The following is a 130,811-nucleotide window of genomic DNA, read 5'->3' as shown; positions in this document are numbered from 1 at the left end:
ATTATTGGAATCAAGCATGCATGCGTGGAGGACACAGCTTGCACATGCATAGCAAATTACATGAACACATCTATCATGTATGTATTTTCACTTAAATTTGTGGACCCATTATTTTACACGGCCATTAGATTAGATTTATTATTAAAAAAATAATAACTTCCTCCTCCCGTAAACACGACTGCTGTTCTCCGTAGGTATGTACATACATATGACTGAAAACAAAACTTGAGTACGTACGTACGATTGAATACAAAGCTTACCTTCTGCTGCTCCAAGGAAAAAAATCAACGGTCTATTTTATTTTTTACAATATAAAAATAAAAAATATTACTTCACAAATATAAGTATGTAGTTAAATTAAGATCGATAATAAAAATATAACATATCCTATCAACATTATTAAACTATCTATTAATTTTTTTAAAAAATATATATCCAATTTATGATCCGTTGTATTTTTTAAATTAAATTATAAAAGTTATATTGTTGTCCTAAATACATCACGACACATAGGGCCGACATATAATAGTTAGTTGTATGATAATTTTTCAAAAAACTCACATCATATTTTAGGGTGTGAAATATCACTTTACAAATATATAATACTAATTTAAATATACATATGTAAAAAATGAAAACAACACAATTTAATTGTGTTTTTCAAGTATATCCGAGATTTAATTGTAATTAATTTGAGATTAAGATTCTCAAAGTTTTTTGATATTTTCAGAACTAATTGATTGGTATTTGAGAAGTGGACAGTAGACATGGTATATAGATATGAAAAAAAGTTATCAACAGCATTTCCAGCCAATGATCTTGCTATAATCCATAATGAGATTTTGTTGACAGAAAACACGAGGCCTGGGAGATCTGCTTAACTCCAGTGTAGGTCCAAAGCTCGCCTTCGAATGTATGAGCATGCCAGTTGATTTGATCCTGTAATCAATAAGAAATAGAAACAAAGAAACTGCGATTAAACCTATAAATGATAGCCGATCAGCTATGGGCCGATGACATATCATTTATCTTTAAGTCGATATCATATGTGAATCGATCGGCAGTCATAAATAAATAAGAAGAAACTAAATCTACTCGATCGGCTGTAAATATTAACAATATATACTCCTTATATCGATATATACTTAAATCAAGCGATTGGGATAGATCGGTCACCATGCTGAGACAGTATGAATCACTTAGATCGAAATATATATTAATAATGGGACTATATATATTTATAGCATAGCCGATTAGATAGATCTAGCATGTATCGACTAATACTCCGATACTACTCTATACTAAAATATTAAGGCAAGTAGAATATATCAAACAAAGGCCTAATATACTTAAATGCAATAAGATCTTAAAATAGAGGGCAGAATTAACATGTCACGGAAGTATATAGGGTAAATATAGTTAAAACAGATAAGATCGGCTGAAACTCCGATACTACTCTAATCGGCAACCAGAAGGCAGGCTAGAGATTGATATTCTAAGCACGACTTAATAGATCGAACTCAACTGATGCAGTATTAAGTATGAAAAGAAGAACAATATCTAGACAATCAAGCCGCTAGAAGTTTCATAGAGTGGTAGATATCTTATATAATCTAGGTCAACATCGCTACTTAACCTAATCGGCTGCCTTCTGTTGACAGATGTTAGCCGATTGTAGGTTAGATGGCGATATTGTCAAAGATTATGTAAGATATATGATAACTAAACGAATTACATAGACAAGATCAAAGTATCATGAAGATGGAAGCACTAATCCCGAGAACATAATCCATCATAACAAGTTTTACCTCTTGTTGAAGATCAAAACCGATGCAGCTCAACCCGAAAGCAAGAACTCATCGAAACAAAACTAAAGCAAAAAGGTGGCGATGCGCCGAAATTGTATTGAACGTGTGTGTTAAAAGTTACATAGGGCTCGGGTCTATTTATACCCGAGAATTACAAGATATGTCCATAACGGACACGACTACTACCTCTAACAAACTCTAAGAGACCATAAGTCTTTGCGGCAGACTTTTGCCCAAACGTATCTCTAAGGAAATTACATAAATCGTCCTAATTAATAGATACAATTGCCTCCTCGGGACTCTATCCATGTGCGGCAATCACCTTGAAGCACCTCAATCCAACCTGACATCACACATCAAGTTGTACTGCCAGGATTGGCTACATCGGCTTACCTAATCCGACTCAGACTTAGCCGATCTTATCGTAGCTGATCTGGACTCCAGCCGATCCCTGCTCTGTTTTCGAACTCTATCTCCGCCTCCGACTTCGCTTCGATCTAATCTTCTTTCCCAATGCCGATATTACCAAATTTGGTTGTTAACAGATTTATGGTCATATTTTTTTTCTTTGCCAATTATTTTTGACACAAATGAGCAATGAAGTAACATGCACAGTAAACTAATATTATATTTTCTTATACTAAGGAATTTCAATATACCAGGCATAATTAATGGATATATGTCATAAACTCCACTGACGTGACTATAAGTGTACTCGAACGAATTAGTTATTGTAAATAAGTTTGGAGAAACAAATACATTCTTCAAATTAGTAAAAGTATCTCATGTGGTTATGAACAAAAGGAGTTGAAAACAAAATTGGCGTTAAACTGTAGATATTTGTCAAAATATAAACAATAATATAGTCTCTTTAACTATATTTTTTTAAGTATCATCGAATGATTAAGCTCGCTCATTTTCAAAACATAGTATTCTATCTATATCATAAAAATTTAGGTAGTAATGATTAATATCATAAACAAAGTGTGTCTACACTATACCACAAATAAAACATTAGAAAAACTATCTTGATCAACTTCATCTTCCATTTGTCCTTTCCTAAAGGGCGCCAAGCATCGATAACAGAGTTTGCTACGGTGCGGTAAGTATAGCATGGAATATATGGCTAAGTTAACCTAGCCCCAGTGTAAGCCACCGTCGTTAATAGCGTTCAACTTCCTACTTATCGATGTAATACTTAATGAATTAGGAATTAAAATTGTGCTCCAAGCTGGTCTTGAGGAGTACAACTATATCAACGTGGGACCCATGTTTGAAGGCAACGGAGAAAGAAAGTCTTGGCGGCTATGATCAGCTCTACCCATTAGAGTAGCATTCATGTTTAACTTAGCTATCCCATTAATGGATAGAAGTAGCGGTATTTTCGCAATATTTATATATGGATTTAGAAATAAGTGAGATATGAAACCTAAGTAGTGGATATTTTGGTGTATTAATGATGTATAGGCTTATTCCATTGGTACATATGCAGTTTTATCTATTAATAGGTGCTCAACTTTTAAAACATACTAATAAGTAGTAGTGACAATAAGAGAATTTTTATGTTACTCGATCAAAATGTTTTTATTTAAATATGAGAAACATTCTTATTATTTAATATCATTTAGGTAGAAATTATGAGATATAACTTTTTTAGCATTGTTTTTATAAAACAATCAATAAGATGCATGTGCATCTGCGCGGGTTTTCTTTCTAGTTTGAAAATTTATAGCTGGACACAAGACCAAACAGGGTCGATTTTATTGCGCGAGACTTTGCACACCTATGATGTAGGCAAATACAGATGACAAAATTACCCACTTAAGACCAAGGCCCAAGGCATGCGTCGTAGGCCCATAAATTGTTGTGGACACATATGCCACATGCACATGTTCAGGTCCAAAAGCTATTCTTTCCTTCATTCGGCTCAGAATTTGGTTCGTTTAAGAATGAGCGTAGTGGACAATGCATTGGTCAAACAAATTATGCATAAAAACTTTATACATAAAACTTTATATATAAAAATTTATATGTACAAACTTTGTACATTTGTATTTATATTTTGTACTACATATTAACTTTTCCTTTTACAAAACTACATATTAACTTTGTACATATAAAATTTATATGTATAAACTTTGTACATATAATTTTTGTGTGTATAAACTTTGTTCGTACAAGTATAAACTTTGTGCGTGTAAGTATTGTATATATAAACTTTGTATGTATAAATTTTGTATCTGCAAATAATTTGGAAAAAGATGTGCATATAAAGGATGATGGCTCAAATCTGGCCATGAGAAAAAAAAACTTAAAAAGAAAGAAAAATAAGATCGAAAAAGGAATCATACCCGGTAAACGTATATGAGCAGACTGGACTAGCACGCGTGTTTAAAATCTAGCCTCTTTTGTACCAAATATGTGGTCTGAACTCTACTAAGTATGCAGAACAGCACAGCAATTACTAATCATCTTACCTCTCGAATTCTGATCTTCTAGAAAAGCAAGTTGCAACTGTCCCTATCACCGCATAAAACTTCAATGATAAGAAGAAATCAATGGCATGAGCAAACAGAGAATAGAATGCAGCCTTTTGTCAGCTTAAAAAAAAAACAGTGCACGCCCTAACTACTATCTTAGACAAAACTTTTGTGCTCCAAAAATTCATCGCAGCCAAAACAATTGTATCACTGCAGTGACTAATTTTTTGGCTAAAATTGTAATTTTTTTTAGCGGCCTGAAGTTTGGATAGATTATAAGTGGTTGAGAAGGTAAGCAATTGGGATATATTCAGTTCATACTACTATAATAAAAGTGAAGTCATTCGCCCACCTCCGTCCTCCCTCATGCTCACAACCACCGGCTCTCATGAGAAAACCAGAAAAAGAAACCGAGTAAATGAAAAAAAAAATCAGTTCGATCTGGTGTTAGGGGCAGAACCACTCAGGCTCAGCGTCGAGTGCTCCATTAAATTTCTAGTCATTGAAAAGATTGAAAACATAAATCATGTCGCAAATACTACTCATAGTAGAGTTTTGTACACCAGAATCCTCGTGACTTCGGACAAGGAAAGGCAGAGATGCATAGTATTTTAAGTCTTGACATACAGTCGCTACAGTGCTAAACAGGAGAAAACATTGTTCATAGGTACTGTGATATTTTGATTTGGACCGTCCTTCGCGATCTAGATGGCTACAAATCAACAAATCACCCGTGAAGTCAGAGGATCCTGGTCCTGAGTTTACCGGGGCTCGAAAATCTCCATGGCTCCACCACTCCTGATGCTTCCTACTCGATCCACGCTCGCAACCCAGTCCAAGTTGCATGAGCTTCCTATTCCAAATTTCCAATGCACAAGCATTTCTTACAGGGGAAAATGGTAGTGGACTGTACAAGAACAAAATCACTTTCGTGGAAATGTATGTGGGCCTTCTAATTTTGGTATATCTTGGACTGGGTAACTGTTAGGGGTTCGGGATGGGCCATCCAATGGGTTGGTTCTCACCCGGAATAAGTTCACTTCAGGTCCCTTAACTTGACAGCGATTTTGATTTTCCATCCTTGAACCACAATACCATATACATGTTGATGCGAAAAACACACACTGGCCTGGGAGATTTGCTTAACTCCAGTGTAGGTCCAAATCTTGATGAGATGTGGGCGTGCCAGTCAGTTTGATCCTGCAAATGACAAGATATATAAACAACAGATAAAACAGCCGATCGGCTGACAAGCCGATGGAGTAACTCCAGCCGATGCCGACTCCAGCCGATATTGATAGGGTTTTGAGCTATCGGCAATATATCCAATGTAGATAATGAAATAAAGGCAATCGACTGATGATAATCAATATAACAATAATATAATCTAGTATAAACCAATCCGCTAGCAATATGATATAATAAAACAAGCACTAATCCGAAGTTTAAAGCATACATCGGCTGAAGGTCCGATGTCATAAAATCCACAAGATTAGATAAATCAATGAAACCTTTATTTTCATCGGCTAAATCTAACTTATATGTATATGCAATTCTTATAAGCCGATGCAACGTCCAAATAACTTATCGGCTAGCACCCTAATAAAACACTAGCATGAACTTATTGGCTTAACAAAATTTATATTATCAACAACAATCTAGTAGGTTGAACCTAACCGATGCAGCACGAGATTGTATGTGATAATATAATACTCGATGAGCCGATAGATCTATCTAATGTGATTGATATAACAAATCTATTTACAACAGCATTGTAATTGTAGAGATATATCGGTTAAGACAGAACATCAGACCTAACCGAGACAGTTCCAACTAAACCGATGCGTCTCTAAACACAATACAATTAGAGATAGAATTGAGATATTAGGTAGGCAAATATATCAACCAAACTAGAGCTATCCAAGAGATCGAAGCAATGTAGCCTTGAACAACACCAACGTAGCCGATAGATTCACTAGGTCCGGTGGAATGTAGGACTTACCCCTTCGTCGGAGATCGAACTGAACCGATGTAGCCCCGTCTCAGGTGCCAAATTCCGCCGGTTGATAAGTAAAAACCTCGGTAAAGAGGGTGACGATGCGCCAAGAGTAGTTGTATTGATCGAGAGATATTTTTACGTTGACCCCAGGTATACATATTTATACCCATGGGTAGATACTACTCCTTGTAAGACAATAAAGAAACTTTCCTAAAGATAAAAAGAAAACATAAAGTCCTTATCAGACACTAAACACACTTTCCTAAAGATAAAAGGAAACTAATAAATATTGCCTAATTAATAGATAAACTGTCATGCCGCATCCTTCTTGAACTCGGTCTCTTCTGGATAAGCTTCCTTGATTTGATTAATTTCCTTAACCGAATCCTCCAAAAATCCGACTGCTGGCGACTTGATAACTCCCATCGACCAATTCCAAGACTCTGAAGCCGATACTGATCCTAGACCGATGATGACTTCGGACTTACCAAATTCTGGCGTTAACAATACAATGGATCTCTCAACTATCAGAACTAGTGCAATATAGGTCTCAGGCGGACTGGACGTGATTTCAGCTGACGTGACACCAATGTGGATAATTTGAGAAGGTCTTCATCCGACTTGGTATTGATGTGACACATGAAGCAAAATTTAACAATTTAAAAATTAAAACAGAATATATAGGCCCATATGTCAGTCAAACAATAATATTAAAAAAATATGGGAGCCACATGCTAGTGGGCCCCACTTCCTCCACCTCATCCTCTCTCTTCTCTATCTCCTCCCTTCTCTTTTTCCATCTTCCCCTTCTCCTTCCCCAAATGCGACCGGTGGCGCACGATTGTAGTGGTGGCCGGCGGTGGCTGCTCTGGAGGACCGGCGACGAGGGGCCTCCGATGGGCCTGAGCGGCGGAGGAGGAGAGGTTGGAGGCGAGGAAGCAGCACTCTTGAAGCATGTCGTGTAGGCCGACACGCACCGCGCGGAGGCGGCAAAGATCACTCGGCTGCAGATCAGAGGGTATTGCAGTTGCTGATCTGATTATGTGCATCGCCGCCGCCGTAGCTAGCTCAGCTTCTTCTTCGGTGTTCTTGCACCACCGGCGGCCATGGCACCCCTGTATACTCCACATTTGACGAGGTGGCGTGTGGCGACGAGCGACGGCGACGAGCTCGACTGCGTGGATTACAAGGTGAGGTCGCTCATCTTCCAGTGCGAGGACTGCCACCGTCTCTTCCCTGACTACAAGGAAGATACACACGAGTGTCGGCAAGGTGTTCTCACTGATGGACGAGAGGATGGCACCGGTGTGGCTCGACAACGTCTTTCATGGGACGGTGTGGTGTGTGGAGTACGTCGCGGACGACAGGTCGGTGTTGCTGCTGACAGTGACAAAGGGGGAGAAGAAAGGGGTGGCAGAGGTGGACGTGGTGGACTACGAGGTGTGGGTGCTCGGCTGCGTCGGCCACTACCTCGACCCGGAGAGCAACACAGTGGAGTAGGTGGCGGACGTGGAGGCCTTATTGTCCGACTCATCTCCGTGCGGGAGGAGATAGGCTGAATTGTTAAATTTCTTTCATGTGCCACGTCAATGTCACGTCAAATAAAAACCGAGTCAAGTTAGCCACATAGGCACCATGTAAGTTGAAACCGCCGACCAAACCGTCTTGGGACCTATATTGTACCGATTGATAGTTGAAAGACCTGTTGTATCTGGTATTGCGATTCAAAGACGAAAATCAAACTCGCTGTAAAATTAAGCTGTCAAATTAAAAGACATGAAGTGAACTTATTCCTTTCACTCAAGTAGTGGCTCAAGCTAACCCAAAGGAGAGAACTAAAAGTAACAGCTGCTGCTCATGGAGGGGCATCGAACAGAAAAGAGAACGGTCGCGGCTGGCCCCAAAGGCTAGGCAAACGGTGGAGGCGGCAGCGACTTGTTCGGCATGAACCTCGGTGATTTCTATCTCCCTCTTAGTTCTTCTCACTATCTCTTCCTGAACATTCCAGAACCTTCCAGAAGCTTGTATCCAGGGTTTGAAATTTTGGAATTGGTTTTCTCACCGGTGGGGACTGAAATTTCTGAAATTTCGGTAAATTCGGAATTTTTTGGCGAAATTATTTGAAAATTTGACTAAATTTAAATACAATTTGACCAAATTCATAAAAAATTGCGAAAAACCGAAAATTTCGGTCGAGATGTGAGCTTGCCGGTGGGGGACGAAATTACCGAAATTTCAAACCTTGCTTGTATCTCGTAGCTCCCCTTCTCATCAATTGCACCTCCATTTGTGCTGAAAATTGCTTCAGTTTCTGTTGTTGCTACTTGGTGCTAAGTAAGACTGTAAGAGTGTTCCTAACAGTAACAAATGGCCAACTAAAACCCAAGTGATCAATTAAATTAACTGGACAGAATGCAAGCCCGATATCGTATTATCTTCTTACTTTACGGGCCAACAGTTGGACGGCTTAGTTGGGCCGATTTTGGACTAGGTAGAAACTTTTTTGTTCACAATGTCCTCATTGTGTCGGACTGTCGGAGACTGTTCCTAAAAAAAAAGAAAAAAAAAGAAAGAATACTCGGTATACGTAGTGTTTTGTTTGTGTAATCAAATACATGAGGAAAAGAGTTTTACCCAAAAAAAAGGAACTTTTTTCATGGATTTTTATGAGAAACTTCAAACAAAGCAAGGGCTATTATGAATAAATTAAATGACAAACAACCAATCGTGGGTTGGAAGTTCTCAGCTTAGTATGGAAGTGTTGTAGGAGTATTTGCTTAGTTTAAGCTTTGTCCTTCGCACACCAATTTTTCAGTATGCTAATGAAGATCCTTTCATCTGTCCAAGAGCTTTCGATACGAGAAACAACCAGAGTCTCTCAGCTAGCTCCATAAGATGGTGAGTTAGATAATCTGAGTTCGAAACCTTCACTAGTACAGAACCTTTCATCTGTGACGACCTCTAACATGCTTGGAATTAGTACGCCGTCACGGATGAGTCATCTGTGACAGGCCAAAAAATCGTCCGATTAAGATATGGTCGCACAAACATGTTAAATGTGCATAAAACTCAGACCCGCAATGGATGACACCTATCAGTGACGGGCCGTAGTTTAGGTCCGATTGAGATAACATTACATATCTCAATCGGGCCCTAAGTTAGCGCCCGTCAACGGATAACCATCAGGGAAAAATGATTTCAACAATAAAGTTGTATAACTTATAAAGATTTACAATTTTTATTTTGGTCATTTTTCTATATAACTTTTTGTTGAACAGTTTGAATTTAAGTTTGAAAATATGACAATTTCAAATAATATTTTTAAATACTAAATGATTTCAAATGGAAAAATTATCAACAACAAAGTTGTACAACTTACCAAGATTTAGAACTTTTATTTTGGTCATTTTTCTATATAACTTTCTTTTGAACAGTTTGAATTTGAATTTGAAAATATGACAACTTCAAAACAACATTTTCAAATACTAAATGATTTGCACTAAAAAAGTCATCAACAACAAAGTTGTATAACTCATCAAAATCTATAACTTTTATTTTGGTCATTTTTCTATATAACTTTTTTTGAAAATATGACAACTTCAAACAACATTTTCAAATACTAAATAATTTCAACTAAAAAAGTCATCAACAACAAAGTTGTATAACTCACCAAGATCTATAACTTTTATGTTTGTCATTTCTTCATCTGACAAAGTGATAGTAACATTGTTCACAAAATTTACATATATGTGTTATAGTTTATAAAACCAGATGAGAGAGATGTGAATTTTGTGAACAATATTATTATCACTTTGCCGGATGAAGAAATGGCCAAAATAAAAGTTATAGAACTTGATGAGTTATACAACTTTGTTGGTGATGACTTTTTCAGTTGAAATCATTTATTATTTGAATATGTTGTTTGAAGTTGTTATATTTTCAGATTCAAATTCAAACTTTTCAAAAAAATGTTATATAGAAAAATAACCAAAATAAAAGTTATAGATATTGATGAGTTATATAACTTTGTTGCTGATGACTTTTTCAGTTAAAAATATTTAGTATTTGAAAATGTTATTTGAAGTTGTCATATTTTTAGATTCAAATTCAAACTGTTCAAAAAAATATTATATAGAAAAAAGACCAAAGTAAAAGTTATAGATCTTGATGAGTTGTACAACTTTGTTGTTGATAATTTTTCCATTTGAAATCATTTACTACCCAAAAAAATATTTGAATTTCTTATATTTTAAAATTCTAATTTTATATAGTTCAATCAAACCTGGATGGAGAAATGACCAAAATATAATTGGTAGATCTCAATGAGTTCTACAACTTTATTTTTGACAGTTTTTTCATATAAGTTCATTTACTATCATAAAATTCAATTCAAAATTTATTTTTGTATAGAAGTCTGATTTGCCTCCTCCTAATACTTGCTAAATACTCCCTCCATCTATTTTTGATAGTCATATTTCATCTTCGCACACAGACCAAGGATAAATAATTCTACTTATTATCTATTGAAACATACTACTAGTTATTCCTCGTAAATAAGCGATTCATTAATATTTACATTTCTCGATGCTCATGCAGCCAATCTTGTGTGGAAGAATGGAGAGTCACGCATTAAATCCGAGAAAGTTATTAAGATGATAGGTTGTTGGATTGAAATATGCTTATTAAAAATAAATTTTTCAGATTTGGAAATATGTCTATCAAAAATAGATGGAGGGAGTATATATTTGATCCAATTAACTTGGTTTTGCTGGTGATATATGCAATCAAAATGGATGTTATGTGAATGTGGTTATGTTAAATATATTGATGGTTGTGTATATGAATGAATGTATATGAATAGGGGATGCTAGGGTGTGACATCCTGGCCCAGGGCTTAATAGGAGTTACAATTTCTTTCTCGAAAGCCAATCTCCAAAGAATTATGAGGTTAAGCATGTTAGTCCTAGAATAATTTTGGGATGGGTGACCGACCGGGAAATTCTTTCTGAGTGCACACGAGTCGGGATTGGGTGACCGAACGGGAAGACACACGAGTGAGGGCAAAGGCCTAAGGCTAAAAAAAACAAAATTTATTTTTTTTTGTTGGATTATACTCGTACTCATCCGTGACGGGCTATAATTTAGGCCCGTTAGAGATGAGAGTTATCTGTGACGGGCTATAATTTAGGCCCGTTAGAGATAAGAATTATCTGTGACGGGCTATAGTTTAGACCCGTTAGAGATGAGAGTCATCCGTGACGGGCTTTTGTGTTGGCCCAATTGAGATGTGTGTCATCCGTGACGGCCGGATGTCCGATTGAAATATTTTCTCATATCACTGATTTTTGCTTAGTGAAGGGGGCCCTGCCCGAAAGAGATAATGCTTTAAGCCCGTTAGAAATAACCGATCCCGTTCTAGTGCTCACCCATTTTAATTATTTGATATTAGGTCCTTATCTAATATTTGTGTTTTTTTAAGAGCTTTCCTACATGGCTATATAATACATTTATCAACCGCGCGTGGTCACGCCACTCCATTTAAATAATTCTAATCCGGTCTAATGCTTCCCCAAGAATAATGATACATTTAGAAGTTTATTCAACTCCTGAAAGAGAGAGCCATGATCTAAGTTTTTTTTTTCTTTTTGTGGGCTACGTTATTTGTTGGCCCACACAATGTAGCCCAACATAGCTCAAAAAGAAGTCTAGCAAAGTTAACCCATGGGGTTAGGGATATTCATTTCCTGTTTTTAACCATTCGAACACTCGGCAAACGTTATGCAACGTGTGTCAATTAATGTCTTTAAGCTAATTCTATCTATATATGTCCTTATTTGTTTTCAGGTCAAACCGGTAATCAAACTGTCTGGGTGCTTATCACATTGATATTTTTTTAGAAACACAGTACAAACGCAGACGTTCACAACGTGCGTAGACTCATCTCGCACCCTCACCTCTATGAACACACACATGCATTGATTTGATTGGTAGTTGGGCGATATAACCACGGCTCACTCGATAGATGCATATATTGTTGTCATCAGACGGTAGCCAATAAACTCTGCCAAGTTTGCCCGGAATGAACTGAGTGACGATGCATACTTGTTTGAAAAAAAAACATGCTCACTCTCGACAATTATATTATAATACATTATTCAGCATATTAATTATCTAACTATACTATTGACAGTTAACCATTTCGAAAGAAATGTTTCATTCTAATTGGACACCTTTCTCTATTTGATAGGAGCCTCACTCCCTAATGGACTTGTACTGCAACAGCTCCATCGTTTGACATAATGGAGGAAAAAGAAGAAACGACATATTTAGAAATAAAAAATAATTTATGAATAAAATTTTATATATATGTTATTAACGATCTAAAAGTAAATACTGAAAAATAAACGATGAAAACCTCTAAAATTAACTCCAAATTTATAGTTAAAATTTAAAATTTAACTGATACTCTCTCCGTCCCAAAAAAAAGACAAACCCTAGATTTCCGTGTCCAACGTTTGACCATCCATCTTATTTGAAAAAATATGAAAAAAATTAAAAAGACAAGTCACGCATAAAGTATTAATCATGTTTTTATCATCTGACAACAATAAAAATACTAATTATAAAAAAATTTCATATAAGATGAATAGTCAAACATTAAACACGGAAACCCAGGGTTTATTTTTTTGAACGGAGAGAGTAAGTAGCATAAACATAAATGAAAAGATGCTGCTGCAAGTCTCCATCAGAGCAATAAACCTCCAATGAGGCGCGATGGAGTACATGTAGCGAAGTAGCGATTTAATCGTGCAGTCCCCTGCCGGTTTGGCCCACGGTCCTCCACCAGTCGATGTCGCCCAGCTCAGGGGTGGGCCCCACTCATGTGATTCTCCTTAGGGCAGTCCCAACCCACGGTGTCCATAAGTAGTGTCTATGGTGCCATGTCAATAAGACATCACAATAGAAACTACACTCTACAACCCATGGTTTTTTAAAGTGGGCCATTAATAAATACATCACCTCTCTTCTCTACCAATCATATTTATTCTTCATCTATCATGAAGACACTATTATCTCCTAATGCAAAACTTGATAGTGTCTAATGCATAGGTTCTCATGTTGAAGCTGTGTCTTGCACTCTCTTTCTTAATTAATATAGTGCCACATAAGTTAAAAGTCCTACATGTCAATGTAGTTAATGCCATAGACACCATCTTAAATGGAGGGTTGGGAGTGCCCTTAGCACTTAATTTAAGCCTCGTATCTGTCCGAGAACCAGATTTTTGTTGACACGTAGGATGATTGGACGATCGTATTACTGCTGATTGGTTGTGCCTGTGCGTGTCCACGGGAGGTTGGTTGTATTACGGTCTTCATAGCAATAACTGATCTTACAGAATCTCCAACATCTTGTCTAAATCGGATTTTCCAAACACGTATATAGCCAACTCTCTATCTAATTTAGCTAGTTAAATTAGATGCTTGCTCTAATAGACTCTCTATTAATCCTTTCCAAAATAAAATCGGAACCACATGTCAGCCTCTCTCCCCTCTTCTTCCTCTTTCTCCCCTTCTTCTTTTTCTTTCCTTCCTTTTCCATTTCCTTCCTACCCGTTGACCACGCTGTTGCCAACGGCGGCCGACGCATGGCGCGCAGTGGTGCAGCGACTCGGGCTGCTGGCGACGAGGCGACGACGGCGGACGAGGTGAGATGCAGCAAGCAACGGCGACAACGGTTTGGGGGGGGGGGGCGGCGGAGCTCGGGGCGGGAAAGGCGATGGCGGCGGCGGCACGCGATGACGACGGCAACCCCCGCGACCTCGTGAGGAGTACACCAGCTACCGCACCGACCGGTCATTGCTACGAGCCACCATTTGGCGAGGCGTTTTGGCTGGCCAAATCTCGCCAGCTAGCGAGCGAGTTTGGCTAGCCGTATGGCTTGGCCATCCGGTTGGCCTCTGTTGGATCTCCTTTTTGTGATTGAATGGCCAAAATTTGGCTTGAAGAGACTGATAGGGAGGCTGTTTGAGATGCTATTAGTAGCTGAGTTAGAAATAATTTAAGCTTAGAATTAAAGTAGAGCTTTTTTTTTGGAGAAATTGATAATATTGTTTAACTAATACTCCCTCTAGTTTCATAATTATTGACGTTTTGGACAAGGGTGAGGTCAAACTTTTATAACTTTGATCATCGATAACTTAAAAAATATTTAGTTTAAAGTAACTAGAATAACATATATAGATTTGTCTGTCAAAGCACCATAATAAACAAGTAAACATACATTTATTTATTATATATATTATAATAGAAAAATAAGGTTAAAGATATATTTTGTAGACCGTGTCATTGTCTAAAACGTCAATTAAAATAAAGCCGGAGGGAGTAGAGCTTAATTAACTAATACTCTCTCTGTCTCTAAATATTTGATGCCATTGATTTTTTTAAACATATCTAACCGTTCATCTTATTCAAAAAAAATTAAGTAATTATTAATTCTTTTCCTATCATCTGATTTATTGTTAAATATACTTTTATGCATATATATATATATATAGTTTTACATATTTCATAAAAGTTTTTAAATAAGACGAATAGTCAAACATATTTAAAAAAGACAATGGCGTCAAATATTTAGGAACTGAGGGAGTAGGAAATTGATTTTTCAAAATATATTCCATGACAGTTTACAAGGATTTAGGCGTGATTATGGAGATAAGCCTAAGCTACCTTAGAGTTGCCTTCGCCATCAATCGCGTATCTAGATGCATTGTTCTAATAGTCATGTGTAATGGATTGATGCTCTAATTCGTTATATATTTTTGCTGCAAGCTTATGTTACTTATAATAAATGTTGGTTGCCTTTTCACGGGGGCTTTCATTATATTGTGGATCTAGTCAACTGCACCTTCTATCTTTAGCCAATGTATGAGTATCATAAAGGTCGTTATTTATAGTGTCTCAATTGGCATGATAAAACTGAGGAGGAAGAAAAAGAAGAAAAAAAAAAAAGGTTGTTCGCTTCCGTTGGCAGCCGCAGTGACTGCGGCTGTGGACATTGAAAATGGTTGCCAAAAACTTTGAGCTGCCATAGCCACAGCGAACACTACCGATCAACGTCCTTAAATTGAGATGTACTCCCTCAGTCCCATAAAAAACCAACCTAATACTGGATGTGAGACATTCTAGTACTATGAATATATATATATATATATATATGTGTATATATATACACATGTGTATATATATATATATGTGTATATATACATGTGTATATATGTATATATGTATATGTATATATATGTGTATGTCCAGATTTATATTATTAGAATATGAGATTCGTTTTTTATGGGACGGAGGGATTACTCAAGTAGAGGCTGATATAAGAGGGAGGTTAAGCTTAAGTTTGTTTTTATTACTTCTTGCTGTCAGTGCTAGGAGTTAGTGAATATTGACAAACCGATGCTTGCGTGTAAATGTTTAGTTTATGGGCAATTTCCGTTTCTTGTTTCTAGCTTCTTGATTATAATATTTTTGTAATGACAAGAGAATTTTTGTGTGCAAACTAGTTTGTAGATTATTTCATAGAGATCGGTGATGAATGGAAAATGTTATAACACCCTTGTTAAAGAGGAGTTAGAGAGGGGTAAGGTTAAGTGAAAATTAAACGAGTGGTGGTAAGGTGGCAGAAGTAGTAAAATACAAAACTTGAACCTTCAAAACCATTATATTTATGGAAGGATTAACCCGGTGCGTTACTAATGTTTATACACCTCAGTTCAAACATATAGAGCGTATTATAGTATTTCAGTAGGACATAAGTTTGACCAACAATTAATAATGTACGCATTTTTTCCTTCATGTATTAGATTAAATTTCAGAACAACTTATGTTTTCCTATTATATAGATAATATATTAGTAAAATAATTATTAGTTAAAGCCTTATCTTAATGAAACCAAATACATGTTCAAACCATCCTTTACGGCCATACATGTTATTTACTCCTTTTATCCTAAAATATATTTCGTAATAACCTAGGATTAAATGTGACACATCACAGTAAGATGTATTTTATCCGATCATAAATTGTTATATTTTGAAATGGTGAATATTTCTCCCAGGAGTTTAGGTTCCTGCCGAACGTCCTTTCGCAAAAACACTACTACAACTCAATAAACCCCACGTGTTGCCTTTAGCTATTTGAGCCCCGCATTGGGCGACTTGGGTGGTAGAAACCCTAGCTGCCGCCGCCACCCTTCTCCACCACTTCCCTCTACCTCACCTCCACTTGAGCGAGTGGCCAGCAAAACCGGCGGCTTGCGAGGACGGTGGCGGCAGCCACCCTAGATCCGGTGTGGGCAGACCCAAAGGTGGAGGCCGGCCGGAGCAACGCCGATGTGGAGGCTGACGTATGGGAGGAAGTGGTGTGGACGGCGGGCGCACGGGAGGAGGTGGTGTATGCAGGCCAGTGCACAGACAACGGCGGCAGCCAGAGGTGGAGGCGGGGAAGGAGGAGACTGGCGACGGGGGGCGGGCCGCGTGTGCGGAGGCGGCGACGGTGAGCCACGACCGCGTCACTTCACCGGATCTACGAACATCGCCAGATCTTGAGCCAGGCACCGAAGTTGGAGGCAAGAGATGAGGGGCGGCAGGCGTCGGGTTTGCAATGGCGGCAGCAATGGCGGCCGCCATATCTAGAGCCCCTTGGCTTGATCTGGCAGTAGTAGGAGCAGGATGGGCGTGGGGTGGCACGGAGATCAATGCAGCACGTGGAGGTGCGGTCGGTGAAGGCAGGAGGCTATCACGGTGCGTGGATGTGAGCCTGGTGTGGAGGCGCGCCCGGTGACGGCGGGAAACCGTTGTGGCGCGTGAAGGCGTGGTCGACAGCAGCGAAAGGTCGTCGTGGCACATGAAGCCATGGCCGGCATGGACGTGAAGGTGTAGCCGGTGACTGTGGGAGACTAGCTAGCAGGGGTGTCGGCGCAATGGTGTCCACGCGTCGGCAGAAGTTGGCAGGTGGTGGAGCATCAGGAAGTTAGCTGTGGATCAGTAGGGGGTAGACGGCGGGTGAAAACCTAGCTTGGGCTTGGCCGGTTACGACAACGCTTCAGGCATCGTCTTCCTTCCTGGGGGCGCTGTCGAGTCGTCCCCTTCCTCTGGTGGGGCTGCCGGGTGAAAACCCTGTCTTAGTTTTCCCTGAGACCTCGACGGATGGCGGTAGCAGTGTCATCGTTGCTCTTCTACCTGGAGACGTCGTCAAGGAAGTCCCCTCGCCAAATCTTCTCTCAAACAGTTGGTGCAGGCTCACTCTAGATTCATCCTCTTGTGACAGTGCTCTAGCTTTTGTAAGTCGGCCATATTGGCGGGCTTTATATGGGAGAGTGGTTCCATCTTCTCTTTCACCCTTTCCTCCTCAATCATAAAATCGTAGACAGAGTTGAATTCGATGACCGTCTGTTGGGGCTTGGGCTTGGGCGATCTCGGCTATAGCTTCCTTGTTGGTCTAGCGGTAACCGATCCGGTGCTAGCTTTCTCCTTGCTGTGTGTAGGTGCTGTCGGTGTGTTGTAGTGGTGGTGGAATATTTTCTTTCCTGGCTACTACCTTCTAGGCAATAGTCTTATAAATTTATTCTACTCTATTCAATGAATCATCACACTCTCTTGGAGAACAAAGCTAGTTTGATTGTTTCATTTTCCGCGCGAACGCTTCCCAAACTACTAAACGGTGTGTGTTTTGCAAAAAAAAAATTATATATGAATGTTGCTTTAAAAATCATATTAATCTATTTTTTAAGTTTAAAATAGTTAATACTCAATTAATTATGCGCTAATGGCTCATCTCGTTTTGTGTATCTTCTTAATCCCCTCTCCCTTGAAAACAGCCTTAGTTGATTGTCTTTTTTAAAAAAAAAAACAGTGACGGACACTGTTTTTTTTTTCCCACGGAAAACCAAAACATTTTGGCGTCAACTAAAAAACAAAAAACCGCGGCCCGCGGCGGCCCAGGGAATAATAAACACGGAGTTGGTGGGTGACGTGGATCCGATGGATTCGGAGATTCCTTTCAACGGCCCCGATTCCCCCCTCCCCCTTCTTTTATCTCCCTCCACTCCTCCCCCCCTCCCCCCTCTTCCTCTCCCCACCCAGATCCTCCTCCTCCTCTTCCTCCTCCCGCCATGGCCACCTCGACCTCCTCCTCCTCCTCCTCCCCTCCCCCACCTCTCCCCGAATCCTCCACCCCCATACACCTCCTCCTCCTCCTCCTCTAGCGCTCGTGCTCTCCTCTCGATCGCCATAGCTGGTTTCGTGCCAGTAGCTTAGTACATAGCCGTACATAGTGTGTGTATAGATCTAGAGGGAGATGATGATGATGGGGAAGAGGGGTGGGAGGAAGAACCCGATGAGGCGGACGACGAGCATGACGGAGTTCGCGCCGCCGGTGGACGTGCTGGTGGGGGGGCGCGTGGCGGATGAGGCGGAGGCGGAGGCGGAGGCCGACGAGGCGACGGAGCTGGAGGTGAGCGGCGGGGGGGAAGTGGAGGAGGAGGACGCCGCGGTGGAGGAGGCGTCGTACGGGTGGTTCGGCGCCGGCGCGGATGGCGCCGGGGTGAGGGCGGACTGGCTCGCCGCGTACCGGGCGCGCGCCGCGCCGGCGCTCGCCGGGCTCCGCCGCAACTCCGCCGACTTCTCCGCCGTCGAGACCGCGGCCTTCCTCCGCGCCTGTGGCCTCTGCAACCGCCGCCTCGGCCCCGGCCGCGACACCTTCATGTACAAGTACGTCGAAATCAAAAATCGAAAATCTCTCTCGCCTGATCAAAGATCCATGGCTGATTCGATCGATTTGTTTGTGTTCGTCTCTGCAGGGGCGACACGGCGTTCTGCAGCCTGGAGTGCAGGCAACAGCACATCACGCACGAGGAGTGGAAGGAGAAGCGCGCCCTCGCCATCGCCACGGCGGCGGCGGCGGCGCCGCAACCGCCGCCGTCCATGCCGGACCCGACGGCCGCCGGCTCCGACAACCCCGCCGGAGGCACGCTCGCCGCGGCCTGACGAGGCCGCCCACATCGACATAGCTGCTGCTGCTGCTATAAAATTGCTACTCGCACCAACACAACGATGACGACGACGAACAAACTGTGCAGCTGCTGTATTTACGTCTCCGTAATATCGATGGCGGATGATCGCCTCATGCTTATATTACGCCTTCTTCCAATCTTTCACTCGCATGCTAGCTTCCTCCATGGATTTTGATCATCTCGGCCTTCCATTTCGTCTTCCTCTTTTTTTTTTTTCGATAATGGAATTTAATCCTTCATCTATGAACTGAGCCATCCTTTAGAAATTTTTGTCAGCCATTTAATTATTATTACTCGCTTCCTTCAATAATCGTCCATTTCTTCTTGCCAAGATGCAGTATAGGATTCTCTCGCCTTTACACACTGTCTTAGACAAATTTCAAATCATATAAAATTATTTCGACGATGTGGTTTGATTGTTATGTCATCATGCATGCTACTGGAAGCGTCTAACATAAATAGATGAATTTAAATGAGTGAAGGTTTTAATACTTTTTATTTGATTTTTTTGGACAGAAAAGATCAACGGAATGAAATTAGCACAATTTCTACAAGTCCAAAACCACTTATTTTTTGTAATATCATGGTATATTAATTAGAAACAAAATTTTAATACAAGCTGGGGAAAAAAATCATACGTTAATCATTTATACTAAGATCGATCGGATGGTTGAAGCCGATGGACGGCGTCCTAAAGTTAGAATAAGCAGTTAGTTAATTATACAGGCCAGAGCGCTAATTAATCAAGTTAATTATAGCTTCATAATTGTGTATTACTCTAATTCTTCTAGGTCTACATCAGCGATCTCTCGTGCGTACAAGAATTAATCATGCATTATGTCAGCAACTCAGAACCAACCGGGGGAATAATCATTTTGTGGCCAGAACGGCAAACTTAATTAGAACTCAAGCCAGGATTTTTTATATACACATGGACATATATTGTTATGCATGTCAAATTGCCAATCATCGCATGGCATGAGAGATTAATTTGAGAGGTTTTGCCCACATGGGGGGCACCGTTGTCACGCGCGGCAACTTGGTATAGCCACCACGCCAACCGTGGCGCCATTACACTTACACACCAAATGCAAGAGAAATCAAATGGCCATGCACCACTGCATCAGAGAGCAGCTACTCGGCCGGAAAGTTCAGGAGCCAAACATGTCTACTCTGTTTTGGAACAAGGCAACGACGGTGGTGGTGACACTAAAAATCTACCACCCCCACCACTTAAAAAAAAACAAGAAAAACTTAGTTATGAAATAATATATTAAATTGTGAGCGTGGGTAGATCCAGAACAAGATTTAACGGGGGACTCATCTCCTTCTTCCTAAAATGATTTGCTATTACATGAAAAATCCCTAAAATGATTCGATTCAAATGAAAAAAGTATTATTTTATTTTTAAACCATTTCTATTATATTTTGAAAATAAACCCTCCAATAATTTACTTTCGAATTAAAACCTTTTATGCTATCACCTGATATGGTGTGTTGCCATGCCATGATCATTGGTGCGGTAAGGTGTCCGGGAGTGTAGTTGCCACACTAATGAAGGTTGCACCTTAATATACTGTGAGCATTGGAGTGTCTTCAATTTTCTTCATAACAAATTTAATTACTCAAATTTAATTATAACATGTCCATAAATTAAGAGTGTATACAAAAATTAATTATTGTAGACATCATACTAGTTATAACATGCATTAAAAGTAGGCCTACCATTAGATAAATAGTGATAAAAAATGTCAGTCAATATATCTCTTGCACGCATAACTAGGTAGAAAAGTGGTGAAGGTCCATAACAGAGTTGAAATATGTCAAGGTCGGGGAAAATGTCCAATATTTACAGAAGAAACCTTTGATCAATATCACAAGTAAGGCCGTACATATTTATGCCACCATGTTTTTCTTTAAAGTAAGAAACTGTCCAATATAGAAGTGGGACTAGAAATTTTATTCCTTAATTAAAAAGAAAACAGTGCACTTTCACCGGTAAAAAGGACAATGAAAACAAAACAAAATAACGGCCAAGAGTGGTACAATTAGTTGTACATCCTTAATAAGAGAGAGTTGGCCATTCAATGGTTAAAAATATGACTGAAATCAGGCTAAAAATATTGATACTCCTTTTTTTTTAGCAAAAACGAAAATGTAACAAGTTACCGGCGTGTATCTATTTTTTAAGTGCCGAAATCGGTGTCTGTGTACTTTAGTTGTCTTAAATTTTTGGAGATATACATATTTTGAGAAATATTTTGGTTACTTATTATTATCTTCCATTAATTCCTAAACGTCAATAAATTCAAATATAAATCTTAAACCTGTCAATACTTAAGATAATGATTCAGCCTCTTCACCAGTAGAAAAATACACATAACCAAGGATTTGATTCCTAATGAACAAAGTCATACACACTCAGGACTCCACTTCGTCAATACTGTCAGGACATTTCCAGGGGTGTCGATCAACTCCAACAACTCTGGATTCTAGTCTACTGTTAGGAGACAAACCATCCACTCAGGGGCACACCTCAAAATTACTGTGCAAATACGGCACCCAGGAGAGAAATGTCGACACAATGTCGACACTAGCGCAAATTATTGCCATTCCATGAATTTTCCTTTTTATTTCTTTTTCTCTCCGGGCATTGGCCACAGGGCACCTCTCGTGGACCAGCCTGTGTCTCCTCCAACAACAACGCGCCAAGCTGAGTCCACGTCAGCAGCAGTTGCCGACATCGTGGACCGGTGGGGCCCACGTGTCACCGGGAGTGACGTGGAGCGTAGAAACCGCCACCGGCTTACGTGGCGTGACCCCCCGCTGAGTGTCTCGGGTCGTCGCGATGCCGACGTGGCAACTCCTCTTCCTTCGTCCTGCCCTTTTTGGCAAACAGGAGAGCCCCTTCTTTGATGATTGATTAGTAAGGCTAACCATCCTCTGTGACCGATGCTGATTTCGTAGCTGCTCTGTTGACGCTGAAAAATACTGTTGATGTTATTCAATAGAGATATAGCCTGATGCTAGAGATATATGAAGGATAATATCAGCTTAGTCAGCAAATATAATGAGGCTTAATCCCAAAAATATATGTTTGATCCATGCTCACAAAACATAGTACCCTTCCCCCAGATAAATTTGATATATATTATGGATTACTCTCTCCAGTAATTTCTATTGAGTAATATTAAGATGCGCTCCATATATAGAGATTGGGGCGGAGCTAGAGCGAAATAGAGGGTAGTGCCACTTACTTAATTTACTCTACTTTAGATCGAGTTTAAGCTGATGCGGGTGTCTAAGTTTGTATTGAGGGGTGCATACATGGTGAAAATAGATGAAGTATAGCTAAAAAATTTTCTTGACCGGGTTCTTAGGCACCCCCCCTAACATATACTAGCTCCGCCCCTGTATAGAGATTTACTTGTTCATATTGAGTTAACCAGGCTTTACTCAAAATTGAATAGTTATTGTGAAGTGATACTTTTACAAGGACATGTACAATAGGTTTTGTTTCTAGGTATAGACCTATATATGCCATATGAAAAGTCTAGGGGGGTATTCAGATTCAGGGGTGTAATGTTTTGGCGTGTCACATCGGATATACGGACACACATTTAAAGTATTAAACATAGACTAATAACAAAACAAATTAGATTCCACATGTAAACTGTGAGACGAATTTATTAAGCCTAATTAATCTGTCATTAGCAAATGTTTACTGTAGCATCATATTTTTAAATCTTGGACTAATTAGGCTTAAAAATTTGTTTTGTAATTTACATGCAAACTGTGTAATTAGTTTTTTTTTGTCTATGTTTAATACTCCATACATGTTTCAAAACATTTGATGTGACAGGGTGTAAGATTTTTGCCTGGGAACTAAACATGGCCTAACTCATTTTTCCCCATAAGGCCCTACCCTCGGACTTATGGAGCACCATATTTTCTCTCATCATGGATGAGAGCAGGGGTGAGCAGAAAAAGACCGAACTAAAAAGACCGAGACCGGGAAATTCGATCCTAGGCAGTGAAAAACCAAATTTTGTTCGGTCAATTCGGTTAGTTTTCTTGATTAATCGAATAGAACAAAAAGACCAAATTAACAAAATAGTCTAAATGCAACCTACAATCCACTAAATTCAATAGGATTAAAATCTAATTTTCATATCCCTACTTCTTCTAGGAATGCAACCTAATAAGAGTCTTTACTCATACGTGTTTACGAATTCTTTTTGTGATTATTGCGTTGAAAATTTCCATTATTTTCTTTGCATATAAGAAAATGTTTTTGAATTTTGGTTAGGACCGAGACTGAGACCGAATTTGTCGGTCCTGATATTTTTGCATTAAAATTCGGTGAACACTTTTTAAAGACCAAATACCGAGAGCGAAATTTTTGGTCACACGGAATGCCCACCCCGAGATGAGAGCTTGGAGGGTGTTGAAGCTCGTTCAAGTATGTTTAACCCTCCTAATTTTTGAATCTTGGATCTGCCATTGTGTACAACTCTCCCACTTATTTCTCAGTATGTACTTTGATTTGCATAATGTTCAAAGATCAGATTATTTCTATAAAACAGAGAGTACACATGATGCAATTATAAGGCCATGTAAATTAATGATTAACTTGTGTCTCGAAACTGAAGGCCATGGCTCAAGTCACACAAGGTAACATGTTATGTGTGGTTGTTTTCATCCATTGATTTTTCATAATCTCTGGCCCAATGGCTAATGAGGGAAACGCTAGGACCACCACCACGATAACCAACCAGCTTCTTCGCGTACTCTATGCCAGGCACCCACAGAAACACATGATGATATGTTGAGATCTGCGAGGTCCTTTTCGGCCTCAACATCTTGACAGCCATGCCAGCAGCAACATCCGCAATGAATTGCAACAAAAGAAATTAAGGGCATAACTGCACATACCTTTCAATGGACTATCAAACGATTCCTTTTCTAGGTTGTGCGCGGTCCATTGCAGCACAGTTAACACCACAAGCATGAAAATAAAAGGGTAAATAGTTAAAGGCATGCCATCTTATTTCTATCATGCAAAATAAATAGTCAAGAATATATACGTCTGCTGGCACCTCCGTGTCCATAAAATAAGCACGATATACAACATCAGTATCTCTGCTACTAATTTAATAATTTTCTAAAAAAAATCATAATTATGAATATTGAAATTATTCTCCCTCTAAGTTAATAATACTTGTCGTTTTGGACAAATCCATCATCAAACCTTAAAAAATTTGACTATAAATAACATTTACAATATTCATTGTAGAAATATGGAAACCACATATATATAGATTAGCATTTCAATAAAGTCATATATTTATTGATATTTCTATATATATTATAATAAAAAACAGTAGTTAAAATTGTTTTTTAAAACCATGTTCTTATCAAAACGGTAAGTATTGTTAACCCGAAGAGAGCTAGTAGCACTTCTCTCACACCCAATTCTGAATCTTGCATTGTCACCGGTGGTCCTCCCCATGGAATGGCTCCACACTAACGTCCAACCGCCGCTACTGCTCTCCTCTCTCTTGCACCGTCCACTTGTCCACCACGTACACAACACTTCCAACCCCTCCTATTCATCGCTCTCAACATTTGTACGTAGTATGCAGTGTACTACTCCATCCGTTTTAAAATATAAATATTTTTAGAATAATACCAAGTCAAACATTTTTAACTTTGACTATTAATAAAAAAAAAGATCAATCATGTAAAAATTGATGTTACTAGATTTACAAACTATCGCAATATGCAACTCTTCTTATTTAAAACATCTTACTTTTATAGATATTGATGATTAAATTAGCAAGTCGAAGTCCGTGTTGAAGTTAAAAATATATATATATTTTTGGAGTACTATAAAAGAGAGATGAAACTGTTGTTGTATTCTTTTTTTTTTTTGAAATTACTGTTCTTGTATTCTTATTCTGTGGCACAGTGTCAGGCAGTCGATTTCGCGAGTGAAATGGATAACTTTTTCCCCGGCGTTTGCAACTTGTTGCAAAGATGCTTGCGAAGATGTGTTCGAGGTTGCTTGTTGTGACGCGCAAGCTGGGGCTGTCTAGCTCGTCTGGTAGCACTGTGTAGGTTTGTTCCAAGATGGTGGCAGCAGAAAGCGAGATGGAGACTTCACTGGGCCAAGTTGGCTGGGTTTGCTGAATACTACGAGCATATATTGTGGCTGATCCATGATACCATATATATGCACAAAAGCTTGATACGTGTCTAGCTAGCTTAGGTGTGAGATCATGGTGAAATGTGTCGATATATGCTGCGAATGTTTAAGATTTGGTTTCTGTTTTGCATGATACGTATGCCTATTTTGTGAGCGGTGCTAAGTCTAACTATGATTCTGTTGAGTAATTCTATTGTGGTTTGTCATACCTTTATGCACTACTACCGAAACACTTTTTTTTTTTTTGCATACGGCTAGATTGTATTTTTATATGCGGGTGTAGCAACAGCATGCAGTCTAGGTGTCTGAAAAATAGTTATTTTCCCATGCGGCTAGTTCAACTATATGCAAAAACGGGATTTTCACATGTAAAGCGTTATGTGTTTCGATTGTGAAAATCATTTCTGGCCAAAAACAAAATTCAAAACAAAAAAAACGAAACCCTAGACCGGGAGCATCCATCTACTGCCGGCCCTACCCACCGCCGGATCCACCCATCGCCGTCGTTATCGCAGGAGGAGAGGCCGCTGGCTCTACCTTCCCTTCATCACCACCGTCGGATCCGTGCACTGGAGGGGAAAGAGGCTGACGGATCCACCATGTCCACTGCCAGTCCTCCCCATCACTTTGCTACCTCAGCGTCCATCCCCTACCATCGACTATTGTCGCCACAAAGCCAAGAGTGAGAATCACTTCAACAAAGATTTTGAGCACCAAACTCATCCTTCGATATCAACGCAACATTTCCCTTAATAGTAAGGCTTTCCTACCAACTCAAGAGCAAATAGAAAAGCTATATTAATACGAATACCTTTACACCATTGGCTTTCTTTGCCTTGAATAATGCTAATATAAAATTTGGCTTGATGTTCATCAACAAATCATATCCTATTGATCTTTCAACATTTCATCTTGTGCTTCTTCACCAAGGGTTGATCCTCAGTAAGTTGTGATATCCTATGGCCTGGATCGGTTCATTGATATTCGGTCAAGTACTTGCTCCTTCACCACTGTGTTGGGTCCTTCAGCGCCAAGCCTTCGCTTGCCCTTCTCCCATGCATGGTCCGTCATGTAGCCAAGTATTGCCAACCCTTCACCGCATCTTGCCATCTTCCATCACTTGTAGTCTTGGATCGCAACCTTATTGTATTGCATATTCTTCTTTTTCATCTTTATCAATTCTTCATCGAATTAGTCCCTTAAACACTCAAATTAACCAAAACTCATTAGGGCCATATATGCTCTTTCATTCCTGTCACGCCCAGAAATTCACGAACCAGAATTTCTAAGATGAATGTGCATTAAATCCCTGTCCAGGACCAGCCAGGGTACACAAACGACAATTGTTGACATACAGATCCACATCTTACAAAAATAGAAAAGATTACAAATGCAGCGGAAAAGATAAAAGCAAGCTAAACCGGGAAGCTTGACTTCAGCAGCGGGGCGACTCCACTCCACAGGCATCCCTTGACGGCAGAGACGAAACCAACTTCGATAAGACAGCTCCCACTAGGAAGATCTTCAGCTCTGGTGTGGGGGGAAAAGAGAGAAAGACTGAGTACTACCCACTGTACTCAGCAAGTCATACCGGAAGAGGAGGTATGATGCAGGATATAACCAAAGGAGGCTAGGGGTTCATTTGCAATAAAGCAGGCATTTAAAAGCAGAAGTTGAAAACAGCAAAACAATTGTAGTAATTAAACAATATTAACCAATCATTGTCCAACGCTACACCACGTTGCAACAGGCCCAACCAACCACCTGAACTACACCAGTTCATTAAACTAAACTAGGGGTGAGACTAATCACGGTGAATCTGGTTGATCGCTCATAACCGCGGGCACGGCTATTCGAATAGTTTTACTCTAGCCAGAGGTGTACAACTGTACCCACAAGACACGATTCCACACATGTCACCATGCCCCGAAGTATCACCATGATACTGCAAAGGGGGAAATCATGACAAGACCCTCCGCATAACCCTGCCCTAACCATCCACACCACGCTAGGGTTTCACCCCCACCCCTCAAAAGGCAGTGGGCGGTCCCCTCTTGCGCCGCGGTGAATCCGGCAGCTGGACAACCGGACACCCCGGCCGAACCAACTCTATCACGCCCACCCTCGCCACCGGTGCCTAGGAAAGGGTCGAGCTATACCTCAGATCAAGCAGTTACCCACTCCCGCTTGTGGTAAGCACGGTAAGTCTCCCAGGGTTTCCCGTAAACCGGTCTTAATTGCCATGGGTGCGACCAGCAAAACCATGCACCCACAGCCCACCATTCAGTGTATTTTAATTAACTAACACCATTGCGGTGGCACCAAGCTATGCTAATAGCCAAAGTCTATGTAATAATGTGATCCCCATTTGTGTACTAGTTGAACTAAGCATGGCTAAGCATTTCCTAAACCAACATCTAATCATTTTGATACCCAAGTTATCAATGGCATATGGTAAACAATATATGGCTGAGTAATAGGACCCATCCCACATGACATTGTAAAAGAATGCAACATTTGATAGAAATGCGGGATATTTATAAATTGGGTACAATATAATCAATTGTAATGCATGACTTGCCTTGCTCTCGCACTGATGAGACCACAGCAACGTCTTCGAGGAACCGCGGATCGACGAAACGATCGAAACCTATGCGACAAACAAAGCACACAAGCAAAACATGCTATAAGACTACTGAAACAGAGAACAAAACCATTTTTAATGGATTCTAGGGATTTTTATGAATTTACTGAGACTTGAATGGACTTAAACGGAGCTCGGATGAATTACTTATGAATTTTAGAAGATAAACTGTGTTTTTACTAATAAAAAAAGTCCTTAATTATTTATTGCGCAATAAAGCCCAGGGCTGACGTCAGCAAGGGGAGGGGGCGCCGACAGGTGGGCCCCGCACGTCAGTGGCTCAAGAGAGAAGGAGGGGCGCCGGCACGCGGGCCCCACTGGCAGCGGCTAAAAGGGAGGGGGTGGTCCACCGGCTGGTGGGCCCACCGGGCAGCGGCACAAGGCGGGAGGGGGAGTGGATGGTGGTTCGGCACGGCTCAAGCCGGCCGACCATGGCAGGGCGGCGGCGCGCGGCGCGCGGCATCCGACGACGACCGGCGGACGGCGAGGCGGCGGCGGCTGGCGCGAAGGCGGCGACGCACGGCCGGAACGGCGGCGTGGCTCGGCGCTCGCGGGAAGGGGAAGGAAAGGAGGGGGAGAGAAGGGGTCCTCACCGGCGATGCGAGGGAATCGGGTTCTGGCAACCGAGTGGCGACCGAGGTACGGGCGACACTGGCGAGCGCGACGGCGACGGTTTCACGGCACGGCGGCGGCTTTAGCGGCGGTGGCGCGCGGCCGGAGGCGGTAGAAGGCCGCGGCGCGTGGGGAGAGCGGTACGGCGGCGGCGAACGGAAAGCGAGCGGCGGCCAAGGTAGCTCTCGCGGCGGCGAAGCTAGCGGCGGTGATTGCGCGGCGAGGCGACGGCTCTAGCGACGGCGGCGTGCGGCCAGAGGCGGCGGCAAGCGGCGGCGCTAGCTGCAAGCGGCGCGGGCTCGGTAGGAGGCACGGGAGGGGGCGGCGAGAGCGGAAAGGTTGAAGAGGAGGCTCGGGGGAGCAATTTATAGGTGGAGGGGGAAGCGGACGTGGCTGGGAAAGCCTCCGATTTCGCCGGCGACGTGGGGAGGAGAGAGAGAGAATGGGGGGGATTCAAATTCGAATCCCACCCCTTGCGAGCGCACGCGCGGGCCGGGAGACGCGAGGAGAGGCACGGCGATGTGGGGAGGACGCGGGAGCGGCGCGGCGTGGGCGCGGGAGGAGCGAAAGAGGTGGGGCGGCAGCAGCGGTTGCCGGCTTGGGGGCGAAGTGGGCGGCGGGAGGTTAGGGACGACCGACAGGTGGGCCCCACCTATCGGCGCCCGAAGGAGAGAGGGAGGGAGGGAGGACTTTGGGAGGAAGGGGGAGCGGGCCGGCCCAGCAAAGGGGCGCACGGGAGGAGAAAGGTGGGCCGACGGCCCACCAAGAGGAAAAGGAGGAAAAAGAGAAGAAAAAAAAAGGAAGAAAGAGGAAATTGATTTCCTGGGATTTAAAATATTGCGCTTGCTCATTTTTATTTGGTTAAAATTATTTTTAAGGCTCTGAAAATTTGACTAAAAATCCTGTTAATGCATTAGGGCATGGGGAACTCAAGAAAAATTCCACCACGCTATTTCCGATTATTAATTGCATTTATTAATTAGGGAATTAGCTCAAGGTTAATTCAAACCATTTTCTTCGAACGATTTATTTAACAAATTTTAAAGCAAGAAAAAGGGGGAAACTTCCGGGCGTGACAATTCCCCACCGACAGCGCCAAAATCACCATAGAGCGTTGACGATGCCTTGGAAATCTCCAGCTTGAGATTTGAGAAGACGGAAGTCTCAATTTTATTTTCTACGAGGATATTTTTGCCATTCTGGACTGCCATGTGTGCAATTCAAAACCTAAATCGCTCGAAACAATATTCGGGGGTTGTATGTCTAGTTTTAAGTAGGGATGGCAATGGGTCGGGTCGGGCACGGGTAGAGCAAAACCATGCCCGACCCGATGCTCGACATTGCCCGCCCAAACCCTACCCACTGGAGTTAGCGGGCAAAACTCCGTGCCCGTACCCATGCCCAGCGGGCGCGGGTATATCCGGCGGGTACCCAATGGATCTCACTTGAATAATAACTTGAAAGATATGTAATTTAATAAAGAGAAATAAAATCAATAATTTACCAAATTATCGGTTATCAACAATAATTTGAATTACATCACAACTTAGTATCAGTTAGCATCAAAAATGAACCGAGAGAAATGGTATAAGAATTAAGAAATGAGTCAAAATTAGCTAATACATATGTATCGGGTCGGGCATGGGTTACTCACGGGTAAAAAATGAAACCCGCCTATTACCCATAACGTCTTCGGGTCTCGGGCGGGCGTGCCCATGGGTAAAAAGTCACACCCACGCCCGTGCCCATCGGGTCGGGTATCCACAGATACTCGGACCCATAGGTAAAATTGCCATCCCTAGTTTTAATAGTTGAGGGTGTGAAATGTTCAGTATTGAAGTGCAAGGGGTAATTCCAATGACTGCAATAGTTTAGAGGCAATTTGGACTTTTTACTTAAAACAAAAGGGGATACAATATGCATGTTATAATCGTCTCATATGTGCGGTACAATTTCATATCCTCACAATAATAGGAGCATAGTTCCATATGCATAGCACATCAACCTATCTATCTACTCATCAATCGGGACCTATCTGAGTCAGCAAACTGGTTGCTCCCTACTGATACCTCTAAGAAAATATAGTCATCCCTTCATCCAGATACATACTGGTATGATATATTCCATCAGAGGTTTCTATATTTTAGGATGGAGGTAGTATAATGTTTGATGTTTTTAATGGTTGGAGCTTTCATAGTCTGGTGAATATTAGGTTTGCATTCCAAAGTGGCATTTGTAACTTGGAAGTGCAGCAGGTTATAATGCATGTTAATCTTCTTTTACCTCTTGATTACATCTGAAAGTATATATATATAAATGTATCCTGATTCCTGAGTGGCATCATGATGTAGTAGTTTGGACCATTCTGCTTGGAACAAGTGACTGACCGATGTGAGCTCGACTCAAACCTGAATTTATTATTGTTTAGTTTAAGAGTACCCACAGCAAACGCACGGATGGGTGTACAGCTGATGCAGGGGTGATGGGGAGCAGGAAGAGGGTATCATCATCATTAGGGGTTTGATTATTCCGATTATTGCCTGTCAGCCAGGTCACTGAAAGCTGCCCAAATGGAGAATTAACCCTTAGGCTAGCTTAGCCTAGCTTTGCCTCCATCATATGCTACGTGCATTATACTAGTGCAAGTGCATGCTTTGGGTGTAAGACAGTGGTTTATAATGTAGTAATTAATCCAATACATGAGGCTATGAAATCATGTGGCTAATTAATGCAAGGTTGAACCTGTACTTAACTGAAATACTTGCTCCTTTCATATAAGTTACTCCAGTTACTTTTGTCATCGCTCCTTTCATAAAAGTTACTCCTATTATTTTTACCATCAAAGTTACTCCTATTATTTTTACCATCAAGATCAAAAAGAAATTAACTTATCTTGCATGTAATAAAAATCAAGAGTATCTACAAACATGCAACCAATAAACATTTAATTTACCTTTCCATTAAGTCTTACTCCCTTTGTACTCTAATATAAAGGATTTTGACATTTTGCTTGCACTGTTTGACCATTCGTCTTATTCAAAAAATTTATACAAATATAAAACCGAAAAGTTGTGCTTAAAGTACTTTGGATAATAAAGTAAGTCACAAATAAAATAAATAATAATTTCAAATTTTTTTGAATAAGACAAATGGTGAAACAGTACAAGAAAAATGTCAAAATCCCTTATATTAGAGGACGGAGAGTACATGCACAGGAACAACTTATTTGAAAAAATTTAAATATGAAATATCTCTTACTCCTACTCTACTCCATTCGTTGTTTTAGGATATCTCACATTTTATTCTAGGTTGTTTCTTTAATTTTGTGATGGAATTTTGTGATGGAGGGAGTATGTTGTAAGCGCAATTTAATTTGATATTGACGTATATGGCGCAGGGTTAACTAGCTAGCTACTTGAGCTAGTTCCTCGGGTTAATTAGTCGGATGGTCACCTCGGCTCGTTGTTGATGTAAATTATCCTTCACGACTAGAAACCCCTAGAAAACTTGTCAATAATTAAGGAAATCATTTTTATTAGCCACGTAGTCACGCTTTGCGCGAATTTTAATCATGTTTAAAAACAGAACCTTTTCTATATGGTCCATTAGTTTAGGTAAGCTTTTAAAAAGGTTTTCATATAATAAGTTAATTTTTTTACAAAGTATTGATTTCCCTAGCCAACTATACATTTAACTACTTTTGATTTTTGATTTTGTTTAAGAACTTTCCTATATGGTCTATTAGTTTAGATAAGCTTTTAAAAATGTTTGATATAATAAGTTTTTTTTTTACGAAATACCGATTTCCTTAGCCAACTACAAATTAAAAGTAAGTTGTACTATATGTTTATAAGACTAGAAGCCTCATATTTCTTCTCTCTTTATCCCATCTCTTTTTTATCATGTGTTTAGAAGGAGGTACAGAAGCCTCCGGAAATTTCCATATGTTTAGTCCATTTGTGGTTTTTTTAATACATGTACCTGTTTGATCCAATGGTCATTGTTTATCTAAACCCTTTATCTAACGGCTAATAAATTTATGATGATATGGCGTATTCTCGTGCAAGAAAGCCTGTTGTTTTTACTATATAAGATGTTTTATGCTCGATGGTATCATTGGCTCTACCACTAATTGATTTCGTCTGCGTCAATCCTTTTTACATTTATCTCTTGGAACCGTTATTGTTATAGAGACCAATCAACATGATTGAGAAGTGAAGTTACTGCTCCTATGCCCTTTGCATGCTTCAAAGTGTACCGTTTTTCCTGACGATACGCTCTGTCTATGAAATTCCTTGTCAACTATAAAGATTCCTATACTATTACTCGTTTCATCGAACATCGTTTATTCAAATTTCTTCTTATTTTATCCTCAATCCCTTTCTATTTTCAACCATCTCCCATTAAACGAGGAACATTAAAATATTTTATGTATAACTTCATCAAAACAATCTAAAAATAATTATATTTGTAGACGAGGAGAGTGAAAGTTAAGAGGTTGTTCAGATCAATGTCATTTCAAACCATACCCTTTTTAAAGTAAAATTGCTACAAATTGCATATATTTAGATCTTTACTAAACTTTGTTAAATACACAAGGATTCATGCTAAAATTGGTAACTGAATTTCATACTCGATCTCATAGATCCCTATAGAATTCTGTAGAAAGCTGTATGGATGCAGGGTATATGAGTAGGCAATGAAATCAAGGAATTTTTACCAACTTACCAAAATTTAAGTATCGATAAAATTTGATAAGATTTATCACAATCTGAATAGCCCATTAGTCATGGAGAGCGCCATCTCAGGAGAAGAAAAGGAGCCAATGCCATTCTCACGCATGAAGACAGGAGGAAGTGGCTGGAAGTTAGTGAGAGCAGTGAAGCCGACGGCTGCACGCGGCAACAAGGATTCACCGTTCTTTTTCTTTCCTTGGCACCCTGCACCTGCATATGCTGTAGCTCTCCGTGCTTCGGACTATTAATTTCTGCACACGGCGTTTGCCTCCGGGCAGAGGCCGAACCGACCTGTCGATCTCGACCGGGATGTCGCTTTGCCTTGTGTACACAGAACTTATCTTTTTTCTCAAGGGAAGAAAAAAGAAAAGTACACAGAATTTTGGTCATTTGTGGAGGTGATCAGGAAGAAATTTGCGTTAGGCCGTGCACACCTGAAGAGTATGGCAGGAGTTTCATGTACTTCCTCCGTTTCACAATATAAAACTTTCTAGCATTATCCACATTCATTTAGATATTAATAAATCTAGACATATGCATGTGTTTAGATTTATTAACATACATACGTACGTACGTACATACATACATACATATATATATAGGACACTCATATGGGGCACCATGGTGCCCGGGCACCATGGTATCAAATGCACAAAATCACTCAAATTTTTCAAAATTTTCAAATTGTGAGTATATACCTAGTTATAATAATTTGATTCATACCTATACCTATCAACAAAACAACTCAAATTTAACTTTATTTCACAATCCATGATTACATACCTAACTAATTATATGTATGGATGCTATATACCTAGAATCAAAATCTAACAAAAACAAGTTCAAATCCAGTTCAAACTTGCTTTGAACTAGTTAGTAAAGTAGTAAATTTGTTTGGTGCTCCATGGTGCCCGGGCACCATTGTTGAAATTGAGTATATACCCAATTCAAATGAGTATGAAACTTTTTTAATTACTTAGGTATTAACATTAATATATATATATATATATATATGGGCAATGCTAGAAAGTCTTACATTGTGAAACGGAGGGAGTAGTTTGCAACTGATTAAACACTTTTGTTGAATCGGTGCAGTAGATATAGGGAGAGTTCGTGGTTGGTTTAGAGCAGGTACAATAGCAGGCTATAAGCCAGCTGTAAACATATTTTAAGAAGATAAATAAGGAGAGAGAAGAGCAGCGGGCTACAGATTTGTAGCCAGTTGTAGCACGGACTCCAAGACATAGTGTGTATATGACAGGTGGGACCAGGTATTAATAGTGTAGTATGTAACTATTGTATGAATGAGCTATTAAATTGGCTATAGATGATTTGAAGCTAGTAGTTGGCTACACTATTGAACTTGCTCTTATGTTAGCTAGATGTTGTACTGATTAGCGTGGATTCCAAGATAATTCATATGGTTTAGGGAGGTACTAGGCACATGGTGATATGGTCACATAGGGTTGGTTTGGTTTGTGGTCTAAAAAGGCCTTACTAAATTTTGTCAATGCTAAATTTTGGTAAATTTTGGTATTGCTAATTTTGGTAAGGTAAAGTTGTGTTTGGATTGAAGTCAAAATAATTTCACTATTGAAATAGCCTATTTTCTTAGGTATGCTAAAATTTGGTTTCAAACCAAATAGACACTAAACACTATTGAAAAGATGAGTTGGTGAGTTGGTAAGCAAGTACAGAGAACATATGGGAGATTATTATAGAGAAGAGAGAGAGAGAGAGAGAGAGAGACTAGAGAGCTGAGGGAGAAGAAAATGAGACTATGAGAGTGAAAAATCATGAGGAAAAAAATAAAAAAGAAAGAATCCGACCTGCCGGATTCGAACCAGCGACCTAAGGATTAATCTGCAACTACTACAGTCCTCCGCTCTACCAACTGAGCTAAGGTCGGTTTTTGAAAAAAGCTCATATTGTTTATATTTATTGTGTATCCATTTTTATATACAATTATCCTCGAATTGGCCAAATACATAGGTAAAGTGTGTGTGTATATACACACACTAGCAAATATGCCCGTACGTTGCAACGGGATTTAGTAAGAGAGGTTAAACGTTTCGTTACTTTGTTGCACTCTACTATAGTATGTTTTCAGTTTTTTTAGTGCTACAAAAGGAAAAAGGTAAAAAGGCATCAGCAATGGGAAAGAAACACACAATTTGTAGTATCGAAATAAAATCTTTAGTGGAATATGTTCGAATTCTAGAAATAATTTAATATTTAAGGAAATAATAATTATTTTGACATAAAACCATATTAACGTTGGTCAAATACAGTATCATATAATTAATACTTTCTAGATAAACATTTTGTTGGTTTCATTTATCTAAAAATAATCTACTAAGTTATTAAATAATTGATCATAATTTAGCATCAATTTTAAATGGCTTAAAACTGATTTCGGCCTTGGTTTAGTAAGTATCTAGGACAACCGGAGGGACCAAAACTAAACTTATCCGTGCGGAGTGTACATCTGGCCCAATTGTGTGGCGGCCTGAGAACGGCAGCCCGAGTGGGAGAAGCCATAGCCGTCCGATCTGATGGACAGTCCCGATTGATCCGAACATATATAAAACGTCGGCAGCCCTAACCCTAATCGTAAATCATTTCCCCTCCCCCCTTCTCTCTCTCTCAAATGACGGTGTTGGCGGCGCCGCTCCCCTTCCCCTCCCCCATCAGCGGCGACACTCCTCCTTACCCCACCGGCGGGGACGTTCCTTCTCCCCCTCTCCTTCCAGTCTCGCCGGCATGGCACGCGTCAGCAAGTGCTCGACGCCGTGTCGCGACAGCAAGGGTATGACGGCGACGACGACGACGGCGACGACCGTCCTTCCCCTTCCCCTCTCCCCGTCGGCCTCAATGGCGGGGCTACGAGCCTACGGCGCGGAGACCTCGACGATGGCTATCCGTCTCTCTTTCTCTCCTCTGACTCCAAGCAAGAGGAGAGCGCTGGAGGGCGGGGCACCAGGTAGAGGGAGGGGGTGCCAGCGCGGGTTGGGATGTGCCGAGTGTGGTCGTGCCCAGCGGGCGAGGCCACGATAGGAGCGCGGTCGGCGGCGATGGCGACCAGCTCGGAACAACCGGATTTGACGGCAAGCTTGCTCATCTGTGTGATTTTTTTCCTCTCTTTTTTTTCCTTTTTCTAGGATTCTCGACCTGTGTAATTGTCCGATTGGATGATTATTTTAGATTCTCCGTGAAGAACAAAAAAAATTCGCCCTTTTTTTTATCACGGACGGAGGTTTTTTTCTCCGCGTCATTGATGACTCGGACTTTCCTTTTTTTTTCTTTTTATATGTTTTTTCGCCTTTTTATATGTTTTATCATGCACGACGGAAAAATCTTTAATTTTTCAAGTAAGTAGTCATGTATGTGCTAATGAGTGCTAATGAGGTTTATCGTGACGTGCCTTAAAAATCTGTTTTCAAAACTACCGATCGAACTTAGCCTGAGTCGGACTTTTTTTCAATTTTTTTATTACGGACGAGAAGTCCTTTTTCTCAAGTTTTTATTTTTATAATGGGAGTCGGACTTTTTTTTTTCGACAGAAGTCTTTTTCTCGCCTTTTTTTTCGCGCGTTTTTTTACAGTCATCCGGACGACGGAAACAAGTTTTACTTTTTAAGTAGTTGTAGAAGTAGATAGTAGATAGTAGATAGAAGTATATATATATATATATATATATATATATATATATATATATATATATATATATATATATATATATATATATATATATATATATATATATATACACACACACACACACACACACACACACACACTAGCAAGCAAAATGCCCGTGCTTCGCTACGGGTATAATAAAAGGTTAAATGCTATAAATACACCGTTAACATGTATATAATAATGTTCCAAAATAGATAAATTATTCATTGGGTTAATGATAATCAGGACTGATAAGAAACACTATTGTATATTGATATACTCGTATTTTCATAACATGCACTCTCTATCAACTCTTGTATGGCAAGCGCCTAATATAATTATTTCTAAAATCAAACATGGACTTGCGTGGAGATGAATCGTTTTCACGGCTCATGCGTGGACGATAGATGGTGCGGACTCTAATACGTCGTGTTTTGCAGATGACGAAAAGAAAAAAATATGTTTAATTTTAAAATTAAAAAATGGTTCATTATAAGATTTCAGAATCACTAAAAATCTGTTGAAGAAAGAGGTGCAAAAACTTCTGATTTTTCAGCCATCAGATGCATGGCAAGCGCTTGATATAATTTCTAAAATCGAACACGGACTTGCGTGGAGACGAATCATTTTCACGGCTCATGCGTGGACGATAGATAGTGCGGACTCTAATATGTCGTGTTTTGCAGATGATGAAAAGAAAAAAAAATAATTATGTTTAATTTTCAAATTAAAAACTGGTTCATTATAAGATTTATCACTATCTGTTGAAGAAAGAGGTGCAAATAGATGGCGCGGACTCTAATATGTCGTGTCTTGCAGATGATGAAAAGAAAAATATAATTATGTTTAATTTTCAAATTTAAAAGTGGGAGGCACAGTAGACTTATTCCGAGCAATGATTTGAGATATGGGAGGCATAGTAGACTTATTCCGAGCAAAGATTTGAGATATGGGAGGCATAGTAGACTTATTCCGAGCAATATAGCCTAGGAAAGGTGAAGTAATGAGATGTGGGAGCATAGTAGACTTATTCCGAGCAATATAACCTAGGAAAGGTGAAGTAATGAGATGTGGGAGGCATAGTAGACTTATTCCGAGCAATATAGCCGTGTATAAAAACGGAGAGATGAGGGGAATCGAACCCTGGTGGGCAGGTTGAATATTTTCTCCACTAACCAAATGGGCAAGCTGCTACTTGTGATTGCTGGTTACATGAGTAATACATATCATATTAAGCAAGGTTTTGGAGTAGATTGGAAAATTTCCGACCGACTATTAAGCGGATTAAAACGTATTTTGGCAACAGGGAGACGGACGAAAAGAAGAACCGGAAGCCTTACGTATTTTTTATTAGGTATATATATATATATATATATATATATGTGTGTGTGTGTGTTCTCTTAGCGACTTAAATGTCAATACTTAAAAATAACCTTTCGTGAAAAAACTGTAAAATAAACTTCAAAGTTAAGTTTTAAAATTTAAATTTTGGCATTAACTGATGCTGAATAGAGTAAACGATGGGGGCCTACATTTTCAACTCAGACAATTAGGCATGAAAATTCTATACATAGTACTTGTGCATTTTCCGTCGAAGTGGATTTGCATTCATATCCTCTCTTTCTTTTCTTTTAAAAAAAAGGCATGATAAATCTATATGAAATATTTTATTTCACAAACATACAAATTCAAATTTAACCAATAAGTAAAAATAAACAAAATCAACAAGTTACCTGCGCAAGTAGAAACAAAAATAATAAATTTGAGTGCAGGTTGAATTTGAATCATGTTTGCACTTTGTAGATTGATATTTTATATTGACCTATCATTAAGAGATGAAAATAGTTTTTTTTTAGAAGAAAGTCGGTAATTTCATTCATGAGAAGTCAGATTTACATGCGTCTCAATAAAACCTGGAGGGTTTAGCAGCCACGCATGACGCCCCTCACTCAATGTATATACAAACTTAGCCAATTTATGAGCATCTACATTTAGATCCCAACTTTCATGACGAAATTCTGCTCTAACAAAGTGATGGCTTCTTATGTTGATGTCATTAAGGACTACCAAACACCTGCATTTTGGTATTGTCGCAATACCCATGATAACTTCTTGACAGTCCGAAGCAATACAGACCTTTAGGATGTTGCAGTCCATGGCGATAGCAAGTCCTTCATTACAAGCAAGAGCTTCTAGTGTAGTTGGATCAGACATCCCTTCCCAAACCATAGCACTAGCTGCCACAAATTTACCAGATGTGTCACGACAAATAGCTCCAACAGCTCCTTTGTTGCTTTATCGAGAAACAGCTGCACCAACATTAATCTTCATGCAAATAGTTGACCTGTTGTCCATGAAACATATACATCAGAACATGGGCGGACCCAGCCCCTGGACACCCTAAACCATGGCCCGGAGCTTATGGTTGAAAGCCCATGGGCCAAGACTTATTTTCACCATGCTAGAATGAGATGGTACGTAGCAAATTAGTACACATAGGAGATTTGTTCTGATTGCATGGAAATAGGACAACTGTCCAACTTGCTGATGCACAATCTGAAGGTACATGTTTTCTGGAAACTCTACGGAATTGTTCAAACTGTTCTCCTGAAACAAATAGTGCACACTCTATACCTTGTTGATTACAAGGACCATTGGCACTCGGAACCTGAGGATTTCTAATTTCCAAAAGAAACAAAAATAGAATAGTCACAACATAGTATTGTTTAATGGAGACAAACAAAAGATCTCAGATAGTAGTAGTTCTGTAAATGTCTGGACTACCGAACCAGGAAGGTAAAACTTAAACCAAAGCCAGCTAGCTAGGCAGCAATCCTGAACAAGTCAGGAAACTGGCAATAAAATGATATCGAATGTGACTTACTGATCAACACATGCTCAATAAGTTTAGTATCATCTTCAGTCCACTCATCAACTACACTTATTGTCATGATGATCAGATGATCAGCTCCCAGTGCAGCAGCTTAATTCTGATCATTGCAAGCTTATGTAAGAGCAGAATTAAAGAGATATGTCAGGAGAAGACCATAACTTCTTATGCAAGTATGCAGCATTGAACATGCATATTCTAATTTCTAAGATAACAATATCTCACCAACTCTTTCCATGATGTCATAAGTTTCTCCTATACCAGCAGTATCTAGAAGGGTAATGGGGTTTGCCATGAATTGGAGACATTTGCTTCTACTACATCCCTTGTGGTTCCACCTATTTCAGTAACTTTTATGGATGCCAGCTCTTTCACTCTGCAAGCTAATCATTTAAATTCCAATATCAATTATTATGGATGCCATCCAAGAGAAATCCAACTACCTATGGCATTCCAAGTATATATAGTACAAGTTTCAGGAGCATGATAAAATTAAAAGAGATGGCTCGAAAACATGTGCAGGTTAAATATGCAAAAGAGATAAGAGGGATATCTAAGCACATACCTTACTCCAAGCATTCAGGAGGCTTGACTTGCCAACATTTGGCGGCCAATTATCGCTGCCTTCTTTCTGTACAATATAAAGGAAGTACCTGTAGGCTGGTTGTACCAACAACTTATCATAATTAGCAGTGTCCAAAGCATCCTGAACCTCTTGCCTCATACCATTAATTTTGTTGGCCAGCATTTTGCTGGATCCAAGCTAGGGAGGCAATTCGTCTTCAAAGTCTGATGGGCCTCAATTTCAGTGAGTAATTCTATGCACCTTGATCTCAATGATTTTACTAACACATACTCCTCCGTTTCAAAATATTTGACACCGTTGACTTTTTAGCACATGTTTGACCGTTCGTCTTATTCAAAAAAATTTGTGAAATATGTAAAACTATATATGTACATGAAAGTATATTTAACAATGAATCAAATGATATGAAAAGAATAAATAATTACTTAATTTTTTGAATAAGACGAATGGTCAAACACGTACTAAAAAGTCAACGGTGTCAAACATTTTGAAATGGAGGGAGTATAAACCGCCCTACATTGAAACGAATTGAAATCCGGTGTTGTAGTAGTAACAACTGCAACTTCAGCAGTCGGATTTGCTCTGCCATCCTGTTGCACAACAACGATGAATAGTATTTTCTTCCCATCAGAGCCGTTGGTTTTTGATCTATCAGCTGCACCGCAACTGCTAAAGTTGCAGTCGTAATAAAAACTGCACCAGATCTCGATCCCATTGAAACATATGTACAGTTCAGACCATGTTTTGTGAGCAACTGGGCTTTCAGCCTCTTCAGAAAAGCCTTCTACATTGGGATTCTCAAAGGAGCTGAACTAAAGCTCCCTGATGTAAAAGGGTTTAAAATTCAAACCTTCGTAACATTTCCCTTTTTTCGTGTACTCAAACGAAATTGCAAGAACATAAGCTTGTGACATACTTGTATAATGTATAGTTGTATGCCTGTCAATACTGAGTCTACTTGTGCCAAGGGTTTAGATTTAGCTGAAATGAGCGTGGACACATTCTCTGCTTGTGCCAAGTCCAACAAAATAGCTGAGAATTTCGCTTTGCAGTGTTGCCCTTTGCTTCAACTATTATGGCCGAGTTTAGTTCCAAACTTTTTCTTCAAACTTTCAAATTTTCCATCACATCAAAACTTTCCTACACACAAACTTCCATCTTTTCCGTCACATCGTTTCAATTTCAACCAAACTTCTAATTTTGGCGTGAATTAAACACAGCCTATATCGAAGCTATCACTTTGCTACAATTTCAAATGAGAATTTCGCAAAACTACGACAATAGCTAATGATTTTATTAAAGAATTACAAACTTTATTGAACTAATAGATCAGATCCACCTGTCAAGTACACGTGCAATACCTGGATTGTCGCAAGTTGAGCTCACTTGTCAAACTCACGTGGAGAATAAAATTTGGAGTCACAAATATGGTTTGGTATCATTGCAGCTTTGTAAAATATTCAGCTAAAATTTACAGCAAAGCTATAGTTTTGACAACATATTTACAGTTTGTGAAATTCACTCAAAAGTATGGCCTCCAATTCGTGCCGCCAAGTGAGCTTCAAACTTCCAAACAACGCATCAAACTAAACAAAGGTCATGCGTACACTTAACGCTCACAGTGCTTCTCTCTCTCCATCGTGCGCAAGCAACAATACACACAATATGGGTCTTTACAACTGATGGGCGTGATGAAATCGGTTTCGATAGTTTATAACCATCCAGTCACCTTTTCAAAACGGCCAGTGTCGGACAGATAATTTTGGATGGTACCTAAAACAGAAACGAATTCAGAAAATTTTTTAAAAACAGAAACAAATACAGTAAGGCTTGTATCCTGTGAAAACGATAGAAATTATCCGGATACCTATCTAGATAGTTTCCGGAAACAAATACCTAGCCCATATTTATTTCTATTGGGTTCATAGAATGGAACTGCCTTCACTAGGTTATACAGAGCTGGGTGGTGATGGAACAGCAGCACACAGCTTCATTTCATTTCTGCAAGTCTATGTCCAGCGACGAATCGGAGCGGAGTCGCTTGGGCTCCCTCTCGCCCAGATGCAGGGAGAAGCAAATGTCTTCAGGTGAATTCTCTAGCTCCGCAAGGTTGTTCAGGTCGCCATTGGCTTCTTGGCCTTCGCGTGCTGGAGACATGCCAATGAGGAATTGGCGCTCCTCGACGTTGGTGACGCCTTCCACCGTGTCGACATGGAACTCATCGGGTCCTGTGGAGGTGGCTGAATTGTCTCTTGGAAGCTGTTGGATGTTGATTCCAAGAGGCTCGTAAATCTTGTCAACTTTCTCATTTTCTTGAGGACCAGCAACAGGCGACGATTCCCCAGCAGTTGAATTAGCTGCTGCTGCAGCAGCAGCTAGAATAATTCGTTGTTCCTCTAGGGCCTCTGTACCAAAGATCAAAGAGTTCCATTGGAGTTTCTCAGTTAATTGTTACAACCGAAAGGACTAAATATCATGTTGTGGTAGAGATTTCAGTTATAAGAAAGCACAAACCTTGTAGTCCTTCACTTGTAGTGATTAGATCAAGCTCCAATAGATCCAGAAGCCGTCCGAGATCAACCCCACTTGTCCAGTTCTCAGGACCCTGACCACTTTTGAGCTTCAACCTCCCCCGATTGGCTGTGCCACCCCATATAATCCCTATGGGCTGTGGCTTTTCGCCATCTTTTCCTGTTAAGATTATAAGGCTTCCACTATCCCCTTCAAGATCAAATGTTTGTTGGTTCTCCCCAACAACAAGAAAGTCTGTGAAGAAGCATATGCCCTTCTCATCATTGTATTCAAGAGCGTATGCCACAACGGTCCCTGTCGTCAAACCAGAGCTTCTTCCAACTTTGACAACCTGTCTTCCGATGAGACTGCTAATTGGGGATTGTAGATCGATTGCCTTTACATCACCTATGACTCCAACTCCTTTGACTGAGGTATTAACACTAGTTATGTCATAATCATCAGCAAACGGTATAAATGCACCATCAGCTCTGACAAATGTCTCTGCAGATTAAATGATTTGTTACAGAACAAATATGTTATGAAAAATTAGATGACAGCTAAAGAAGCAATAAGTTAATGCATTTTAACAAGGATCTGGCACAAGATGCTACAAGCTGCAACCATATGCCAAAACATGAAGGCTCCAGAAATAAATTGTTCTGGCAGAGCAAAATGTTACCTGGATTTGTTCCCGCATAGATACCATACCAAACATCATCTGTGATAAATGATGTTGCTCGCTCAACAGCACCTAGGTATACACCAGGCCCAAGATTCGGGGGCAAGGGATGGAACATCTTCTGGTTAGGGTAATCCAGGTCAACCGCAACATGCCTGTTTGTCAGGAAGCCTACTTGCTTATTACCAGTTCGACTCTTCACAATGGCACCCAATGTACCATATGTTTCAAGGCTAGCTACCTGAAGATTAAAAAAAGAAACAAATGCAAGTTAGCTGTGTCAATTTCATGAAGTTGGGTGCGTACATACAGAAGTGAAGAACTAAATATATTGTGCTCTACAGGGAAAATAGATTGCAACGAAAAAGAGCAGAAATAATCTTTTCTCAGCAAAGAAGGCCATATATAAATAAAAACACGAGTACTTAAGAATGGCCAACCTGATAAAACAGTCAAAGAAAGATGCAGTATTAACCTATCTGTTTTGTCATGCAGAATCAAGAAAATGGTAACTTCAACATGAAAAGGCAATATAACCTGTGAACCAGAGCCGATAGATGGATCACTACCACGCAGACCATCAACAAGCTCGTCATACAATTGTTCCTTTGGAGTTGGTGCTGGTGCCCCATAGTAAGAGAATTCAACAACATCGACATCACACCACACTCCCCCCGGTCCCTATGTATGACACAGTAAATTCATTATGTAATTGCATATGACCTAAATATATTGCTAAACCACATGATCCGTATACCTCAAGGTGAGCCGGAAGGCACTGTGTAGTGCTGAGCCACTTCCTGTGCACCTTCCGAGCAACAAAAACAAGGATGGCAGGAGTATCAGTCAATGTACCCTTCTTGATTCGAAAGCCTATTGCTGTACCAAGACTAAAGCGACGTAGGATCTTGCTGTGGAATGCTCTTATAATCATCAAATCAAGCAAGGTGGTGGCCCTTTGCCCTGTTGGCAAGCGGCCAAGATGTCCAGGTAACACACCCTTCTGTAGGTTCCCAAAGTAATTAGCGCGGCCTTCGGCAGACCCGTGCATTAGTGTAGATGTTGGCCAAGAAAAATATGCAGCGCTGCTTTCAGAGTGCTGACCACCTGATGCAATTGGTTGGAGAGGAGATGGGCAACAGTTATGGTTGCATCCGTTTCTCTCCATATCCAGTGCTGATCCCTCTGACTGTGATGACCCTGCATGCGCCTTCCAAATATCTGAGGGCCGCATTATGCAAGTATCATCTAGTTCTGTTGAGCTTTAGAAATCCTCACTGTTGAGTAACTTTACCACTGAGAATAGAAACATAAAGAAACAAAGTAGGTTACTCTAAGTTCATGGAGATTAATTAAGAAAACTAAAATAAAATTGCATCAGGTATCAGCTACAAAATGACAGGTTATAATAAGGAATTTACCTACAAATTTTGACTACAAAATCAGAATTCGTAAGCATGTATAACTGCCAGAGGAAGCAGGGGAATCAGTGTCATTGCACCGTATTCCAAGGAAATAAGTATCAAAAACGTTGCAAGATAGACAGCATAAAAAGCACTACAATGGGGATGGCGTAAACAGAATAAAGCTCTCTTTGCAGAGAATAAGTGCAAAGTTATCTGCAAGTACCATTCCTTCCACTGGAATAAAAATACTTGGACAAATGGAATGCTAGACAACTATAGAGGTCGAAGTTACAAAACTAAATGAAACATAACGCCAGCGAACATTTTTAAGGTAAAAAGCAAATACGGGGATACACAAATGTCCCATACATTGTCTGGAATGTTAAATATGACCACGAATGGAATCATCATAAACCTATCATATAGAAGGCATCACATAGTTTCCCATACAACATAGTGTAGTTTAACTGAGGGAAGAGATACATGTCACATCAAAATTGAGACAGCAAAGTATTTTCTATTTTATTTTATCCAAAATTCAGATGTAAAACAAGAGGTGCTATGAGAATATCTAGCATATGGGCACCTTATGTGAGACACCAAAATTCTATGAACTCAATAAATAAGTTGTATTGTTTATGGAAAGTTCCACAGTGATGCACATATTGGTAAAAAAAATAGTTATATTTATGTTCTAATATTAACTGCGTTCCCTCAAAATTAAAGCTGAAAAAGAAGGAAGAGGACTGGAGAAAGCATAGTTCACAACCTAGGAGATGATCACAACTACATGGGTGCATAGGGGAAAGATAGACCATCAACAATGAGGAAAATGAATGAAGCTAGGGAGATCAGAGATGTGTTCCCTCACAATGACTATTATAATCACTAAGTAATAAGGGATCTCTCACAATGCATATCACAGAGGACCTGGCCTAGACACTGGAAATCGAAATGGTTTATGACTTGGATTTTCAATTTCATCCCCCAATCAGGGCACCCATAGTGCTGCACCCGTGGATGGTAACATCACAGGGCCACATCGTGGGTGGGTATTCATCAACTGACCCCATTCCAATCATGCAAGTTATCCAAAAAGGCAGGCATATTTTCAAAGGAATCTATCTAAAAGAGAGAGAAGCGGGGGAAGAAACATAATTTGCTGTAATTTCCACTAATCTCTCAAACATGGATAAATGAGAAAAATACAACACAGATAAGCCTAAAATGCGAAGCAGCAGAGCAAAAGAACAGCACGGAGCATAATCCCCTCCATGTTCATAAAGACACCCTCCCAGTTTCTACTCAGAATGCAAAGGATCTATCCCTAAAACTGAAAGAATCGAAAACTTCACATCATTTCATCGGTAGCAAAGCAAGAAACAGGCCCTCTAATCTACAGACGAACCAACAAAATCGACATGGTCAAAGAACAGCACACCAGAATGGCCAAGAACAGCAAAGTCACCAACCAGCCGAAGCAGAATCAATCAGAGACGAGCCAAAATGCCACGGGAGCTCCTCTTCCTCCTCCTCCTCCTCAGCACGGACAACGGCGACGCAGTCTCTCCCACCTGCTGCTGCAACCCATATCTGAACCTAAAATCTCCCTTTCATCCAAGCACGAGAAGAGCACCAGCAAGGGGCGTGCACGGGGAGGGGAAAAAAAGGCGAGAGACGCCGGCGCACTAGCTCTCTCTCTCTCTCTCACCCCACCCACCACTACCACGGATCGACCACCACCGCGCGCACATGGTGTAGGACCCCCCCCCCCCCCCACCCCCCGGGGTGGAAAAAGGAGGAAAGGGAAAGGACGCCGAGGAGCGCCCAACCGGCCGGTAGTTGAGTTGGAAGACGCCGCGGCTTTTCTCGCGCACTTGGCACCGGCGCTACTCGCCGCCGCCGCCGCCGCCGCCGCCGCGAGCTTCTTGGATCTGTGACCCTCTCTCTCTCTCTCCGGCGAGATTCTTAGGGGGGCGGGGAGAACGGTACCTGCGGCAGGAGGAGGAGGAGGAGGAGGAGGAAGAGCGGTGGAGCTCCATGGATGGTCGTCGCCGGGGAGGGAGGCGGTGGTCGGAGGGGGGGGACCACCAGTCCACGAGCCCAGTAGTAGGAGTAGGAGGAGGAGGACGCTTCCGTGGGGAAGAACGGAGGGGGAGGCGCTGTCAACGCATCCTCGTCCAGGGGAGGGCGGCTCGCGAGAGAAGGGCTCGCCGGCGGCCGGCCGGGCTGCTGCCGCGGGGGGAGAGCGCCGGTGAGGGGGGTGGGAGAGAGACGAACTGGGGGGAGGAGGAAAGAACTCTCATCGATTTTGGACACTTTGGTCTTTTCACGTGCCTAAGGGCCTAGGAGTGAAAAAAAAAGATAGTAATTAAGATAAATAAAAACTGTCACAACGGTAAATGAGTACTACTAATAGAGTTGCCATCTCCCTTTTTAAGCCAAATTTTGGTAACTCTAACTGGAAATCATGCTGACAACGGACACTACAAGCTTGACCAAATGAATCATTTCACTAGCTGAACTCGGGGAGTCATTTTGTGTTGCCAATCATAGGCCCACCACTCAACCCCATCCCCTCTCTGTTTGTGGCATAGCCTCGCTAGAGACGATGACCGTCACCCGCCATCCACACTATTGGTGTTCCGTGTTATTGCCGTGCTGCCATCCTGCGCCATCATGCTCGTCGTGGTCGTCGCCTATCGCTGCCCCGCGCCATTACAACCGCCGTCTGTCGATATCCCACAACATCACCGCTAGGGGTGAAAATAGGGCGGGTATTTCCCAACCGCCTGCCCGACCTGAGGCTCGCGGGAGGAATATGGGAAAAAAAACCTGATACTATCTGAGTTCGAATATTCGCTAGGAAAATACAGGGTATGATACGGGAAGACATGTATCCGCCCGTATGTCCCATATTATAAAATATGTATGACAATTTATTATAAATCCACCTAAAACGTGATAAAAGATTGGTTAATCATTATTTTACGTGTTCATATGTAATATTTTATATTTTTTCTTGATGTATCTCTTTAGTACTTTAATTATCTTATTATATTTAATATATGAATTAGAGATACAAATTAATATCCGTTCCCGAATCCGATGCGAAGGAAATAATATGGGATAGGATTAGAGGATGAGTGATATGTTATTTGGTACTAACCGTACCCGGCTCCGAATTTAAAAGACAATACGGGTTATGATATGGGAATGTCATAATTTGATTTGTAACCGCCTATTTTCACCCCTAATCACCGCCTTCCATCCGTTGTCACTGTCACTTGGATCCACAAGATAGGAAAAGGGGAAGGGCGATGTCGTGCCACCATCCATGCTACCATCTATGTCATTGCCGCAGCCAAGATAAGCATTGTGAAAGGGAGTGGAGGGATTGTGCAGGGAAGGGGAAGAAGAAGTGGGAAGGAGAAGAGAGAGAGAGCAGGGGTGAAGGAGAAGGGTGAAAAGGTAGGGAGACTAACATGTAGTATTCATTATTAGATTGGAGAGTGTATTGGAGAAGCTGTTGAAGTAAAAGGTAAATTTGACTATCTAATTTTTTGGCAAACTGATCATATGGGTGTTTTTAGGAGTTAAATTTGGATAAAGTACTCTAGAGTAAGTATATTGGCAGATGATGGTGATGGTATTTTAGGTTGTATCACGTTGGGACGGTATTGAGGTGAACAACGTTGGCATTTTATAATAGCAAAATGTCTCGTAGGTTAGCTAGAAATAAAAGTTGCTAAAAATCACTACACCACTTCTCGTTCACGATTGCCATAAAGATTTATTTCTTTATCCGAAAGAATAGCTAGCTACGATAATGGGTTAATCTAATCCATGATATTACAATTTAACAGTATTTTAAGATATGCCACTACTTACCATTCGGTATATTTTTCAAAAGAAATTTTACTAAATCTAACCATTGAAGTTTTCCAAAAGAAAATGTTTTCCCTCTAGCTCAGTTTTTGGACGCGACTATATGTTTCCTCTTTGTTGCTCTTCGAGTCTCTACCCATGTGTTTGTGTGCAAACTGCATGCCCCTTTTTTTTTAACGTAGAAACCAATGACCCTCTCTCCTTGCATCTTAGTGCAGCACGCAATTACCCGCTGCATCTCCCCTTCTCTTTCTTGCTCTCTCCAAGTAATTGTGTATATGTCACATTAATATATAATTTCTTACCTTTAAACTATTCTTTTTATTAAATTATTTATTTGATTTACGTTTCGATTGTGCCTTTATATCTGCAATTTAATCTTTATAACAAGATGTCACATAATTATATTCTAATACAAATATATTTCCTACAAAATTATTATTTCAATACTTATAAAAGAAATAGTCCATCATCTTGTAAAATATTTCAACTCAAATAGTGAAATGTTTCAAAGATATAAAACATTAAAAAACCGTAAAACCAATTACCACCGTACGAAATGTCCCAACGAGTGAAATACTTAATTTTGTTGCAATATTTTTTTTATCATGTATGGAACATCAAAAGATACATGCTAAAAAAGCAAAGAACATCATGCGTAATATTTACAAATAAATAAAGCATTAGAATATACTTATTGAAACATCTCAATAAAATCATGTGCAACGTTAAAGAAGATACATGAAAATAAAACTAAAAAGTTAGAAATATAATCATATAAAATCTTGTTATAAAATTTAAACATCAAAAGATACATGCTAAAAAAGCAAAGAACATCATGCGTAATATTTACAAATAAATAAAGCATTAGAATATACTTATTGAAACATCTCAATAAAATCATGTGCAACGTTAAAGAAGATATATGAAAATAAAACTAAAAAGTTAGAAATATAATCATATAAAATCTTGTTATAAAATTTAATTACAATGAGTACAAGAGTACAAATTTAATTGTTAATCGGATAAGCAATTAAGAAGAAAAAACATTTTTAAGATTGCTTAGAGTATACAAGCATGCATGCATAGTTGTGGTGTGTGTATGGACTCGCTAGCGAAGGCATCTGGTTTTTCCAACACTTTTTCTTAATTTTTGATAAAGAATATAAAAATGCTTATAGTTTAGAACGGGGAGGTAGTAACACTTTATTAAGTCGGTGCATCGAGAGTTTATGGTGTTTTATAGCTAGGTATTGTTTAGCGTGGATTCTTACGATAATTAATGTTTCTTTAAGAAGATACGCGTACGACTGTTTAGTAAGCAAAGTACTCCTAAACATGATAAGGGTGAGGGTGAGGACTTCTACTTATTTGGTAAGCAAGCACTCCTCCAAAAAACATGATAAAGCAAAATGGGAGTGAAAAATTGCATAAAAAAAGCAAGCACTCCTCCAAGAACAAGATAAAGCAGTTGGGCCAAATTAAAGTCGGAGTGAAAAATTGCAAATAATAATAATATGATAAAGCGTGAGTGAAAAATTGCAAAAAGAAAAAAAAAAGGTTGGCCCAAAATAAAATGGGAGTGGAAAATTGCAAAATAAAGAAAAAAAATCCGACCTGCCGGATTCGAACCAGCGACCTAAGGATTTATCTGCAACGACTACAGTCCTCCGCTCTACCAACTGAGCTAAGGTCGGTTTGTGGTTAACACTTCTTGTTATTATGTATAGAACTTAAAGAAGCAGGTGGTGTGTTCCTGCAAAAGCAGGCTAACTCGATACAAATGGTTGATAAATTGATATAGGCCTTTTCACTAACACACCATTCAGGTGATGTGTTACTGTACTAGATTGTGATTCCAGAATATCTTTTTGCATATGTTAGGGTCAAGCCGTCTGCCATTAGATGCGCGACCAAAGCACAATTGCCAATCACAAGCACTAGGCATATCCATACATTGTGGCAGTCATTCAAAACAGTTGTGAGGATGATCGAAGCAGTACATATGAGTCTTCTTCCATTACAGAGCTATAAACTGCCTCTAAACTGCTCGTGTAGATGAGGCAAGTTTTGCAAGCATATATAGCACAGCTGCTCAAGTGAACGGTGAAAAATCTAGTAAACTCGAAGCCAGTCATTGAGCTCAATCATCAATATGTTCGAGCAAACTAAGTCATGTTGTGTCTCAAACATGAGTCGGATGGTGACTGACTGGCAATTCACATAATTTTATGCGCCGATATATGTTACTGCCTGTTTAAGTTGCAAACAGATCTTCGGCTCAAAACAACTGATTGTAACCATATTCAGTGGATCAACAAGAATATGCAGTTTACCGTGCTTGCCAGTCATTTTCCAATGCAAAATTTGCTGAATATGCTGCTCAGGACTTCTTCAGAGATATCCTCCCCGCTGATTGTTGCAAGAGCCAATGCTGCTTCCCTCAAGTCTATAGTCCAGAAGTCCATCGGCAACTGCTCGTTGATAGATGACTCTAGCCTAGTAAAAGCTTGTTGGGTCCTCAATAGCTGTTCAAATTGCCTCTGCATAATGCATACAAAAGAGTTTCACAAGCAGTTAAAGCATCATGCATATGCAACATTTTGAATTTCTTAACAGCTGAACTATTTCCCTTCTGTTATTGAGAATACTATGTTACCTACCTGATTTACAGTCCATCGCCGTCCCTCTGATGGTACAGGCTCAAGACCTCTGACCTCTATTATAGCCTTCTCCAACTCAGAAATGCCTTTACCAGTGACTGCACATGTTTGCACATGTTTTTTGAAAACTCCATGGAATTGTTCAAACTGTTCTCCTGAAATAAATGGTGCACAATCTACCTTGTTGATTACAAGGACCATTGGCACTGGAGCACCTGAAGATTTCTGATATTCAAAAGAGAACATAAAATAGTCACTATGTAGTACTGTTGAATGGACACAGACAAGATATCTAATAGGAGTTCTATAACTGTAAGGACTACCGAACAAGGAACGTAAAACTTATACCAAAGTCAGCTAGGCAGCAATACCGAACAAGGCAGGAAAACTGGCAAGAAGATGAAACTGAACGTACCTTACTGATCAACACATGCTCAATAAGTTTAGTGTCATCTTCAGTCCACCCATCAACTGCACTTATTGTCATAATAATCAGATCAGCTCCCAGTGCAGCAGCTTCTGATCGTTCCACACCTGTGTAAGAGCCCAATTAAAGACTTATGTCAGGACAAGCTAAGCGCCTAAGCCTTTACCATTATACAAGTATGCACTGTGCAGCATTGAATATTTCCAAGATAATATCTCACCAATTTTTTCCACGATGTCATCAGTTTCTCTTATACCAGCAGTATCTAGAAGGGTAATAGGGATGCCATGAATTGAGACATTTGCTTCTACTACATCCCTTGTGGTTCCAGCTATTTCAGTAACAATAGCCCTTTCACTCTGCAAGCTAATCATTTAAATTCCAATATCAACTATTTTGGATGCAATCCAAGAGAAATCACAACCACGTATGGCATTCCACGTATAAGGAATGTGGTGCATGAAAAAAAAAAAGAGAACTGCAAACATTACTCCTAACTATCCACACTGTAGGAATTTGCTGAAAAAAGAACAAATTTTAGTTTTGTATTTAGTTCAGAATTTGCTGAAAAGGAACAAAGTGAAACCCGTCCAAATTTATGTGTGGCTCATGTAGTCCATGGGTCTGTGCCATTTGGTAAGCAGTACTAAGCTACTGACAAAAAGTGCATGTTGGCCTATGTGAGGATAAAAGATCAAGCGAGTTGCTAAGCATGCGCAACCCCGTCCACATCTGGGATTCAAGTGAATCTAGGTCCCATGACATTACACAAAGTAAAACAATTACTCGTACAAATCAGATGGCATTAGGAGCATAGGGCATGCACATCAGTGTCTTAGTATGGACATAGGTTTCATGAGCATGCTAACATAAAAAGAGACAACTGGAAAACATACGACGGTTAACTATGCAAAAGATATAGGAGGGATATCTAAGCACATACCTTACTCCAAGCATTCAGCAGGCTTGACTTGCCAACATTTGGGCGGCCAATTATTGCTACCTGCCAGAAATTATAAAATCATTTTTTATTTTCATATTCATCGTGTTTTTATTTCAACCCTTAAATAGAAATATACAATACAAAGAAAATACCTGCAGACCAGATTGTAGCAGCTTATCATAATTAGCAGTGTCCAAAGCATCCTGAACCTCTTGCCTCATACCATTAATTTTGCTGACCAGCATTGTTAGATCCAAAGGAGGCAATTCATCTTCAAAGTCTAGACGGGCCTCAATCTCAGTGAGCAATTCTATGCACCTTGATCTCAGTGATTTTACTAGTGCAGAAAAGCCTCCCTGCATCCAAAACATATTTAGAATTCAGACCACCACGCATGTTGTGCAAGCATTCAGTTTCTTAATAAAGCTTTCCACAATGGGCTTCTCAAAGGAGCTGAACTGAAGCTCGTGATGTAAAAAATTTCAAAATTTACAGAAAGAAACAACAGTTTCAGTTACTTCCTGTTCTCGAGTATTTAACCATTCGGTATCTCTGCTAAATCCCAAACCTTTCTAACACTTCCCCACCTACATTTTATTTTGTTTTTGTGTACCCAAAACTAGTTGCCACAACATAAGCTCATGACATACTCACACGTACCTGTATGCCAGCCAATGCTGAGTCTGCCGCAGCTGCAGATTTGGCTGAAATGAGCCTTGACACATTCTCCGCTTGTGCCAAGTCCAACCTCCCATTCAGAAACGCACGAAGAGTGAACTCACCTGGAAAAGACATAAATTTGGCGATGAGCTGTAATGCATTGAAAAAACATACTCCCTCCGTATTTTAATGTATAACGCCGTTGACTTTTTAACTAACGTTTGACCATTCATTTTATTCAAAATTTTTGTGCAAATATGAAAATACTTATGTCATACTTAAAGAATATTTGATAAAGAATCAAGTCACAATAAAATAAATTTTTTGAATATTTTGATAAAGAATATTTGATAAAGAATCAAGTCACAATAAAATAAATGATAATTACATAAATTTTTTGAATAAGACGAATGGTCAAACGTTGAACAAAAAATCAACGGCGTCATACATTAAAATATGGAGGTAGTATATAGCAACAAATTATCTGTCATTGTTAGCTCTATGAGCTAAGAAATTTGTAGGACAAGCATGGTAAGAAGGGGAAATCAACATATCCATCGATTAAGTAGGAAGCCAACCAGGGTCAGCAAGCCTAGCACCAGCTTCCAAGCAGGCCCTGAGCACACGCCGCAAGCACAGGTCATTCCCATGGCACTGGAGCTCCACCACATCCTCCCGCGTGTACGATCTCGGAGCTAGCATCGGCACCACTAAGACCTGACAGGAATCGCGAGATTTAGCACGCGCGGATAATCAAATCAAAACAAAATCAACGCGCAGTAGTGTACCTCGTCGATGACGCCGCCATCGCGGTCGAGCGCGACCCCGTACTCGACGAAATGGCTGCGCGGCCGCCACGGCGGCGCCGCCCTCCTGGCCGGCCGGAACACGCGCCCCGCGACGGCGGCCGCGTCGGGGCCGGATAGCCGCACGATCCCCACCGCCGCGGGGCCGCCGCCGAGGGAGGTGACGATGGCGGCGATGGTCCCGGGGCCCGCTCCGCCTCCGCCGCCGCCATAGTCCGGCGGCGGCTGGACGGAGCCGCGGGTGGAGGGGGAGGGGGAGCGGTCGTCGGCGGGGAGGAGGTGGGAGTGGCGGGAGAAGAGGGCCTCGGCGCGCGTGGTGAGGGTTCTGGGGCTAGGGTTTAGGACGACGCGGCGGCGGCGGTGGAGGAGGGGTGGGAGTGGGAGAGGGCGGCATAGGAAGAGGGGCGGGAGGAGGAGGCGAGAGAGAGCGCGAGCCATTGGATTGGGATAAACCGCGAGTCGCCGGAGATATTGGAACGGAGAATAGTTGGGGAGATTTTGCTCTCCTTAGTAGAGAAGATAATAATAGAGCTCACTTTCTACTATTAGCCAATTTTAAAGCCAACACATATAATAGATTAGCTATAAGGTTGGCTACAATTTTCTTCTCATCTCTCTATCTCTCACTTATATATTAATTGTATTTGTCTTGGAGCTTGTATTAAGCTAGCTCTTGCATGAGAGCCAACATCCTTAACTTTTTTGTTATATCTCTCCTCCACGTAAGCTTATAGTAGAATTATAGCTCACTATTATACTTGCTCTTATGGCGCAGGGATGGTTCTTTTGTGGACCGTTGGTTTGCAAACCTAGGATGCTGATTATACTCTATTTACTTTGGGCATATTTAGATTAGGTACAATAGCGCTATTAAACTGGGTCCAAAACTTATTAATCAGCTTAATCTGAGATTAAGAAAAAAAAATTGCAGAGAAAGAAACAAGCGGGCGCTTGCACAACGGCCCAAACCGTAACGCTCGTGTGCAGTAAGAAGAGACGATAAAAAATGCGTTTATGTGGGTCCCACACAGATCCCTATCTGATATATCCATATAAGTATTTAATGTATGTATGTTTTAGCTAACTTGTAGTTAGCTTGTTGTATGAGTTGGCTTTTAAGTTAGGTTTGCTTGAGAGCAAGTTTTTAATAGCATAGCTCACTACTAGCTCCAAATCATTTATAGCCAATATAATAGCCAATTCATACAATAGTTGTTTGCTATACTATTAATATCTGGTTCCGCTTGTCATACACACATTACGTCTTGGAGTCTGTGTTGCAGCTGACTACAGATCTGTAGCCCGCTGCTCTTCTCTCTCTTCGTTTATATCTTTAAAATATGTTTATAGTTGGCTTATAGCCTGCTATTGTACGTGCTCTGACACGACAAAATTTTGTAGCTTGCTGCTAATTGCACTATTGACCTTACTCTTCGATCCGTGTCATTGTTTTAAGAAAAATCTACTGAGTGCACGCACGATAATGTGGGCAGGTAACCATCCCACAACACGTAAAATGGTACTCCCTCCATCTAAAATATAAAAGACTGGCATCCAACCAAAATCCCTTATATTTTGATATGGAGGGAGTAGTAGCTAAACCATTTTTAAAATAGATTAATATATTTGTAAGGCAACTTCGAATTTTTTTAATAAGAAAACACTATTTAATATTTTTTGAAAGCGTGCGTGTGGAAAATAAAGAACTTGAACTTGTGGGAATGTGTACAAACGAACTTAACCTAACTTGTGCCATGTAAGGGTATTCTCGACGTATGTTTCTTAAGTAAAGTAGGACATATAAAACTAGGTTACAGCAATAGTTGAATAGAAAAGAAAAAGAGTGAGACATGAGAGCGTTTAATGTTTTTTTTATGATTATTACCATGTAGTAGCGTTATTGTCTGGTATAGTTAGAGCAAGTTTAATAGTATAGCCCACTACCAGCTCCAATTCATTTATAGCCGATCTAATAGCCAATTCATACAATAGTGGGCTTACTATATTATTAATATATGGTCTCACCTTTCATACACACATTATGTCTTAGAGTCTTTGCTACAGTTGGCTACATATCTATATCCCGCTACTCATCTCTCTCATCTTTTATCCATAGTTGGTTAATAGTCTACTATTGTACCTACTCTTATTACCTATTCTACTACCCATCTCCATAAATAGTAAAATAGGTAGTGAGGAGTCTTATTACCCACTTTAAATGGTAAAGTAGGTGGTATTACCCACCTTTTATTCATATTGTGGATGCCCTAAGAGATGCCAAATAATTTGGCACTCGGTTCAAGCTAAATGAGCATCAAGATTTTTAGATTTTTAGTATTGTCAATACTCCGGTTCTTTTGTAGGTTGTGCTCTATACAAACACTTTCTTAAATTTTACTTTCTCATTTTTCACATACATGTTTCCGAACCTGCTAAATTGTGTGTTTTAATAAAAATATTTTCTATCAAAAAATTGTTTAAAAAAGTCATATTAATATTTTAAGTTTTTCAACTAATACTTAATTAATGATGCACTAATTCATGCTCCGTTTTGCGTGTCGAAAAGGAAACGCTTCCAATCTCCCCTTCTGAACTCAGCCCAAGGCCTCCTCAGTTTGGAGGGGATTGAATAGGATCGAGGAGAAATAAATCTAAATCATGATAGACGTGAAATAAATTATCTCTAATCCCTTTCTACAGGGATTAACCGAATGTAAGGTCTAAATGAGTACTCCCTTCATTATAATTTACTTGTGGTTCATATATCTAAAATTTTTATATTGTTCTCACATAATATTCCAAAGTATTTTTAAAGGTGTATTTATCCTTTTCTACGATTCTATATTCTAAAGCATTTGATGTATTTCTCCTTCTGCAAATCATTAGTACAACTAGTACTTAGAGCAAGGTTAATAGTATAGCCCACTACTAGCTCCGATTCATCTATAGCTAATCTAATAGCCAATTCATACAATAGTTGCTTACTATACTATTAATATATGGTCCCACATATCATACACACATTATATCTTGGAGTCCGCGCTGCAGCTGGCTACAAATCTATAACCCGTTGCTTTTCTCTCTCATCTTTTATCTTATTAAAATATGTTTATAGCTGGCTAATAGCCTGCTATTGTACCGCTCTTAGTAGCACTTCTCACAAAGAATTTTAGTATTGCTTTGGAAAATGGTGACTAGAATTTTAGTGCTTACACATACAGATACTGACTTGAGTTAGAGCAAGTTTAATAGTATAGCTAACTATTAGCTCCAAATTATCTATAGCTAATGTAATAGCTAATTCATATAATAGTTGCTTACTATACTATTAATATCTGGTCCTACCTGTTATACACACATTATGTTTTGGAGTCCGTGCTGCAGCTGGCTACAAATCTGTAGTACTCCTTCCTTCGTAAATAAGTAATCCCCTTATCCCAATTTGATTATCCTGAAACATCCATCATTCTGAAATTAATTCTCATTGACTAAGTGTTCCATCTCTTCGTGTCTAACGAAAATTAATTCACACTTTAAATATTGCATGGGTTGAATCAATATAAATTAATCTGGTTGTATGCATGCAGGTCATTTCATGATGCATATTTACTCTTTACACAAATAAATAATATTTTTATTAGATAATGATATTTTGGAAAAATCTCAAAAATCTTAGGTGATAATTAAATTGTGATAGAGGGAGAACAATTTTAGCATATAGATTTATCCCCATGTAAGTATATAATAGAGTGATCCACTAGAACTCTTTAATACTATTTTTTAAATTTCTTCTCGTTTTTACTCTCTCTGTTCCATTTTAAGTGTAGCCATGGTTTTCCGCGCCCCAATTTTAATTGTTCGTCTTATTTGAAAAATTTTTGAAAAGAAAATAAAACATAAGTTATTCATGTTTTATCATGCCATAACAAAAAAAAAACTAATTATAAAATTTTTTTAAATAAGACGGACAATCAAAGTTAGGTGCGGAATCATATAGTTGCACTTAAAATGGGACGGGGGAGTAGCTGTCAAAGCAACACTGATTTCTCCTCTTGTTTTTTCGTCTACCTTACTTTTCTCTCCGTATTAAATGAATAACATAATTAGTCTTTTAATTTATTCATGGATATATTTAAACTACACTTATTTAGAAACATACTACAATTTTTTAGAAATGATGTACTCTGGTTGCATAATTCTTGACGTTTTAAACAAGTTCGTGGCCAATAACTTTAAAAATATTTATTTTATAAATATATTTGAGCAACCTATATATTTATCTTTGAAAGCAATATAATAAAAACAAAAATTTATTAATTGATTGTGTATATATTACAATAGAGAAACACAATCACAAATACTATTTTAGAGATCGTATCATTACTTAAAACATCATGAATTATGATACGGGAGGATATTACTAATATACATGATCATTTCTAAGTACATACTCCAATACATGCGGTACTATTTATTCAACATTCCAACCCATCGATCTACGATAAATTATGCCAGAAAACGATGGGATACTGTAAGCCAGCCACCCCGGCCCCTCGATCCCACTCCACGCATGAATGCTTCACAATTACTCCACTACTCTTGAGATGGTTCATCTTCCGAGAGCTTAGCCAAGTGTGTGTATACATGCCGTATGCGTGAACATCCCTAGTTACGAAGAGAGTTCTCTAGCTCGGGAAGCATTCAGCATCTCCTTTCTCTTCCGATGGCCGCCGTCTCAACTGCGTCTTCCACCAGCAGCCCACCGCACAACACCACCATGTCCACTACTCACTCCACTGAGCTTGTCAAGGGCTCGCATGAGTTCACCGTCGCCGGCTACAGCCTGCAGAAGAGGAACGGCACCGGACACTTCGTCAGGTCCGGCTCATTCGAGGTCGGTGGATACAGCTGGGCGATCCGATTCTACCCTGCTGGCAGCACGAAGGAAGAAGAAAGACACGTGTCCGTGTACCTCGAGCTGCGAAGCACTGTGGTAGAGAAAGTTACCGCGAGGTTCAGTTTCCACGTCCATGGCGCTAGCGCGAGCTCGTCGCCCTGGGGCCACTTTAGCGACTTCACACCCAGCACCGAATCATGGGGGTACGATAAATTTATGGAGATACAAACCGTGGAGTCGGAGTACCTAATCAACGACTGCCTGGCGATGCACTGTGACGTGGAAGTTGTCAAGGAGTTGAAGACCGGAGCAACCGTGAGCCCCTTCATCACGGTGCCGCCGCCCAGCCTCTCCCGTCATGTCGAGCAGCTGCTGGAGAGCAAGCAAGGCTCGGACGTGACGTTCCAGGTGGAACAGAGCGAGTACGACGCGCACAGAGCGGTGCTCGCGGCGCGGTCACCGGTGTTCAGCGCGCAGTTCTTCGGGCAAATGGCGGGCAACGGCAGCGGTGGCAGCGGCGGCGGCCGGCAGCGTGTGCGGATCCACGACATGAAACCGGCAGTCTTCGAGGCCGTGCTCCACTTCGTCTACACCGACACGTTGCCGCCGGTCGAGGAGTTCGATTTCCTGCTGAGCGGCTTTAGCCACCGTGCCAAGCTCGTAGAAGCAGCGGCGGCCGGCTGCGGCTCGAGAGAAGATCTGAGGGTGATGGTCGGCGAGTGGCTCGCGGCGGCGGACATGTACGATCTGGAGAGGATGAGGCTGCTGTGCGAGGACGCGCTGTGCCAGACCATCGGCGTGGCGAACGCAGCGGCGACGCTGCGGCTGGCTGACCGTCACCATTGCCCGCAGCTGAAGGCGTTCTGCATGGAGTACGTCGCGTCGCCTGGCATGCTGGCGGCTGTGGTGGCGACCGAGGGGTTCAGGGAGCTCAAGGCTTCCAGTCCATCTCTTCTCGCCGAGGTGCTGGAGAAACTTGGAAGCTGCAGCTTGGAATAAGCGGTACACTCCCATTTCTTTAACCCAACATTTAGTCCCTGCAACATTGATAAATACACTCCCTCCGTTCAGAGCAAAATGTTTGATCTTTGATGACATTTATCAAAAAAAAAATATTCTCTCTGTTTTATATTAATCATCATATAAGTTTTTTACAAGACCAAGAAAAACTTAATTGCCAAGCATTTATTTAATAGAAGCCACTCACCAAATTTTCATTCCCAAATACCGCCCGAACCCACATATCACCTCACCCAGCACCAGTTCCCTCATCACTTTTGTTTGAACTAGGAAGGTAGCCCGTGCGTTGCGCGGGCATCTCTATCTTTCTGAATATTAAAATTATGTACGATGGTTCTTTGTATGTATTTTGGATACGATTACTACTTGCTCTACTCTTAAATAGTATGATAATACTTCAAAATCAGTAACCCGCTATATCTCTTTTTTAAAATAAACATTTAGCTTGCAAATTGGACAATATTCACATAACTGTTCGAACCATTCACTCTATCTCCCCCTTTCCAACGATTAAAATTTAATATCAAAAATTAAAGATAGAAATTTGTTACCTGCTTGAGTTCTTGCTAAGTATTATTATTTCTAAGATGGGTTAATTGAATGTTCTAACATGTAGCCTTCTAGATATACCATGTTATCAAATTATGCATGCTTCAAACTAACACGACTTAAATAATATTACATAGATATTTGAGTTAAGATAAGATTTAGTCAAAAAAAAATTTGTACTGGGTTCCCTTGTTGCCTTCTCTTGATGGTGGCTTGATCAACAAAACACAAATATCTCCTATGGGCTCTTTTTGTGATGCATTGGATGGCTGACAACCTAGTAAAACTCAACGCTCCTGACAAAAACCCTCTAAACCATGCAACATGTCACTACAACCTCACCTGACATCTCAAATAATTTTCTGTTAGACAACATGCTTGGATGAATGTTTTTTTTATTAAATAATGTGTGTATACACATATCCATTGAAGTGACCCAATGGCTAAAATTAATGGGAGCATTAAATTAATGAGGATTAAGTTTTAGATGCTTTATCAGCTACAGAAGAAATTTAAAGTTTCCTCTTATTTGTTAAAGGCTTTAATAGACGTTGTAGGAGGGTTCTTTAGGGCGTTTAATAAACCGATAAAATAATACTTTATAATTTTATATGTCGTAGGGATTAGCCATTGATAATTTTTATTTACTATTAGGGTATTATTAGGGTATATGCTCTTGAGTTTTTCTATCTTTTTAAATTTCTATGATTCTTATTACCGTAGACATGTTTTTTTAGATAGATTAAAGTAAATCACACGTGTCTTTGGTTATGTATGTTTATAAAATGAAACAAAATGATATAATCTATATTATAAAATGTTATGTATGTTTATAAAATGAAACAAAATGATATAATCTATATTATAAAATGGAGCAATTGCACATTTGACCCTATTTGAATATCTAACTACCAATTTGACCCTGTTTTGGTCACTTTACTCATTGGACCCTTCTTTTCAAAACCGAAGCTACACTATGACCCTTTTATCTTAAGAGCATTAATCGGTGTTAACAAAAGCCCCAAATACCACTTCTACCATTACTTATTTGACCTTATTTTTCCAAAGTTAGGTCCAATTTTGTGCGGAAGAAACCGCAGGTAGCAAGCTAATGGCGGAGATGTGCGTGGGCGCCGGTGGTCCTCCTCGTCACCGTGCCGCCGCCCCTCCACCGTCACCACCTATCCTCCTCGTCACCGAGCTGACACCATCCCTCTGCCTCCTCTCCTCCTACCATATCCGTGGTTGCCGCCACCCCTCCGCAGCCGCCACCTCCCATTCGCCACCGCCGGCGGTCCTCCTCATCGCTGAGCCGACACCACCCCTCCTACACTTCATGGAGCTGCTGCCTCCCCTCTGCCGAGTTGTCGCCGCCTCTTCCACCACCGCCAGCGGTCCTCCTCGTCGGCGACTCAATGTTGCCTCTCTGCCACCGCTCCTAACCTCCGCGAAGCAGCCAGTGGCCCTCCGCAGCTGTTGCCATGCGGCTGCCACCGCTCCTCCTGCCCATCACGCTTTGGAGAGAGGGAGAGGAGAGAAAGCGAGATAAAGAATGAGCAAATGAGTGGTTCAGGATAAGATTGATGTTCAGTGTCATTTTAGTCATTTGGGCTTGTAAATACATGTTTTTCTTTTTTTTCTAAATGAAAAACTTAGGATGTAGTGAAAGTAGGGTCAGACGACAACTTCGGTTTTGAAAAACATGGTCAAATGAGCAATTTTTTTTAAAAGGATCAAATTGATAGTTAAGCTTTAGAAAATGTTAAATGAGCAAATATCTCTTATAAAATGTCCTTTATCTCTATTATGCGTCTAATGGTACACATGTTCATCATGTCTTAGATATTCGATATGATGCACAAATACCTTGTTAGCATTTGTAGCTCGATGTTTGGTGGATAAGAATTTGTAAGTGGGTCGGACACATTCAAGATTAATGGGACATCTACTTGATACCTTTAAGTTATCCACGTATAACCTACACAACCTGTGTAGGTCGTACCATAGTAAGAGCTTTATCTAGTCTTTCTTGCAATATATTCACAATAAAAATTAAAAATATGAATACATGAAAATAGTATATTCACAATAAAAATTAAAAATATGAATACATGAAAATAGTATATTCACAATAAAAATTAAAGTAGTTTATATGACAATCTGATAATGTTATCATGACTCTAATGTTATTGTAACTTATCATAGTTTCATAATGAACGAAATATTTACTTCGAATAATCATAGATATAATTTTTGTTATCCATGTTTATGAAATTATATATGATGATATAATTGATATTATTATTTTTGTTACAATTTTTGTGATGAAATAAATAAATGGATTTAGTTTTTCTTGTAGTTTTTGTTATAAATCTAATGGTAAATTTATAGTAACATATCATAATTTTGTAACAGTCGGTAATTTTTAAATATCAATTTTAGTTGTTTTACATCTCTTAAATTTAATTGTAATATTCTAATGTTTTTATAAGATCAGGCGAGGGATGGTATGCTATTTTTCTGTGATTTTCCATTACGTGAGGTGAGCGTACATATATTCGTTTTTTTTTTGGCTTTTTTCCTGATGAATAGTGTTCAGCCTTTTTTTTTTGTCAAAGTAGTAGTACGTATTTTTTTTCTATACTTCTATGTAAAACGTACGGGAGTGTTTTTTTTAAGGTAACGTACGGGAGTTAGGAGGAAGGGAGTTTTAAAATAATGGTTCACCGATTTAAGTGAAAATTGACAGTTGGATATTTCTTTTATTCAAAATTTGTAGAAATTTTAGAGATATGACATGCGGTGGTTCAGGAGTGTTTGTATTAGTGCCACATGGCGGCACTTATATGTATCCTTATATGTATGATTTTTTTTTCAATGCCTATGTTTTTTCTTACTTTATCGCGCTTTTATCATAAGTACGTATGTATCCTTTCTTTTCTACCATGAACAGTAGGTGAGCTTCACTTTTTTTCAAGTCGTATGTACCTACGTTTTACTTATGTTTTTTTCTTTTTCTGTCACACAGTTATACAAATAAAGAGAAAGATATTGCTTTTTATAAATAATAAATCTAATCTAATTGTAAAATATCGGATTCTTCAATTTAAGTGAAAATCAACAATAAAATTAAAAAGTGCCACATGGCGGTTTAGTAGTGTTTGTAGGAGTGTCACGTGACAGCTTAAAAACGCTTGTAGAAAGTTTAATGAACTTTTAGTATATAATTTTTAAATTTTAAAGATAGAACGTTTAAAGAGCATTGAAAGGATATTTTGTATTTATTTTGTAGAAAATCTATTTTAATTGCGTATGTTTGCGCAAAAATATAGAGTGATATTTTAAATAGTACAATAGATAATCCTATTTTTTTAATACCATCGTTTTCTTTCAATGGCATGTACGTATTTTTTTCTATTCTACCGCTTTTATCGTAATTAAGTTCGTACGCGAGTTTCTTTTTTCCATGTGAAAAGTAGGTAAACTTCATTGTTTAATTAAGTGTATACCACAGTTATACAAAGTCATATGTATGTACGAAGTACGTACGTTCTTATTTCTCTGGCCCACAGCATAGGAGTGTATTTTTATTAAATAGTTGATCTAATCTAATGGTCCAAAATACCGGGTCCACCAATTTAACTGAAAATCGACGGTGAGATTAGATAGTGCCATGTGGTGATCTAGAAGTGTTTGTAGGAGTGACACGTGGCGTCTTAGGAGCGTTTGTAGAAAGTTTCATGGATTTTCAGTATATAATAGATAGATAGATGGAAAGTGAGGCTGACATATGGGCTCGGGGTGGCATTTGAGAATGAAAATTTGGGAGAGTGGTATTTGAGCACTCGTATTTTGATAGAGTAGAGCTGACTATTTTTTTATGAAAAATATGGCGGCATATATATATTTATATATATACACACACTCCCATAGTAAATTCTACAACCTTTTGCAGTATTATCAACCAGCATTTTGCTGAACCGGCTGATTCGCCTATACAATGCACCCTGCCCCTAAGTATCGTTGCTTGTAGATGATACGCATATGCTAGGACACCGTCTTTCCCAACCATTTTTTCCCTTAATGGTTCTGCTTGTATTCGTGTTCTTGTACAGATCAAAGATGCACGGCTAGCTTCAGAAACCGTGAGGAAAATGATATTGCTCCTATGTGCTCAGCTAGCTTGGATGCCTGAAGCTTTTCGATGACGAATTAATGTGACCCATGATTTTCTAGTATGAGCTGCCAAATTACTATTTCCTTGTAATCGTCAGAGCAGTAAAATTTTAGTGCCAACGTACAATCATTTCTTGATCAATTGCAACTGGTATTTGCTCCTGGTTTCTTACGATGTTTTCGATCGTAGTATTCATGTATTCCAATGCAAGGTGTCGTATGACAACTTATTCCCTATCACTACTAGTCAAATTATATGAACTATATACTCCCTTCATTCTAAATTGATTTACATATTTCATAGGTACACCAAGATAAAAAAAAGCTAATAACTCTTCCATACTTTTTTTTATTCTAATCCCTCGAGGGGAGGTTTCCTCGTTTGCTTAAAAACCATTGAACGGTTATGAAAAATTCTGAAAAAATTTGACAACATTCATACAACATACATATACAACTCCACAAAATCTTAAGTCCAAACTCAACACACACGTCGAGATATAAAAAAGACAAATTCAGCATATGAATAGTAGCGTACTGTTTATATCTAAATTTGTCTTTTTTGTTTCTTGATGTGTAGATCGAATTTGAACTTGAATTTTGGTGGACTAGTAGGTATCATTATACTCTACATTGTCAATTTTTTTCCAGATTCTTTCGTAACTATTTGCATCGAATTTGAAAGAAAAATATATACGAGGGGATATCCCCTCGAGGGATTAGAATCCACTCCCAACAAAGAGGGCCTTACTCTAGCAACAAACTCAATGTATACACCATCCCTAATATTTTCTAGCCAATAGCAAATCAAGATATTACATGTGGGCTATAAATACTTGTGTGCATGGATGCATGCATCAATGTCCATTTACTTCCATGCACAAATAACGAATAGACTTAATAAATGAATACAAATATGTAGATCATTTAGAAATAACCTAAAAAAAACTATATGTAGATCAATTTGGAATGGAGGGAGTATTTGGTATCAATGATACTCCCTCCATCTACTTTTGATAGTCATATTTTATCTTGGTATACAGACCAATGATAAGTAATTATACTTACTATCTATTTAAACATGCTACTGGTCATTCCTCGTAAACAAGCGATTTATTAATATTTACATTTCTCGATGCACATGTATCCAATCTTGTGTGGAAGAATGGAGAGTTATGCATTAAATCTGAGAAAGTCATTAAGATGATAAGTTGCTGGATTGAAATACGCCTATCAAAAATAAATTTTTTAGATTTAGAAATATGACTATCAAAAGTAGATGGAAAGAGTATTTTGTATAGATCGTATCATTATTTAAAACTTCATGAATTATGATACGGGGAGTATATACATGATCATTTCTAAGTACATAATGCATGCGGTAGAGTATTTTCATCAACACTCCAAGCTCCAACTCATCGATCTTGGATAAATTATGCCAGGAAACGATAAGATACCGCAAGCCAGCCATCCCGGCCCCTCGATCCCACTCCACGCATGAATACTTCCCAATTACTCATGAGAGTATATTTGATGGTTCATCTTCCGAGAGCTTTAATTAGTCAAGAGTGTATATATGCCGTATGCGTGGACATCCCTAGCTACGAAGAGAGTTCGCTATCTCGGGAAGCATTGAGCATCTCCTTTCTCTTCCGATGGCCACCGCCGCCTCAACTGCGTCTTCCACCACCAGCCCACCGCACACCACCACCATGTCCACTCACTCCACTGAGCTTGTCAAGGGCTCGCATGAGTTCACCGTCGCCGGCTACAGCCTGCAGAAGAGGAACGGCGCCGGACACCGCATCAGCTCCGGATCCTTTGAGGTCGGTGGATACAGTTGGGCGGTCCGATTCTACCCTGCTGGCAGCACGAAGGATCAAGAAGAAGGACACGTGTCCGTGTTCCTCGAGCTGGGAAGCACTGTGGTAGAGAAAGTTACCGCAAGGTTCAGATTCCGCGTCAATGGCGCTACCGCGAGCTCGTGGGGCCAGTTTAACGACTTCACACTTATCAGCAAAACATGGGGGTACCAGAAATTTATGGAGATAGAAACCGTGGAGTCGGAGTACCTGATCAACGACTGCCTGACGATGCACTGCGACGTGGAGGTTGTCAAGGAGTTGAAGACCGGAGCAACCATGAGCCGCTTCATCACGGTGCCGCCGCCAGCCATCTGCTGTCATCTCGAGCAGCTTCTGGAGAGCAAGGAAGGCTGCGACGTGACCTTTCAGGTCGAGCGCAGCGACTACGACGCGCACAGGGTGGTGCTCTCGGCGCGGTCGCCGGTGTTCCGCGCCCAGTTCTTCGGCCCAATGGCGGACACCGGCGGCGGAGGCAGGTACGTGCGCATCCTTGACATGAAACCGACAGTCTTCGAGGCCGTGCTCCGGTTCATCTACACGGACAGGTTGCCGCCCGTCGAGGACGGCGAAGCTGCCGCCAGCAGCTGCTGGAGGGAAGACGTCAGAGAGATGGCCCGCAGCTGAAGGCGGTGTGCATGGAGTACGTCGCGTCGCCTGGCATGCTGGCAGCTGTGGTGGCGACCGACGGGTTCAGGGAGCTCAAGGCTTCATGTCCCTCTCTGCTCGCCGAGGTGCTGGAGAAACTTGGAAGCTAGCCTGGATGCCTGGAGCTTTTCGATGATGATGTGTATCCAAGATTTTCTAGTAAGAGCTGCCAAATACACACCATTTACTTGTTATCATCGGAGCAGTAAAATTTTAGCCTTCGAACAGTGCTAGTGTTCAATCATTTCTTGATCTCCAATGTAACTGGTTTCTTCCTACAATGTTTTCGATCGTACTACTCCGTGTATTCCAAGCACAAGCAGTATCTGATCTTATTTCCTTTTACTACTAGCTAAGGAGAATAATATTGCTGATATTCCCCAAATTTCTCTTTTGGAGAATGAAGCTTTTAACTTAGGAGTTTATTGAAAAAGTAATTAAGGAGGCTATTTTCTAAATGGAACACAACAAAACACCGGGTTCTGATGGATTTCCTGCTGAGTTTTATCATGTTTTTTTAAGAATGTTATTAAAGTTGACTTGTTAGAACTTTTTAAAGATTTTCATAGTGGGTGTTTGCCTTTATCTTCTTTGAACTATGGTACCATTATTCTTTTGCTCAAGTGCGTAGAGGCAATGAAAATTCAACAATATAAGCCTGTACTTAATGTTAGTTTTAAGATTTTTACCAAAGTTGCAACTAATAGAATTATGAGTGTTGCTCAAAAGGTGATTAGTCCTGCTCAAACTGCTTTTATTCCTGGGAGGAACATTATAGGAGTGGTTATTCTACATGAGACGTTGTATGAATTACATCGTAAAGGTAAAAGCGGGGTAATCTTTAAGATTGATTTTGAAAAAGCTAATGATAAAGTTAAATTGTCTTTTGTTCAACAGACGTTGAGGATGAAGGGCTTCTCTCCTAAATGGTGTTAGTGGATAGATTCTTTTATTCAAGGTGATTATGTTGGTATAAAAGTTAATGATCAAATTGGTAACAATTTTCGAACTTACAAAGGTCTTAGGCAAGGGGATCCTTTATCTCCAATCCTTTTTAATATAGTAGATAATATGCTTGCTAATTAAGAGGGATAAAGAGGCGGGTCTCTTGAAAGGGGTAATTCCTCATTAGTAGATGATGGTTTGTCTATTTTTGCAATTTGCAGATGATACCACCATCTTTTTGGAGCATGATTTGCAACATGTAAAGAATCTAAAATTGATTTTATCTGTATTTGAAAAGTTATCTGGCTTAAAAATCAATTTTCACAAAAGTGAATTAGTTTTGTTTTGGCTAGGCAAATGAGTGTTATGATCAATATTCTAATATCTTTGGTTGTAAGTTGGGCTCTTTTCCTGTGAAATATCTAGGAATTCCAATGCATTTTAGGAAGCATTCTAATAAATATTGGAAAGTTATTGAAGAAAGAATTGAGAAAAAACTTAGTAGTTGGAAAGGTAAGCATCTGTCTGTTGGAGGTAGATTGGTTTCGATTAATTCTGTACTCTCGAGTTTAGCTATGTTTATAATATCTTTCTTTGAAATACCAAAAGGGGTTCTTCAAAAAATAGATTATTATAGATCACGGTTCTTTTGGCAAGGGGATGATCATAAGAAAAAATACATGCTTAGTAGATAGGATATTACTCCCTCCGTCCCAAAATGTAAGCATTTCTAGCTATGAATCTTGTTATATTTTGGGACGGAGATAGTATTTGTGAACTCAAGGACCAGGAGGGCTTTGGGTTACATAATTTGGAAAAACAAAATAAATGTCTTTTGAGTAAGTGGTTGTATAAGTTAATAAATGAGGAAGGGGTTTGGCGAGACTTATTGAAGAGGAAGTATCTTTATAATAAGTTTATAACCCAAGTTGACAAGAAATAAGGTGACTCCCATTTTTAGTATGGGCTCATGAAAGTCAAGAGTACATACTTAGATTTAGGTTCTTGGATTGGAACAAATAAGATTTTGGGAAGATAAATGGCTAGGCAAATTGGCCCTCATAGATATCCATCTATATATGCTATTGTTCGAAGGAAATTGTCTTCTATTGCCACTGACATATGATCCGTTCCGCTTAATGTTTCTTTCAGAAGCGGTTTAGTTGGTCAGAATCTTGTATATTGGCATGAATTGTGTGTTTGTATGGTACATATCTAGTTGAATCTTTCTTCTGATTGTTTTAGATGGAATTATCATCACAATGGTAGGTTCTCGGTAAGATCAATATACCTAGCTTTGATTAATAATGGTTATATTGAGAGGAATAAGTGTATTTGGAAGCTTAAGATGGTGCTTAAGATTAAGATATTTATGTGATACTTGCTTAAAGGGGTTGTGTTAACCAAGGACAATTTGGTTGGACGGAATTGGAATGGCAGCTTGAGGTGCTGATTTTGTATGAAGAATGAGTCTATTCAATATCTCTTTATGGATTGTCATTATGCAAAGTTAATATGGATTATAGTTCAGTTTTCTTTTCGTTTTAACCTCCCTATTAGTATATCTCATATTTTTGATGAGTGGCTTTTGGGGTTTGATAAGAAAAAGAGTAAATTGATACTTGTTGAAGCTTCTGCCATTTGTTGGGCTCTATGGTTGAGTACAAATGATATGATTTTTGACAAATCATTATCTATTTCCTACATGCAGGTAATTTTCAGGGCAACTCACTGGCTCTGGTTTTGGGCACAATTACAAAGGTGTAATGAGGATGGAGAGTTTCTGAAAGTTGCATGCCGCAAGATGGAGATGACGGTAATGCAATTTTTTTGCCAACTACGGATGGAGATTAACAAAAAGCCTTGAATAAATGTTTTCTCCTTATTTTGGCTTGGTTTCCTCTTTTTTTTTTGGTGTGTTCTACTTTATTTGAACTACACTCTTTTACTCTTTTCTGAAGTGCTACTTTCTAATAATTGCCTATAGCTTTTCTTGAGCAAAGGTCGGGATGTTATATTCTATTATCAAAAAAACTAGCTATGGTCAAATTATATGAACTATTTGGTATCAGTGATGATATAATTTTAGTTTCATTGCATGTTACTGTTAGTGAATTTATTAGTTTAGACATTATCGTGAGCTTAGTTATACATGATCACCTAAATAACTTTATGCGGAATTAAGGTGGCACTACTAGAAAAAGTGTTTTTTCTGGCAGCCAAAACTAATTTTTGCTGGTGGTACTTCCAACTGCCAGCGAGTAAACGCCAGTGAAAATGAATGATTTTCGCTGGCGGTTTTGATCCGCTTGCGAAAATCGTGGTACTAGGGGGTGGAAACGAGCCAAGCCAAGCCTCTTGCAGTGGCTCGCAACAAGCTAGGCTTGGCTTGGCTCGTCTCAGTTAGGGAAACAAGCTAAAACTTGAGCTCGGCTCGGCTTATTTCTTGGCTCGAGCTTGCAAGCCTTCATGTTGAAACACCTCTTCGTATATATTTTGTGATTATTAAAAAACAAGAACAAATCATCAACATGTAAAATTTAAATAAATATATATATATATATTCAATTCTTCAAAATCTTAACGATAAATTTTCAAGTTGACAAATAATAACGCTATAAAAGGTAAAATAATCAATATAAACAAATGATGGCCTAGGCTCGCGAGCCAAAACAATCGGCTCGCGAGCTAGCTTAGCTCAGCTCATTTCAGCCACGAGCTGAAAATGAGGCTTGGGCTTGGCTCATTTGGCTTACGAGCTAAGCCAAGCCAAGCCAACCAAGCTCGAGCCAAGCCCGAGCTGAGCTCACGAGCCCGAGCTTTTTTTCCACCCCTAGGCGGTACCATTAAGAACACCACTTGTGATAACTTTTTTTTTAAAAAAAACACATTCAGAGCCATTGCTTCATTTTCAAAATTCAAATCCAGATCTAGATTCAAATCCAATCCACATTCAAATTGGCATCCAACATCACTACATCAACTTCTCACTGCATTTTCAGCATGCAAACATCTACGGTGTCTGTCGTCATTGCTGGTGACATTGGAGGTTGCCGAAGCCACCGTGGACGAGCTATTCTCATCGAAGCCACACGCCACCGTCTCCTCCCATCCCGCCGCCGCTCCCTCTGATGCACCACCGCTGCCCTTCCCATCCGGATCTAAGAGAGGAAGGGGAGGGGAAGGCACGGACACCGCCGTTGGACTCCTCCCATCCCACGGCCGCTCCCACTGACGCGTGACCGCCGCAGGCCTCCCATCCAGATCTGAGAGAGGGAGGGGAGGGGAAGGTAGGGACGCCGCCGCCGCACCACCGCCGTCGGACTCCTCCCATCCCGCCGCCGCTCCTTCTGACGCTCCACCGCTGCAGGCCTCCCATCCGGATCTAAGAGAGGGAGGGGAGGGGAAGACACCCTCGCCGCTCCCTTTGCCACGCCACCACCTCCGGCTTCCTCCCATACGGATCTGAGAGATGGAGGGGAGGGAAAGCAGGGACGCTGCCGTTGGTTCCTCTGCCGCGCCACCACTGTCGCCGTCTCCATCGCCAACGTCGTCGCTGTGTGTAGGGAGAGGAGGAGAGAGGAGCGTGGGGAGAGGAGGGAGGAGTGTCCTGAAGAAGAGAAGTGAAGAAGTTGAGAAGAGGAGAAGACTAGAAGAGGCGTGACACTATTAAATTGGGCATGATTTGTTTTGCATCGGTCTTTTTAGCCTCCACCCGCGCAAATGGATTTTTGTTGGCTGCCGCTTAAGAGGTCCGCCAGCAAAAATAGGGTTATTTTTGCAAGCGGACTTCTTAAGTAACCGCCAGCGAAAAGCGGCCCACGTAAGCAACCGCTAGTGAAAATAGATTTTCGCTGGTGGTCCTAAACCCTCCAGCACTCGTTAGAATTTTACAAGCAGATTTCTTATATGACTGCGAGCGAAAAGAATAGTATACCACCATGAAAAACCATTTTTCTAGTAGTGTGGTGAACTGACCGGATATATTGATGAAGCTATAGATGCCGCTGCAGTCACTTTGTCAATGCGGATGTAGGCGTTGGTGACGTAGCAGTTGAGAGATGGCGTGAGGAAGTCCTCGGTGGAGTACATCGCTGAGTCGGTGAAGTAGTGAATGTCGGTGATGCCTATCATAAGCGACCTTCCCCTGCAACCTTGAAACGCCGGTGAATGAGTTCACAGTTTGACCTCCCCCTGCATCCTTCCCCTGCCACAGTTTGACCTTTGGTCTCCCTTTAGCGCTCACGATTATGATCATTAGGAACGGGAACCACATCAAGGGAGAGGAAAATCTATCTTGCACGAGGCTTAGTTAGCCCTCTTACCTAGTGCTATGGGAGTCAGGGCCGATTCCGATGGAATTTAGTGCGAGTGATCCGATCGACGCGCGTGTCGTACACACGAGTCCGTAGATTAGCATCTTTTCTATTAGGGAGAGCGTTGAACTCGGGTGGGCCGTGCTGCATGCCTTCATATGGCTCGATAGCTAGAGATCAAAACATAACATTTTCTCACTTGATCTTTAAGGCTAATGTGCCAAGTTTTAGCAAAGGTGTTCGCAACTGGCTTGACAAGTTATATGTGCAAGTGTTGGTCTTCGCGGAGGAAACTGGAGTAAGAAATAAAGAAGGAAAAACAGGGGAAAGGTTCACTACAGTCCATACTACGCTTACTTAACTTCTATTTTTTTTATTTTCACATGCATACTTCCAAAACTGCTAAATGGTATTTTTTTTAAAAAAATATATAAAAAGATGTTTAAAAAAATCATATTAATCTATTTTTTGAGTTTATAGACTAATACTTAATTAATTATGCACTAATTTACATATTGTTTTACGTGTCGAAGGGGTGGGCTCCCAATCTCCCCTTCTGAACTCAACCTAAGGCCTTACTCGGTTTGGAGGGGATTAAATGAGATTGAGAAAAAATAATTCTAAATCACAGTAGATGTGGAATAAATTATCTCCAATCCTTCTCCTTGTGGATTAACTGAATATAGATCTAAATGAGTACTTCCTTCGTTATAATTTACTTGTGGTTCAGATATTTAATATTTTTATGTTGTTCTCACGTAATATTCCAAAGCCTTTGTCCGTAAATGAGTATAGTTTTAGCTTATAGATTTATCCCTAAATAAGCACAACAGTGATCCACTATAACTCTTCAATACTATTTTCTTTATTTCTTTTCGTTTTTACCTATCAAAACAACACTAATTTCTCCTGTAGTTTTTTTTGTTCCCTTTGTTTTCTCTCTGTATTACTCCCTATGTCCTTATAAGGCTTATAATCCTTTTACACGGTCCTCAATGGTATACTTTTACAATTAATTTAATTTATATTATGTTATCAACAACTATAATATTGCATACATTTTTTAAAAGTCGATATAAATCTAGTGATAAAATATGCATAATACTTAACAATATCTACATAGATATTGTTATTACAATCATTATTTTTAAAAAAACAAGGATATCATATAATTTGGGATGGAGGGAGTAATAAATACTCCTTGATATGTTTTTACTAGCTTAAACTAAACTTAGAAACGGAGGGAGTACTCTGGTTTTATAATTCTTGACATTTTAGACAAACTTAAGATCAATAACTTTCACTGTCAATAATTTCAAAAATATTTATTTTAAAGGCATTATAACAACATATATCATTATAAGCAATATAATAAAATAAAAAATTGATTAATTTATTGTATATACTTTCTTCGTCCCAAAATGTTGCTATTTAGGATGGGTGAAGATAACGAATCTGGACAGATGTAGTATCTATCTATTATATACTAAAAGTCCATTAAACTTTCTACAAACGCTCTCAAGCCGCCACGTTGGATTCCTACAAACGCTCCTAAACCACCACGTGCGCTCTAATAAATTTTGAGAAAAAAGAAAAATATCTAACCGTTTATTTTTATTTAAAACTGTGGGCCCGATAATACTAACCATTAGATTAAGTCCACTGATCCAATCACCCTTTTCTCTTGGACCCACAGGTACGTATAATAGGTTTGTACCACCACATCTGTATTCTCTTTCTTTTTAAGGTTATATGCACCATAAGTTTTTGAGAAAAAAATATCTAACAATTTATTTTTATTTAAAACTGTGGGCCCGATAATACTAACCATTAGATTAAGTCCACCGATCCTATCACCCTTTTCTCTTGGACCCACCGGTACGTATAATAAGTTCGTACCACCACATCTGCTCCTCCCCTATGTATTCTCTTTCTTAAAAATGCACCATAATTTGTTACTATAAAAATTATTAGATCTATTTTTAAGTGGAACATTAATTTATATATGAATGATCTTGGTGTCATAAATAAATAATTACTTTTTAAGCCAATCTAGATATTCAATTTAAGACAAGCTTAATCGAAGCCATCCATGATAAATCATTTGTGATAGGTCTCATACTAACGAACGGATCAAAACGTAGCATGTTTGAGATATGTTTGTAGGGATAATCCATCAAAGAAGTAAGATTATCTATGACAGGCGTAGTTTTGACGAATTACGCATATGACCTAACTGATGATAAGTCTCCGCTTTCCTCACTACCTCTCTCAGTTTTCAGTTTTCTAGCATTGAGATAAAAAAAGTCAATAGTTAGATGGCTAAATATTTTTTAACATATTTGATTTTTAGTTTGATCCATATTGACCATGTGTTTGGTATGTAAGATTATATACTAAAAGTCCATGAAAATTCCTACAAACGCTTCTCAGCTACACGTGTACCCTATAAATGCTCTTAAGCCACCGCGTGGCACTCTGGTAGATTAGAGAAATTCTTAAAAATTCTGAGAAAAAGACAAAACATCTAACCATTGATTTTTCATTTAATCCGGTGGACCCAATATTTATTTTTCATTTAATCCGGTGGACCCAATATTTTTAACCATTAGATCAATCTCTAAAACACAAGTGCGGGGGCCGTGGTCGAAGAGCGAGACGTGGGGCCTCTTCTGCTCTGCGCACCACATGGGCAACTGCCGAATGGGTGCCACGGCGGGCAACAACGCCGTCGACGCCTGCGGCGAGAGGTGGGAGGCGGGGCGGCTGTATGTGTGCAACAGCAGCGTGCTACCCACTGCGGTGGGCGTCAACCCTATGATCACCATATAGTCCGTGCACAACTGCATGTATTGCGTCGCCAGTGGCATCGCTGACTCCCTGTCCAATAAAACGAATTTGGGTATGTTTGGATCATTATATTAGTCCCTGGTAGAAGATTGAGAGGGGAAATACCTCACTTTAATAATTCAATTTAGAAGGGAAATACCATCCCTTTAAATAAGAAGGGAAATACCTCACTTTAATTTAAATGCATTTTGTTAGACCTGTTTTTGAAACGAAATAACAAGTATGCCCGCGCATTCGCTACCTTCCTAGTTATAATAAAAACCAAATTGTTATCAAGAGCATCATGAATTATGAAACCGGGGAGTATGTGCATGAGCATTTCCTCAAGTGCATAATGCATGCGCGCGGTACTATTTATTCAACATTTCAACTCGTCGATCTACGATAAACTATGCCAGAAAACGATGCGACACCGTTGGGTGGCCACCCTGGCCCGTCGATCGCATTCCACGCATAAATGCTTCGCGATTACTCATCTTCCGAGAGTATATACTACTAGTATGCTGTATGCGTGGACATCACCAGTAGCTCGGGAAGCACTCTGCATGCATATCCTTTCTCTTCCAATGGCCGCCGCCGCCTCCTCAACTGTGCCCCAGTCGTCTTCCACCAGCAGCACACCGCAAAACACCATCTCCACTCACTCCACTGAGCTTGTCAGGGGCTCGCATGAGTTCACCGTCGCCGGCTACAGCCTGCAGAAGAGGAAGGGCGCCGGGCACTCCATCATGTCCGGCTCATTCGAGGTCGGTGGATACCGTTGGGTGGTCCAATTCTACCCTGCCGGCGAAAGCAAGGAAGAAGAAGGACACATATCCGTGTACCTCGAGCTGCGAAGCACTGTAGTAGACAAAGTTACCGCGTGGTTCACATTCGGCGTCAATGGTGCTAGCGGAAGCTCGTTGCATATGCGCGGTAGTTTTGACGACTACACGCCTACCAGCAAATCATGGGGGTACCCGAAATTTATGGAGATAGAAACCGTGGAGTCGGAGTACCTGATCAACGACTGCCTGACGTTGCTCTGCGACGTGGAGGTTGTCAAGACGGTGAAGACCGGAGAAACCATTAGCTGCTTCATCACGGTTCCGCCGCCGGCCATCTTCCGTGATCTCGAGCTGCTGCTGGAGAGCAAGGAGGGCTCCGACGTGACGCTCCAGTTGGAGCAGAGCGAGTACGACGCTCACAGAGCGGTTCTCGCGGCGCGGTCTCCGGTGTTCAGCGCTCAGTTCTTCGGCCCAATGGCGGACGAGGACGCCGCCGCCGCCGGCAGCCGGAGGAACGTGCGGATCCACGACATCAAACCGGCGGTGTTCGAGGCCGTGCTCCACTTTGTCTACACCGACACGTTGCCGCCGGCCACCACGAGCTGGTCCGCGAGCCACCGCGACAAGCGTCCTAAGCTCAGCGACGTCGCGGCCGCCAGCTGCTCGGAAGAAGAGGTGAGAGTGATGATCGGAGAGCGGCTCGCGGCGGCCGACAGATTTGACCTGGAGAGGATGAGGCTGCTGTGCGAGGACGCGCTGTGGGAGACCATCGACGTGGCGAACGCGGCGGCGACGCTGCGGCTGGCTGACCGGCACCATTGCCCGCAGCTCAAGGAGCTCTGCATGGAGTACATCGCCTCGGCTGGGGTGTTGGCGGCCGTGATGACAACCGAGGGGTTCAGGGAGCTCAAGCTGGACTGCCCCTCACTTCTGATCGAGATCCTGGAGAACTTTGGAAAACGCAGCGAGGCCGATGAGGAATAATACAATATTATTCTGTATTTATCATTGGACAAGTAATTTAGTTTTCGAACAATGATCTTGGAATGAAAAGTGGCACGTACTGTGCAATCATTTTTTAATCCCTTGTATCTGGCTTGTAGTAAGAGCAAGTTTAATAATATTATAACCGATTGGGGGCGCGTTTTAGTCGTCGTTTTCCCTCTTGGCCGCCCCTCTACCTCGGTTGGGCTATCGGGTAAAAACCTCATCTTGATTCTCCTTAAGACCTTGACGGATGGGGACGTTGGTTTTATCGGCGTTTTTCTCCCCTGGAGAAGTTGTCTAGGAAGCCTCCCTGCCAAAACTTCTCTCGAACAGCTGGTGCATGCTCACTGTAGACGGATATCCTCTTGCGGTGGCACCCTAGTCAATGCAAGCTGGCCATGTCTCTCACCCTCTGCCAAAACTTCTTTCGAACAGCTGGTGCATGCTCACTGTAGACGGATATCCTCTTGCGGTGGCACCCTAGTCAATGCAAGCTGGCCATGTCTCTCACCCTCTGCCAAAACTTCTCTCAAACAGCTGGTGCATGCTCGCTGTAGACGGATATCCTCTTGCGGTGGCACCCTAGTCAATGCAAGCTAGCCATGTCTCTCACCCTCTCCCCTCCAACCACAAGGGCGTGAATAGAGATGAGCGCGGTGCCCATTGTTGGGGTTTGGCTTTGTGAAAGTGCATCTAGGACCCCTTATTTATTTTGGTGTTAATGACAACACAATTAGAGGGTAACTAATGCTTTTTGTTGAGATGTATGCAAGGATGAAAAATGAGTGGATGTCAACACAATAAGTATTGCGGCATCTTTTGTGGTAATTGTCTTCTAATCCATGTATATCTTGTGTTCTTGAGTATTAGGATGCCGTAGTATTAAGAGGGATGCCACATGCATATAATTGGTAGAACACTAGTGCTCAAAATCATTTATTTGAAGTGTTCTTGTTTTATGTCTGTCGGACTATCCGATGCTCAGACTATCCGAAATTTCACAGAACTTTGCTCACTGTCTTCGGTCTGAGTGTTGGCTAAAAAATATCGGACTATCCGATATAAGGTCGGACTATCCGATACGTCGGACTATCTGAAATTTCTCAGAACTTCACTCTCTGTTTTGAATTGCTTTTTATTCCTTTTGAGTGAGTTTTAAATCAGACTATCCGATGTGATCGGAGTATCCGATGATCCAGAGACTCCGAAATTCAATGGAACTTGAGTCTCTGTGAGAGGATGAAATTCTTGGTTCAAAAATAACGGAATATCCGATATGACATCGGACTTTCCGATCGATCGGATTGTCCGAAATCCTCCAGAATTTCGTTCTCTGTCTCTGGCCTGGTTGGGGGTCAAAAACATCGGACTATCCGATGTCACCTCGGAAAGTCCGAGGTGGGATGAAAAGATTCTCTCCCAACGGCCACATTTTGGGGGCTTCTATAAATACCCCCCACCTAACCCTTTTCTAGGGTTACCTAACTCATTTCATTCTCATTCACTTTGGTTTGAGCTTGGTGCTAAGGTGCTTTGGATTTTTGAGCTCTTTCTCCCTCTCTCAAATCCCTCCTCGTTCTTTGTGTGATGGATCTTGGTGGTTGTGTATTTGGTATTTGAGGACCTAGTGTGTGTTTCACTCGATCTTGAGCACTAGGGTTTGACCAAGAGTTGTGTGGTGTTTGTTACTCTTGGAGGTTGAGGACTCCTAGACGGCTAGGTGTCACTCCCGAGCCACCGATCTACGTGTGGTTGGCCGGGAGAAGTTTGTGAAGGCCAGATCTCGCCTCCGCAAGGAAAGAGATACCCCCTTAGTGGAAGGAGGAGTGCTTAGTGCAACCTCTTGAGGAAAGGGTTAGCAAAAACCCGGCTCTTAGTGAGCTCCTCAACGGAGAGTAGAATCCCCTCAAGGATTTGAACTCCGGGAACAACTTCGTGAACTTCATCATTGGTGATCTCCCTTCATCCTCCTTTTAGCTTTGCTTAATTGTGCCGCTATAGATCTAGTCACTGTTTGTGCTTTACTCTTGTTTGTGTGATAGATCTACTTGTTGTGCTTCATTGGTGGATCAGACAGTCTGATTCAACATCAGACTATCTGATATTTTAAGATAGTCTGACTGTGGATCAAACTTTCCGACCTTATTTCAGTTTTAGCTTCTGCATAAAGTTTTAAATTAGCCTATTCACCCCCCCCTTTAGGCCTAATTGACCCTTTCACTTTGGATGGCCTGGGTGTTGTTTCTTTGTTGGCCTAGGGGCGGCCGGTCACACTTACCGGCGCTCGGTCTGGTGCTAACCTTCTCTTGGATCTTGTATAGTTGCTGTCGGTGCGTGGTGTGTGGTGGTGGTGTATAGGTGCTGTCAGTGCGTGGTGTGTGGTGGTGATGCTAACTTTCTCTCGGGTCACGTAAAATGGTACTCCCTCCGTCTATAAACTGCCTATAAAAGAGTGTAGTTTTAGCTAGTCAAATACTAAGTAAGAGATTCAAAAACTATAATGCCCTTAATTAATATGCAGAAAAAAAAAGAGGAGGGGAGAAAACAAGGAGGATGGGAAAGAAAAGGATAAAGTTATGTAAAGGAACTAATATAACATTTTAAAATTAAACTCTTTTAGAGATGAAGGAAGTATATTTAATATGTGAACCAGTGGAGCGATGAGCCAAAGGCCCAACTAGTTTGATGACCACATTTCGATTTTCCATACTCCAATATTTAGAGGTAATAAACAATATGCCACTCCATTCATATGAGTTCGATGAAATGCTACTCGCTAGGATGCACAATAAAATGCCACTCAATACGCTGCCTTCCGATAAAATGCCATTTTGAAGGGTTTTAACCATCTTATATCCAATTCACCCATGTCGGACAAGAGAAAGGGTGAGGGCCATCACCTCCGCTATGACCACCGGTCCAGCGGTGTCCGCTCACTAAGTTTATACGACCACTAGCAGTAGTGAGCATTGGTGGTGGAGGCGGTGATGGTGACGTGGCGGCCCGATGGTCATGGAAACCGATGATGTGGCGGCGGAGCCCGGAGGTCGTGGAAGTTGGCAGGGTGAAAACTTGCTCCTTGGGAGGCCTACACGGGAAGGCCTGCGACGACCACAGCGACAGCTAGAGTAGCAAGAGGTGGTGGTGAAGAGACCGCCAAGCTATAGGGGTGACGTACTAAATATTATTTTATCCTGTGCATTTTAGTGAGCAGGTACAATAGCAAACTATAAGCCAACTATAAACACATGCCGAGGAGATAAAAGAGGAGAGAGAAGAGCAACGGACTGCAGATTTCTAGCCAGCTGCAGCACGAACTCCAAGACACAATGTATGCATGACTTGTGAGACCATGTATTAATAGTGTAGTACTCCCTCCGTCGCTAAATATTTGACGCTGTTGACTTTTTTAAACATGTTTGACCGTTCGTCTTATTTAAAAAATTTTGTGAAATATGTAAAACTATATGTATACATAAAAGTATATTTAACAATGAATCAAACGATAGAAAAGGAATTAATAATTAATTAAATTTTTTGAATAAGACAAATGGTCAAATATGTTTAAAAAAGTCAATGGCGTCAAATATTTAGAGACGGAGGGAGTATATGTTTATAAATAACTATTGTACAAATTGACTATAGATGATTTGAAGCTACTAAACTTGCTCTTAACCATTTTCTCCCGGTATCCAACCAGATTGGGATCCTCAGACGTGACGTCAGAGGGACGTGGTCGCTGACAGGTGGGCCTGTTTCAGTGACCACTTCAGAGGAACCGCTTCCTATCCAACCCTATCGGGTCAAGTCATCTCGATCCACGTCATAAATTAATTACACGCCGGAATCAATGAGATACCACCGTTAGCCAGGCATGCAGTCAGCCCGGCCCCTCGATCTCAGTCATCACGCATGAATGCTTCGATAATTCAGCCAGCAGAAGAGAATACGATGGTTCAACTTCCCTGAGCTTAGTGTGTGTATATATGCTTTATACGTGGACACCGCTAGCGATGAAAGCTTTTTCCACCTCGACAATGGCCGCCGCCTCAAATGTGCCCCCGTCGTCTTCCACCAGCAGCAGCTCACCACACAACACCACATCCACGCACTCCACTGAGCTGGTCAAGGGTACGCACCGGTTCACCGTCGCCGGATTCAGCCTGCAGAAGAGAAACGGCGCCGGACACTTCGCCAAATCAGGCTCCTTCGATGTCGGCGGGTACAGTTGGGCGGTCATGTTCTACGCTGCCGGCGAGAAGGAGGAAGATCAAGGACATGTGTCCGTGTTCCTCGAGCTGCAAAGCACCGGCGTAGAGAAAGTTACGGTGAAGTACACATTCAACATCAGTGGCAGCTCGTTGCTGTCGGCAGGGTGGGGTGATTTCAAGCCTAGCAGCAAATGTCGTTTGGGGTTCAACAAATTCATGGAGATCGAAACCGTGGAGGATGTGTACCTGATGAACGACTGCGTGACGATTCACTGCGCCGTCGAGGTTGTCAGGGAGAAGAAGGCCAGAGCAACCGTGAGCCGCCGCATCGCGGTGCCGCCGCCGGCCATCTGCCGTCATCTCGAGCAGCTGCTGGAGAGCAAGAAAGGCTCGGACCTTACGGTCCAGGTCGGAGAGAGTAAGTACGACGTGCACAGGGCGGTGCTCGCGGCCCGGTCGCCGGTGTTCCGCGCCCAGTTCTTCGGGCCAATGGCGGCGGCGAACAGGCGCGCCAGCGGCGGCGGCGGCAGGTGCGTGCGCGTCCATGACATGAGACCGGCGGCGTTCGAGGCCGTGCTCCACTTCGTCTACACGGACACGTTGCCGCCGGTTAAGGAGGAAGAGGGCTTCCTGACGAACAACTCCGCGAGCCGCCACCACCTCGTCAATCTCAGGGACGCGGCCGCCGGATGCTCGAAGGGAGAGGTGAGGGTGATGGTCCGCGAGTGGCTGGCGGCGGCGGACCGGTTCGGCCTGGAGAGGATGCGGCTGCTGTGCGAGGACGCGCTGTGCGAGAGCATCGGCGTGGCGAACGCGGCGGCGACGCTGCGGCTGGCGGACCGGCACCACTGCGCGCTGCTCAGGGCGTTGTGCATGGAGTACATCGCCTCGCCTGGCATGTTGGCGGCCGTGATGGCAACCGAGGGGTTCAAGGAGCTCAAGGTGGCATGTCCCTTTCTTCTCATCGAGATCCTGGAGAAGGTTGGATGCTGCCGTTCGGAATAAACGCCTGAACGATGCTCTCCCTGTTTGTTTACTTTCCTTTGGAGTAATTTGACGATGCTCTCTATTCGTAATCGGAATTGCTATCTGTCTGGCGACAGATTTTTGAGTCCCATGATTTATGTACGTTGGATGGTGTCAAGATTCGTGTTGCATTCATGCCGACTCCATCATAATCGATTTGAGCCGTGTTTTCCAATGCTAATTTGTTTATGATCCCACGCGTACTAATTACATCGTATTTACACTATAATTACATATGTAATTTTAGTGTATTTACAATGTAAGTCTAAAAATAACATATGCATTTTTAGTGTATTTACGATGTAAGTATGAAATCTACTTGAACCCATTTGTGCCCACGTGAGCTTCAGATTATCCACGTGACCCGTTTGTTTGTTGTTTTGTATTTTGTTTGTGTATATTAATGTCATCCGTTAGATGTTCATCTAAAGGGTAAGAAATCTGCATGATAGTAGACTTAAAAAAATTATGTCACGTGATATATAGGCAGTCCCTCCTTCGTTCTAGTCGTTTAATGCTCGATCCCTACGCGGCCTACGCTATCACCTTGCGTTCCCCATCGAGGACGCCGTCACGGTTGCCTGCTCGCCGCCCCGTTCCGACAATGGCGCCCTACTCCGGCCACTATTTGTTGGCGATCCGTGCCAGACCATTGACGTGGCGAACGCGGCGGGCCGGCGGTGACGCTGCGGCTGGGCGACCGGCGCAATTGCCCGCAGCTCAAGGCCTGCATGGAGTACATCTCCTCGTCTGGCGTGCTGGCCGCTGTGTGGCGGCAACCCGTAAGCTGCAGCTAGGAACAAACGGTACTTGAATCTCCAACCATTTTTTTAAACTATCATTTTCTCCGTACAACATTGAAATGTTTATGAATTTTTTTTGAAGATCTAAGACATGTTTTTATGTGTAAGGGCATGTTGTTTAGTGGTTGCAGTGACCTGAGTAGCACTTTAAGGTCCTGAGTTCAAATTTCCATATGAGCCAATTTTTGATTGGACTGTTTACAGGACTAAGTTTCCAATTTAAATGGCTGCATGTATCTGGATGGATGTAGAGGCCGGGTAAAAATTACCCTTCTCTAACAAAAATGCATGTGCGGCTATGGGGCAGCGATGCCGCTTCCTGGTGAGACTCGCACGGCACAGTGGAGGTTCTCAATTTAGATTGGGTTGTTTTGCGGGGCTAAGTTTCTAATTTAAATGATTGCATGTACCCGGTTAGATGTAGAGGTCAAGTAAAAATATCCTTCTCTTTAAAAAAATACCCGTGCGGCTACAAGACAGTGATGCCGCTTCCCGGTAAGATTCGCACGACACGGTGGAGGTCCCCCAGTGGTTTAGGGCTCATAATCCGGTAAGTTACCCAAATTAAAAAGCTTACTGGTTTGATTTGGGAAATTATGGTTTTCTCGATTTTGGAGATTTTGAGAAATTTCAATCTAGTTTATTCCGTCTTCCCTAATTCCTTTACTTCTTCTACTGCTGGCTGAGCTTAATTGATGACAGTCTTAGTTAGCATAGTAGAACGACGTAGAACGACGATAAACCTTAACTGAAAATAATTTGCATTATGCCGAACGAGTTAAATGGGGATTTTCGATATGACTTGACCAATCCTCCCCTCTAATTTCTAACCAAAACCTTATTAAGCAAAATTTGTTGAACATGTAAACAAATTAAACATGAACAAAATTAAATCAGCCCTAGTATTAAACTAATTGACTTCAATTGATAATGGTTTTCATCAAGCCGTAGAATAATGAATTTAATTGAGGGCTAAATGGTTTCTGTCATGGTTACGGTTAAGGCATACCTAATATTTTATGACTTACGGAATATACAAGACTGGCATACCATCGTTCATATGATATATTTCCATATGCGGTAAGGAAGTATACAAGATATTATGGAAAGTATCCTCACGGGCTGGTGATTAACAGAGTCCTAATCGGAGAAGATTGGGTTGATTCTATATCGTGCAGGGTTCATTGTCTCCAAGTTCTACTGGAGACTAAGGCAACACATGATATAAAAGGCACACCTCCCGGGAGGGGGGGGGGGGGGGTTTCAGATCATCGAACTATAACGCCAGCACACCCACCATAGGTTACGCACGTACGTAGCATTTTTATTACCATCGCACCTACGAAGCGGTTCATGACCTCCTCTCCAGTTTGTCAACTCCAATATTGCCCTCCACGCCGAGACCGACCACCTCCACCTTCATGCCAGTGCCCATGCCAGTGCCCCTAGACCTCGTCCTCCTCAGCCTCGCCGTCCCCCTTTCCTTTTTCTCACACATAACAAACTACGCCTGGCTCCATCCTTGTAGACCTTAGTGATTCCGATGACCCCCATGCCCTCACTAGCCTCCACACTCTCTCATGCTCAAAACGGTGTAGGAAGAGAGAAAGATGATAGGGGATATCGTTGGTGTTGGTGATGATGATCGAGGAGTCGAGGGAGGGAGGAGGAGGAGGACATGGATTGGTCCTCCAGCTATTGGGCTGGAGAAGTTGATGGAGGGAGGAGGACGGAGCCATGCTCAGTGGAAAAGAAAAATACATATGTGAGGGAAGAAGCGGATCCGGGAGAAGATAGATATGAGGATAACATTTTTTTATCCCGTCTCCGACGGGATCCCATGTTCTAGTTTTTTCTATATATGTTTTTAGATTTAGTTGCACAAAACTCTAGGCATTGTGATTCAGGATGCACAAAACCATTGGGATTTCGGCATGTAGTACTAGTATTTTACAAAGGAAAAAGTCCATATACCCTCTAAACTTTGGATGTAAGCCCATTTAGCACCATAAACCTTTTAACCGGTCATCAAACCCCCTAAACTTTTCAATACCGTTTATATTACACCCAAATTGATTTTGAACGGTGGTTTTGCACATTTAGACGCTTGGTTTCAAATAACTAATATAGCATATTTACATATCATCAATCGTGGGTCCTCAATTTATGATCTTAATGATGTCATACTACTTGTATTACATTGGTATTCGTTTGTAAGTGAGAAAGAACATGGGGGCAAAAAGAAATATTTAAGTGCAGGTCTTATTGTATATATGTCTAATGCGTATGCCTCATAGTCAACACATCTAATGTTTACACAAATTAGATAAAAACCACAATGCAAAACCACCTTAGGGGTTATTTGAATGGTATTGTGAAGTTTAGGGGATTAGATGTCTAGTTTCAAAGTTCAGGGTGTCGGATGGACTTCGAATCAAAGTTTATAGGGTTATCTGGACTTTTTCTTTTTAAAAGTAAAATCATAGGGGTTGTGACATATGATAGTACATAACACCGGGTATTATTATGGTTTTGACACATGATAGTCCATAACACCGGGTATTATTAGATTAGTATTTCTTAAAAAACACAATTATTGAGAACAACTACGTGAAAGTATCTTTTTAGATGAATCTACTAGTATCATTTATTTTTCAGATACAAAATCATAATATTTTTTTCTTATATTAGTGAGTAATGATCTTGAAATTTGACCTAACGATTGCGAATATAGCTATATCTATTTGATAATAGAGGAATTAATTCAGGGTAGGAAGGATTGCCTTAACCTATTATTATCAGTTTCCTTCCATTTGTCTGTCATGACATTTTGGTTTATAGCAACCCTATTCACCATACAACTATTTCCAATTGTATATGCTATCACCAGTATTTCACTGAACCAGCTGATATGCCTATGGATCTATTCCTCTATATCATAAGTAGATGATACGCATATGCTATATAATATTGTTCATCATCTCTCTCTTTATCTCTCATCTATTTTTCTTCATGGTTCTTGTATCGACTTTCTTGTGCAGAAACGCACAGCGTCAGCAACCGTGAGGAAAATATTGTTACTCCCTATGTGCTCGTTGAGCTTGGATGACAAGAGCTTTTCCATGACGATGGATCCAGGATTTGCTAGGATGAGCTGCCAAATACACAATATTTCCATATTAATCATCGGTGCATTAAAATTGTAGGTTTTGAACAATGAGTTGTGAAACAAAATTGCCAGTGTACATTCTTTTCTTAAGCAATTGTTAACTGGTATTTTTATTCTTGATCTCTTCATATAATGTTTTTGAGACTACTCTGAATGTATTATATCTTAAGTATTTGGTATCAGTGGAAGATATAATTTTAGTTTCAGAGTACGTACCTGAATGTCTCTCTTCTTAAGATTCTTGTATAGATCTTCTAGAGCATGGATGCCACTTGTATCAATATCTATGACCGCTGCAAAAAGTATTAAGATTTGTATCAGCTCAATAAGTGATAAACTTAATTTATGAATTATGATACGAGACCACTAAATCACTAAAACTTACGGGACATCTCTATGATCAAGAAATTGATTTTAGACTGTCCCTCTGCTTTGGCTTTCTCTTCTTCCTCCGTCAACCACCTAAGAGTTCTGAAATGGACCAGATAAATGTCATGAGGCTCTATGTTCATTTGCATTTCATTATATCTCAATTCTAAATGCAAAACTGAATAAATATATGTAGACTATACCTCTCCCGGACATAGTTTGAGTTGGAGAAGTAGATAGCAGAATCAACCCTCACTATTACAACCCCAGGAATATGTCTTGCTTCTGGATACTGATCAGTGTTCCTGTATATTGTGGTGCCTGGAAGGTTTCCCAGAAGTACAGTCCTTGGCCTTGTTACTTGAAGAAGAATTTTAGCAAATGAAATTGATACCTGTTAACGTCACAGAAATTAGGTGAATTTTCACTTATCTATATGCCTTTGGAAAAGAACTTGGCAAGTTGGCAGTCAAATCAAAGATTTAGTGCTTACAGCTATTAAAAGACCTATCTCAACAGATGCGAAGACCACACCAAAGAATGCTCCCATGCAAGCAATGAAATCCATTTTGTCAACTTTCCAAATGAGAATTACTGCTTCGTAGTCCACAAGGCCGATCACCGCAGAAATGATTATCGACCCGAGGATCGCATTTGGTGTGTACTTGAAGAGTGGTGTGATGACCAACAAGGTCAGGAGCACAACTGCTGACATAATGATATTGGACACTGGTGTTTGGCAGCCAGCCATGAAATTGACTGCGGAACGAGAGAAAGAACCTGATACAAACCAAATCAGCAGGTTTCAGCACTGCATTTTCAGATTATGTACCATCAGGTCATTGACCCTGATAAATTGATATAGTTACCTGTTGCAATATAACAAGATGTCATTGACCCTGCTATGTTCATAGTTCCAAGTGCTACCATCTCCTTGTTTCCATCTAATTGATAGTCCTTCAGAGCAGCAAACGTCCTCCCAATTGCCACAGCTTCCTGATAAGTCACCCACACAAATATTAAGGTCACATCTGAGAAGACGCGTTGCACGGGAAAGGGCACGGTTTATATTGAATACCTTACCGTTAAACCGATCATGGCGGAAATGACACCGATCTTGAAACCTTTTGCAACAAATGGACCAGTGAAATAAATTTTGTGGACTGATGATGGGTTTATGCCCTTTTTGATGTGGTTAACCTGTGATGACCAAATACCAGCAAAATTTTCATCCATGAAAAGCATGATGAGGTGTATATGAACTAAGCCTCAACTGTATTGACTTGAGTACTTACAATCTGAACACCTTGCTTGTCAGCACGAGTAATGAACACAAAAAGGGTTGCCAAAATAACTGAAGTTATAGGAGCAATAGCTGGCACCCAGAAGAACTTTCTATTCTTCTTTCCCTGTCAATCAAAATTTACTAGAATGTGAGACAGATTCTCTAGTTAGTAAAGAACTAAAGATCAATGGTGAAAATCTATGAATATAGGAGATGCTCACAATGTACTTGGCAAGCAGAAGGAATGCAAGGAAAGTTATGCCAATCACAATAGTTTGCCAATTCCACTGCATATGGAACATAACTCCTTGTCAGTCTCATTATAGAATTCAGTATATAAAACCAAATGGTTAATTTCTTTAGGACTCAACAAGACAAGTACCCCGTGATGAGCTGAAGTCCAAACAGAGCGCATAACAGAAATTATATCGGTTTTCTTTGTAAAGCTCTTGATGCCCAACACATATTTTAGCTGCTGAAGGGCAATAGTAATGGCTGCTCCTCCCATAAACCCAACAATTGCAGCATGTGACAAGAACTCGATGAGGAATCCTAGCCTGAAATTACATCAACTCTTACATTAGTGTATCCACAGTTTCTGAGAGCTTCTCGTAGATGTTTGTGTATACCTTAAAAATCCTAGGGCTGCTTGAGTGATACCAGCAAAGAAGGTAGCCGTGAAAGCAAGGCGCAGATATTCCTCCTTGTTTTTGACAGGGTCGACTTCATTCTGTAAAAGTGAACCTATTAAAAGCGAAACCACTGCAACCGGACCGATTGCAATATCCTTTGAGCTGCCCATTGCAGCATATATCAATGGGGGAACAAAGCTGGAGTCTGAAACCAAATAAACATAATGCCAGTTAAGGCATAGAACATTCAAAATTTTCATTTCAAAGCACTACAACAGCTGTAATGGGAGAACTTACATAGTCCATATTGTGCATCCAAGTTAGCAAGCTTCGAATACCCGATATCCTATTAGAGTAAAAACAATCAATGTCAGGCACAGTTTTAAGTACAAGTAAAATCATCGGTAGACTAGTCCCAGTTGATACCTGGGGAATGCAGAGACTTGCAATGGTCAATCCAGCAATTAAATCACCTTTGAACTTTCTTAAGTTGTAGCACCTGCCCCACTCAAAGATTGGGAACAGGAACTGCAGCGCCATCATGAACTTTGCCGATCCAGATTGGTCCTTGTACTGGCGTAATGGGTTGTCATGGAAGAAAGTCTCTCTCAATGTGTCTCTAAACTCTCTCGCAAAGTTCTTTTGAGGAGGACACCCGACCTTGTACACACGCGGTTCTTCAGATGATCCATAGGAGGGAAGCTGTGTGGTGGTGCTGACTTCATTTGCTGTTGACTCATCATGCTGATGAACCATATCTGATTACTGAATTAACTTTTAACTGATCTGGGAAAACCGTGGAATTAACATTAGCTACAGAAGAAACTATGGAAGCTATAGGTGAAAGTACTCCTAAATTGCAACAATGCACCAGGGCAAACCACACTAATTAAGGAGCGGTATGCCGATATACTTCCAAATAAAAGGTCAATAAAATAAATTGCAAAATACTAAGGAAGAGTATTTACTTGGAAGCAATGGATGCAACAACAGTAAATTAAACAAAGTTGGTTAATCCCGCAGTTCCCAACTGAATCCTTGTACACCATCAGAAAGAAAATAAATTTTATGCTGATAAATCTTTGGGTCAGATGACAAAATATGGAATAGTGATAAATGCTTTCAGTTTCAGACAAAACACTGTCAAGGGTGGTGTGGCTGTTCGGTGAAACTCCGATATAGAAAAACAACCATCTTTTTATCTTAATTGCCAGCTATTAATTTTAGTATTATTTATCTGTCCAATATATTGCAGGGAGAGACATCAATTGGCTGTTATGTTCAGTGTGAACATGGACAATATGCTGGAGTGCCACTTCAGATAAACTCAAGACTCTCGTTTTCAGTCTGAAAAGGCCAAGAAGGTTTGTTCAGACCGCAATAATTGGGAAAGTTGAACAATTCTATTGAAATCCTGAACCAGTCCTAACAAATCAGCAACTGGTAAGACAACAACATTGATCCAACTTTGTCTAACTTATATGAAAGGGCGTATTTTGCCAGATGTGATTCCTTATAACATACATCTATGAAATTCTCCAAGCAGAGAAGATTGACAGAGGCAACTGTTCCTGTTGCAATCCCTCAGGACTGATCTGTTACTACACAATTATCAATTGCACAGACAGTCAGACTTCTACTTGTCTGAGTAGGTCCAGCAATACTAATCACATTTTTCTCACGTATGTGTTGTACTATTTGCTCAGCAGGATGAGTTTTGATATAGAATCCAGAACACCTGAACATTTCATCACAGCTTACACTATGCAACTCAATTGTCGATTGATATATATTTCTTTTGTCAGATGCAATTAAATTATTTTGCCGGAATGACCGAAGGAGGTCATTCGATGCAATTAAATTATATCGGACACTAGCATAGAAGCATATCAAATAATGCAGGGAGTTTCTGCTTTCTCTTGGTTGGAAGACAGGGGATAAAATAGTACTAACTTTCGAAATGACAAAATTAGTGGCAACAATATTAGACAACCCAAATTTAACAGCAGCAAAACAGCACAAATTAAAGAGTAGAAATTTGCACCCAAACATTCTAAACCACCAATAATATAGCCGAACATCCAAGAACTCCTCCCCAACACAAACAACAGAAGCACACACGAAACGATTGTTGCGCATTCATTCACCACGCATGCATGCAGGTAATCAAGAACAGCTAAATTCAGGCAAGAAATTTCTAACCGGTCGTCCAGGCGCCGCCCTGTCCGGGTTCCCGTTCCCCAGGTAGCCGGCAATGGCGAATCGAGCTTCAATCGCAGAAGGCAGAGCGCCACATCCTCCCCCTTCGCTTCACGCCAAGAAACGCAGGCGTTAGAATCAAGGAGGAAGATGAGCACCAACACATCATGGCGACCATTTCGAAGACCTCACCTACCGAGGAAAATCAGAAGAGAAATCAATCAAAGAATCAAACTCAACTCGTCGCCGTCCCAACGGAGGAGGAGTTGGAGGAGGAAGAAGAAGAAGAAGCAGAGCGAGCGGCAGCAATGGCGGATTCTGCTCCACCCCCAATTATACGCACGCACGAGCACGAACACACAAGAGTCGGTCGCACAGATTACAAATAGACGTGCCGCCATTATGACGCAGTGAGGATCAGATACGCCACGTGGAGGGCCCGTTGACCGGCTACAGTGAGGCTGCTGGTGGGGCCGGGGGCAGTGCGGTCAACGGCGCGGGTGGTGGTAGTACGAGCGGTGGTGAGTGAAGAATGGAAAGTGGTGAATTGACTGTGGAATAGTCGGCAGTTTCTCTGCTCGGGGTTCATGGGGATGAGAAGCCGTCCCTGTTCATCTGAACCTGGTGGGACATCGTAGGGCTGTTTGGTTGATGGTCATTAGGTACCACACTTTGTTATATTTAATTTAGATAGTTTTGATTAACTTCATTATGTGTTTGGTTCATGGTTACACTTATGATAAAATCTTTCTTCTAACACTTTAATCTCACACATCATTGTTTAAAAAAGCGTGGTGGGTTGTGGCTTGCTAGTAAAAGTGTGATGTCAAATTTGTTCGTATAATCTGAAGCAAGCTTGTTAGAAAATTATGATAACCTTGGACAATGTTGATCTATGAACCAAATAGATACCATGATAACAGTAGACAGTGTTGATATACGAATCAAACAACCTCTATATCCTGGATGGATGGGGAGAGAGAGCCTCCTGCTTCCGGCATATTTTTGCCGGGGAGGTGTCTTATTTCAATCACTTTTCTCATTCTTTTATGACAATCTAATTATTCTCGTTGTTTTTTCTTAAGTATAAAATGTTAAACAACATGTTTACACATATGAAAATTATTACAAAATTACATGAATTAAGTTTGCAATTCATAAGATTTACAAAATTACATAGACAATATTAGAACTTAGATAAAAATAAAGTAAAGCCATACAAAACAAAATGATTATAGTTAAATAGAAATAAGAACTGTACATGCATACTACTTCAAAAATTTAGGCTTAGTAAGTGCAATTTTGGGTGACTAAATATTTATAAATTTTATGGCGCCTGTAATCTTGCGATGCTTCGTACCATTAAAGTGCAACTCTTAGATTATCGTGGACACGTTACTGAAACAACTAACAAATGTTTGTTTAAAATAAAAATTATATAGGAATTTCTCAGGATCACCTTTTCAAATACTATTTTTCATTTTTTAATATTATTTTTTTGTGTCCTTAGCTGTTAATCACCATCTGTATGGTTGTATATCAGGGCAGCTTACTGTTTCACAAGAATTAGTTTATTCTCCAAAAAATATCTAAATTTTCTTCAGTTCAATCCAATCCATTTATCCAAAGAAGGCATCACATATAGATACTTTCAAATTGTGTGAAATTAAAAGAAAAGAACAACAATTTGAAGAAATTTGAATATTTTATATAGATAAAATCGTATAGGGAAAGGGAAGGTTGTAAAGTTATCTTAGTAATCCAAGGACTACACGTTCACATCCAAATGTAACCCTTGATGGTACTACACAGAAAAAGAAAAAGAACTCTCATATATATCCGTGGCCTTAATTCACTGCCACACCGCAGCGACGTGTTAAAACTGGTTGTACTTGGTTGGGTCGTAGTCATGAAACGCCCTGGTCGAGGGGTTACCAGATGAATAGGAATTGATCACGACATAAATATCGAGCAAAGATGACGACCGTAATGTCTTCTCTTGAGGGGGGAAAAAAAGCATGCACCTTGGATTGAAAAACGGTGTGAAGATTTCTCACATGCGACCATATATATATCTGTGGTACAAATGTCATGTGTTATGCGGTAGATGGATGAGAATTCTAGCCTTCAACACGTATATATGTAAACACTTTATACTAGCACCCACATAAATCATAATATCAGTTATAAATTTCTAAATAGAGTTAAGGGAAATACTAAACTAAGAGTTATATATGAGTATATGAGTAGAAATTAATCAGCACTTACTCATTCCAAAATTTTAAACTATTTAATGAACATATACACCCACATGCATATATCATTTCCAATTAGCCTATCAAGTTCAATTGGGGATGTGTCCTATCACAACATTCTCTGTTTTTCTTTTCAAGTTAAAATCATATTGGTTTTATGTATTATTGCCAGAGACCGGGAATATAAAACATTTACATTATATAAAAGTATATTGCTTGTGATACAACAAATATTCTATATGATCGAGGTAAGGTTTTTCAAAAGAAAATCATGACTATCATTTTCTTCTTGTCAATCTAATTCACATCTTGAATTTGATTCATACATTTTACATGGCTGTAGAATGAGCCCTCCTCTGCGCATAGAACACAACCTTTTATTTCGAAACTAGGAAGGTAGCATTTGCGCGAGCATGCTTGTTATTTCATTTCGAAAACAGGTCTAACAAAATGAATTTAAATTAAAGTGAGATATTTCCCTTCTTATTTAAAGGGATGGTATTTCCCCTCTTAATTGAATTATTAAAGTGAGGTATTTCCCTTCTCAATCTTCTACCAGGGACTAATGATCCAAACAAGACCAAATCCAAATTAAACAGGTATTTCCCTTATTTATTTATGTCACCAAGATAATTCATATATAAATTAATATTCCACTTAAAAATAGATCTAATAATTATTATAGTAACAAATTATGGTGCATATAACCTTAAAAAGAAAGAGAATACAGAGGGAGAGGAGTAGATGTGGTGGTACGAACGTATTATACGTACCTGTGGGTCCAAGAGAAAAGGGTGATCGGATCGGTGGACTTAATTTAATGGTTAGTATTATTGGGTCCACAGTTTTAAATAAAAATAAACGGTTAGATATTTTTTTTTCTCAAAATTTATTAGAGTGCCACGTGGTGGTTTAGGACGTTTGTAGGAATCCTACGTGGCGGCTTGAGAGCGTTTGTAGGAAGTTTAATGGACTTTTAGTATATAATAAATTGCTAGAAAGCACGAGCATGTTCACTCGTGCTCCACCTCATGCTCTAACTCATATGTTCTTTTATCTTTCCCTTAAATTAAATGTTAGGAGAAAATAATATTGCTAGCTCCTTAAACCAACATACATGAGAAATCTGACTGACTGGCTTTAAGAGAGCTGGTTTTCTATAAGGACATCCTTAGTACCAATGTGCATAGCCTTCCTTTTCTATCTACTTAGTGTTTGATGAGAAATAAAAATGAATATCCAGAATTCGCGAGGCTAAGGCTGAAACCGAATACCATTACCAATCAAAAGCAAAGATATTGGTGTTCCTGGTTTGAGCTGCCATCGAAAAGCAAGTGCTTTGGTTTATCAGCCAAACTAGAACTTCCCATTTCAGCCAAAGAATTTCCATTGATTGGCTTATTGCTGGATGCAGGATCTTCTGTGGCTTACATGATTGTAGCTCTCAATTGATAGTAGCATACACATATAATGGGTTTAGAAATTGGGGATGCAGCATGAAGGGTCACATGATTAGTTTCCACGGACAAGTATGCATATAGTGCTGGGCCCACAATTTTAGCTGAAAAGCCACAGCCTTATAAGCCAAACGATGGGCTTCGGCTGAAAAGAAAAGGCCCAAGCAAGCCATCCGATGGCAGCCTTGGTATCCACATCCATCTCAACCACCTTAACGACGGTCTATCCATTTCCTTCCTCCTCGTGCTAATTAATTAGTTAACTCTCAAACTGTCCAAGCAGATTCATTCAACAATTTCGCTCAAAAAGGATATATATATATATATATATATATATATATATATATATATATATATATATATAAGCGGTGGCTTCAGAGTTCAGACAGTTCAGCGAACAGTGTCTAGTGTTCTGAAATTTTAAAACGCCTTGCCGGTTGCCACACTGTTAGTGCAAGTCGCCGACGACGAAAGAAACGGTCCTGTTACGATGCCGGCCGGCTAATTTCGTCTCTGACGATATAGACAGCTCTTTGGACATTTGTGTGTGCCATGTAATGATCCATCTTTGTTCTAGAACTGATTGATGATTGACATTTAAACCAAATGTCAAAAAGGCCCTGCACCTAATTGATGATTGACATTTACTGATATGATCACCAAATACCATGTTCTAGAAGTGCAATTTCCTTGGCTGTTTTTAGCTTGAAGCTAACTATCTGAACTGGACAAACGAATCATGTGAGTAGTTGGCGTTACATGTTTGACTAGACCTTGGAATTATCAGGCCGGAATGGATAGTCTGAGGAGTGATAGCCACATGACCGGTCATGGTCGTGTACACTCACTGACAGCATAAGAATTTTGTTGCCGTTTCACACCAAATTATGCTGCTGATTTCTGGCCTGTCGTCGTCGATCGACAGCAAGCGGTTCTAATTATGTGTTTAGATAGTTTTTAGCATGGTACAATAGCTAGTCTTTGCCTCAGCATATATACCTCAGATTGTCGCCGTCCTGCCCGCCCAGAATCTAAGTACTTGTTCAAATATCACCTGCGCAAAAAGAAAAATACTAGCTCAATTTTGTCTTTTTGTAATTAGTACTTAACTCCCTCCATCCACAATAGTTACACCTATTTCACATTTGAGTTTTTTCAAATAAGTTGTTCCTATTTGTAGTCTTTATGTATTCAAGACTTAAATGAAAAGATAAATTAAATGTTTTATTAGAACCCAAGAGTAATCTAAATATTCATTGGTTGCATGCTTGCACTCACTCTTTGATTTTGTAACATCCAAGATGATTTAATTTCTTTTTGGTCTTGGTGACAAAAGTAATAGGTGTAACTTTTGTGGATGGAGGGAGTACTTCGCATCTACTCCCTCCATTCTAAAAAACAAATCTAAAACTGTATGTAACACATTCTAATACAACGAATCTGAGATATATATGTTTAGATTTGTTGTAATATGATGTGTCACATCCACTAATACTACGTTGGTTATTATATAACGGAGGGAGTACTATATAAGTAGGTGGCTAAGCTTTTTTTTTTATATATAAAGAAATTTGCATGATTGCCAACGTACATTTTGGCTGAAAATTACTTAGTGACGTGAGTTGCATGCGTGTAAGCGTGTTGAAAAGAGAGGCCGAGCTAGGTATTCTTAGGATCTTGCACTGATACACACAATCAGCACAATATTACTTATTCTTGGACTACTCTTTTGTATTTACTCGGTTGTTGGAAATGTACTGGGAAAATGACAATATTGTATATGGAGGTACATTTGTTTTGTTCACCTGTAAGCTTCCTCAAAGTGTAATTATCCTTGGACAAAAGCGTAGTTATCCTTGGATACGATAGATATGCAGCAAGTTGTTTACCCACAGCTCTTGTATGCTTAATTAAGTCACTAGTGCCTCTTATCATGCATGAAATTAAAAGCCTCTCATCAAACTCATGCATTATAAAAAGAACTTGGAATTCTCACAAATTCATATGGTTTTTACTAGTTACAAGCCCGTGCATTGTAACGGCATAGGACCAGCTGGTGAACGTGTTTCAATTTTTTTCTCTTCTCTTGTTTTTTTTTCTATACTTTTTTTTTCAGCGGTTGTTTTATATGTGGGATTGGGGCAGGAAGGAAAGAGGACGATTGTGCTTTTAAGATAATACTACCTCCATATTTTAATGTATGACGTCGTTGATTTTTTATTTAACATTTGACATTCGTCTTAATCAAAAAAAATTATGTAATTATTATTTATTTTATTACGACTTGATTCATCATCAAATATTTTTTAAGCATGACATAAATATTTTTATATTTGTACAAAATTTTTAAATAAAAAGAACGGTCAAACGTTATACATTAAAATACGGAGGGAGTAGAAAACAAGCAAAATGTATTACCCGGTTTCGGGCGGAAAGCCTAAGAACTGTAACAGAGTTTTTCACGCACTCATATAAGCCAACAAACCATGTTGCTTGGCCCCTAGGCCCCAATCAGTTGGTCTATAAATCAGAACAACTTATTAACAACCAAAAAATAATTTTATGGGTAAAATATTTATATACGTGCGTCTTTACCAGATTAAAAGTCAATGCTTAGAAAAACTACATTGAAAATATCTAAAATCAACTTCAAAATTTAAGTTATAAATTTAACTTTTAACGATATAGGGCAAACCACTACTACAGAATAGCTAATCGGTGCTAGTTGGAAACCTCCTTAGGTGCCGGTTTTTCCAACTGGCACAACGGAGACATCACTGATGACTTCGATCATTGGTGCTGGTTTTAGAACCGGCATCTATATGGGTAAAGATGTCGGTTTTTTATGTTTTAGAACCGGCACCATTAAGGTTTCACGAATAAAAAAGCGCCGGCTCGATGCATCGGCTCAAATATTCGAGCCGATGCATCGAGCCGAGCAGCTCCCTTTCATTCCGACCAATTCAATTCAACTCGATTATTTTGCATGAACAAGAACAAGAACACATGAGAAAAAGAAGAACATGTACCCGATTCTTCTGTCGCTACCTTCTCCATCCGAGGCCGTCGCTGCCGCCTTCCCTCCTTCCACCGCCCGCCTCTGCCGCCTCTCATTGCCGCTGCACCTTGCGTCAGGCCAGCGCCTCCCCTCCCGACCGGATTTGGCGGTGGGGAGACGCTGCTGCCACCTCCCCTCCCGCCACCGCCTGCCTCTACTACTAGCCGGATCTGGCGGAGGGCGCCGCCGCCTCCGCCTCCACTGCCGGGCCGCCACCGACATGTGCGAGAGATGAGGAGAAGAGGAGAAGAATTAAAGAGAAGGAAGAGAGAGCGTCGGTGAGAGAGAGAGAGTGTTGGTGGGATGGATGGATAAGAACGGCTTAGAAAACCGTGCGAGAGGGAGCGTGCAGCTCGGCTCGGTTTGACTGGGTGTCGGTTTTTTTGAAAAACCAACACCTATTTCTTTTACAACAAATATACCAGTTCTTGGGTGGATCCTGCGCCAACTAAAAGATGCCGGATTTAAATTTAAACTGGCATCTATCTTTAACAGGGGTAAAATGTGCCCCCTTTTAAAACACTGGCACCTGTTAAGAGATAAAGATACTGGTTCTTGGCATTTTGGCAGGTTGACGGCGCGTGAGCGAGTGCGTGGTGGGAAAGACACTATAGGTGCCGGTTTTACCACTTCTGGCACCTATAGTACCGGTATCTATTTGATATTTTGTAGTAGTGAACGATGAGGTGGCTAAACCGTCCGATCCATGTACCCAACAGCGGAGTTAAATGACACAGCTTCCACTCGCACATGAAAACCCTTGGCAGGGAGCTGGGGGCCCAAAACCGGGACGACGATGGAGCCGAATGCCTGCAGCTTTGCAATAACTCTGTTTGCAGGGTGTGCTCCTGTTCCAATGGCCCAGAGCAAATAACTCTGCATCCCCCAGTTTTGTCATTTGGCCCAAGCCCATCCTTCCCTTCCTGCACTGCCCATCGCTGCTATCACTTCACTCCTAGGCAGCATTTGTTGATGCTGGGAGGGACAGAATGCCTCGTTCCAGTGGCCCTTTTTGGCTCAGAGCGCTGTGCCCCATGGACCATCTGTTGCAAAGACCAAAGTCACAAGTGATTGTTCAGCTGCCGGTTTTCTCATTGGGATGCCATGGCATGGCATGGCAGCATTCATTCATTCATTCTGCAGAGATCTTGTGGGTGGCAATGGCATTACTGCCTGCAAATCTTTCAGGGTGTTGCTTTGGCATGGTCCGGCAAGAGGGGAATGGGAACAAAAAATGGATTGCGGGCAGAGAGATCAGGGCCATTCCCTAGGAAAGGTCGCATGAATGCATGTATTCGAGGTTTAAATCCAACAAAATATTGGACCGGGGGCTCGTAGATCTTGAGAAAATATGTAGTGAAAACTTGAAAACTACCGTTGGATCGAGAAATGGACATCCGAGATTCGTTCCACGTCACCATGAGTTAAAATTTAACTCGCAGATTCACTCATGAGTTAAAATTTAACTCTCATGGTGACGTGGACGAATCTCGAACGTTTATTTCTCGATCCAACGGTAGTTTTCAAGTTTCCACTACATATGTGGTTTGCACTATATATTTTCCCGTAGATTTTTCGTCTGTCGTGGTGCCATCAAGTTACTGGTGCCAGTAAGTTAACCAAAAAGGTCTGAACAGAAAAATTTCTAGGGAGAAAGGACATTTGAACACACACTTGCCACGTTCTGCACCATACACGCACATGCATGCGTTTGCGCGCTCGTTTACAAAAACATAATGGTGCAAACCGGACTTCTTGAGCTAGCTCAAGTGAACAAACCGCTCAAGTTTCTGATCATTTTTTTTAAAAAATAAATAAAACTATATTTCAAATTTTGACAAAACAATTGTCACCGTGCTCGATCGGCCTTGATCACCACCTAGAGCCTCATCCTATTGCTGCCGGGAGAGAGGATGAGGGAGAGCGTTGGAATCACTAAAAGGATGCTCTCCAATAGAGGAGAGGGTGCAGTGATCGCGGATGTACAAGTAGTGCCACCTCCAGATCTAACTGTGCACGTCGCGCTCGGGGTGAGAGAACACCAACATCACCACCATACTCAACCTTACCAACCAGGGCCTCGCCAATGTTATTGACGCCGAGTCCCCTGGCCTCCTCCTCCCTATCGGGTAGTGAGAGGGAAGGGAAGAGAGGGAGAGAGTTGAGAGAGACTGAGAGAGGAGAGGTGGACTTCACAATCTCCTTGGCTTGGATTAATTTCACACGTTAATATAGCCGATTCACGTTCGGTTCAACCATACTACTGTTGTTTTTATCAGAAACATGCATACCAGTAAATAGCACCGGAGCGTCACCCTATGTAATATCATCAGCACCGGTTCAATCATTACCAAAATCCAGTGATATATAGGGGGTTACGATTGATGGTCGTACGTGTACCAGTCAAAAAATACTACATCACCTTCACCTATAGCCGTCTCTAGCCTAGACGTACCACCTTCAAAACCTTGGTGTTAATTAACAGGTGTGTTAATACAGGAATATTACTCTGTACGCGAACATTGTTCTTGGCTCACCACAAGTACTCTAGCTCGCGAAGCAACGTACATAAGCATGCGCCGTTCAGAACATCCAGTACGGCCGGTAAAATCTGATTTGTCCGGGAAAAACAGACAAAACGACGTGGTCCGGGCCGGGGCCGATCAACGAGTCCAAGCCCCCCCGGCAACGAAATGAATAGTCTAATCTTGGCAGGACCCGGCGGCGATCAGGCTCGATATTTTAGGTAATGTTCGTTTCTACTCCTTCGTTCTAAAATATAAGAGATTTTAATCTGATCAAATGGAACACATACTATTACCATAAAAATAGAACCTATATCTAAATTTATGATATTAGGATGTGTCACATCCAACTAAATCACTTATATTTTAGAACTAAGAAAGTACTACTAAGAATGAAAATAAAGTAAGAACACAAAAATTAGAAAGACATTAATGCATAACCAATTGAATTTTAATCACTATAAACTTAGAAAATAATTTAATATTTTAAAATAACTTATATAGAGAGAGTTTTATGTACCATTTAGCTATTTGAAAAACTTGCTAATAAAAACCGATAAAAAAAAAACACTGCCTTAGATCGGACCCAACAGCATGTACGCAGATAGGCCGGCCGGCTGGCCGCTGGCCTCTGCCTGACTGCTGCCCAGTACGTAACGTGGCAGATCGAGAGGCAGGCTGGGCCCAATTAACCCCCATATAGGGCCTGCGTGATCTCCATGTTTTAATGTCCCGATCGGCACGGTGGATTCTAGTGAGATGATATTAATTGTAAGATTATTTACCACCAACGTCAAGGTTGTGGGTGTTGGGTTTTTGGTTTGTTACACGGAACTGTAAAAGCTATGCAAGCTCGTTAACGAAACTGGTCAGTTTCATACTCTAAACCTTAATTAGGCTGGCAAAGAATCCCGTTGGGTGATTGGTCACGTTTATGGGTTTCATTAGCCATTTGGCCCAGGAGGCAGGCCTCTAGGACTTGAGCCCTAGGATTACCTTTAGAATCTGGTTTAAATCTCTTAAATCACCGTGTAAATTTTGGATAGAGTAATGTGCATATGCGGTCCTTAAAATTGTAGAAGTGTGTCATCTATATCCCTGAACTTTCAAAATGTATATCTAAGTCTCAGAACATGTCAAAGTGTATCATCTAGGTCACAAAATTCTCAAAATGCAGATCCAGGTATCAGAACTTGTCAAAGTGTATCATGTAGATCCCAAATCAACATAGTCCCTCCAGGATCCTACGTGACACTGATGTGATATGCCACATGGACATGACGTGGCATCGTATTGATGGACAAATAGGACCCACTTAAAATTTTGTCTTTTCCTTTTTTTCTCTTCTTTTCTTTTATTTCTCTTTCTTCTCTTTTTTTCCTTTTCTTCTCCTTCCTCTCATTGCAGCTGTAGGCCACCGCTGCACGGTGTGCTTAGGTCATAGAGAAAGGAAACGAGAAGAAAGAGAAGAAAAAAAAAGTGGGTCCTATTTGTCAGTCAAGATGATGCCACGTCACGTTCGTGTGCCATGCTACATCAGCGTCACGTAGGATCCTAAAGGTGCTATTGCGATTTTGGGACCTAGATGATGTAAAATCAAAGGTGTTTTTGATTATTATTCTGTGATGAACAATTGGGCATTGGAGATTATTGGTTTTGTTATTTGGAATTTATTCACGAAGTGGTTTTGTAGATGATTGGATTTAAAGGTGAATCTATAGGATACTGCTGTGATTTTACGTGGACCGGTCATACCGGGCTTGTGCTGCGGTCAGACCGGCGTGTATTGCGCGGTCAGACCGGCGCAACCCGCGGTCTGACCGGCCGACTCTGTGTCGGTTTCAGTTTCGGGTTGTTTGTTTGGATAACCATGATTATTTTATGATTATGACTTCTAGATGGATACAATACGTATGTAATACTGTTGTTTGCTACTAATGAGTCAAGTTGGAGATAGCTTGGTCTCGGAATATGATTTCTTTGTTTGTTCCATGTGTAGGTGACTCGATGTCTCGGGAGAGTATTTGCGGTGATGGACCGGGAGTCGACTTGGGGATAAGACAACGTCCGTGGTGGTCAGAGATCATGCGGGATACTAAGGCTAGAGTTGATGCACGTGGTTGATGGAGATTCCATATGGCATATGATGGAGTTATTGTGTGCGTATGGGATGCGGAGTTGAATTTGGAAGGAGTCCGAATTTGATAGGATTGATTATGTAAAGTTTCTTTCTTGTACTAGAGGGTTTCCTAAGGTGTTTAGGACTCCTAGTATGAGTTTGGTTCGTGGTTTTAGGCTGCCTACCTCGGGTATAAATAGAGGGGGGAGCGTGAGACTTCCCGGTATCGCTTTTGAGAGCAATAGAGTTAAGTTTTGAGTTAGGGTTTCGAGTTTAGACAAAATTTTTGTAAGGAGTGCTATTGGTGCACTTTGTAAACACAGAGAGAAGTAATAAATTTGTCATCCACTTTAAGAGTTCTTCGATTTGTGTTTCACCGGGTTCTGGCGGTCTATCCGGCGATATACCGGTGGTCAGACCGGCGGCATAAGGGCGGTCCGACCGGCGGCGGCAGCAGGCGCGACAGGCGACTTCGGCAGTTCGACCGATCAATCTACATCGGTCAGACCGGCGTGTTCCAGGCGGTTAGACCGGTGCAACTACTTCGGTCAGATCGCGATCCGTCGAATTCGAGGGTAACTTTTATTTCTGCTAAAAGTTTTCGGTTTTTGGGTATACCAACCATTCACCCCCTCTGGTTGGCTTAGTTCTTGCTATTCGATCCTATAGATGATACACTTTGACAAGTTCTGGTACCTAGATCTGTATTTTAAGAGTTTGGGGACCTAGATGACACACTTTGACAAATTTTGGGATCTAGATATGCATTTTGAGTGTTTGGGAACCTAGATGACACATCCCTATAAGTTTAAAGACCGCATGTGTACTTTACTCTTTAGGATAAAATCCACATCTACTTAGTTGAGCCCTGGTTTAGCCCTAGTTTTTAATAATTTTTGAGTAATCAAGAATACTATATATATATATACTACTTATATATCCATTTATGAAAACCACCCAAACAAACTATTCACATTACGGATCTCTTCTTTCTATAAAACTAATGTCCACTAAACACCTAAAACTCAACATGCAAGTATAATATTTATTAGCACTCCTAAGACCTACATGCGAGCATGTCACATCAACCCATTAAGCACACAAAACTCAACATGCAAACATAAAAGAATTATATCTACAATTTATTTCATTCTAAAACTAAACATACACATTCTAAATCATCATTTTCAAACCATTTTCATAATATTTCAATCCAAATCATTTCATCATTTCTCCATTATCTAACATATATCCTGCAGCAAAGCGCGGGGCATCATCTAGTATTATAAATAAACTTTAACACCATTTTTCTTCTATACACTACACTACCTTTCAACTCTACCATTGAAACTACCCACACATTTACATGGTGAATATATATGGTTAAGTACTGATCTGGTGGATGATTGCTGTGGAGGTTGCTTGTTCTACGTACATCACACCTACTCATTTGTGCGGATCAGGATGCATGAACTCCTGTGAGGTTTAATTTCTTAGCTAGTTTGCTACAAACCAAATTGTATATATTATCAACTCAGAAGTTTATACTTGACATGAACTCGTTCAAAAATCAGTAGGTGAATGGAACATAATCCAACTTACGACACTAGTACATATCCTTCCATCTGTGATGGCCCATAACAAGACTAGAATTTGCGGGCCGTCACAAGGAAGTAATCTCAATCGGGCTGAAGTTTCGCCCGATTGAGATATGGTCGCACATCCATGGTATATCGGCATAAAACTAAAGCCCGTCACGGATGACACTTATCTGTGCGGGCCATAGTTGAGGCCCGATTGAGATGAGGGTTCCATATCTCAATCGGGCCCTAAAAGAAGCCCGTCACAGATGAGGGTCATCTGTGATGGGCTCCAACTAGAGGCCCGATTGAGATAAGTTTAATGCCTGTCACAGATGACACTCTTTTTTGACGGGCTTGTATTAAGGCCCGATAGAGATTACTTGTATGCCCGTCACGGTTGATTGTTTTAGGGCCGTTATAGATATTTGTTGCACAGTATAAATACCCCGCACCACCTAGTGTAACTGTATCCCACTGTTCATTATTTTGGTGGGAGGCTGTAGGGGGTGATTTTTTGTCTTTTTTCCAAGGAAAACAGAAAATTCCCAAAAGTGATCAAAATGGATCAATCAAGTGAGTACTGTTAATCATTAATTGAGCAATTTCATCACGTATTACTTTTCTAATACTGATCTTATAAGATGTGCATGTAATTTGTTTTTTTTATTTTGTAGCAATTGATCGAAGTTGGATGTATGCGAAAAATTTGAAATGTCATTCTACGGAGTACAAAAAGGGCGTAATAAATTTTATGAACGCCGCGGAGGAGGATCGGAAAAGAAGAAACAGTGATTACATGTGTTGTCCATGTGCAGATTGCAAGAATGAGAATATGTTTGATAGCGGAGAGGACGTACACGGTCATCTGATACAACGCGGATTCATGAAGGGCTATACATGTTGGGTGAAGCATGGAGAGCAAGAATCAGGAAGTGGAGCAGCAGCAGACAGAAGTGGTGCGCATAATCAGGAAGATGAAGATGAGCATGACATGTTTATACCTTCTCCATTGGGCGGTGAAATGGTGGATGTGGATCACGATTTGCTGCAAGACATGTTACGTGACGTTGAGGACCCAGCCCAGAATGAGAGAGATGGAATGAAGTTCAGCAGGTTGGTCAGTGATTCCGAGACGCCTCTATGCGCTGGATGCAAAGCAAAACACACTAAGTTGTCAGTTACCTTGGACCTAATGAAGCTGAAGGCAAGTAGTGGATGGACAGACAAGAGTTTCACAGATCTTTTAGGAATTTTGAAGGCTATGCTTCCTGTTGAGAACACATTGCCCGAGACGACATACGAAGCAAAGTAGGTTCTATGTCCACTGGGGTTAGAGGTCCGTAGAATTCACGCTTGTCCAAACGACTGCATATTGTACCACAAGCAATATGCGGACTTGGATGCTTGTCCTGTCTGCAAGGCTTCTCGATACAAGCGAAAGAAAAGTGCTGACGAAGGAAATAAGTCAAAGAGGGGTGGTCCGGCAAAGGTTGTGTGGTATCTACTTATCATTGATCGTTTCAAGAGAATCTTTGCCAACCCGAACGAAGCGAAGTTAGTACATTGGCACGCCACGGAGAGAAGGAATGACGGTATGCTTAGACATCCAACGGATTCGATTGAATGGAGGAATATCGATCGAAAACACAAAGACTTTGCTGCCGACCCTAGAAACATGAGGATATGTCTGTGTACGGATGGCATGAATCCTTTCGGTGACATGAGTAGTACTCACAGCACTTGGCCAGTTCTTGTTGCGAACTATAACCTCCCGCCATCGTTATGCTTTAAACGGAAATATATTATGTTGTGCTTGTTAATCCAAGGTCCGAGGCAACCTGTCAATGATATCGATGTATTCCTGGAGCCTGTTATCGACGATCTGGAGATTCTTTGGAAAGAAGGTGTGGAAACTTGGGATGCATATGGTCAGGAGAACTTCAAGCTAAGAGTTCTATTGTTCTGCACCATTAATGACTACCCTGCACTCGGTAATCTTTCCAGACAAACTATAAAAGGAAAGAAGGCATGCTTCGATTACAAGGAACATACACGAAGCCGGTGGCTGAAGAAATCACGAAAGATGGTATACATGGGTCATCGGAGGTGGCTCCCGCTACATCACGCATTTAGAAGAAAGAAGAAAATTTTTAACGGTAAGAGAGAACTTCAGCCTGCTCCCAAAGATTTGTCCGGAGATGAGGTCCACAATATGGTCAAGGACATAAGCAATGAGTTTGCAAAGAAAAGAAAACGTAGCAAGACAAAGGAGAAGGGTATGTGGAAGAAAAAATCCATATTTTGTCGGCTACCTTACTGGAAAGATCTTGATGTACGTCATTGCATTAATCTCATGAATGTAGAAAAGAATGTGTGTGAGATTTTGGTTGGCCTGATGTTGAATATTCCCGGGAAGACAAAGGACGGTTTGAACGCGCGCCTTGATCTACAGGACATGAATATTCGCAGTGAACTCCAACCCATACGAGATGCAGAGACAGGTAGAGTGTACCTCCCTCCAGCCTGCCACACATTGTCGAAGGATGAGAAGATTGCAATGCTATCATGCTTGAAGGATATTAAAGTTCCATCGGGCTATTCAGCGAGGATACGTATGTATGTTAAATTGGACGATCTAAAACTTCTTGGAATGAAGTCTCACGATTGCCACTTGCTAATCACACAAATCTTGCCAGTTGCTATCAGAGGCATTCTACCACCGAAAGTGCGTTACACGATCCAACGTCTGTGCGCCTTCTTCAATGCAATTGGACAGAAGGTTATAGATCCAGAAGATCTAGATGGGTTGCAAACCGATATTGTGAATACCCTCTGTCACCTGGAGATGTTTTTCCCACTGTCTTTCTTTAATATAATGGTTCATCTCCCTGTTCATCTGGTGAAGCAAACAAAACTATGTGGCCTAGCTTTTCTAAGGGAAATGTGGCCGTTTGAAAGGTGCATGGGAGTTCTGAAGTCATACGTTTGTAACAGAGCTAAACCCGAGGGGAGCATCATTGAAGGTTACACGACCGAGGAGGCTATTGAGTTCTGTGTCAATTACATGTCCGATGCCGATCCTATCGGAGTTCCTGTGTCTCGTCACGAGGGAAGGATGTCAGGTGTTGGCACAATCGGAAGGAAAAGAATTAGGCCCGATCAAGCATCGTACGCGCAGGCTCATTACACTGTGCTCCAACATATGGCAGAAGTTGGCCCATACTTTGAGGAGCACTTAGCGAAAATCCGAGATGAGAACTTGGGGCGATCTGATACATGGATTAACAGAGAACATAATTCTCGGTTCAGCGAATGGTTCAAGAATTGTGTGACAATGTCCACGGATGTCCCAAATGAGACAGTACAGTTGTTTGGGATGGGACCGTCTTGGACCGTAGACACATGGCAAGGATACGATATAAATGGATACACATTTTACACCGTCAAACAAGATGATAAAAGCACAGTGCAAAACAGTGGCGTCCGTATAGATGCGTTCCAGGATCAAGTTGGGTCAAACACATACTACGGCCGCATTGAGGAGATCTGGGAGCTAAACTACGTCAAGTTCAAGGTTCCTTTGTTCTGCGGCCGTTAGGTGAATCTACGCACTGGTGTCAAAGCCGACAAGGAAGGTTTCACTTTAGTAGATCTATCAAAGGTGGGATACGCCGATGAACCATTTGTACTTGCTAAACAGGTCGAGCAGATATTCTACAAAAAAGACCCTTCAAATAAGAAGATGCACATCGTGAGGGATGGAAAGCGCCGAATTGTAGGAGTTGACAACATCGTCGATGAAGAAGAATACAACCATAATCTTCATGTAAGACCTCACATTGACCTGGACGATGATCCCCAGGAGCCTGTGGCATATGCTCGATCAGATCATACAGAAAGCATAACCTTGTGACCGATGCATTTGTACTTATCTATTGTAATGAATGAAGTATTTTGTTTTATTGTTTTATTGCAAAGACTTGATATGTGTAATCATTAATATGGCTAATTTTGTTTTATTACAAATGACCAAAAGAAAAGTTGTAGATCTTGATGAGAGGATCAACTTTGTTGTTGACCATATTTCCATTTGAAATCATTTAGTATTTACAAATGCTGTTTAGATTTGTCATATATTCAAATTCAATTTCAAGCTGTTGGGAAAAAAGTTATATAGAAAAATGACCAAAATGAAACTTGTAGATCTTGAAAGGCTCTACAACTTTGTTGTTGACCATATTTCCATTTGAAATCATTTACTATCCGAAAATGTATTATAGCTAATAAAATGAATTATTACACAGCAGCTATATATTTTGCACTCACAAATACAAAAACTTCAAATGAAAGATGGAAAATGAGTCATCGGTGACGGGCCTTAGTTTTACGGCCGATAGAGATTAATCTATCTCAATCAGGCTTTGCTGTAGGGCTCGTCACAGATGACTCATCGGTGACGGGCTCCATACTAATGCCCGATTGAGATGACATTCAGGCCCGTCACGGATGACTCATCTGTGACGGGCCCTAAGATAATGCCCGATGGAGATAGATTAATCTCTATCGGGCTTTAACTAAGGCTCGTCACCTATGACTATTTTTCCATTTCCAAACAAGTCTTTATATTTGTGTGTACAAAATATATAGCTGCTGTATAATAATTCATTTTATTAGTCATAGTACATTTTCAGATACTAAATGATTTCAAATCAAAATATGGTCAACAACAAAGTTGTAGAGGTTATCAAGATCTACAACTTTTATTTTGGTATATAACTTTGTTCCCAACAGCTTGAAATTGATTTTGATAAAATTTCAAATCTAAACAGCATTTGTAAATACTAAATGATTTCAAATGGAAATACGGTCAACAACAAAGTTGATCCTCTCATCAAGATCTACAGCTTTTATTTTGGTCATTTGTCTATATAACTTTGTTTCCAACAGCTTGAAATTGATTTTGACAATATGACAAATCTAAACAGCAGTTGTAAATACTAAATGATTTCAAATGGGAAAGCCATAAACAGCAAAGTTGTACAACTTATCAAGATCTACAACTTTTATTTTGATCACTTCTTCATCCGACAAAGTGATAGTACAAATGTTTACATAATTGACATATATGTGTTGATGTTTATAAACCAGATGAGAGAAATGTTATTTTTGTGAATAATATAACTATCACTTTGTCGGATGAAGAAGTGACCAAAAGAAAAGTTGTAGATCTTGATGAGAGGATCAACTTTGTTGTTGACCTTATTCCCATTTGAAATCATTTAGTATTTACAAATACTGTTTAGATTTGCCATATTGTCAAAATCAATTTCAAGCTGTTGGAAACAAAGTTATATAGACAAATGACCAAAATAAAAGTTGTAGATCTTGTGAGAGGATCAACTTTGTTGTTGACCATATTTCCATTTGAAATCATTTAGTGTTTACAAATGCTGTTTAGATTTGAAATTTTATCAAAATCAATTTCAAGCTATTGGGAACAAAGTTATATAGACAGATGACCAAAATAAAAGTTGTAGATCTTGAAAGGCTCTACAACTTTGTTGTTGACCATATTTCGATTTGAAATCATTTAGTATCCGAAAATGTATTATGACTAATAAAATAAATTATTATACAACAGCTATATATTTTGTACGCACAAATATAAAGACTTGTTTGCAAAAATGGAAAAATAGTCATCAGTGACGAGCCTTAGTTAAAGCCCGATAGAGATTAATCTATCTTTATCGGGCTTTACCGTAGGGCCCGTCACAGATTAGTCATTCGTGACGGGCCTGAATGTCATCTCAATCAGGCATTAGTATGGAGCCTGTCACCGATGAGTCATCTGTGACGGGCCCTATGGCAAAGCCCGATTGAGATGACTCATCACTCTACTATAACTAGGGTTTTTCAGATCGGATCGAAAATTTTTCTAAGTCCCGCTACAATTTCCCGCCTCCTTAGAACCCTAGCGCCGCCGCCAACTCCTCCTTCGCCGCCGTCGTCCTCCCTCACCGCCACCGCCACCGAGACCGCCACCGCTGCCGTCTCCGCCGAGCCTGCCGCCTCCACCGAGCCCATCGCCGCCGCCACCGAGCCTCTACACCGACCGGCGTCGGCCTTCCTCATCGTCGCCGCTTGCCTCTTCCCCGACGCGAACAGCTGCCCCCACCGAGCCCGGCGACGTCCTTCCTCATCGTCGTCGCCTACTCCTCACCGACGCCCAACGCCGCCCGCCCGACGCCGACCTCCCCGACCGGCGTCTACACCGACCGGCGACGCCATCCACCGAGCCCGGTGCAGCCGCCGCGAATTCCTCCTACGTCGAGCCCGCCGCCGCCGCCACCGAGCCCGCCGCCTCCACCGATCGGCGACGCCCTCCACCGAGCCCCCCCGGCCGACCTCAGGTGAGTCCTCCATCGCGCCGCCCTCTGCTACCTGCATGTGGTGAATGATGAAATATGGATGTTGGGATGAAATGTGGATGTTGGGATGAATTTAGTGATAGATGATTTTAGTTGATTGATGACATGATGATGAATAGATGAAATGTGGTGCATTAATGAATTTAGTGATAGATGATTTTAGGGATTGATGATATGTGGTGAACGAATGATTTTTTTGATTGATGACATGTTGATGAATAGATGGAATGTGGTGCATTAATAAATTTAGTGATAGATGCATGATATGTGGATGAATAGATGGTATGAGGTGAATTTATGATTTTAGGATTTGATGATATGTTTAATTTATTTATATGTGACATTCAATTCATTCTATTACTGTGAGATGTGCAATTTAGTTTATTTATATGCTTCATTTATTTATGTGACATTCAATTCATTGTAATAGATTGTAGCACTAAATTGTGTATTTTTGTTATTTTGAAAAAAAGTAGACGATGTCTCAGCAAGGGGAACCAATGTCGACGACAACTAGTGGGTCCTCAAGGGCACGTATTCCTAGTACAGGGAACAAAATCCCTAAGGAACGGTTCCGCATAACAGCGGTGGACGCCGTAGGGTTGCCGACATCTCCAAAGAAAATATTGAGCCGATTTAGGTCTATCTGCGGGGTCATAGGGAGGCAGAAATTCAGTATTTTGCAAGATGACATCAAGCTTGTGCCAGCCGCAGAGAAGGACATTGCTTGGCTAACGTTCAAGGAGAGCTTCGATTATCCTGCGGAGCATGAGAACCGTCTCAGGCGGGCTGCTTTCAAGGTTATGGGCAATGCTTGGAAGAACTTCAAGACTAAGCTAGTTGGCGAGTTCGTCTACAACCCGGCGAATCTAGATCCAAGAGAGAAATTTCCTTGGATCATGGAACAGGTCTGAGAGGAATTTCATGCGAAGAAGTCGACCCCCGAGTCCAGAGCTAGTAGCGAGGCATATCGCTTGCTCCAGACCAAGAACCAGCATCCGCATCGGCTTGGCACCGCCGGATATGCCAGTAAGGAAGAGGAATGGCAGCGTGAGGATGAAGAAGCGGAGGAATCGAACACGCCGCTCGTGTTTGGTGATATCCCACACCCTCGGGCTAAGAACTGGGCCAGGGCCAGGTACCAAAAGAAGGATGATGGCACAATTTTCATGCCAAATCCAGAAGATCAACGAGTGTACGAAGCTATAGTAAGTGTCTAGTCAAACTAGATGTTCGCATTGTTTCCGATCATGCAATTTATTTAACCCCACTAAATTGTAATGCAGAAGGAGTTGGTTGCCGAGCAACAAGCCTCGCAAGAGGCCTGCTCTCAAAGATGCGAGGACGACCTCCTCACGAAAGCGTTGGGCAATAAGGAACACCGTGGACGGACACGGGGCGTTGGGTCTTCTGTTCCTTGGAAGTATGGATTTCTAGACTACGCGTGGCAGTACAAGAAGCGGACTTCCAACAAGTCGGAGAAAGATGCACGCCTTGAAGCTAAGATCCGGGCGTCGATAAGAGCTGAGCTGACATCTGAATTCGACGAAAAGCTCGAGTCGATGAGGGCCAAGATTAGGCAAGAGATCCGAGAAGAGCAACAGAACCCCCAGGCCGCCGCTGCTGCTGTGTACGAAGAGTTAGGAAGTCCCACCCAAAAAAAAATCAGTTGCGCATCAACTGAGGTGGCGGAAAATCCAACATCGGTCGACAGCGCCGTCAACCACATAACGGTAAAAGTTTCGTCCACAATGCATGAAAGACTTAACGAATCCATATGCTATATAATATTCTAAAAAAATTGATTAATCTATCGCAGGAACCAACGAGCTGCACCCTCACAGTTAGGGTGATGCCGACCTTCATGGTTCCAGCCGCCGAGGGACTTGCGTACAAGCTGACCCCAGAGACAAGAGTGCATGGAGCGCAACTCAGGGGCGATTGTGCAAAAGTTCAAGTCGACTCGGTGAAGCCGGAAGACGAGCTATTCCCACTAAAGTATCCACCGAACGACGAGGTCCTCTCACTAGGAAATGCCCATGGTACCTTCATCCAATGGCCCAAGGACCTCATTGAGATCAGGGTTACAGTGAGGTCAACCACTGCACCAGGCGGTCGTCCACCAAAGAGACCCGCCTCTGCTCCTTCAGCCCCTCCTGCTCAAGATCGTCATGCACAATCTTACGATGTGCAGTTGCAGTACGACACGGATTTTGGGGAGGACCGAACGGAGGCCGACAGCAAGGCGATTCATGAACCCCCACCGATGAAGAAGAGCAGGAAGGCACACTCTTCCCCTCAGAGAATTACTCTCGATAAACCCGAAGCAAAGGGGAGAGGAAGGGGAGGAAAGGTGCAGTCCTCGCTTCTAGCTCCAAGGAAGCTAGATTTGGCCAAGGGCCAGGAAGAGACTAAGGACAAAGAGGTCAAGAAGAAATACGTTGCTCCATTGGAGTTCCAACTAGGCATGCCATTGGTTAGAGATGACGTGCTTGCCGCAATGGGCACCGCTTGCAAGGACCTTCACGCATACTACATAGAGAAATCTAATACCAGGAAGCCGAATAAAGCTACCGATATCCTTGGAGAGCACGATGGAAAGCCATTCCTTGGTCCAACAAATTATATCGTCGTCGACTTCAAGGATCTATTCGACCTCTACAGGCTCCGAGCGGTGGATACAAGCCTCCTTAAGTGCTACTCCTTGTAAGTATTGTTGCCCAACTCAATCTGGTAATAACAATCGGATTAACTCGCTTACAAGATTGTTTATCCTATGTGTAGGTTAAGTTGGCAATGGTGTTAGAAGAATGCACCGGAAGTTGCCTTCTTTGATCCACAAGTGGTCACTGTCACAAATCTCCAGAATGACCGTCAAGGAATGGTCAACTACATCTACGACACCTTGTGGTCCCGCCGAGACAAGGAGTACATTATGTGCGCCTATAATCAATAGTAAGTGTGTTATCTAAATATACACAACAACATGACAGATTCCTTGAGTACTTGATTAACTTTCACCATATTAATGCCGCAGTGCCCATTGGATCCTTCTGGTCATAACACCTAAGTGGAGTACATGTCACTACCTGAACTCCAGAGTTGATAAGAACGCATATGATTGGACCCCAATTCAACTAGGGATAGATGGAGCGCGGGCCCAATACGTGCAAAGAGGATACCTCAGGAAGACAGGACATGACACCCTCATCCACAAAAGGGACTTCCTGGTGAAGCAACAAATAGGTGACCAGTGCGGATTCCATGTGTGGCACAACATGCGCCTTCTGTACGGAGAAAAGGTGAAGACTTTGGCTGAGTTTGAGGTCGGTGGTCTCAATTATGATAGACTAACTACATTTTAGTACTTATATATGATCGATCAACTAATCTGGAATTATGACAATGTAGGGCACAATAACCAAGTCTCTGCCTATCAGCTTTGAGGAGATTCGCGAGGAGATAGCCAGCTTCATCCTCCGCGAAATAATTAACCCCAAAGGAATGTTTAGGCTTAAACTAAAATGATGAACAATGTTGAACTTTTATGTTTAGGCAATGATGAACACTTATTATGCAACTGTGATGATGTAACTGTGATGCTTATATTTATGTATATATTTCATATGTTTATGTTAAGACTTGCTAAATAAATATTTGATCCAATTAACTCGATTTTACAGGTGAAATATGATAAATATTTGAATGGATGTGAAATATGTGAATGGATGTGAAATATGAGATGGCTGTGAATGTGTAGTTGTGTGAAATATATTGATGTTTGTGTATGCGAATGCATATGCATATGAATGGGTGATGCTGGGGAGCTGGGGATATTGGATATCTGTGTTTGTTTCTGTCATTTCTGTAGCGGGCATGGCTAGCAAAGGCTTGAGGCTAGCCAAAAAACAAAATTTTTTTTTTTGTGGATTATAGTCATCTGTGACGGGCCATAACTAAATGCCCGATTGAGATGATAGTCATCTGTGACGGGCTCTAGTTTAGGCCCGATTGAGGTCAGTAGTCATCTGTGACGGGTTCTAGTTTAGGCCCGATTGAGATGAGTATCATTTGCGACGGGCTCTAGTTTAGACCCGATTGAGATGAGTATCATTTGTGACGGGCTCTAGTTTAGGCCTGATAAAGGTTAGAAGTCGTCTGTGACGGGCGCTAATTGTGACTCGATTGAGATAGGTCATATGTGAAGGGCTATAGTTTGCCTGGTCGTCTGGGTCAAAGCTATCGGTGACGGGCTTTACTTAGGGCCCGATTGAGATAGATTTATCCGTGACGGCCGTTTGCCCGATTGAGATAACTCTTCACATTAGTGACTTTTAGCCTGTGACGGACGTTGTGCCCGATTGAGATAGGGCTTACCGCCCGATTGAAATGAGGGTATCCGTTCTAGTGTGACACGCACACCAATTAATTAATCAGTCTAATCAAGCATCACTTAACAACTAACTAATCCCTCCCAAAACGACAGCAGCCTACGCATAAACAGTGATATAAACCAAACCATGCATGCATTATTTCAGCACATAGTTATGTACACAACATATTTATACTTCCCCCGCAAAAAAAAAAAAACATATATATACTTATACACAAGAAGTACTAGTAGCTTTGTATATATTAGTATTATTCTAGTAGCTTTGTATATATTAGTATTATTCTAGATTCCTCGCCAACGAACAGCAAGAGCAAGAAACATTAATTATATTTAATCTGAAATAGTAAAAACCAAAGAAGATCAGCAGGAACAAGAGAAACACATACCAGATAGATCGAATCAAATCAGTCGGCCGAGAACGAAGTGGTCCACAAACAAGCACATACTCCCTCCGCCCAATAATATAAAAATTTTTGAGTTTTTGTTTGCACTCTTTGATCACTCGTCTTATTAAAAAAAAGTTTTGAAATTATTATTTTTTTAACTTGCTTTATTATCTAAAGTACTTAAAGTACAACTTTTTATTTTTTATATTTACACAAATTTTTAAATAAGACGAGTGGTCAAACAGTGCAAGCAAAAACTCAAAATCCCTTATATTTTAGGATGAAGGGGGTATAATTATATAGAAGCAAGCGGCTGATCTCGATCGATCAGACGGCTGTCATACGTACTGTATGCGCATGCCACGACGAGATAATATGATTGATCGACATATATGCCGGAATAATTCTCATCAGCATCTAGCGTTTGTTGCGACGTCGCTGCAGTCTATATACTCCACATGTCCCCGGCCGCGGCCGAATGCGTGCAACATGGCAGCTGCGTGTGTGTCGATCGATCGGATCGCATGATATGCTCGACCTGCCGCGTACGACCACCTGTACTTTAAGCTGCCCAACTCTCTCAGCACGAGACATATATGTCGCGTGTACGCTTGTTGTGCTTTGCTAGCTTCTGATAGCAAATCGCATGGTCCTACATGGTGATCATTGATTTTGGACTGGGTCTATATATATGTGCTCTCGGTAGGGTCTTAATTTGTTGCCAACTCAATTATATTGGTTGATGACGTGGAAGCGTTATCTTGATCCTGGATCCTATGCTCTAATATATATAATCGAACGATGATGATGTGTATATATATTTTCTTTTCAGAAATTTTTTCTGGGTATATCTGTGTCAATCAGTTTCTGAGATGTTTACTTGCATCCGGTGTTTATCTGTGTCAGCGGCGCGAGGCGGCCTGGGCAAATTGGTCAGGGAGGGGCCAATCCAGCATATTGTTCTGGGTCTGGGCTGAATTCACTTGAGTTTTGGGATAATATCCTGGAGATGTCTATCATACAGATCACTTGAACTCTTGGATCCTAGAGATGATGTCTATCCTAGAGAATGTAGGGTGGTTCTCGCCCAGAACCGTATTATTCCTAGTTCTGGGATTCTAGACTTGTTCTGAAAATGTATATAAATCTATTAATTCTGTCATTTTTTATAGCGTATCTATGATGGAGACAAAATCATGTGTGTCTTGTGGCAGTAACCACCTGTCACAAATGGTCATCACTGTCGGGGGGTAATTTTACCCGTCAAAGTATATCACCATCTGTGACGAGTGTTCTTTTCCACCTATCACTGATGAATCATCACTAACGGGTGATAAAACATCAGGTTGCTAGGGAGAACCGCAGCTGTGACGGGTGTTGGTTACTTCCATAAAAAAGAAACTAACACCATCAACAGGTGGGAGCTGACGCATTTAACAATCATTTGTGACGGGTAGAAATTACCACCTATTATAGATGGCCACTATCAGGTGATAATTTCACCCATTAAAGATGAACAATTCATTTGCGATGTTTTTCTTTTTCATCTATCAGAGATGAGTCATCAATGACGGTGGTAGAACACCAGGTCCTAACGGAGAATCACACCTGTGATGAGTGTTGGTTATAACACCCCGTCAAAGATAACTAACACCATTAACGGGTGGGGAGTTGAGAGTCCTGACATAAATGAGGTTTCCACATTGTGACCACTCCCAGACGGAGATGAGGATTACAATCCATCACTGCTGGCCAGTTCCACCGTAGTGTCCTCACTTCTTGCCGTGTCTTACCCTATCATATGTCTTAGAGAGATGACCGGCTCCTCCCATGCCATTCTTTCTCCTCTTTGTAGCCTCATCCTCGATCGTTAGTGCTTCACATCCTGTGTTTTTAACAGCTTTACGCTACGATCTTCCACCATTATATATATATATATATATATATATATATATATATATATATATATATATATATATATATATATATATATATTTTGAACGACCTGTACAAGATGGTGCGAAGTTAATATTGATATATCAGGAAAAAATTACAATATTACAACCGAAGGAGGCTATAATCAAGAAAAGAGAAAAGGAGACCATCCCCACATGCTAGAGGCTCCAAAAACACACACCCTGAAGAAGCACTAGCACCGAAACGACCGCTGTTGCGCGTGATCAATAACCGTTAGCCCTACAAGGAGATCGCAGACGCCTCCGCCTCAAGCCAACTCCAACAAAAGATCAACGACATACTCTTGGCCACTCTCAGGGAAGGGTTAAGGGTGAGGGCAAGAGAGAAGAAAGATCCACTCATTCTCATGCCAACCTAGAAAAGAGACCGAGAGAATGCCACATGCCAAATTGAGGAGAAGACAACAAAGACAAAGGAACAAGACCTCCTAGATGGCGCATCCACGGAGGTCTTGACTCCAAAGGCGCCATCGTCGCCTATCCAACATGGACTAAGTTTTCACCTAGAAAGTCCAATCGGGAGGAAGAGGTGACAGCTCGACAACACCCACTAGTACAGATGTGATTATGCTGGACGGCGCTCATTTTTGTACCAAGCGGGCCATAAGTGGCTCCGCCTGGAACCAGGCGAATGCCAGGGTCGGGCAGTGGGCCGCACGGGATAATAGATTATCCCGTGCAATCCACTTAGGACAACCGCACAGGATAATACTACTATTGCATGCGGTTGTCCTAAGCGGACCACACGGGATAATCTATTATCCCGTGCGGCCCACAGTAGGCAACCGCTTGCGATGGTCGGGGGGCATATAAGCCCCCAGCCCGACCGTTGCCATGAATTTTCGGCGGTTTCTCTCTCCTAAACATCCACAAATTAGGGAGGAAGGTTTTCGACCTCAAATCTTTGATTGGGTTCCATATAAAAGGTGTAGAGCTCGTTCTCCTCCTTCATTTGCTTCCATTTTTTTCAGTTTTCATCGGTGGAATACGAAGAAACTTGCACTTTTATAAATGGAATAGTGTAGGCACCTTTTTGTTTTTTTATTTTTTAAGCAAATACATATTGCAATCTTTTACATGTTTATAAAAGTAATTAGCACCTAAATTGAAACGTTGGGTTTGCCTCTATTAAGTTTATTTTCATTAGGATGAAAAAGGACAAATATTTTTATTTTTTAGAAATGGATAGACAGTATTCTATTAATGCTTAAAATTGATGTGCGGCTGTTTAAATAGTCCGTTCAACTTTAAATTACTACGTGATTAGTTCCCTCCAATTTAAATACATTCGTGTTTGAATCGGGCATGGATGTATTAATGGCAAGCTTTATTGTAGGTCATGGATCGGACATGGATGTACAACACGAAAAGAGCTCATCCAACATTCTTGAAAGAAGCAGCCAAATTTGTTGAACTCGCAAAGGCACATGCTGCGAGGGAGAATTTGAGGAGCATTTTTTGCCCATGCAAAGTTTGTAAGAACGAGATCTTGCTGCAAGATCCGAATGAAGTATTGTCGCACATCGTAGAACGAGGATTTAAGAAGGGATACGAGATATGGACTTTTCATGGGGAAGCCGGTGGTCGTAACGAAGAGTTAGATGATTTCTGTTTCGATGATGCAGAAAATTTTATAATCGAAGGCATGTCTCAGGGAAACATCCCGGAATACGGTGGCTCAGGTATAGAGAATGAAGGTATTGATTTCGATCTGGAAGATATGTTGCGGCACGTTGAACCAGAGGTCCTAACTGGTACAAGACGAGGGTTGGACAATTGGGAAGCGTTGGAAAAAGCAGTGAAGGAGCTTCTGTACGACGAAGCCAAAGGATGCGACAAGGACTATTCAGTCCTGCGCTCGGTGCTCGAACTTCTCAGATTGAAGGCCAGACATGGATGGTCGGACATGAGCTTCAATGATTTGATGGATCTTTTGAGAGTAATGCTTCCTAAGCCGAACCTGCTACCGACGAACACATATCAAGCCAAGAAATTGATATGTCCATTGTCTCTAGGTGTTCAGAAGATCCATGCATGTGAAAATCATTGCATACTGTACCGTAAGGAATTCACGGATTTAGACTCTAGCCCAACATGTGGGACGAATTGGTACAAGACGGGCAACGGAGCCTCCGATGGAGAGGTGGTCGACAAAGATGATGCACCGGTAGATGAGAACAAAAAGATTCCTAGGATGGTGATGTGGTACCTGCCAGTTAAAGATCGCCTGAAGCGGCTATGTTCCAACCGAGACGACGCCGAGTTGATGAGATGGCACCAAGAGGGTAGGAAAATTGACAGTAAGATCCGACACCCCGCCGATGCTCGACAGTGGAAAAACTTTGATACACTACACCCGGAATTTGCAAAGGACCCGAGAAATGTCAGGTTTGCATTGAGCACGGACGGAATGAACCCGTTTAGTGACCTAAGCAGCACACACAGCACCTGGCCAGTTCTTCTAACGATGTACAACTTGCCTACATGGATTTGCCAGAAGTGAAAGTACATTCTTTTGTCTATCCTTATACAAGGTCCAAGACAGCCTGGGATTAACATAGATGTGTTTCTGGAACCATTGATGGAGGACATGCAAGAACTGTGGGAGGAAGGGTTACGAATGTGGGACGAGTACCGTAGGGAACATTTCACTCTGCATGCCATCATATTCATTACGATCAATGACTTACCAGCAAACTTTTCGCTCTCGGGCTAGTTTAAGGGGAAGTTCGGATGCCTCATAAGTATTGACAAGACGTCGTACAAGTACCTCACCTCGTCAAGCAAGGGTGTTTACATGCGTCATCGTTGGTTCTTACCTCAGAGGCATAGGTGGCATGCGAAGGCCAGATTATTCGACAATACAGTAGAGAACTTTCTAGCTCCTGAAACACGTACAGGTCGTTCTATCTTCGAGTTGACAAAGAACATTAAGGTTGTGTTCGGCAAGCCAAAGAAGAAGCCCGTCAAGAGGAAGAAACGTACGGATCAGGACACAACTGATGCACCTGTATAGGAAAGTAACCAGTCCTTCAAGAAGCACTCAATTTTTTTCAGGTATCTTGATTACTGGAAAGACCTGGAGGTTGGGCATGCCATCGACGTAATGCACCTTGAGAAGAATGTGTTTGATAGCACCATTGGCACTTTACTGGACATCCCGAGTAAGACGAAAGATGAGTTCAAGTACCGGACCGACCTCGTCAATTTGGACATAAGGCATGAGCTTCACCCAAAAGAACTGCCAAATGGGAAGATCGAAATTCCTCCGGCTTGCTACTCACTAACACCTGACGAGAAAAAATCTTTATGTAGATGCTTGCATAGTGTGAAAGTCCCGACCGGTTTCTCAGCGAACGTTAGAAAACTCGTATCTTTCAAAGATTGACCATCTCTGGGTACAATGCTCATGATTGTCACAAGATGTTAACAGTCTTCCTACCCATTGCCATAAGAGCGGTCAAGCCAGTTCACACTCGGTTAGTGATAACAAAGTTGTGCTACTTTTTCAATCGAGTATCACAGAAGGTTTTTTATCCTGAAGAGTTAGGCCCCCTTCAAACTTTTGAAATCGAGACAGCATGCCAGCTTGAGATGTTTTCCCCCCAACTTACTTTAACATGATGGAGCATCTTATTGTCCACATTGTACCTCAGATTATCGAGATTGGTCCACTATACCTACACCAGATGTGGGCGTACGAGAGGTACATGTCCGTGCTAAAGGGTATGTCCGTAACCGAGCTCATCCGGAAGGATCAATGATAGAGGGGTACACAACTGAGGAGGTGGTCAAATGCTGCATGGATTACATGAAGGACGCCGAACCCATCGGTGTGATCCCCCTTTTACACGAGGGTCGGTTAGCTGGGACGGGGATCGTAGGCAAGAAAAGGTTCTACGATGAGGCTTCAAAGATGTAGCGGAAGCACATAGCAGTGTTTTGCAACAACTCGCCATCTTAGAGCCGTACATTCAGGAACACATGAACGAGATAAGAGCCAGCAACCCTAGAAGAACGGACATTTGGATTTGTAAAGAACAGAAATGGAAATTTCCTGAATGGTTGAAGGAGAAAGATCTGCCGTTGGGTGATTCGCTGGAGGAAAAAACTTTGCGCAGGCTAGCAAATGGCCCAACTAGCCTTGTGACCTCATGGCAAGGGTAAGACATCAGCGGATATAGGTTTTACACGATGTTCAAGGACAGGAAAAGGCGCAGTTCAGAACATCGGAGTTCGGGTGGAGGCGTTTGATGCATCAGGTGAGAAGAAGTCTTACTACGGGATCATACAAGACATTTGGGAGCTGGACTATGGCCTTAGCATACTGATCCCGGTGCTACGATGCCAATGGGTCAGAGACACAACAGGCGTATTCATCGATGACTACAGCCTGACGGTTGTGGATCGTAGCAAGCTAGGACACAAGGATGATCCGTGGGTTCTTGCTGAGCGGGTTGCTCAGGTTTTCTATGTCATTGACCCTTCTGACGATAAGATGGCCATTGCTGTACCGGGAAAGCAAAACATCGTTGGCATTGATAGCATTGAAGACGCGTCAGATTACAACCAATACGATGACGTCCCTTTGTTCACAGATTTTCCTAACCGGATCAAGGAAGTTGAGACATGCCTTGACGAAGATCTGTTTTCGTCCGCGCGGAAGGATGGTGTTTCCAAAATTGTCAAACATTAGTGAGATGTCGATCCTGTGTACTACCTATTTTGTAAACGATTACTGGATGAAACTTATATTGCGAATGAGATAGGGTATCCATGTTTATCCGTACTATATGTCGTTTTGAATTTATTTTATGGTCCAGTATTTTATTTATATTAATCATATCGATGAATAATTAGATGCGAAGAAAATTCATGTCTGTTTTAATTCTTTGTTAATCTATATTTGTATTTTGAATAATTCGTGGTTTAATAATTATACTTATTAATTAACTATAATTTGCATGGGACTATAACAAATAATTAACTATTTTTTAATGTGCTATAGTCAATATAATAATTAATACAATCTCAGGCAAATAAAGATATTTTTTTAATAAATTGGGCTTTTTTCTTCCTGTGCGGGCCACTTAGGCAGCCCGCACGGGATAATCGATTATCCTGTGCGGGCGGCTTAGGTCGCCCGCACGGGATGATGCGCATATAAGGGAGGGGGGGGGGACGAAAATTTCTAAGTCCTGGGCGAAGCAAAATCTCACGCCGTCAGGCTGCCAAAATTTTCCCCGCCGCCACCGCCGCCAAAACCTCTCCTCCCGCCTCCATCGCCGCCAAAATCCTCTCCTCCCACCTCCGCCGCTTCCTCTTCAGATAGCCCCCGGCGACGCCGCCGACCAGATCCGGGTCGCCTCTCTTCCTCGTCCCCGGTCAGCGCCGTCCAGATCCGGCCGGGCCGCGCGCCTCCTCACCACCTCGCCCTCGCCGCCGCCGCCTCCTCTCATCCTTGCACTCGCCTTCAGCCGCCACCTCCTCTTCTCCTCCCCCCACGCCGTCGGCTCTCATCCTCCCCCCAAGTTGCTGCCGCGCGCGTGCCTCCTCAACACCTCACCCTTGCCGCCGCTGCCTCCTCTCCTCCTCGCACTTGCCACCAGCCGCTACCTCCTCTTTTCCTCCCCCCACGCCGCCGCCTCTTCTTCTCCACCCCCAGATCTGGGCTGGTGCCCACCTCCCCAGCATCCATCGCCGCCTCCTCCACTCATCGGCTTCCTACACCGCCGCCGCTCGCATCCTCTTCCACCTGCCCGTCACCGACCGCCACCTCCGTCCCCTCGCTCCACATCACCGCCACCGCCGCCTCCCTCTCATCCATCCCCCTCGCTGCCTCCCTCCCCTCCACCCCCCTCGCTCCACATCGCCGACGCCGACCACCTCATCCCCGTCGACGTCGACGCCGAACACCTCATCCCCACCGACGCCAATGCCGACTACCTCATCCCCATCGACGCCGCCGCAGATTGCCTCCCCGACCGACGCCGCCGACGTCGCCGATGCCACCGACGGCGGACCTCCTCCCCAATCCGACAACGCCACCAACCAACGCCGCCGCCGACGCCACCAACCACTTCCTCTGCAAGCCGACGGCCACCTCCTCCCCAAGCAGCGGCCACCTCGCCCCCAAGCAGCGGCCGGCCACCTCGCTGCCAAGCCACTGGCCGCCTCCTACCTCCTCCCCAAGCCTCCTCCAGGTACCCCTCTCTTCGCCGCCTTCTTTTTTTGGATGATGCAGTGGTAATGGATGGAATGATGCAGTGGAATGGATGATTGAATGATGCAGTGGATGATGCATGCAGTAGATGCAATGTTGGATGAATTTTTTTGAATGAATGAATGATTTTAGGTTGAATGGATGAATGAATGTTGATTTGTGATAGATAGATGGCTGTTTGTGATAGATAGATGATATTTGAGATGATGATGATATTTGTGATAGATAGGACTTGTGCTCTTTGTGATAGATAGATGTATGTCTATATGGGATAGATGGCTGTTTTATATCACTGTGGGCTATTTTTTTTTCTACACATGATGAAATATATGCCCCTGCTGAAATATAATACTAATTTGCAAATGATGCTGTTATGCCCCTGCTGCTGTTGTGCATATACATGATGAAATATATTTTGCTTCTATATGTTTATATATATGTGATGTACATATATGCTGTTTATTTTTGTTGTTTATACTTGTTTATACTGTATATGCTGTTCCACACATGTTTTATACATGCTTTTTTATACATGTTTATTTTGGGTGATATATGTGGGTTGTTTTGGGTTTATTTTGGGTTTATTTTGGGCTGTTTTATGCCTCACTGTGGTTGATACATGTGGGTGATTGTTGTGGGTGATATATGTGGGCTGATTTATATGTGGGTGATATGTGGGATGTTTTATACTTGTGGGTGATATATGTGGGCTGTTTTATGTTGGTGATAAATGGCCAATGATGAATGCTCAAGAACAGATCATCTACACTTGTCTTCTGAATTTTTTTTGGGGGGCACTCCACTTGTTTTTTTCTTAAGAATAGAACAACTATACTTGTGAATTTTTTTGGGCGCACTTCACTTGTTTATTTTTGCTCAAGAATAGAACAACTACATTTGTGAATTTTTTTGGAGGGCACTTAACCTTTATTTTTCCTCAAGAACAGAACAACTACACTTGTGAATTTTTTTTGGGGGGCACTTCACTTGTTTATTTATGCTCAAGAACAGAACAATTACACTTGTGAAATATTTTGGGGGGCACATCACTTGTTTACTTTTGCTTGAGAACAGAACAACTACACTTGTGAATTTTTTTGGGGGGGCACTTCACTTGTTTTTTTTTTTTGCACATAAGAACAGACCATCTACACTTGTGGTAAATGATGAATAATTTCTGAGCAAAATTGAGGCCATATGCTTTCATGGTGTGCATAGTGATGAATATCCTTACCAATCTTGCTATCGTTACCCATCTTACGTTCCTTACCGATCTTGCTTTCCTTACCAATCTCCTAAAATTAGATATAGGAGGTGTAGTTCGTACGTTATCACGCCGCTATAATACGAAGTGTTCTGGTTGCCAAGTTGGCTTGGTCGGTTTAGTTCCTGGACGGAACCGACTAGTACAAATTGGAAAAACAGAACATTTCGTCAACATATGACATGCGTTGGTTATCCGTAAAATGTGCTAGCACGTCTATTGAAAGATAGACCTCTGACTCGTACATGCGTCGGCCTCGTGGATGGACCAGGAGCTCAATGTTCCTTAAGGCCGTTCTTTCCGACCCATACAAGGTTCCGCCGCCTGCATTGTTCCAAGAGTGTCTTGGACGAAAGCAGGAAGTGGAACCTTGTTAAGGTCGGAACGAATTGCCTTAAGGAAGTCGATGCTCCAGGTCTATCCATGAGGACGACGCAGCTAGGAGTTAGAGGTTTATATTTGATCACACGAGCTAGCCATGTGATCAAAACATGTTTTTACTTTGCTGTTAATATGATAGTTTAGTTTAGTGGTTATGATAGTTTACTGGATTTGAACGAATATTAAATTGAATTTTAAATTATTCCATTGTAAGAACACGAATCGAAGATGTCGGGCAAGACAGCTCCGGTGGGCACAGAACCGACGGTCAATAAACCTAACGGGCAGGACAGCTCCGTCGGACACAGAACCGACGTTACTAACAATCCCCAACACGAAGAAGATGCCGGGAAGGTACCGGCGTCAAGCGAGGAATCGTGGCGCACACCGAGCGACCCGTTTGAGCTAGAACTAGCGCAATTGCAGTATGAAAGACCTGAGGATGACCCCGATTATATTCCTATCGAGCAAGCGGTAATAACTGAATCCTGTCGAAATATATATTTTGAATTGAACTTTCCCCGACGTTGCGGTCTAATGACTTAACCGTGTAGATGGCAACCCGTCATCGGTCAAAACAAAGTGCCGTCAGGGTTGAACCTGATTCGGACACAGCGACCTCGAGACCACCGCGAACGGACACGACGACGAGTGGGGGAGCTTGTCCAAAGAAAAAACGTGGCGAGAAGGGCAGGAACCTCATGCCGAAGGAGACGTACTACATTGCTGCTCTCGACGATTACTGCAAACCCGTCGAGCTGGAACATGTAAAGGCGAAGTTTAGCACCGCATGCGGCGCGCTGGCAAGGCTTCATGGGCCTCTCAACGTGGACAAATGGAATCACGTTAGCATTCACATCAAGAACTTAATGTGGGAAGGTCTGCAGGAGCACCTTATTTATCCGCCTGGGTCGGATGCACTTGGCCGGAAATTTGCACTACAAACAATTGCCCATCGGTGGCGACAGTGGAAGTCGGACATGAACACCAATTATGTTCAGAAGAATAAGACTCCATTTGAAGAATGGGGCACCATTTCAGCAGCTGAGTGGGACAAGTTCGTGGCCAAGATGACAACGCCTCAAGCTCTAGAAAGGAGGAAGAAGATGTCGGACCTGGCGAAGAAGAATATATATCCACATAGGTTAGGGTCAAGTGGATACGCCGGCCACGAGAAGAAATGGCGAGCTACGGAGGAAAAGTTTGCGGCCGAAGGCAAACCTTTGATTGTGCAGCCCGTAAATAAGCGAACTAGAAATTGGGTGTGGGCAAGAACTTCGGGGCAAGTGACAGAAGAGGGTGAGATGCTGTTGGACTGTCCGGACATCCAGAACGTGACCACGTCTCTCCAGCAGATCGTCCAGAAGGAGAAGACCGGTGAGTTCGTCCCTCGATGGCAGCATGATGAGCTGACCGAAGCTTTGGGAACTGCTGAACACTTCGGTAGGGTCAGAGGACAGCCGTGCAGGACGAATTGGAAGGTAGGGTTTCCACAGGAAGCCCAAAGTTACAAGAAGCGTGACGCCTACAAGGCCAAGATGCGCCAGGAAATCACAGATCAAGTCACACAACAAGTCACCCATCAGTTCTACAGTCTTGCCGCACAACATCCTCAAGCCTTCCCTGACCTGGTTCCTCATGGTCCGCAGTCGACACAGATCCCAAGCTCTGTCGGGTCGGTAGAAAATACAACCTACCCGGTAGATAGTATAACTGGTCCGACACTGTGCAACCTTGTCGTTCCGATAGGGAGAGCGGGAAAAACAAAGGAGGTTGCGTCTGGATTGGCGATACCGGGGAGACAGTTCCACAACAGACCAATTCCGGCGGACTACGCAAGGGTTCAGGTCGCACGTGTTCATGGCGACCAGATGTCGTTGGAGCTTGACATCCCAACACCAGAGGGGATTGAACTTCTCGGGGATGCGGTTAACCAGTTCATACTCTGGCATCGTTGTGACATCATCCTCACTGGACAGTTCACATCGATGACACCAGCTCCATCGGTGCCAATTACGGCTGCACCTCCTGCACCGCCGTCCCCTCCGATCTGCACTACCCCACCCGGATCTCCACTCCCACAGATATCACCACTTAGAGGTCCCTCTCCACCTCCACAAAAAGTAGCACCTAACTCCCCAACTACCCTACTTCGGCAGCCGTCTCCTGCTCCTCAGTCCTATCTTGCTCCACCTCTTGACGAACATGTGCCACCTCCACAGCCAGATACATCAAAGTAGCAGCCAAAAACCTGTGAAGCCCGCAAGCTCATACCCGTTATGGTATCCACGTACAACAAGGAGAAAATGGCAGAGTATGAGATGCGGATGGTTTTGCAATCTTTCAAGGGTCGAAGGGGTCCGCTAAAGCCAGTTGGACCTGATCAGTATTCAGACGCACAGAAGAGTGTTGTAGGTCTTGCTGACAAAATGCAATCTTGGACCTCCGATGAAGTGCCTAAGGAGTATGAATATGGCAAGTCGTTTTTGCTGTTCAACTTGATGTGTGAACTCCCATGGCAAATGAGGTTGATGCATGAGTGGTACTTGAGGGCAAGTGAGTTAGGTCTCGGGATAATTACTGTGCATGTCCTGGAAGGCGCTTTCAAGGATGGACCTAACGCAAACTTCGCCTTCAGTTTCAAGGACCTCCACGTATTTTTTAAGATGGATAAAATGGATATCAATCTCGTCGCCGCGTGGTGCCTGTAAGCATTCCATGTACTTCGTTATTACCCAATGTGTGCCAATATAATTGTTAGTTATTCTAACTTCCAAATTTCCTTAGGTCACAATGGGTAGACGCTCAAAGAACGGGGGCCTCAATCGGTTACGTAAATCCAACGATGGTTTGCGAGACGGCCCACACTGTGCGGATATCGGAGGATAGTGCGGTACTAAAGAATAAGACACCTCAGGAGAAAAAAGATTACATCGAGCGTCTGCATAAGAGAAAGATGGCCGAGGTAGGAAATTACTTGGCCACCTCATTTCTCGCACACTCCGACAAACGAGTCATCATGGTCCCCTACTACTTTGGGTAAGCAACTTCGACATATTTCCGTTCACATATTAATAACAACGCATGAAAATATGTCTCATGTAATTTCATAATCCGTGTTCACAGCTAACACTACATACTATTCCTCGTCTATCCAACGGACCAAACCGTCGTAGTTCTTGATCCGGCGGACTATGACAAGGACGCGTACATGGAGTTCCTATGCTTGCTGAACTTGTAAGTTCAAAACAATTTCCGTAAAGATTCCAACTTTCCGTAAAGATCATTACAGTAGATTTATCATAATTAATTAATTTATTTTTGTAGAGCACACGACCGTTATAAGAAACGTGGCGGGTACGTTAAGAATCCAAGTAGAGAGAAACTGTACATAAGGGGACACTGGCCGGTATATCAGCATTTATTCGGTATGTACATCACGATTGTCACTACTTACTTCTGACGTGTCCACTTGTGTATGCAGTGTTATAAGCAACCTAGCTTGACGAACCTATGCGGTTATTAAGTGTGCGAGATGCTCAGGGTCAATGGGAGATACAGAACTAAGTTTACAGATGTAAGTCATTAAACTCTCCTTAGATATTGCAAATAGTTCATTAAACCAGACTGTAACACAAATCATTTGTCTTTTAATTTCTATAGCTCCCGAGTATCCCTTATAGCGCAAGCCGGTTCGATCAGAAAACGCTTATCAACTTGTGCACGGACTTGTGCCGGTACATTCGTCACGACATCTGTAATCATCTAGGAGAGTTCCATGATCCTCATAGCGAACTTGCTACGGACCCCAAATTTAAGAATCTAAGAGAGTGGGAGAGGCAACATGTTGTGGACTGAATGGATGTATTTGTCGTGGGGGATGCTTGTAATAAACACTTTCTATGTAATATGATTTAATATGATGTTTTGACTAATTTTCAGCTAATTTTCCATCTATCGTCTCGTGAGGTCAAATTATACAGACCGCATGGGATAATAGGTTATCCCAGACGGCTAGCACGTGCTAGGGCGACCGCACGGGCACGTGCTAGCCGTGAGGGGTAACCTATTATCCTGTGCGGGCAACTTAATTTGACCACATGGGAAAATAGATTATCCCGTGCGGTCGGCCTTACTGCACCGCACGGGATAAAAGAATATCCCGTGCGGTCCGTATAACCAAACTGCACGGGATAATCGATTATCCCGTGCGGTCGGCCCGCCCGCACGCGAAAATAAAGATTTTCCCTGACGATGAGCTACATGCCGGCTGGGCGACCGCACGGGATAATCTATCCAACCGCCCGGAATAATGGGTATTGTAGTAGTGGCCCTAGAGGGGGAACACGACGCCACGACGCCCAAAGGCGTCGTCATTGTCAACCCGAAAACATCGAGCTAAACTTTCACCCGCATCACCAGTTACCACCAAGCCGTCGCCATCCCAACACCCCACCACCAAACGACCTCCTTCAACACGCTGAACTAGTGTCCCTCCGCCGGCAAGTAGCCCTACACAGCCTCGACGCGAAGGCTCTCTGCCATCCTCCATGCCTCACAGTGTGACGAAAGCCCCGTCATCCATAGTTGACACCGCCTCTCCCTCCACGGCTGCCTCTCCCTCCTCCACGGCCACAACCCACCACCACCCCGTGCTGCTGACCCGCAACACCGTCACCTACGACGCAACATTGCGGCGGTCACCTCGCTCCTCTACTACGGGCACTGGTCAATACATTCTTTGAGTCACAGTGTCTCCTCACGCCGCCTCACCCTCGACGTCATGTAGATCGTCCGCAAACTGGCGCGAAAACCGCGGGGGCTGCGGATCCGTCCGCAGGGGCGTCAGATCTAGCCGCGACACTCCCTCTTTGAGTTGGAGGCCAATTTGCCTAGCTTGGAGATGCTCCCTGCCATCTTCACTGCCACTGCTCCAGCCCACATCCCCGCTCCTCGCCGGATCTGGCCGAGGAGGGCTTGGATCTGAGCAGCGGGCGTCTCTGCCTCCTTGGTGCACACATTGCCGCTGCCGTCCTTGCGAGCCACTCGGACGGCAGCAAGGCGGGAGGGGGAAGGAGGAGGAACGGTGGCACCCTGCAGTGGGAGCGACGTTTGGGGGGGGGGGGGGGATCACCCCCACCCACTAGGCTTTTTGTGAAATCTATATAGATCAGCCCTAATATGAGTTCACCATTATACGGCGAGTTTACTGATCTTAGTTGGATATTTAACTAGTTTGGTGTCACGTGAATATATAGGGATGTCCCCTCATGTATCGCTTTCTCTCAAATACAAGTTGTTCATTAATTTGTTTTGGATTTGTCCCTATTTTTATCAATGCATGAATT

The 130,811-nt window shown here is 41.5% G+C and overlaps 7 protein-coding genes, 1 long non-coding RNA gene, 2 other non-coding genes and 1 pseudogene across 21 annotated transcripts; 5 read left to right on the top strand and 6 right to left on the bottom strand.

Moving 5' to 3' along the window:
- Positions 1-18,416: 18,416 nt before the first annotated feature.
- LOC127781143 (uncharacterized) lies at positions 18,417-18,683 on the bottom strand. The gene is made up of 2 exons (XR_008018927.1): positions 18,535-18,683; positions 18,417-18,476 (listed from the first exon to the last, which is right to left on the bottom strand). It is a non-coding gene; the product is annotated as an uncharacterized LOC127781143 (long non-coding RNA).
- On the top strand, positions 18,470-19,672 carry LOC127781142 (FCS-Like Zinc finger 6-like). The gene is made up of 2 exons (XM_052308053.1): positions 18,470-19,060; positions 19,150-19,672. Exons 1-2 carry the CDS (start codon positions 18,648-18,650, stop codon positions 19,334-19,336), a joined length of 600 nt encoding a protein of 199 aa, XP_052164013.1. The 5' UTR covers positions 18,470-18,647; the 3' UTR covers positions 19,337-19,672.
- Positions 19,673-35,385: 15,713 nt separating this feature from the next.
- Positions 35,386-35,471, bottom strand: TRNAY-GUA (transfer RNA tyrosine (anticodon GUA)). The gene is given in 2 exon segments: positions 35,386-35,421; positions 35,435-35,471. It is a non-coding gene; the product is annotated as a tRNA-Tyr (tRNA).
- A 6,872-nt stretch (positions 35,472-42,343) lies between these two features.
- On the bottom strand, positions 42,344-47,634 carry LOC127781600 (protein NARROW LEAF 1-like). Of its 2 annotated transcripts, none has more exons than XM_052308583.1 (6): positions 47,310-47,634; positions 44,669-45,207; positions 44,449-44,592; positions 43,912-44,152; positions 43,233-43,733; positions 42,344-43,123 (listed from the first exon to the last, which is right to left on the bottom strand). In XM_052308583.1, the coding sequence occupies exons 2-6, from the start codon at positions 45,143-45,145 to the stop codon at positions 42,714-42,716; spliced, it is 1,773 nt and encodes a 590-aa protein (XP_052164543.1). In that variant the 5' UTR covers positions 45,146-45,207; positions 47,310-47,634; the 3' UTR covers positions 42,344-42,713. The 2 variants fall into 2 exon arrangements, with proteins under 2 accessions (XP_052164543.1, XP_052164544.1); XM_052308584.1 differs by lacking the exon at positions 47,310-47,634 and adding an exon at positions 46,790-47,032.
- A 3,182-nt stretch (positions 47,635-50,816) lies between these two features.
- Positions 50,817-50,902, bottom strand: TRNAY-GUA (transfer RNA tyrosine (anticodon GUA)). The gene is given in 2 exon segments: positions 50,817-50,852; positions 50,866-50,902. It is a non-coding gene; the product is annotated as a tRNA-Tyr (tRNA).
- A 227-nt stretch (positions 50,903-51,129) lies between these two features.
- Positions 51,130-55,164, bottom strand: LOC127781601 (uncharacterized). Its single transcript, XM_052308585.1, has 9 exons — positions 54,687-55,164; positions 54,477-54,615; positions 53,899-54,020; positions 53,391-53,594; positions 53,239-53,298; positions 52,516-52,654; positions 52,284-52,402; positions 51,869-52,093; positions 51,130-51,748 (listed from the first exon to the last, which is right to left on the bottom strand). The coding sequence occupies exons 1-9, from the start codon at positions 55,140-55,142 to the stop codon at positions 51,554-51,556; spliced, it is 1,659 nt and encodes a 552-aa protein (XP_052164545.1). The 5' UTR covers positions 55,143-55,164; the 3' UTR covers positions 51,130-51,553.
- Positions 55,165-59,165: 4,001 nt separating this feature from the next.
- On the top strand, positions 59,166-60,600 carry LOC127781260 (BTB/POZ and MATH domain-containing protein 3-like). The gene is made up of 2 exons (XM_052308195.1): positions 59,166-59,336; positions 59,410-60,600. The coding sequence occupies exons 1-2, from the start codon at positions 59,226-59,228 to the stop codon at positions 60,598-60,600; spliced, it is 1,302 nt and encodes a 433-aa protein (XP_052164155.1). The 5' UTR covers positions 59,166-59,225.
- Positions 60,601-66,625: 6,025 nt separating this feature from the next.
- On the top strand, positions 66,626-67,835 carry LOC127783084 (BTB/POZ and MATH domain-containing protein 1-like; annotated as a pseudogene).
- An 8,470-nt stretch (positions 67,836-76,305) lies between these two features.
- Positions 76,306-77,718, top strand: LOC127781163 (BTB/POZ and MATH domain-containing protein 3-like). Its single transcript, XM_052308076.1, has one exon. It carries the CDS (start codon positions 76,306-76,308, stop codon positions 77,716-77,718), a length of 1,413 nt encoding a protein of 470 aa, XP_052164036.1.
- Positions 77,719-81,758: 4,040 nt separating this feature from the next.
- On the top strand, positions 81,759-82,937 carry LOC127781221 (BTB/POZ and MATH domain-containing protein 1-like). The gene has a single exon (XM_052308149.1). The coding sequence runs from the start codon at positions 81,759-81,761 to the stop codon at positions 82,935-82,937; it is 1,179 nt and encodes a 392-aa protein (XP_052164109.1).
- A 3,587-nt stretch (positions 82,938-86,524) lies between these two features.
- LOC127782943 (sulfate transporter 1.2-like) lies at positions 86,525-91,793 on the bottom strand. Of its 11 annotated transcripts, none has more exons than XM_052310233.1 (15): positions 91,608-91,793; positions 91,419-91,519; positions 89,643-89,997; positions 89,514-89,562; positions 89,214-89,421; positions 88,967-89,141; positions 88,806-88,871; positions 88,595-88,708; positions 88,383-88,499; positions 88,169-88,295; positions 87,793-88,079; positions 87,503-87,693; positions 87,316-87,401; positions 87,147-87,223; positions 86,525-86,915 (listed from the first exon to the last, which is right to left on the bottom strand). In XM_052310233.1, exons 3-15 carry the CDS (start codon positions 89,970-89,972, stop codon positions 86,772-86,774), a joined length of 1,971 nt encoding a protein of 656 aa, XP_052166193.1. In that variant the 5' UTR covers positions 89,973-89,997; positions 91,419-91,519; positions 91,608-91,793; the 3' UTR covers positions 86,525-86,771. The 11 variants fall into 11 exon arrangements, with proteins under 11 accessions (XP_052166193.1, XP_052166192.1, XP_052166188.1 ...); XM_052310232.1 differs by having other exon boundaries at positions 91,612-91,793; XM_052310228.1 differs by having other exon boundaries at positions 89,643-90,002; positions 91,419-91,524; positions 91,608-91,792.
- Positions 91,794-130,811: the final 39,018 nt, after the last annotated feature.

This window comes from Oryza glaberrima, chromosome 8 (genome assembly GCF_000147395.1).
Source record: "Oryza glaberrima chromosome 8, OglaRS2, whole genome shotgun sequence".
Taxonomy (NCBI): domain Eukaryota; kingdom Viridiplantae; phylum Streptophyta; class Magnoliopsida; order Poales; family Poaceae; genus Oryza; species Oryza glaberrima.
This window is presented reverse-complemented; position numbering and strand designations above follow the sequence as displayed.

Bases quoted from the DNA above. Each gene is read 5' to 3' on its own strand.
- LOC127781601 (XM_052308585.1), bottom strand. From the start codon at position 55,142: ATGGCTCGCGCTCTCTCTCGCCTCCTCCTCCCGCCCCTCTTCCTATGC. The intron at 54,021-54,476 runs GTTGGCTTCCTA...TGTCTTTTCCAG, and splicing joins TGCTAGGCTTGCTGACCCTG to GTGAGTTCACTCTTCGTGCG. The intron at 52,094-52,283 runs GTACGTTCAGTT...TTTGAATATCAG, and splicing joins AGCATGTGTTGATCAGTAAG to AAATCTTCAGGTGCTCCAGT.
- LOC127782943 (XM_052310231.1), bottom strand. From the start codon at position 89,972: ATGGTTCATCAGCATGATGAGTCAACAGCAAATGAAGTCAGCACCACC. The intron at 89,142-89,213 runs GTATACACAAAC...ATGTAATTTCAG, and splicing joins GCAGCCCTAGGATTTTTAAG to GCTAGGATTCCTCATCGAGT. The intron at 87,402-87,502 runs GTATAGTCTACA...GGTCCATTTCAG, and splicing joins TCAAACTATGTCCGGGAGAG to AACTCTTAGGTGGTTGACGG.
- LOC127781163 (XM_052308076.1), top strand. From the start codon at position 76,306: ATGCGCGCGGTACTATTTATTCAACATTTCAACTCGTCGATCTACGAT.
- LOC127781221 (XM_052308149.1), top strand. From the start codon at position 81,759: ATGGCCGCCGCCTCAAATGTGCCCCCGTCGTCTTCCACCAGCAGCAGC.
- LOC127781260 (XM_052308195.1), top strand. From the start codon at position 59,226: ATGGGATACTGTAAGCCAGCCACCCCGGCCCCTCGATCCCACTCCACG. The intron at 59,337-59,409 runs GTGTGTGTATAC...GGAAGCATTCAG, and splicing joins TCTTCCGAGAGCTTAGCCAA to CATCTCCTTTCTCTTCCGAT.
- LOC127781600 (XM_052308583.1), bottom strand. From the start codon at position 45,145: ATGCGGCCCTCAGATATTTGGAAGGCGCATGCAGGGTCATCACAGTCA. The intron at 44,593-44,668 runs GTATACGGATCA...TGTCATACATAG, and splicing joins GCCTTCCGGCTCACCTTGAG to GGACCGGGGGGAGTGTGGTG. The intron at 44,153-44,448 runs GTTATATTGCCT...TTTAATCTTCAG, and splicing joins CTATCGGCTCTGGTTCACAG to GTAGCTAGCCTTGAAACATA.
- LOC127781142 (XM_052308053.1), top strand. From the start codon at position 18,648: ATGATGATGATGGGGAAGAGGGGTGGGAGGAAGAACCCGATGAGGCGG. The intron at 19,061-19,149 runs GTACGTCGAAAT...TCGTCTCTGCAG, and splicing joins CGCGACACCTTCATGTACAA to GGGCGACACGGCGTTCTGCA.